This window comes from Camelus dromedarius, unplaced genomic scaffold (genome assembly GCF_036321535.1).
Source record: "Camelus dromedarius isolate mCamDro1 unplaced genomic scaffold, mCamDro1.pat HAP1_SCAFFOLD_114, whole genome shotgun sequence".
NCBI lineage: Eukaryota > Metazoa > Chordata > Mammalia > Artiodactyla > Camelidae > Camelus > Camelus dromedarius.
The window spans coordinates 8,748,934-8,893,112 of record NW_026989787.1 but is presented as its reverse complement, the minus strand read 5'-3'; the positions used below and the strand labels follow the sequence as shown (position 1 = coordinate 8,893,112).

Below are 144,179 nucleotides of genomic sequence, written 5' to 3'. Positions count from 1 at the left end.
TGGTAATCAAATAAACAGTTACTGAAAACGCCCACTGGTTTGGAACTCATAGCCACCAACAGTGCAACTCCTTCTCAGTGCCATGGTGAGGGCCGTGGGGGATGCAGGGCTCTGAGCCCTGGAGGAGTTATCAGCGCATGTACTTCCCCAAGAAACCGGAATTTAAAGGGAAGAATAAAGAGTATAAAGTATCAGAGAGCAATAAAGGGCCGTGAGAGAAGGTCAGGTGAGGGTTAGTTTTGTTTTACAGTGGGCAGTGGGCTTTTCTGGCCTTGCTAAGTTTCTAGGCCTTTGTTGTTGTTGGTCTTTGTTCCAAAAGCTTTTTAGAAATTTCTTCTCGCTTGAATATCTGAACAGATTAAATCATGTTGGGGTTTTTTTTTCTGGTGTTCTAGTTTTTATTTAAAAAAGCTATCTGGAATTTATTTTAATGTCAAAATTGAGGACACTCTACCAGGACTTCCAATGATTTAGCTAATTACTCCAATAGTTTAATCCACTGATTTGAAGTGTCAGTTTTATAATATTACTGAAATCTGATAAATATCCACATCTGTTCTTGAAATGTATTCTATTTCATTCATAATCTCAGTGCACTATTTCTAAACTGTTTCCATGACCATAGATTAATACCTCCTAGAGTTGGTCCTACTTTATCCTTTTCCAGAAGGTCCCTTATGTTACCAATTCAACCATCCCTCCTCATTATTTTACTTGTATATTTGTGTATTTTTCTGGAAGAACTTTAGCATCACCTTTCAGCTTTTTTTCTTAAATCCATTTGGGATTAATAACTAAATTTGCATTCAGATTCTAAATTTATTTTGGAGAAAAAGTGTGCTATGTCACCCAAATATGAGTCTACCCAATGAAGATTATGGTGCATTCTACTGTTCATTCAACCATCTTTATTTTTCTTTCTTTTTTTAACTCATTTATCAGAACCATCTTAACATTTTTCATTAATTTTTTCCTAAATAGTCTGTGCCTTTGTTTTCATTATAAATGACTTCTGGGATTTGAACTGGGTTGATTTCTAATAAAGTCTTAATTTCTAGCTTCTCTTGAATGAGAAGGAGATCTGACAGTGTGGGGCCCACTTTCCAATATGGTGATTGTGAGCAGTGCATTTCATTAGGATATCCACTTGCCAATTTGCCAGTAAGTGCACCCACTCCACACATTTCTGTTACTTACCTGGCCCCTGTAGGCAGATGAGTTCATGTAGGGTTAGATGGGTTATGGACACAGATACTGACATCACTGCTGCCACGCTGCTGACTTTGTGGCATCACTAACTCTGGTTCTTGCCTCTCTGACCTCCCTGAATATGACAGCTCCTTCTGGGCTGTGGAGCTGCTGCATCTTTCCAACACTGCTTTTCTGCAACGCACCCCTGCCTCTCAGGTCAGAAGCAAATGTCAGCTCCTCCTACCCATCCACCCCATCCACGGTCTTGCCGTTCCTGGCATGAGAGGTCCCTATCCCTTGACTGAGCAGTAACCCTATAGGGACCATAAATTTGCCTCTCATCCACTGTCTTAGTTGCATACCTGTGCTAGTTTAAATGTCTGCCAGTTAGGAGGGGAGGGTCTAAAAGTCTTTTAGATCTCTGGCCTTATCATTTCTAACTGCTCCCCCACCCCATGGAACAGCTTACCACAGGTCTCTGCTGCCCCATCTGTAACAACGCCATGTAATTTACAGACAAAGAGAAAAGAACTTCCAAGCCACCACCATAATTTTCACTTCCTGTGACCACACAGACCATAGAAATATCAATATAAACATTCCTGAAGAAGGATATTTTGCTTATGAAGACACTTTAATTGCATACCTTTCTGTGACTTGTAACAACTTCATAGACTCTCTGGATGTGCTGCACTCACCTTCCCAGACTCAAGGGAGCTTGCTCACTTGCCTATTTGCAGCATATTTCCTCCAACATTCTCTATGCATAGCTTTCCCAAAGGTACATTTCTTATTTCTATTTAAATTGTTAGATTCTTCCACAATATTCTTTTTTTAATCCTCAATTACAAATCATCTTCCAAGATTGTATTATTTCAACACTGAGAATGAATAATATGCTTCAAGATTCCCAAGTTTATTATCAGCAAATAACTATGGTTGGTTAAAGATTTTTAAGTATGTTATTCCTATTAAGGGTATATACATGAAAGAAAAAGGTTGTAATTAATCGTCTTCCCAGAGATTTTATATTTGTCTTTTGTTTGGTTTCTTTCACTATTGAACATTATTATTACCATGACCGTCTTTTCTCTTTGGGATTTTTTTCACCATATGCCTCCCTCTCTTTACAGGAGTAAAGGAATATATGTTGTCCTTCCATCCATCCACCACTCCATGATATGTGTCCATTCCTTCAACAGTTATTCAACTTGGATTCACCACCTTATTTGTGGCCTCTTTTCCACTGGCCCCTCTGTTAGTTCTGGGGAACAATATATTGGAAATCAGAGTGGACACGTGGAAACTTGACTACCCAGTAGAGATGCATGGTGCCAGAAAAAGGCCAGGACATCAGATCGTGGCTGCCCATCATGCAAGGACCAGCAATTCTGGCTGTGGTGGACCAATGTGAGTAAAAAGGCTTCACACGGTGAAGACCTTGAAAAGTCCAAAAATGCATTAGCGGTCCTTCCTAAGGAATCCAGTGTTGGGTATTGTTTAATATGAGAGGGAGAAGCTAACACTATCATCGTTAAAAATAACATAGTTGTTGTAACTGTAATTATTATTTTTAATATATTTTCTTTATAATTATTATTTGTGACTTACCAGGGCTCTTACAGAGGCAGTTGTTAAGAAGTGGGACCATTATACTGTTGCTGGAGTGTTAATTCAGTAGAAGCATGATAATAATATTAATAAGTACTCACTCTTTTGATCCTAACATGAATATAAAGGTTACCCAGCAGTGCTTGTATAATGGAGATACAAATCTATCTGTTTAAGAGTTTGTAGAACCTAAAATAAGAGCAGTCATTCCACCGTATTTTACCATATAGTCCAGACTATCAGTTTAAAGTGGGAACTACCTGATGAGGCCATATAAACACTTTGTGCATCCCCAAACATTCATTACCTTCCTGGTCCCCTGGGGCAGAGGTCCTTCCAGGGGGTGGTCACATATCTCCTCCCCACCCCACTCTTGGCCTTTACTACACACTGTTGTTCATTAGCTAAGCATCCTCATGCCCTGAATGTGTCTGAGCTGTGAGGGAACAGAACTCAGCTGTTTACAAACTCTATTGACTATGACCAGTCTGAAGAATCTCTCTCCTTCCCTGCCTCCACTCCCACAGGGCAACTGGGGGCTCACAACCACAGATTCCCATGCCAGCCCATCAGGGAACCTCCTTCCCTAGAAGTACCCTTACAACCAGGGCTGTTTCCTCCCTTACTACACTGCCAATTTCACTCCCAGATTACAGTCCCCAACAAAAGGCTGTTGCAGTTTGAATTTCTTAATCAAGTCACACTGGCCCTGAGTCCCTGGCATTTTCCCATGAGCATTCATAGAAACAGAACAGGGCCTGGCAGTGGCTGTGGGCCAGGTTCCTGGGTTAGGGGACTTGCTGGGCACTTCAGGTTTTAGAGTCTGGCCCGAGCTCATCTCCCAGCATGGCAGATTCCCATCTGCATGATTTCGGGCCAGGCTTCAACTGTTCACAACTTCATTTTATCATCTGTAAACAGAATAATTCCCTGCCGAATATTTTGACTGTTATGTACCACAAAGTGTGCTTAGGGAATTCAGTGTGTCAATGCATGGAAGTCACACAACCTGGTCCTCAGGGATTGTTAGTTATCTTCATTATGCACCATCGATAAAATTGGCTGCACAGACTTGGCCAGGTATCAAAGCTACAGGCACAAGAATTTGACAATGTGTCACTGTCTGGATCATAGTCACAATTTTACAGAGTAAAACAAGATTCCTGGGACCACTTAGCTGTCAGCCCACCTGACTCCCCACCCCAAAAACACTCACTTTATCTGATTTGCTTGCTTCCCCTACTTTTTGGAGAAAGTTGGCAAATCACACACAGACAATGACTGCTAAATTATGTCCATTTCCATTCACTCAAATTGCCCCATTTTCAGTATCCACTGTGCTGCAAATCATAGACTAATGTTCAGAAATATGACAGCGAGGCCTTTCCAGTTCCACATTCAGAGAAGTATGAATCTGTCATGTTTAATATGTCATATGACACTAAGCAAGGCAGGAAAGTGGGCTCCCATGCTTTAAGGAAATTTTTAACAATGACATTTGTAACTAAAAGTGTTTTTGTTTCACCTTCAGCTAACCAGAAAATTCAATTGACTCCTATTACCCATTACTCAGGTGTCCTGGTTTGATTGTATTAGGCACTTTTTCCTCATCACCCTAGCATGGATTTGCTCCATCAACACAGATGGATTGTCTCCAAGGCTGCTCCATGTGCATGGGCGTGTTTGTGTACACACGTGCACCCACTGATTGGTGCCACTGATCCATATCCAGTAGTTGTTCTACCTTATAACTCAGGCATTGCTTTATTATACCCTAGAAAACTGCTTTTAGATCATTGATTGTACTATAGACCATCCTCTTGCCCACATTAGGAAATGACATCTTCCAAGACACAGGTCCTGTGTGCTTGTATATATGTATAAGTAAGAATTAAACATGTATGTCATCCCCTCACATATTTAATTTGTGCCTTCCCAATCAAATGTGCATAGTAAAGGCTAACTTCCCATAACAGTAGAACTTTAAGGAAGTAAGAAGAAGAAATTAGCCACCAGGGAGAAGACAGGGCATCAAGCAGGAGTTTGGTATCAAATAATTTATTCTAAAGCTGCTCTGGCTCAATAAATAAGTGAAATTGGCATTATTGTATCATGCTAGAGCATCTGCTATTGAAGGCTGATTTTAATTTACTTTGATATAAGTGGAAAATTGTGTTGGAACAGCATGGGAAATGAAGCACACTTCATCTATCTGTACTCCCGCAGTGTATTTCAGAGCTGCTCAGTTTTGTGGAAAAGTATCTTGTCAGGAGACAATAGAATTGTTTTCCTTGTTGGAATTTTTGTAGCTTCCAGAAGCACATCTGCAGGTGATTATGTAAAAGTCTAGAGTTGAATTAAATAACAGGAAATTTTAGCCTATTGAAATCTAGGAGAAGTGAAATATTTTTGCTTACCACCACCACCAACACCATCACCACCACCACCACAACCACCAGGCAAGCACGTGTACACCCAGAGAGATTTCACATCAGAGGAAATGACAAAGCTGGTTCTGTTACCGAGGCCAAACTTGTTCTGCCCACTGCCCAACAGTGATAAATAAATAAATCAGGAGATGAGGTTTTGGGGCAAGGAATAGTAACTTTATTCAGAAAGCTGGCAGACCAAGAAGATGGGGGACTAATGTCCTGGAGAACCATCTTGCCCAAGTCAGAATTCAGGCTCCTTTTAAACTAAAAAGGAGAGGGGGTGTGGTTGATTGTGCAAACTTCTTGCTGCAGGCATTCTTTGTTCTTGTAGCCATCCATGTGGGTCAGGCTATGGTGTCCCTGTAAACCTCCAACAAAACAACGGTTATTCTCTATTTTGCAACTTGCCATCTCTGCCTAAGTGCAGAAGTGCTAACATCCTTAAAGGTCAGAGCCCCGAGAATAGGCTTTCCTGTAGGTTTTAGGCTAAAGGCAACGTTGTTTTACAAAAGATGCAGAGCCAGCAAGATTAAGCCTGGAAAACAGGGCACAGTGCTTCAAAGTAAAGGAACAGATCCAATATGGCGTCAGATTCGTTCTCCTCTATTACAGTTCTAGTTGGGGGAAATTTTGCAATAGAAAATCCCCTTAGTTGTTTTTCTTGGTTTGCCTGAGATCTTGTTTGTTGGCTTGTGGTCTCATGGTGTCTAAACTGTATGTTAAGATGAATACTATTAAAATCATATGGTGCAGAAAACATATCTATTCTGTTTCAAAAAATGACTGAAATATTTAGCTTTGTTTATTGCCATAGAATTTGGATTGAATCTATTTTCGACTTTCTTCTTCCTTCAAACCAGTTTTTTACTGGAGGGTTTAAAGCCCAAATTAAAGAATTTTGGAGAAAACTCATGTAATTCATAAAAGCTTTACATCCGAATTTAATATTGACCCATATTTATACTTTTAATCAAAGAACATGTTAAATTTTGTTAGTTGATCACTTATGACTTTTTTAACTTTGTCCATGTAATCTTTTGGAAGTTGAGAGGCTTAGACACTTGATCTAACATAACAGGTATCATTGCTTGACTCTGTGAATGGAAGAATCCCAGTATAGTTTCCTGCTAGTGCATTTTATTAAAAATAATAAAGAATTCTTGCTATCTAATAAAGCAACTGACAGAAGAAATACTGAGTGTTTAAAATAAATCAGATTGTGGGTTCAATTATATAAACAAGTGAAGATAGTATAGGGAAAAATTATGAATTTGAAGGAAAATATATTTTATGCAATTAATATTTTATTTTTAAGAAGCAAATGATAAAAAAAATCAAATTTTTAATCATTTATCTACAAAGGAGTTATATAAAGCCAACTTATCTTCATAAGTGTTACAAATACAAAAGGGCTATCTAAATCTACATTATTAAAAAATAAATTATACCAAATTGATCTCCAAGGTTGATTGATTTTCATGTTATTTCTAATTTTGATAATATAACTTTCATATAACATATCCAAGTAGCTCTTTAGTTATCCACATTACCCTAGTATACAGTTATTCTTACTGTGCTTAAAAAATGTAATAGGCAAGGATCAAGCCCTTGCTTTTGAAATGCCCCTGGACTTCTGGATATTCCCTTAAGTTAAAGACCAAAAGCAAAGTAACTATTCTACTTTAAAGCAGTTGCTCAAAGATTTTAAGACATTCACTATCTATATTCAGTTCACAGGAAAGAATTAAGTTTTCTGAATCTTAAAAAAAAATCTACTGCTGAAATTGAAATTCTGGCTTTTCTGTTGACCATAAATAAAAAGGCTCTAAATTAAAGCTCCCTTTACTGTTTTCTTCCCAGCATAGGCCATGATCATCACTTTCACACAAGACACGATCTCCTGTCTGGTGTATTGCTGGTCATACTTTGTACCACCATAGGGGGACCACCTGCATGACACCATGGAGGGACAAAACAACAACACCCTCTGCTGGTTCAGCATCATGGACTTCAAAGCAGAAGCAAGGAAAATCCATACATTAGGCTTAGTAACCATACCTCATGCAGGTAAGTTCTGTTTACAGGTGTTTAAAAATGCATTTCATCTTTTGTAAGACTTTTATTGTAATAAAATTCTGTTTGATATCACAGCTGCCAGAGGGTTTTTTTTCTAGTTTTCTTTTCAGATAAACTTTAAAAAGGAAAAGATATAAAAGTTAATACAGACTAGGGTTAGAAACTTCAAACCAAACAATAAAGCAACATTTTAAAATAAGAGTTTCAAGTGAGTACAGGGAGATGTATCCAGGAGAAAACTCTTTTTTTTTCTATATTTTATATTTTAGTGCTTTATTTTGTATTAAAAAAGTTTCTTTTTTTCTTCTTTTTCTCTTTTTAAATTTTTTTTTACTGAGTAATAGTCATTTTACAGTGTTGTGTCAAATTCCAGTTTAGAACACAAGTTTCAGTTATACATGAACATACATATATTCATTGTCACTTTTTTTTTCACTGTGCAGGAGAAAACTCTCAAATGTTAGAAATGAAGAAACTCTTAAGAGTTCCAAAAAGTAAGATGATTCAATTATTATGAGTAATGTGTTATTTAAGCACACCCTGATGATCCTGAATGATGACAAACTAACACAGTCACTTAACAAAGCAACACAAAGACAAACAATGTAGCCTGGTAACCACTAGTTTGTTCTCTACAAGTCTGTTTCTTTTGTTATATTCACTAGTTTATAATTTGTTGTATTTTTTAGATTCCACGTATAAGTGATATCATACAGTATTTGTCTTTCTCTGTCTGCCTCATTTCACCAAGTATAATACACTGCAAGTCCATCCATGTTGTTGTAAATGGCAAATTTTCATTTTTTATGGCTGATTAGTATTCCATTCTATGTATGTTTGTGTGTATATATGTATCTATATATATACACCAAGGATCAAATGGTAGTTCCATTTTTAGCTTTTTGAGGAACCTCCATACTGTTTTCTACAATGGCTACACCAATTTACATTCTCACCGACAGCATATGAGGGATTACTTTTCTCCATATCCCTGCCAACATTTGTTACTTGGGTTCTTTTAGATGACCATTCTGACAGGTGAAAGGTGATGACTCATTGTGTGTTTGATTTGCATTTCTCTGATTATTAGTGGTGGTGAGCATCTTTGCATGTGCTTGTTGGCCATCTGTATGTCTTATTTGGCAAAATGTCTATTCAGGTCTCCTCCCTATTTTTCAACTGAGTTGTTATACATATATAATTTATAATGATATATGTAACAAACATAAAAGCTCCTAAATATATGAAGAAAACATTGACAAAATTGCAGGGAGAAGTAGACAGCTCTACAATAATAGTAGGAGACATCAATAACACACTTTCAATAACAGGTAGAACAACAAGACAGAAGGTCAATAAGGAGATAGGCAGCTTGAACAACATTATAGATCAGTTGAATCTAAGAGATATATATATAGAAAACTTCACTTCACAAAACAGCAAAACACATTGTTCTCTAATATATATGGAATATTCTCCAGGTTACAATATATGTCAAGCCACAAAAATGTCACAATAAATTTAAAAAGTTTGAAATCATACAAATAATCTTTTAAATCAAAATGGAATGAAACTAGATATCAGTAGCAGAGAAAAACTGGGAAGATCCACTAATGTGAGGAATTAACACCCTTAAACAACCCATGGGTCAGAGAAGGAACCATAAGAAAATTTAGGAAAACTGAGTCAAGTGAAAGTGAAAACTTAGCATACAGAACTTAGGGATTCTGCAAAAGTAGTACTAAGAAGGAAATTTATACCTGCAAATGCTTATATTAAAAAAAGAACAATTCCCAAATCAACACTTTACAACTTAAAAACTAAAAAAAAACAAACTAAATGCAAAACTAGTGGCAGAAATTTAATAATAAAGATTCAAGCAGAGATACTCAAAATGAGAATAGAAAAGCTACAGAGAAAAATCAATAAAACCAAGAGTTGCTTTATTGAAAACATAAACAAAATTGACAAAATTTTTGCTAAGTTGACTATGGATAAAGGAAACAGACTCAAATAACTAAAATCATAAATGAAAGAAGGGATATTACAATAAATTTTACAGAAATAAAAAGTGTTATAAAAGCATTATGAAAAATTGTACACCAAAAATTTGGATATCTCAGATGAAATGGACAAATTCCTAGAATCACAAAACCTACCAAGACTGAACCATAAAGAAATAGAAAATCTAAACATCCAAAACTATTTAGGAGATTGAATCAATCATCAAAAAACTTCCAACAAATTAAAGCTCAGTGCCAGAAGACTTCACTTGTGAATTCTACCAAATATTTACAGAGGAATTGACATTAATTCTCCCCCAAACTCTTCCAAAAATTTGAAGAGGATGGAGCATTTCCAGACTCATTTTATGCTGTCAGCATTACACTGATACCAAATCCTGACAAGGACACTATAAAAATTGCAGACCAATATCCCTGATGAAAATTCTCAAGAAAATATCAGCAGACAATTTAACAGCACGTTTGTAAGTATTATACACTGTGACCAAGTGGAATTTATTCCTGGAATGCAAGAATGGTTCAACATACAAATATTAATCAATTTAATATACCACAGTAGCAGAATAAAGATGAAGGGAACCCATGATCATCTCAATTTATGCAGAAAGAGCATTTGACAAAATTTAACACCTTTTAATTATGTAAACCCTTAACAAACTAGGAAAAAAGATAACTACCGCAACATAATAAATGATACATATGAAAAGCCCACAGCTAATATACTCAATGGTGAGGCTGAGGGCTTTCCCTCTAAGAAAGCTTAATAAAGAGACTAAATTCTTCACAAGGAAATTCACAAAATACCATTAAATAGAATAATATTCAAGATTCTCTATATCTTCTTTATAGACCAAAAATAAAAAACAAACCCCAAAGCAAAAAACTTACACCAGGAACATAATGATAAGAGTCCCTGGTTGAGGACAGCAATGAACAGGAGACTACAGTAGACAGGCGACTAGATTGTATAGTAGGAAATATTTAGAACCATTACATAAAATTTATATTAGTCAATAGACACATAAGTCAATGGAACAGAATAGAAAACCCAGAAATAGCCCCCACCCAAGAACAGGAAACTGATTTTTGACAAAGATACAAAAAGCAACTTTTGAAAAGTCTTTTCAACCAAAGGTACTGGGACAATTGGATATGCATAGAAAAAAATGAACCTTGACCTAAGTCTTACACCTTATGTAAAAATAACTCAAAATGAATCATAGAACTTCATGTAAAACATAAATATATCTAGAAACACACACTCTGATTTCTCAGCATGTTTCCTAGAGAAAGTTTCAAATTAAGGCAGTTTGTGCTGGAAAGTTGATTTGGAGTGATTGCTCCCCTATGTACATACGTAAGCCTGTCATCCTAACAAAGAAAGTCTGTTTCCAACAAGGTAGTTGAAGGACAGCTTCCAACACATTCAGATCCCAGATTGGAATATGTGGAGAAGAGTTCATTCAGCTAGCCAGAATAGGCATGGTATATCTAGAAACAATTACCCTGAAATAAAAATCAAGTTCTGTAGAGATGGTTTGAAGCTAAAGGAGGTTTGAGCTGGAAAACCGAGTTAGATAGAGTGCCTCTCATTATGTATTTAGGAAGGCCTGTCAACATAACACAACAAATTTTTGTTCCCAACATGATAGGTGAATAACAGCTTGCACACACATTTGGATCAAAAAATGGAACATGTGGGAAAGCCTTCATTCAGCTAGACTGAAAGTGAAGGGTACAAGTATAAACAATGTGAATTCTCAGCAAGTTTCCAAGAGCTGGTTTCAAGGGAGAGGAAGTTTGTGCTGAAAAACCAAGATGGAGTGAGTGTCTCCCCTTATATATATAGGTAGGCCAGTGTCACTAACCCATAAACTAGGTGTTACCAACAGGGTAGTTGAAGGACGGCTTCCACAGACAATCAGATCCCAGAATGGAACATGTGTAGAACCGATCATTCATCTAGCACAAAGGACAAGGGTATATCTAGAAACACTTACCCTGATTTCTCAGCATGTTTCCTCAAGCCGTTTCAAGGTAAAGGCAGAATGCTCTGGAAAACTAATTTGGAGCATGTGCCTCCCATTATATATAAAGGTAGGACAGAGCCCCCTAATCCAGAAACTCTGTTTTCCCAACATGGTAGTTACATAAAAGCATCCACACACATTGGGATGTCGGAATGCAATATGTTGAGATGTGTTCATTTATCTAGCACAAAGGACAAGGGTTCATCTAGAAACACATACCCTGGTTTCTCTGCATGTTTCCTCCAGCCGATTTCAAAGTAAAGGCTGTTTGCTTTGGATAACAGTTGGAGAGAGTGCCTCCCTTATATGTACAGGTGGGCCAGTGCCACTAACCGAGAAACTTTGTGTTCATAAAAATGTAGTTGAAGGAAGGCTTCCACACACAGATGAATCTCAGAATGTTACATGTGAAGAAGCGTTCATTCACGTAGCACAAAAGAAAAGGGTACATCTAGAAGCAATTACCCTCATTTCTCAGCATGTTTCCTGAAGCTGGTTTCAAAGTAAAGCCAGATTGCTCTGTAAAGCCGAGTTGGAGCAAGTGACTCCCCTTTTATATATAGGCAGGCCAGTGCCACTAACCGAGAAATTCTGTGCTCAGAACAAGGTATGTGAATGAAGGATTCGACACACATTTGGATACCAGAATGAATCATGTAGGGAAGCGTTCATTCACCGAGCACAAAAGGCAAGATTACATCTAGAAACACTTACCCTTTCTCATCATGTTCCTTGAGCTGGTTTCAAGGTAAAGGCAGTTTGTGCTGGAATACCGAGTTGGAGTGGGTTCTTCACTTATATATAAAGTTTGGCTAGTTCCACTAACCCAGAAACTATTTTCACAAAAGTGTAGGTGAAAGACTGCTTCTACACACTTTCAGATCCCAGAATGGAACAAGTGGAGAAGCATTCATTCTTGCAGCAGAAAGGGCGTGGACATATCTAGAAACACCCTGAATTCTCAACATGGTTCCTAGAGAGGGTTTCAAAGTAAACGCAATTTTGCTGGAAAACTAAGTTGGAGAGAGTCACTCCCCTTTTTACATACAGAGGTAGGCCAGTGCCTCTAAACCAGAAACTCTGTGTTCTGAACAAGGTAGGTGAAGGTTGCCTTACACACACACATTCGGATGCTAGAATGGAACATGTGGAGAAGCTTTCTTTCAGCTAGCACAAAGGGCAAATGTACATCTAGAAACAAGTACCTTGACTTCTCAGAATGCTTCCTAGAGTGGGTTTCAATGTAAAGGCAGTTTGCTCTGGAAAACCAAGTTAGAGTGAGTGCCTCCCCTTCTATAAATAGGTAGGCCAATGCAACTAACCGAAAAACACTGCATTCAGAATAAAGTAGGTGAAAGGCTGCTTCCAAACACAGTCTGATCCCAGAACTAAAGATGTGCAGAAGTGTTCATTCATCAAGCAGAAAGTGCAAGAGTACCTCTAGAAACACCTACCCTGATTTTTCAGCATGATTTCTAGGGATGGTTTCAAGGTAAACACAATTTGTGCTGGAAAACAGAGTTGGAGTGATTCACTCCACTTTTATTACAGGTAGACCATTACCCCTAACCCAGAAACCCTTTTTTCCCAACAAGGTAGGTGAAGGGTGGCTTACACATACATTTGGATCCCAGAATGTGACAGGTGGAGAAGCGTTCATTGAGCTAGCACAAAGGGCAAGAGTACTTCTGAAAATACTAACCATGATTTCTCAGCATATTTCCTAGAGCAGGTTTCAAGGTAAAGGCTTTTGCACTGGAAAATCAAGTTGGAGCAATTGTCTCCCCTTACATATATAGGTAGGCCAGTGTCACTAACCGAAAAACTCTGTGCTACAAACAACAGAGTTGAAGAATGACTTCCACACACATTTGGATCCCAAAATGGAACATTAGGTGTATCGTTCATTCATCTAGCCCAAAGGGAAATGGTACATCTAGAAAGAGTTACCCTGATTTCTCAGCATGCTTTCTACAGTCAGTTTCAAGGTACAGGCAGATTGCAATGGAAAAATGAGTTGGAGTGAGTACCTCCCATAATATACATAGGTTGGCCACTGCCCCTATCCGAGAACCTCTGTGTTCCCAACAAGCTAGGTAAAGGACAGCTTCCACACACATTCAGTTCCCAGAATGGAACATGTGGAGAAGCATTCACTCATCTAGCACAAAGGGCAAGTGTATATCTGGAAACACTTACCCTCATTTCTAAGCATGTTGCCTAGAGTAGGTTTCAAGGTAAAGGCAGTTTGCACTGGAAAACTGAGTTGGAGCATGTGCCTCCCCTAATATATATAGGTAGGCCAGTGCCCCAAAACCAGAAACTCTGTGTTCGGATCAAGGTATGTGAATCATGGTTTCTGCACACATTAGGATCACAGAAGCATTCTTTCATTCTAGCAGAGTGGGCAAGGTTACACGTGGAAATACTTTGCCTGATTTCTCAGCATGTTTCATTGAGCCAGTTTCAAGGTAGAGGCTGTTTGCGCTGGAAAATTTCGTTGAAGTGAGTGCCTCCTCTTATATATATAAGTAGCCTAGTGCCCTTAATACAGAAACTCTGTGTTCTGAACAAGGTATGTGAGGAGGGCTTGCACACACATTCGAATGTCAGAATGGAAAATGTGGAGAAACATTCATTTATCTAGCACAGAGAGCAAGTGTACATCTAGAAACAATTACCCTGATTTCTCAGCATGTTTCCTATAGTCAGTTTCAAGGTAAAGGCAGTTTGTGCTAATAAATGACTTGGAGTGAGGCTCTCCTCTAATATATATAGGTAGGCCAGTGACTCTAACCCAGTAACTCTGTGTTCACAACAAGGTTTGTGAAGGTTGGCTTACGTGCACATTCGGATCCCAGAATGGAACATGACGAGAAGCACTCTCTAACCTAGCTCAAAATGGAAAGATATATATTGAAATACATACCCTGCTTCTCAGAATGGTTCATTGAGCCGGTTTCAATGTAAAGGCAGTTTGTGCTGGTAAGTCGAGTTGGATCGAGAGCCTTCCCTTATATATACAGTTTGGCCAGTGCCCCTATCCCAGAAACTCCATGTTAACAACAAGGTAGGTGAAGGACTGCTTCCACACAGATTAGAAACTCAAAATGGAACATGTGAATGAGCATTCATTCATCTAGCACAAGGGGCAGGTGAACATCAAGAAACCCTTATCCTGATTGCTCAGCATGTTTCCTGGAGCAGGTTTCAAGAGAAAGGCAATTTGTGCTGGAAAACCGAGTTGGAGAGAGTGCATACTCATAGGTATGTAAGTAGAGTTTTTCCCCAACCACAGACAGTCTGTGTTCCCAACAAGCTAGGTGAAGGATGGCTTCCAAACACATTCGGATCCTAGAATGGATCATGTGAAGAGGTGTTCATTTGTCTAGCATACAGGGCATAGGTATATCTAGAAACACTTACTATGATTTCTCAGCATGTTGCCTAGTGATGTTTCCAAGGGAAAGGCAGTTTGTGCTGGAAAACAGAGAAGGAATGAGTGACTCCAAACAGGTATGTAAATATTGTAGTTCCCCTAACGCAGAAACTCAGTGTTCCCAACAAGCAAGTTGTAGATGGCATTCACACACATTCAAATTCCAGAGTGGAGCATGTGGAGATGCGTTCATTCATCTATCGTACAGGTAATGGTTATATCTAGAAACACATACTCTGATTTCTCAATATGTTTCATAGGGCCGATATCAAAGGAATGTCCATTTGTGCTGGAAAACTGACTTCGGTCCAGTGCCTGCCCACAGATATGTAAATGGCATTGCTCTCCTTACCCAGAAACTCTGGGTCCCCAAACAGGCTAGTTGAAGGATTGCTTCCAAACATGTTGGGAACTAACATTGGAGTATGTGGGTATGAGTTAATTCAACTAGCATACATGGCATGGGTATATCTAGAAACACTTATCTGATTTCTCAGCATCTTTCCTAGAACCGTTTTCAAGGGAAAGGCAATTTGCACTGGAAAACCGAGTTGGAGTGAGTGCCTTTATATAGATTTGTAAGAAGTGTAAATCCCTGAACACAGAAATCTGTGTTCCCAACAATCCAGATGAAGGACGTCTTCCACAAACATTCAGATCCCAGAATGAACCATGTGGAGATGCCTTCATTCATCTAGCATACAGGGCATGAGTCCATGTAGAAACACTCTCTGAATTCTCAGCGTTTATCCTAAAGCCGGTAGTAATGGAAAGACAGTTTGTGCTGAAAAGACGAGTTGCAGTGTGTGCCTACCCATAAATATATAAGTAGTGTAATTCCCCTAAGACAGAAACTCCATGTCCCCAACAAGCTAGGTGAAGGATGGCTTTCATGTACATTCGGATCCCAGAGTGGAGTATGTGGAGAGACACTCCTTCATCTAGCATACAGGGCATGAATATGTCTAGAAACACTTACTCTGATATCTCTGCAAGTTTCATACAGCCAGTTTCAAGCAAAATGTATTTTGTGCTGGAAAACACAGTTGGAGCCAGTTCCTTCCCATAGATATGTAGGTAGATTACTTCCCCTAGAACAGAAACTGTGATCCCAGCAATCTAGGTGAAGGATGGCTTCCACACACACTCTGATCCCAGAATGTAGTATGTTGAGAGGCGTTCATTCATCTAGCATACAGGGCATGGGTACATCTAGAAACACTCAGCATGTTCCCTAGAGCCGTTTTCAAGGGAAAGGCAGTTTGCGATGGAAAACTGAGTGGAGGGAGTGCCTCTCCATAGGTATGTAAGTAGTGGAGTTCCCCTAAGATAGAAACTCTGTATTGCAAACAAGCTAGGTGAAGGATGGCTTCCACACACGTTCAGATCCCAGAATGTAGCATGTGGAAATGCGTTCATTTATGTAGCATTCAAAGTATGAATATATCTAGAAACACTTACTCTGATTTACCAGCATGATTCCTGAACCCGATTTCAAAGGAAAGGCATTTTGCACTGGAAAACTGATTTGGAGCCAGTGCCTCCCCATAGGTATGAATATAGCTGAGTTCTCCTAACACAGAAATTCTGTGTTCCCAACAAGCTCAGTGAAGGAAGTCTTCCACAGACATACAGATCCCAGAATGGAGCACGGCAAGATCAATTCATTCATCTAGCATACAGGTCATGGGGACATGTAGGAACACTTACTCTGACCGTTCATCATGTTTTCTAAAACAGGTTTCAAGGGAAAGGCTGTTTGCATTGGAAAAACTGGTTGGATCAAGTGCATGCCCATAGGTATATAAGTAGCCTATTTCCCATAACACAGAATGTATATGTTCATAACAAGCTAGGTGAAGGACAGCTTCCACACACATTCGGATCCCAAATTGGAGCATGTGGAGAAGCGTTCATTCATCTAGTATACAGGGCATGGGTACATCTAGAAATACTGATTTCTCAGCATGTTTCCAAGAGCCGGTTTCAAAGGAAAGGAAGTTTGCCCTGGAAAAGCGAGTTGGAGTAATTATCTCCCCATTGATATGTAAGGAGTGTAGATCCCCTAACACAGGAACTTAGAGTTCTCAATAATTTAGATGAAGAACAGCTGCCACACACATTCAGATCCCAGAATGGAGCATGTACAGAGGCATTCTTTCATCTATCATACATTTAATTGTTATATCTAGAAACACATACTCTGAAAACTGAAGATTCTTCTTAGAGCCGATTTCAAAGGAAAGGCCATTTGCCCTGGAAAACTGAGTTTGAACGAGTTCCTGCCCACAGATATGTAAGTGGCGTTGTTACCCTAACACAGAAACTCTGTTTTCCCAACAAGTTAGGTGAAGGATTGTTTCCAAACATATTGCAATCTAAGAATAGAGGATGTGGGGAGGCATTCATTCAAATAGCATACATGGCATGGTTATATATAGAAACACTTACTCTGATTTCTATGCATCTGTCCTAGAGCCGGTTTGAAGGGAAAGACACTTTTGGCTGGAAAACCGAGTTGAAGCAACTGCCTCCCTATAGGTATGTAAGTAGCGTAGTACCCCTAACACAGAAACTCTGTGTTACCAACAAGTTAGGTGAAGGATGGCTTCCACACACATTCAGATCGCAGAAGAGAGCATGTGGAGAGACCTTCATTCGTCTAGGATACAGGGCATGGGTACAAGTAGGAACAATTACCTTGAAATCTCAGCATGTTTCCTTGTGCTGGGTTAAAAGAAAGTCAGTTTGTGCTGGGAAAAAGTGTTGGGTGGTGCCTACACAATTGTATGTAAGTAGTGTAGTTCCCCTAACCCAGAATCTATGTTTTCCCAACAAGCTAGGTGAAGGATGGCTTCTTCAAATACTCGGATACCATAATGGAACATGTGGAGAGGTGTTCATTCATCCAGTGTATAGGGACTGTGTACATCTAGAAAAACTTACTATGACTACTCAGCATGTTCCCTAGTGTTGGTTTTAAGGGAAAAGCATTTTGTGCTGGAACACCAAGTTGGAGTGAGTGAATACCCATAGGTATGCAAGTAGTGTAGATCCCCTAGCCCAGAAACTCTGTGTTACCAACAATCTAGGTGGAGGACAGCATCCACACACATTCAGATCCCACAATGGAGCATGTGGAGATGTGTTCTTACATCTAGCATACAGGGCATGGGCACATCCAGAAACCCTTACTCTGATTTCTCAGCATGTTTCCTGGAGCCAGGTTCAAGGGAAAGACAATTTTCATTGGAAAACCAAGCTGGAGTGAGTGCATGCCCATAGGTGTGTAAGTAGCATAGATGCCCTAGCCCAGTAACACTGTTCCCAACATGCTAGGTGAAAGATGGCGTCCAGACACTTTTGGATCCCAGAATGGAGCATGTGGACAGGCGTTCATTAATCTATCCTACAGGAAATGGTTATCTCTAAAACATATACTCTGATTTCTCAGCATGTTTCCTAGAGCCGTTTTCAAGTTTAAGGAAATTTGCGCAGGAATACAGAGTTGGAGTGAGTGCCTCCCCATATATATGGAAGCAGTTCCGTCCCCTAACACAGAAACTCTCTGTTCCCTACAAGACAGGTGAAGAACGGCTTCTACACACAATCGGATTGCAGAAAGAAACATGCGGAGAGGCATTCACTCATTAAGCATACATTTCTTGGGTATATCTAGAAACATATACACTGATTTCTCTGCATGTTTCCTAGTGCCTTTCTTAAAGGACAGGCAGTTTGCCCTGGAAAACTGAGTTCGAGCAAGTGCTTCCCCATAGATATTTATGTGGCATTTTTCCCGTAACACAGAAAATCTTTGTCCTCAAAAAGCTAGGTGAACTATGGCTTCCAAACACATTCGGGTCCCATTACGGAGCATGTGGAAATGCGTTCTTACATCTAGCATACAGGTCATGAGTATTTCTAGAAACAATTACTCTGATTTCTCTACATGTTTCCTAGGCCTGATTTCCAAGAAAGGAATTTTATGCTGGAAAACAGACTTGGTGTCAGTGCCTCATCATTGAAAGGAATGTAGCTTAGTTCTCCTAACACAGAAACTCTGAGTGCCCAACAAGCTAGGTGAAGGAGGTCTTCCACATTCATACGCATCCCAGAATGGAGCATGGGGAGAGCCATTGGATCATCTAGCATAAACAGCATGGGTACATGTAGAATCACTTACAATGAATTTTCAGTATGTTTTCTAGAACAGGTTACAAGGGAAAGGCACTTTGGCTGTAAAACTGAGATTGGTCAATGCATGCCTATAGATATATAAGTAGCATAGTTTTCATAACCGGAATCTCCATGTTGCCAACAAGCTAAGAGAAGGATGGCTTCCACAAACATTGAGATCCTAAAATGAAGCATGTGGAGAGGCATTGTTTCATCTAGCTTACAGATGCATATAGATGCAGCAAAACCTCTCTACTTGTTCCATTCTCAGATCTGAATGTGTGTGGAAGCCTTTCTTCAAATACTTGTTGGGAACACAGTTTCTCCTTCAGGGATATAACATTACTCCCATATCTATTGGGAGGCACTCTCTCCAACTCGGTTTTCTAGTGCAAAATGCCTTTCCTTGCAAACTGGCTCTTGGTAACATGTGGAGAAATCAAAGTAAGTGTTGTGAGATGTACCCAGCCCCTGATGCTAGATGCAGCAATGCCTCTATCCTTGTTCCATTCTCAGATCTGAATGTGTGAGGAAGCCATTCTTGACCATCCTTGTTGGGAACACAGAGTTTCTGTTTGTGGGGAAGTACACAACTTCCATGTGTATTGGGAGATACATGCTCTAACTGCTTTTACAGCAGAAACTGCCTTTTCTTGCAAGCCAGCTCTATGAAACATGCTGAGAGATCGCAGTCAGTGTTTCTAGATGTCCCCCAGCCCTTAATGCTAGATGCAGCAATGCCACTCTCCCTGTTCCATTCTCAGATATGAATGTATGTTGCAAGTGTCCTTCAGCTAGCTTGTTGGGAACACAGACTTACTGTTTGAGAGGAAACATGCTAATTACATAACTATTGGGAGGCATTCGCTCCAACTCGGCTTTCCATTGCAAACTGCCTTTTGTTGCCAACATGTTCTAGGAAAAATGTTGAGAGATCACAGTCATTCTTACTTGGTGTCCCCCAGCTTTTAATGCTAGATGCAACAACACCTCTGTCCTTGTTCCATTCTCAAATCTTAATGTGTATGGAAGCAGCCCTTCACCTACCTTGTTGGGAACATAGACATTCTGCTTCAGGTGAGCTATGCTACTTACATATCTATGGGGAGGCCCTCACTCCAACTCATGTTTCCAGTAGAAACTTCCTTTCCTTACAAACCAGCTGTAGGGTACATCCTGGTAGATCACATACAGTGTTTCTAGATGTTCCCCAACCCTTGATTCTAGATGCAGCAAAGACTCTCTCCTTGTTCCATTCTCACATCTGAATGTGTGTGGAAGCAGTCCTTCACCTATCTTGTTGGGAACATAGATATTTTGCTTAAGGTGAACTACACTATTTACATATATATGGGGATGAATTCGCTCCAACTCGGTTTTCCAGTGAAAACTGTCTTTCCTTGTAAACTGGCACTAGGAAACATGCTGAGAAATGACAGTCATTCTTCCTACATGTCCCACAGCCCTTGATGCTTGATGCAGCAATGCCTCTCTCCTTGTTCCATTCTCAGATCTGAATGTGTATGGAAGACGTCCTTCACTTACCTTGTTGGGAACACAGAGTTTCTGCTTAAGGGGAACTTTGCAACTTACATATCTCTTGATAGGCACTCGCTCATACTCGGCTTTCCCATGCAAGTGGCCTTTCCTTGTAAAGCGGATCTAGAAAAATGCTAGAAGATCACAGTCAGTGTTTCTATATGTTCCCAATCCCTTGATGCTAGATGCAGCAACATCTCTCTCCTTGTTGCATTCTCAGATCTGAATGTGTGTGGAAGTCATCTTTCACATATTTGTTGGAAACAGAGAGTTTCTGCTTGAGAGGAACTACACTACTTACATAGCTATGGGGAGGCACTCTATCCAACACAGTTTTCCAGCAAACTGCCTTTCCTTGCAAACCGGCTCTAGGAAACATGCTGATATATCTGAGTCAATGTTTCTAGATGTCCCCCAATCCTTGGTCTAGATGCAGCAACGCCTCTATCCTTGTTCCATTCTCAGAGCTGAATGTGTTGGAAGCCTTCCTTCACCTTCCTTGTTGGGAATGCAGATTTTCGGTTTGCAGGAAACTATGTGACTTACATAACTATTCAAAGGGACTCACTCCTACCTGGTTTTCCAGCGCAAAATACTTTCCTTGCAATCCAGATCCAGGATACATGCTGAGAGTCAAAGTCAGTATTTCTTGCTGTCCTCCAGCCCTTGATGTTAAATGCAGAAACACCTCTCTTCTTGTTCATTCTCGGGTTTGAGTGTGTGAGGAAGCCTTCCTTCAGCTACCTTGTAGGGAACAAAAGTTTCTGCTTGAGGGAAAATATGTGACTTAAATATCTATGGGGAAGCCATCACTGGAAATCGATTTTCAGTCCAAACTACCTTTCCTTGCAAACTGGCTCTAAGAAACATGCTGATATATCAGAGTCAATGTTTCTAGATGTCCCACAGCCCTCGATGCTAGATGCAGCAACGCCTGTTTTCTTGTTCCTTTCTCAGATCTTAATGTGTGTGGAAGCTGGCCTTCACATACTTTGTGGGAACACAGAGTTTCTGATTTAGTGGAACTACGTGACTTACATACCTATGGGGAAGCCCTCACTGCAACTCGATTTTTCACTGAAAACTGCCTTTCCTTGTAAACCAGCTCTAGGAAACATGATAGGTCACCGATAATGTTTCTAGATGTCCCTAAGACCTTGATGCTAGATGCAGCAACACCTCTCTCTGTTCCATTCTCTGACCTGAATGTGTTTTGAAGCTGTCCTTCAGCTATCTATTTGGGAACACATAGTTTCTACTTGAGGGGAAGTACATGACATACATATCTAGAGGGAGACCTTCGCTCAAACTCGCATTTCCAACGGAAACTGCCTTTCCTTCCAAACCGGCTCTAGGATACATGCTGAGAGATCGCAGTCAGTGTTTCTACATGTCCCTCAGCCCTTGATGCTAGATGCTGCAACGCCTCCCTCCTTGTTCCATTCTCAGATCTGAATGTGTGCGGAAGCTGTCCTTCACCTACCTTTTTTGGAACAGAGTTTCTGTAAGAGGGGAAGTACTCCACTTAAATATTTGTTGTGAGGTTCTGGCTGCAACTTTGTTTTCTTGTGCAAACTGCCTTCCTTGGAAACAGGCTCTAGGAAACATGCAGAAAGATCACAATCAGTGTTTCTAGATGTCTTTCTGCCCTTGATGCTAGATGCAGCATTGCCTCTCTCCTTGTTCCATTCTCAGATCTGAATGTGTGTGGAAGCCGTCCTTCCCTTACCTTTTGTGAACACTGAGTTTCTGTTTGAGGGGAACTATGCTACTTACATACGTATGGGGAGGCACTTGCTCAAACTCGCTGTTCTAGTGTATACTGCCTTTAATTGGCAACCGGAATTAGGAAACAAATTGAGAAATCACAATCAGTGATTCTGGATATCCACTCGCCCTTGATGTTAGATGGAGCAAAGCCTCTCTCCTTGTTCAATTCTGAGATCTGAATGTGTGTGGAAGCCGTCCTTCACCTACCTTGTTGGGAATATCAACTTTCTTTTTGAGGTGAACTACACTACTTTAATATCTATGGGGAGGCACTCGCTCCAACACAGTTTTCCATTGCAAACTGCCTTTTCTTGAAAACCAGGTTTAAGTAACATGCTGAGAAATCACAGTCAGTGTTTCTAGATGTCTCCCAGTCCTTGATTCTAGATGCAGCAATGTCCCTCTCCTTGTTCCATTTTCAGCTCTGAATGTGATTGGAGTCCTTCCTTCACCTACCTTGTTGGGAACAGCTAGATTCTGCCTGAGGGGTACTATTCTACTTACAAATCTATTGGAAGACACTCGCTCCAACTCTGCTTTCCATTGCAAACTGCCTTTCCTTGCAAACAGGCTCTAGGAAAATTGCTGAGCATTCACAGTCATTGTTTCTTGGTGTCACCATGCACTTAATGCTACATGCAGCAATGCCTCTCTCCTTGTTCTATTTTCAGATCAGAATGTGTGTGGAAGTCGTTCTTCCCCTACCTTGTTGGGAACACAGAGTTTCTGATTGAGGTAATCTGCGCTACTTACGTATCAAAAGGGAGGCAATCTCTCCAACACCATTTTCAAGCAAACTGCCTTTCCTTGCAAGCTGGCTCTAGGAAACATGCTGAGATATCACAGTCAGTGTTTCTAGATGTCCCCAAGCCCTTGATGCTAGATGCAGCAATGCCTCTCTCCTTGTTTCATTCTCAGATCAGAGTGTGTGTGGAAGCCATCCTTCACCTACCTTCTTTGGAACACAGAGTTTCTGCATGAGGGGAAGTATGCTAACTACATATCTATGGGGAGTCACTCACTCCAGCTCGTTTTTCCAATGCAAACTGCCTTTCTTTGAAAACCGTCTCTAGAAAACATGCAGAGAAATTACAGTCAGTGTTTCTAGATGTCCCCTAGCCCTTGAAGCAAGATACAGCAACGCCTCCCTCCTTTTTCCATTGTTAGAGATAAATATATGTGAAAGCCATCGATCAACTACCTTGTTGGGATCACTGAGTGTTTGCTTGAGTGGAGCAATGCTACTTACATATCAATGGTGAAGCACTCTCTCCAAGTTAGATTTCAAGTGCAAACTGCCTTTCATGGCTAACTGGCTCAAGGAAACATGTAGAGATATCACAATCAGAGTTCCAGATGTCCCCTAGCACTTGATGCTAGATGCAGTAACACCTCCCTCCTTGTTCCATTCTCAGATCTCAATGTGTGTGGAAGCCGTCCTTCACCTACCTTGGTGGGAACAAAGATTTTCTGCTTTAGGGGCACTAGAATTCTTGCATATATATGGGAAGACACTCACTCCAACTTAGTTGTCATTGCAAACTGCCTTTCTTTACAAACCAGCTCAAGGAAATATGCAGAGATCACAGCCACTGTTTCTAGCTATCTGCCAGCCCTTGATGCTTGACGCAGCAACAGATCTTTTCTTTTATCATTCTCAGATCGGAATGTGTGTGGAAGCTGGCCTTTCCATACTTTGTTGGGAACACAGAGGTTCTGTTTGAGGGGAACTACGTGACTTACATATCTATGGGGAAGCCCTTGCTGCAACACGATTTTTCACTGCAAACTGCCTTTCCTTGCAAACCGGCTCTAGGAACCATGGTGATATATCAGACAGTGTTTCTAGATGCCCCTAAGACCTTGATGCTAGATGCAGCAACACCACTCTCCTTATTAGATTCTCAGACCTGAATTTGTGTGGAAGACGTCCTTCCCTTACCTTGTTTCGAACACTGAGCTTCTGCTTGAGGGGATCTATGCTACTTACATATGTATGGGCAGGCACTTGCTCAAACTTGTTGTTCTGGCATATACTGCCTTTCCTTGGGAACCGGCATTAGGAAACATATTTAGAAATCACAGTCAGTGATTCTGAATATCTGCTCGCACTTGATGCTAGATGGAGCAACGCCTCTTTCAATGTTCCATTCTCAGATCTGTGTGTGTGGAAGTCGTCCTTCACCTTCCTTGTAGGGAACATTGTGTTTTGGCTTGCGTGGAACTATTCTACTTACATATCTACTCAAATGGATTCACGTCTACTATTTTTTCCAGCACAAAATGCCTTTCCTTGCAATCCAGCTCAAGGATACATGCTGAGAAATCACAGTCATTATTTCTAGATATCCCCCATCCCTGATGTTAGATGTAACAACGTCTCTCTCCTTGTTCCATTATCAGATCTGATTGTGTGTGGAAACCGTCCTTCACCTACCTTGTTTGGAACACAGAGTTTCTACCTGATGGGAAGTATGCTACTTACATGTTTATAGGGATGTTCTAGCTCCAACTTAGTTTTCTTGCACAAACTGCCTTTTCTTGGAAACAGGCTCAAGGAAACATGCTGATAGATCACAGTCACTGTTTCTAGATGAACTCCAGCCCTTGGAGCTAAATGCAGCAAAGCCTCTCTCCTGTTCCATTCTAAGATTTGAGTGTGTGAGGAAGCCATCCTTCATCTAACTTGTTGGGAACACAGAGTTTCTGTTTGAGTGGAAGAACATGGTTTACATATCTATGGGGAGGCCCTGGCTCCAACTTAGTTTTTTAGCACAAACTGCCTTTCCTTCCAAACCAGCTCTAGTAAACATGATGAGAAATCACAGTGAGTGTTTCCAGATGTCCCACAGCCCTTAATGCTGGATGGAGCAACATCTCGCTCCTTGTTTAATTCTCAGATCAGAATGTGTGTTGAAGCAGTCCTTCACCTACCTTCTTGGGAACACAGAGTTTCTGCTTGAGGGGAACTACGCTACTTACATATCCATGGGGGGGGCCCTCACTCCAACTCGGTTTTCCAGTGCAAACTGCCTTTGCTTACAATCCAGCTCTAGGAAACATGCTGAGAAATCACAGTATGTGTGTACAGATATTCCCCAGCCATTGATACTACATGCAGCAATGCCTCTCTTCTTGTTCCATTCTCAGATCTGAATATGTGTGGAAATCGTCCTTATCCTACCTTGTTGGGAACACATAGTTTCTGCTTGAGGGGAACAAAGCAACTTACATTTCTACAGGAAGAAGCTCCTCCTAATCGTTTTCCCAGCACGAACTGCCTTTCCTTGCAAAGTGACTCTAAGAATCATCTGAAAAATCACAGTCAGTCTTTATAGATGATGCCCAGCCCTTGATGCTAGGTGCAGCAATGCCTCTGTTCTTGTTCCATTCTCAGATCTGAATGTGTGTGGAAGCCATCCTTCACCTACCTTGTTTGTAATACCGAATTTTTGATGAGAGGGAACTATGCTACTTACATATCTATAGGGATGCACTCCAGCTCAGTTTTCCAGTGCACACTGACTTTACTTGGAAACCAGCTGAAGGAAACACTTTATTAAATCAGTGTCATTGTTTCTACTTGTAGCCAGGTCCTTTATGCTGGATGAATATGCCACTCTCCACATGCTCATATCTGAGATCTCAATGTGTGTGGAAGCTGTCCTTCAGGTTGTTTATTTTTAACACAGTGTTCCTGGGTTAACTGAACTATGCTACGTAAATATCTGTGAGTAGGCACTTGCTGGTACTCAGTTTTCCAGCACAAACTGCCTTTCACGGCAAACCAACTCTAGGAAACATGTTGAGGGATCAGAGTAACTATTACTAGATGTACACATGCCCTTTATGATAGAAGAAAGAACGACTCTCCACATGCTCCATTTTGGCATCTGAATATGTGTGGAAGCCGTCCTTCAACTACTTTGTTGGGAACATAGGTGTTCTGAGTTAGGGGAATTATGCTACTTACCTATCTATTGGGAGGCACTCGCTCCAACTAGGTTTTCTAATGCAAACGGCCTATCCCTTGAAACAGCTTTAGGAAATATGCTGAGAAATCAGACTAAGTGTTTCTAGTATACCCATGCCTTTTATGCTAGATGAAAGAACGGCATTCCACATGCTCCATTCTGGGATCCAAATGAGTGTGGAAGCCTTCCTTCATATAGCTTGTTGGGAACAGAGTTGTTCTGTGTTCTGGGAACTGCACAACTTAAATATCTATGGGGAGGCATTTACTTCAACTCATATATCCAGAGCAAACAGCTATTCCCTTTAAAATGGCTCTAGGAAACATGCTGAGAAATCACAGTAAGTTTTTCTAGATGTAACCATGCTCTTTATGCTAGATGAAATAGTGCCTCTCCACATGCTCCATTTGCGATCTGAATGTGTGTGGAAGCTGCTCTCAAAAGATTGTTGGTCACAAAGGTGTTCTGTGTTAAAGGAACTATGCTACTTACTTATTTATGGGGAGGGACTTGCTCCAACTAGTTTTTCCTGCACAAGCTTCCTTTCCCTTGAAAACAGCCCTAGGAAACATGCTGAGAAATCAGAGTACGTGTTTCTAGATATACCCATGCTTTTTATGCTAGATGAGAGAATGGCTATCCCCATGCTCCATTCTGGAATCCTAATGTGTGTGGAAGTCGTCTTTCATCCAGCTTTTTGGGAATACCAGGTTTTTAAGTTAGGGGAAGTATTCTACTTAATTATCTACGGGGAGGCACTAGCTCCAATACTGTTTTCAATTGCTAACTGCCTTTCTGTTGAAACTAACTCTAGGAAACATGATGAAATATCAGAGAATTTGTTTCTAGATATACCCAAGCGCTTTATAGTAGATGAAATAATGCCTCTCCACATTCTCCATTCTGCGATCTGAATCTGCGTGGATGTCCTGCTAAATTAGTTTGTTTGGAACACATGTGTTTTGTTTTATGGGAACTACGCTACTTACCTATCTATGAGGAGGCAATTGCTCCAAGACGGTTTTCCAGGCAAACTGCCTTTCCCGTGGAACCAACTGTAGGAAAGATGCTGAGAAATAAGTGTAAGTATTTCTAGATGTAACCATGCCCTTTATGCTAGATGAAAGAAAGCCTCTCAATTTGCTCCATACTGGGATCCGAATGTGTGTGGAAGCCACCCTTCAACTAGCTTGTTGGAAACACAGGTGTTCTGTGTTAGGGGAACTAAGCTACTTACATATCTATTGGGAGACACTCGCTCCAACTCGGTTTTGAATTGCAAACTGCCTTTCCCTTGAGACCGGCTGTGAGAAACATGCTGAGAAATCAGAGTAAGTGTTTGTAGATATACCCATGTCTTTTATGCTAGATGAAAGAATGCTTCTCCACATCTCCATTCTGGGATATGAATAAGTGTGGAAGCCTTCCTTCAAATAGTTTGTTGGGAACACAGTGTTTTGAAGTTTGCCGAACTACGCTACTTACATATGTATGGTGTGGCAATCACTCCAACTCGGTTTTGAAGTGCAAACTGTCCTTCCTTTAAAACTGGTTCTAGGAAACAGGCTGAGAATTCAGAGTGTATATAGCTGTACAGATGTCCTTTGTGCTAGATGAAAGAATGCCAGTCCACAAGTTCCTTATTTGGTTCGGAATATGTGCGCAAGCCGTCCTTCACATATCTTGTTCAGAACACATAGTTTCTGTGTTAAAGTAACTACATTACATTAATACATATGGGGATGCAGGAGCTCCAACTATGTTTTCCAGCACAAACTGCTGTTCCATTGAACCCGGCTCTAGGAAACTTGCTGAGAAATCTGAGTGTTTGTGTTAGATGTACCCAAGTCCTTTGTGCAAGATGAATGAACACTTCTCCACAAGTTCTATTCTGGGATCCAAATGTGGGTGTAAGGCCTCCTTCACCTAGCTTGTTATGAACACATAGTTCCTGTGTTGTGGGAACTACTCACAAACCTATATGGAGGCACTTGCTCCAACTCTGTTTTCCAGGCAAACTGCCTTTCCCTCAAAACCTGCTCTAGGAAACATGCTGAGAAATCAAAGTGTTTCTAGATGTATACATTCCCTTTCTGCTAGATGAATTAACACCTCACCACATGTTCCATTCTGGAATACGAATGTCTGTGGAAGCTGTCCGTCAACTATCTGGTTGGTAACACAGAGATTCTGAGTTAGGGGAAGTACACAAGTTACATACGTATGGGGAGGCAATAGTTCCAACTCGGTTTTCCAGGAAAAACTGCCTTTCCCTTGAAACCGGCTCCAGGAAACATGCTGAGAATTCAGAGTGTTTCTAAATGTACATATGCCTTTCAGCTAGATGAATGAACTCTTCTCCACATGTTCCATTCTGGGAACCGAATGTTGGGAAGACTTCCTTAATCTAGCTTGTTGGAAAACCATAGTTACTGTATTAAGGGAACAATGTTACTTAGAGACCAATTGGGAGGCAATCACTCCTACATATTTTTCTAGGTCAAAATTCCTTTCCCTTGAAACCGGCTCAAGGAAACATGCTGGGAAATCAGAGTAATGGTTCTTAATTCTAATCATGCCCTTTATGCTACATGAATGAACGCCTCTCCACATGTTCCTATCTGGGATCCGAGTGTGTGTGGAAGCTGTCCTTCACTTAGCTTGTTGGGAACACATATTTCCTGTGTTAGTGGAGCTTCACAACTTACAAACGTATGGGGAAATCACACATTCCAGCTTGGTTTTCCAGAGTAAACTGCCTTTCCTTTTAACCCGGCTCTGGGAAACACGCTGAGAAATCAGAGTAATTGTTTCTAGCTGTACCCATGCCCTTTGAGCTAGAAGAAAGAACTCTTCTCCACATGTTCCATTCTGGTATCTGAATATGTGTGGAAGACTTCTTTAACCAAGCTTGATGGGAACACATTGTTTCTGTGTTGGAGGAACTCGCTACCTAAAGATTGATGGGAGGCACTCGCTCCAAAATAGTTTTCCTGCACAAACTACCTTTGTCTTGAAACAGGCCCTATGAAACATGCTAAGAATTCAGAGTCATTGTTTCTAAATGTACCAATCCTCTAAATGCTAGATGAACTTAATGCCTCTCTACATGTTTCATTCTGAGATCCAAATGTGTATGTAAGCTATTCTTCAACTAGTTTGTTGGGAACACAGAGTTTCTGTGTTAGGGGAATACTCTATTTACAAATCCATATGGAGGCACTCAGTCCAACTCGGTTTTCCAGCGCTATCTTCTTTCCCTTGAAACTGCTTCTAGGAAACATGTGGAGAATTAAGACTAACTGTATCTTTAGATACCTATGCCCTTTATGCTAGAAGAAAGAACGAATCTCCACATGCTCCATTCTGGGATCCTAATGTGTGTGAAAGCGATCCTTCATCTAGCTTGCTTTGAACACATGGTTTCTGTGGCATGAGAACTACACTACTTACATATCCATGGGGAGGCACTTGTTCCTACTCGGTTTTCCAGTGCAAACTGCCTTTCCCTTGAAACTGGCTGTAGTAAACATGCTGAGAATTCAGAAGAATTATTTCTAGATGTACTCATTCCCTTTATGCAAGCTGAAAGAACACCTGTCCCCATGCTCCATTCTGGGATCCGAATGTGTGTGGAAGCCATCCCTCAGAGTTTTGGGAACACTGGGTTTCTGTATTAGGGGAATTATTCTAGTTATATATCTATGGGGATGCAATCACTCTAACACAGTTTTCCAGGGCAAAGTGCCATTCCCTTGAAACCGGCTCTAGGAAACATGCTGAGAAATCACAGAAAGTTTTTCTAGATGTACCCATGCCCTTTATGCTCCATGAAAGAACACCTCCCCACATTGTCCATTTGGGATCCTAATGTATATGCAAGCTGTCCTTCATCTAGCTTGCTTTGGACACAGGGCTTCTGTTTGATGAGAACTATGCTTTTTACATATCCATCAGGAGGCGCTTGCTTCTAATCAGTTTTCTGGAGCAAACTGCCTTTCCTTTGAAACCGGCTGTAGGAAACATGCTGAGAAATCAGAGAATTTATTGCTAGATGTACCCATACTCTTTATGCTAAATGAAAGAACTCCTCTCCACATGCTTCATTGTGGGAATCGAATGTGTGTGGAAGTCGGCCTTAAACTAGCTTGTATGGAACACAGGAATTCTGTGTTAGGGGAACTATGCAACTTACCTATCTTTTGGGAGGCAATTGCTCCAAATTGGATTTCCAGTGCAAAGTGAATTTCCCTTGAAACCAACTCTAGGAAACATGCTGAGAAAGCAGAGTAAGTGTTCATATAAGACATCCTTCCCCTAGCTAGTGGGTAACACGGGGTTTTTGGGTTAGCAGAACAATACTACTTACATATCTTTGGGGAAGCCCTGTCTCCAGCTCGGTTTTCCAGCACAAACTGCCTGTGCCTTGAAACCACCTCTAGGAAACATGCTGAGAAAACAGAGTAAGTGTTTCTAGATGTACCCATGCCCTTTATGTTAGGTGAAAGAATGCCTCTCTACGTGCTCCATTCTGGGATCTGAATGTGTCTGGAAGACTTCCTTCAAATAGCTTGTTGGGAACACAGGTGTTCTGTGTTAGAGGAACTATGCAAGTGACCTATCTGGAGGCACTCACTCCATATCTGTTTTTCAGTGCGAACTGCCTTTCTCTTAAAATTGGCTGTAGGAAACATGCTGAGTTATCAGATAAGTGTTTCTAGATGTACCTATGCCTTTTATGCTAGATGAAAGATTGCCTCTCCACATGCTCCATATAGGGATCCGAATGTGTGTGGCTATAGGAAAAAAAGCTGAGAAATATGGGTAAGTGTTAGAAACACTTGCCCTTTAGGCTACCTGAATGAATTCTTCTCCACATATCCATTCTGGGATCCAATGTGTGTGCACTCCATCCTTCATCTAACTTGTAGGGAACACAGATTCTGTGTTAGAGAGACAGGCCTACCCATATATATAAGGGGAAGCACTAGCTCCAACTCGGTTTTCCAATGCAAGCTACCTTTAATTGAAACCGGACTTAGAAACATGCTGAAAAATCTGGGTCAGTGTTTCTACATGTACCCTTGTACTTTAGGCTAGCTCAAGGAATGTTTCTCAACATGTTCTATTCTGGGATTTGAATGTGTGTGGAAACCTTCCTTCACCTACCTTGTGTGCAGATAGATTCTGTTTTATGGAGACAGGCTTACCTATATATATAAGGGGTGGCACTTGCTCCAACTCCGTTTTCTATTGCAAACTTCCTTTACCTTGAAATAGGCCCCAAGAAACATGATTAGAAATGAGAGTAACTGTTTGTAGATGTATCTTTGCCCTTTAGGCTAGTTGAATGTATGCCTCTTCACATATTAAAATCTTGGAACTGAGGAAACCAAGATGGTGGAGTAGAAAGATACTCATAGCTCACCCTCTCCCACAAATGCACCAAGAATCACATCCACAGTCCCACTCAGCCAACCAGAGCACCTGTGGAACTCCAACAGGATATTGTCCTCTTCAAAAGATAGAGACTCCAAAAATCTAGTAGGAGAAAATGAAAAAAGAAAGAAGAAAAGGCAAAGAAGAGTGGGACGGGTCCTGGGGGAGGGAGCAGAAAAGAAGGACTGGTGCTAGTTTGGTGGGTCTCCCCTCTCCAACTGAGAGACTAGCAGGAGAGAGGGGGAGCCTCTGAGGCTCGGATCTGTACAGAGCAGCCCTTGACCAACAGAACTAAGTTAAACAGGCACAGGGGTTCCCCACAACACCCAGCCTGAGACACGGGCCAGCAGCCAGGGCCAGGACCAGACTGCCCCAGGCAGGTGGAGGATGGGGGCAGCTGCACTGAGGCAGCCCCAGGGGGCTGCAGAGGGCTGTGCAACATGGGTGTGGGTGCACAGGGCAGAAAAAACTGGGCCCTCCATAAAACAACATGGTTGACATGCCCTGGGGGAAGGATGCATACCCTCATATATGAAAACCCATGGAAAGTTTTCAGGTGAAGAGAGGCTGGCCTCAGGCACAGCCACCATATCCTCTGGTGCTTAGCACCCAAGTGGGGTTAGGGGCAAAACCTGCATCCGCACCTAAGGACTTAGCCTCAAGGGCCAGGAAGAGACTTGACAACAGCCTGAGGCAGATAGGATCTTTCCGTCCTGGTCCCTCAGAAAACTTACTCTGCCAAGACAAACAAGGAGATGGGTTTTGGCCCTCAGCAGGGACAGGGATGTTCCTCAGTCTTCCCTGAGACCACCTGTGGAGCACGGACCCAGGCAGAGAGCACAGCAGCACAAATCAGCAAAGCGACTGGCACCAGGAGAAGGAGGGTGGCCCCAGACTTTTGGGCAGGAATGCAGCCCCTGACCACAGTGCTGGGAGGGGGAGTGATGCACACTTCTACCTGGCCAGTCTGCAAAATCTGACTGTGGCATCGGGAGGGGAAGTGACATGCCCACCCATAGCAAAGGAGAGCTGCACCTGACTCAGTTTAGGGAGGAGGCACAATCTGCTTGCTGACAGGCACTGGGAGCAGCACAGACAAGGGTGCCAATGGAGGGCCTCTGGAAACAGCAAGCTGAGCTTCCAAAACAGGATAAACACAGATAGATCTCACATCAAAAGCACACAGTCTACAGGAGAACACTGAGCCCCTACTTTTTTGTTTTTTTAAAACTGTTTTTACCTGTTATATTTCCTATCACCCTTTTAATTTTTACTTCTTAATTCATTTTTATTTCTCTTGGCTTTGATGTCCTGTTATTGATTACACACAGGTTTCAGATACATCTTTTCCACTTTTCTCCTTTTTTAAAGGTTTTTAAATGACATCTCAACCAGATTGCTGTTCTGCTTCAACTTGCTCTTCTATCATTCATTATACACTCTTTTCAAACCTTTTTTTCTCCATTCTTTTAAAATTCTTTCTCTCTTTTTTTTCTAAGTCTTATTCCTACATAGGAATTAGATAGATAAATTCCTTAAGGAGAACAATAGATAACTGATACTCCATAAAACACAGTGCCAGAGAGGCATGAGCATGATGAAGAAGCAGAGAAAGCATCCCCAATTAAAAGACCAAGAGAAATACCCTGAAAGAAAATCAATGAAATAGACATTGATAGCCTACTAGATCAACATTTCAAAAAAGGAGTGATCAAAGTATTGAGGGAACTAAAAGAGATAGTGTTTAGAGAAATAAAATATGCCAAAAATGAAATTGAAGATATAAAGAAGAGCCAAGTAGAATTGATAAACTCATTGACTTAGATGAGGAATGATCTAATGGCTGAGCAAACCAGACTAGAAAATGCAGAGGAACGAATTAGTGACCTAGAAGACAGGACAATAGAAAGCACCCAATGAGAAGAGCTACAAGATAAACAAATTAAAATAAATGAAAATGACATAAGGGACCTATGGGATAATATAAAGCATCCCAATTTTCCCATAATAGGGTTCCCAGAAGGGGGAGAAAGATCAAAGGGGATTGAAAAGGTTTTTGAAGAAATCATGACTGAAAACTTCCCAAACGTAAAGAAGGAATCAGATATCCAAGTACAGGAAGCTCAGAGGGTCCCAAACAGGAAGAACCCAAATAGACCCACACCAACACATATCATAATCATGATGGCCAGAGTCAAGGATAAAGAAATGATCCTAAAGTCAGCAAGAGAAAAGCAAAGAGGGAGTTACAAGGGAACCGCCATAAGACTTTCAGCTGATTTCTCTACACAAACACTACAGGCCAGAAGGGAGTGGCAAAATATATTCAAAGCCCTGAATGAAAAAAAGATGCAGCCTAGTATACTTTATCCAGCAAGGCTATCCTTTAGGATAGAAGGAGAGACAAAGAATTTCACAGACAAGAATAAACTACAAGAGTTTAGCAACACTAAACCCATGCTAAAAGAAATATTGAAAGGTGTATTCTAAATAGAAAAGCATCAGGATGCTACATAAATGAGAAACTCACAACTGGAAAGGTGATAACTCATGAATTACAAATAAAATAAACACAAAATTATAAAAGAAGGCATATAAATCATTGAGAGTGGGAGAGGGAGGGAGGAAAATATAGAATTTTTTTCTTTTTTAAATTTCTTGTTCTCAGTAGAACATGTACTTGGGCACAAAAGAAACCTCAACAATTTTAAGAAGATAGAAATTATCTCAAGCATCTATACTGACAACAATGCCATGAAACTAGAAATCAACAACAGAGAAACAAAGAAGAAGAAAAGGAAAGCTTGGAGATTAAACAAATTGTTATTAAAAAAAAAACAATGAGTCAATGAGGAAGTGAAAGCTGAAATTAAAAAATACCTTGAGACAAATGACAATGAAAGCATAACCAGACAAAATTTATGGGACACAGCAAAGGCAGTGCTAAGAGGGAATTTTATAGCAATACAGCCTTTCCTCTAAAAAGAAGAAAAACCTCAAATAAACAATTTAACCCACCAGCTGAATGAACTAGAAAAAGAAGACCAAAAAACCCCAAAAGGCAGCAGAAGGAAGGAAATTATAAAGATTAGGGAGGAAATAAAGAAAATAGAGATTAACAAGACCATAGGTAAAATCAACCAAACCAAAATCTGGTTGTTTGAAAAGGTAAATAAAATCGACAAAACTCTGGCCAAACTCACAAAGAAGAAAAAATAGAGAGCACAAATTAGCCAAAAAAAGAAAGGAAATGGAGAAATTGCAACAAACAAAATAGAAATACAGACTACCATTTGAGAATATTATGAAAAACTATATGTAACAAAACTGGTTAACCTACAGGAGATGGACAAGTTTCTGGAAACATTCTGTCCACCAAGACTGAATCAATAAATACTGACCACTTGAACAAACTGATAACTAGAAATGAAATCTAATTTGCAATAAGAAACTTCCCTATAAATAAAAATCCAGGACCTGATGGCTTCACCGGGGAATTGTACAAAGCATGCAAAGAAGAACTGATACCAGTCCTTCTCAAACTCTTCCAGAAGATTGAAAAGTAGGGAATGTTCCCAAACTGATTCTATAAAGCCACCATCACCCTGATACCACAACCAGGCAAAGACACTACCAAAAAATAAAATTATAGGCCAATATCACTGATGAACATAGATGCCAAAATCTTCATCAAAATATTAGCAAATAGAATCCAACAACACATAAAAAAGATTATACTACATGACCAAGTGGTGTTCATCCCAGGGACACAAGGGTGTTTCAACATATGCAAATTAATCAATGTAATACATCACATCAACAAGAGAAAAGACAAAAACCACATGATCATCTCAATAGATGCAGAAAAAACATTTGATAAAATTCAACACCAATTTATGATAAAAACTGTCACCAAAGTATGTATAGAAGGAACATATCTACATATAAAAGCTATATATGACAAACCTACAGCCACAATAGAACAAAATGGTGAAAAACTCAAAAGCTTCCCACTAAAATCTGGGACAAGGATGCCCACTATCACCACTCCTATTCAACACAGTGTTGGAAGTCCTAGCCACAGCAATCAGACAAGAGAGAGAAATAAAAGGATCCAAGTTGGAAAAGAAGTGATAAAAGTGTCACTATATGCCGACAACAAGTTACTATATATACAAAACCCTAAAAGGTCCACACAAAAACTACTAGAGCTGATCAAAGAATTCAGCAAGGTATCAGGTTACAAGATTAACGTTCAAATATCTGTTGCATTTCTTTACACTGATTATGAATCAACAGAAATAGAAAGTAAGGAAACAATCCCCTTTAAAATAGCACCCAAAGTAATAAAATAACAAGGAACAAATCTAACCAAGGAGGTTAACGAATTATACACAGAAAACTATGAACCAATGATGAAGGATGTTTCCATGTCTTGACTATTGTAGGTAATGCTGCTATGAACATTGGGGTGCAGGTGTCACCTACAGCCTAAATGTCCATTAACAAATAACTGGATAAAGAAGAAGTGGTACATATAAACAATGGAATACTACTCAGCAATAAAAGCTGACAACATAATGCCATTTGCAGCAACATGGATATTCGTGGAGAATGTCATTAAAGTGAAGTAAGCCAGAAAGAGAAAGAAAAATACCATATGAGATTGCTCATTTGTGGAATCTAAAAAAACAAAACAAAACAAAACCAACAAACAAAAAACCCAAAAAACAAACAAACAAAAAAAACAAATCATAAATACAAACAGAAGTAGACTCATAGACATAGAATACAAACTTGTGGTTGTCAAGGGGGCAGGGGGGTGGGAAGAGATAGACCAGGATTTCAGAGTTTTAGAATAGATAAACAAGATACACTGTACAGCACAAGGAAATATATACAAGATCTTATGGTAGCTCACAGAGAAAAAAATGTGACAATCAATATATATATGTTCATGTATAACTGAAAAAATTGTGCTCTACACTGGAAATTTACACAACATTGTAAAATGAATATAAATCAATAAAAAATTTAAAAAAAACATTGATGAAGGAAATTAAAGAAGACTTTAAAAATTGGAAAGGTATCCCATGCTCTTGGATTGGAAGAATCAATATTGTTAAAATGGTCACAATGCACAAGACAATTGACATATTTAATGCAATCCCTATCAAATTACCCAGGACATATTTCGCAGAACTAGAATAAATCATAATAAAATTTATATGGAACCATCAAAGACCTAGAATTACCAAAGCATTACTGAAGAGAAAGAAAGAGGCTGGAGGAATCATTCTCCAACACTTCAGACAATACTATAGAACTACAGTTATTAAGACAGCATGGTATTGGTACAAAAACAGACATATAGACCAATGGAACAGAAAAGAGAACCCAGAAACGAACCCACAAGCTTTTGGTCAACTAATCTTTGATGAAGGAAGCAAGAATATACAATGGAATAAAGACTGACTCTTCAGCAAATGGTATTGGGAAAACTGGACAGCAGCATGTAAAACAATGAAGCTAGAACACTCCCTTAACAACATACACAAAAATAAACTCAAAATGTATCAAAGACATAAATATAAGACAAGATACAATAAGAGGGAAACATAGGCAAAACATTATCTGACATACATATCAAAATTTTTCTCCTAGTAGAAGTAAAAGCAAGAATAAATAAATGGGACCTAATGAAATTTACAAGATTCTGCACAGCAAAGGAAACCATAAGTAAAATAAAAAGACAACCTACGGAATGGGAGAAAATTTTGCAAATGAATTCGATAAAGACTTGATCTCCAGAATATATAAGCAGCTCATATGACTCAAAAAGAAAAAAATAAATGACACAATCCAAAAATGGGCAGAAGATCTAAAGAAGCAATTCTCCAAGGAAGACATACAAATGATCAATAGACACATGAAAAAATGTTCAATATCACTAATTATCAGAAAAATGCAAATCAAAACTACAATGAGGTATCACCTCACACCAGTCAGAATGGCCATCATTCAAAAGTCCACAAATGACAAATGCTGGAGAGGCTGTGGAGAAAAGGGAACTCTCCTACACTGCTAGAAGGAATGCAGTTTGGTGCAGCCACTGTGGAAAACAGTATGGAGATTCCTCAAAAGACTAGGAATAGACTTACCGTATGACCCAGGAATCCCACCCCTGGGCATATATCCAGAAAGACCCCTACTTCAGGATGACACATGCACCCCAATGTTCATAGCAGCTTTACAATAGCCAAGACATGGCAACAGCCTAAATGTCCAACAGATGACTGGATAAAGAAGAAGTGGTATATTTATACAATGGAATAATATTCAGCCATAAAACCCGACAACATAACGCCATTTGCAGCAACATGGATGTTCCTGGAGAATGTCATTCTAAGTGAAGTAAGACAGAAAGAGAAAGAAAAATGCCATAAGAGATCACTCATATGTGGAATCAAAAAAAAAAAAAAGCATAAATACAAAACCGAAATAGACTCAGAGACACAGAATACAAACTTGTGGCTGCCAAGGAGGAGGGGGGTGGGAAGAGATAGATTGGGATTTCAAAATTGTAGAATAGTTAAACAAGATTATACTGTATAGCACAGGGAAATATATACAAGATCTTATGGTAGCTCACAGAGAGAAAAATGTGAAATATATGTTCATGTATAACTGAAAAATTGTGCTCTAAATAGGAAATTGACACAACATTGTATAATGACTATAAATCAATAAAAAATGTTAAAAAATAAATCTCGGAACTGAATGTGTGTGGAAGCCATCCATCACCTACCTTTTTGCGAATACTGAGTTTCATTGATTTGGACACAGTCATACCTATATGTATATATGGGGAGGCACTCTCTCCAACTCGATTTTCCTTCGCAAACTGCCTTTACCTTGAAACCGGCTCTGGGAAACATGGTGAGAACTCAGGGAGAGTGATTCTATATTTACCCTTGCCCTTTAGGCTAGCTGAATGTATGCTTCTCCACATGTTCCATTCTGGGATCCAGACCCTAACCTTGAACTCTGACCCTAACCATGAACACTTCTCCTATCCCTAAACCCTGACCCTGAATCTGCCCCAGCCCCAGCCCCAGCTCCAACCCTAACCTTGCCCCAGCCCCAACCCCAACCACAATCCCAAACCTAACCCCAACCCAAACCCTAACCCTAAACTCAATCCTAACCCTAACCCCAACCCCAAACACAAACACAAACACAACCCCAACCACAAACTTGTCCCTGTCCCCTAACCTGACACCGAACCTCACTCTCATCCTGACCCTCACCCTTATCCACTCCCTCAACCTCACCCTATCCCTCAACCTCATACTAAAAACGAACATATGCCCTAACCATCACCTGAGCCAGCATCCTACATACCCGTGCCCTAAACTTGTACCCTGAGCCCTAGCCCTATCCCAGCACTAGCCCTGAACTTGACCCTGACCCTGACCCTAGCCCTGATTTTGGCCCAAACCCTAACCCTGGACGTGGTTTTAGTCCTAGCCCTGGTCCTAACACTAGCCCTATCCAAGCCCTGACCCAGAAGCCCTGACCCCATCTGCTGACCCTGACCATAAACCCTATACCTGAACATGACTCTGACCAACATTGACCCTGGACCTGTCCCTGAAACTTGTCCCCACACCAAAAACATTGACCTTAACACTGACCACTGCCTCCTATCCAGACCCTAATGCTGACCCCTGAACTTGACCCTGACCCAGACCCTGACCCAGACCCTGACCCAGACCCAGATGCTGAACTGAACCTTACCCTAACCCTACCCTTAACACTAACCCTAATCCTACCTTAACCCTACCCTAACCCTAACCCTAAACCCTAACCTGAAACCAAGTCTTTACCATAACCCTAGCCATAGACAGAGCCCTAGCCCTAACCCTGACCCTGAACCAAAACACTGACCCTGAACCTGAACCCTGAACCTAAGCCTGAATGCTGACCATAAGCCTGAACCCTGACCCTAACCTTAACCCTAACCTGATTACAACACCAACCCTGACCCCGAATCAAACCCCAACCCAAGCCTGAACCCGAACCCGAACCCTCACACCCTAACCTGAACCCTAAAACCCTGACCCTGACCCTTACCCAGACCCAGACCCTGACTCTGACCTTAGACCCTAAACCCTAGACCCTGACCTAGACCATGACCCAGACCTTGACCTTTGCCCTGACCCATAATGCCTAACCCAGCTCTTGCCCATAGACCCAACCACAGCCCATACTCATGACATAAACATCCAATACTTCCCCAGACCCCTGTTCCCTAGCACTGACCCCTAACACACTTTGCCTAACCCTTACCACTGACTATTTTACTTTCACCCTGTCTCTACCCCTCATCCCTTAATCCTATTTTCTTGGAATAAACTAAGTCTATCTTGATAGAATAAAATCCCACAGAAACATCACAAAAACAATCAATTTGCCTATTAAATTCGATTCCTCCACTTACCTAAAGTACTACTTACCTTAATTTAACCACACAATAAAAAGAATATGCACCTTAAGCAAATGTCTCCACAGAAGATTTTATAATTTTTTAACATTTTAAACCAAACAATGTCTTAAATTTTAACATAAAACTAAATGGTATAATAAACAACAATATTACAGCAGGAGAAATCACATAATATGATTCAATTGATCACAAGAAACGTTAAAAAATCTCCACTCTTACTTCATGGAATAAACACTCTTGAAAATAGGGGTAGAAACAAATTATCTTAGTATGATACACAGCATTATAAGAAACAGTAAATAAAAATCTGGAATAAAGCCCAGAGGTTTCCTTTCAACACTTTTATTCACTATTTTCCTGGAACTTCCACAAAAAGCCAGGGTGAAAGACAGTAAAAGTATCAACAAATAAAATTGTTACACTAAAAACAAATCTATTCACCAATCAGATGACATCATCATATATATATATATATATAAAAATCTTGAAATCTTGAACAATTCATTAAGTAGCTCAACTTTTAAGCTGTAAGCAACTCAAATACTTCAGCAAGTAGACAATACAAATTGTCAATGTATCAGAATTTCTTTCTTGTACACAGTAACAATGAATAATGTCAAGAATAATTTAACAGAATTATATTTTACATAATATCAATATTACTAGAATACTTAAGAATCAATTTTATCAACGTGTAAGACTAGTAAATTGAAATGGAAAAGACATTATCAAAAGAAATAAAATAAAACCTTAAAAAAAGAAGACATCCCATGTTGATAACAAAACTAAACATGGAAGGAATGCCCAAAGCGATCTAGAGAGAAATAGACTGAAGCCAGTTTACTAGAAGATTTATCTGCTGACTGAAACTTCCTGTAGTGGAAGCCCACCAATCTACTAAGTATTTTCCTTAATTAAAGTGTTTGATTGGCTTCAATTGATGTAGTGCAAACTCTTGTAATCTGTATTTTCAGAAATGAAATTGTACTTCCTTAAACATTTGAAGACTGTTGGTGTGTACAACCTGAATCCATACTTAAGCACTGATACCGTTGATATTAAGGCAGTAATCCTATGACTGTTAGGATTAGTAATAATCAGAGTGTTGTTTTCTATGTTTAAAATATCATTTTTTTATAATTTATTGATAAAAATATAGGTAGTGCCTTGGAGGATTTTAGCCAGAAGTTCAAATATATGTTGAATAATGCTGCAAGGAATATTAATGTTTGTAGGTTGATGTTAATGAATTTTGTTATATCTTGAGTTATTACTCATTTGAGGAAAAACCCTTATACTGGTGGCAGACCACCTAAGACAATATGATGATGGGGATAAAAATTGTGATCAGAAGAGTTTTATTTTATGTGTGTGATAATGATACTGTTGCAGTCCATGCACAGGGCATAAATAGTAAGTTGACAGTGTTTTTGATACAAATTAGTGCATTTAGGGTTGTCATGATTGGATTACACATTGTAATAGCTTTTATTCATCTTATATGGACAGTTGATGAGCAGGCTATACATTTTGTAGTGGGTTTTGTTAGTCTGCCTCAGCTGCTGATGATACTTCATAATACAGCTTTGATGAATAGTATGTTTAGTGGGCAGTGAGATTTGGTGTAACACATAGGGGTGTACATTTGTCACATTAATAAGATTGGCTCTATTGTATGACGTATGCCCTGTATAAATTCAATCACTCAGAAAAGAAATGGGGGAAGTTCAATTTTATGTCTAGGGCTATTGTTAAAATGGTGGATGCTCTTACATTAAAGAATTTTGTACTTGTTCATTGACTGGAGTATACTAGATTAATAATAATATCCAATATAAATAGTATTGATGTGGTGTTTTTTGTTAGAAAATACTTATTGGTTGCTTCTATAACTTGTGCATTTAATTTTCTTTTAGATAGGAAATACTAGTACCATGTGAGCTTTTTATTAAAATAATGATTCCTGAGATAATGTTCAGTAGAATGACAGTAAAAATAGGGTTTACTAGTATACTAAACATGTAAAACAATACTCTTAGGGTATGTGCCTGATAGTTTATTTAACAGACTATATTCACCATAGAATGTGGTATAATGTGGTAGTATGAACATTTTAAAATTCTTAGGGGTAGGATCAATTCCTATGATTCTAGGAACTGATTAGACCTCTTTTATTTACTATTTTAAAAGAACTATTTTGGGGGAGGGTATAGATCAGTGGTAGATTGTATGCTTAGATGATGATGATAATAATAATAATAATATATTTAATATTTTAAATGATTATAATAATAATAATAAATTTAAACATGCATAAATAAACCTACTTACTTCCCCCCTAAAAGCAGAGCAAAACAAACAAACAAAAACTCTTTGGTCAGACATAATTCTTATGTTTGTAGTGGGATGCCTGATGCACTGACAGGTACTGAAACATATACATAGAGCTAGTCTTTGTGTTAATTTTTTTCATAAATAATGGATGTATAAAAAAGAAATCTAAAAAGAGATCATAAATCCAAAACAGAAATAGATTCATAGACATAGAATACAAACTTGTGGTTACCAAGGGAGAGAGGGATGGGAAGGGATAAACTGGGAGTTCAAAATTTGTAGATACTGACAGGCATATGCAGAATAGATAAACAAGATTGTACTGTATAGCACAGGGAAATATATACAAGATCTTGTGGTAGTTCACAGGGAAAATAATGTAACAATGAATACATATATATGTTCATGTATGTCTGAAAAATTATGCTCTACACTGGAATTTGACACAACATTGTAAAATGACTATAACTCAATAAAAATGTTAAAAAATAAGAGATGTATAAGATGATCATCTCAAAATTGTGTGTAGGATATTCAAATTCATAGAAAGGATATTGTTAGGAGGCATGTTTGAATAATAACATTGGCTGTATATAATTCTGTTATCTAGGGATTTTGAAATGCCCTTAAAAATAGAATAATTTTGAAACCATTTATTATAGTGATACTGACATATTCAGCTATAAAAATCAGAGAAAATAGACCTGCTACATATTCTACATGGAAGGTATATACAAGTTTTGATTCTCCTGTTAAATCAAAATGGGGCTCTGTTGATTTCTGCTACAGTAGAGGTAAATATAAAAAAAATCTAGCTAGGGTTTGGGAGGGGAAAATTAATCATATGTATTCTTGTTTAATAACTGAGAGTATAAATGATCCATTTATCAGCAGGAATGATAAACCAATAATTGCTAGTTTACATTATTTGAGATTGTACTCTTGCCCATAAAGCTCTGATTAGTGTGTATTTTTAATATTATACTCATCCAGATCAGAGCATGGAATAAGAAGCTAGGCTTCATACAGCCAGTATGAGAAGTGTGCCTAAGTTTACATCAGTGGATAGTGGATAAGTTATGTTAAGAGGAACTGCTAATGTGAAAGCCATGGTTAAGGCCAGCATTGGTGCAATAATATACATAAATTGATGATATTTGTGTCTCTCTAAATTTCCAGAACCTAGGAATTCCCTCTAATTAATGTGAAAAGTGATACAGTGAGCAAACCTGTAATACTTAGTAAAAGAATGTAGATTATAAACCTGTTCTTAGGAAGAGGACTTAACCTTGAGGAAATAAATATTTATGTTTGATGCAATTGTTGTGTTCTGCTACTGTAGCAAACCATGTTCTACACTAGGGTATGTATAAATTATTAAAATTTTACTGTATCACCAATTAATTTGATGGTGCTTTTATAAAGTGACCCTTAATTCTCTTGTCCTCTCATACTGGGACAAGTGTGTAATACATACAAACTTATTGGGATCAATCCAGTCTGAACTCATATCTCACAGAACTTTAATCATTAAATGAAGCATTTTCAGCAGTTACAACACTGGGATCTTCTGATCCAATTCTAAGAGTATAAAATCTATGGCTGAAATGAATTCTACTTTTGAATTGAGCTATTATTCTTAGAGTACTTTTTTCTGTTAATCAATGTATTGGATCAATACATGCTACAGCATTTTGAAAAGCTGGTCTAAATTTTAATCACTTGGAGCTTGTTATATTCATTGGGGCCACCACAACCAAAATTATTAACCCATTAAAAGCTATGCTATCTGTTAAGATTCAGTAATTTATTTTATAGATTAAACACATAAAGCACCAAAGGATCTTCTCATTTTATATGGCTCCCACCTCTTATTGGGAAGGTCAATTTCACTGATGAAAAGAGATAGTAAAAACCTTGTGCCATTCTCCCAGCTGCTTATTTAGAAAACAAGTGATTATTCTACATTTTCAGTGTCAGGAAACCATGGTCATTAAATATGTCCTTTGTTAGGCAGTGCCTCTAAGATTAGAAGTGCTAGAGGTAACCTTCCTGGTAAACATGCAGGACATGTGATTACAAAGTTCCTTTTCCTTTTACAAAGTCATTCCTTAAATGCAAACCTGTGTTGGACTAACAGTTTTTTAAAAATAATTAAATATTGGTTAGGGTTTATTTTGCTGTTAACCATCAGTAAGTGATTCATCCTGATATAAGCTTATACAAGGATAAATATTTCTTGCTACCAATATGAATAGTATTGCTTTTACTAACTAATAGATTAGTCCAGTATTAAATTATGAGGTTTATTATTTTGCTATTGATATTGAGATGAATGTGTTCTTAACCTTGAATACTTTCTTAATTGGTGGCTGCTTTTAAGCAAACTACAGCATTGTTTATGCTTATTCTCTAGAGAAACTTATAACCTGCATCTACATAAAACCTGTACCTTTTAAAAGTATATTAAATTGTATTAACAGTTTTGTTTTTAATTAATAATTAAAATTGAACTAAAATTATTTTCTGAACAACCTGTTATCATCAGACTTGTTGGGCTTATTACCTCTACTCATAAATCTTCTATTATACCATATAGATGAATTTGTTCCAGTAAACTGTTCATAAATACATCATCTGGTTTCAAGGTATTTAACTTATTTCATCTTTCCCTAATGGTACTTTATACTACTAGATTTAATTTTCTATCTTCAATATATTAACTGTTAAACAAATCTCTAATTTACTTATGATAGTTGAATATGGTAGGAAGCTGGGGCTGGCTTTAGTTCAAATTTTTCATGAAGTATGGAATCTACTGGGTGTAAACCAGGTGCTTTTCTTTCAACTACACTTTAATGCATCAAAGCACACTCTCTGGTGTGCTCACATTGTCATGAATCACCTCCTCGTTAATTACTTGTACTTGCTAATGGGCTATAAAAAGTTATCACTGTTAGAGTAGAGTGATGGCATGAGTGTGCCTGCTTCATGTCCTGATTGTATTTGTCACACTTCTTAATTTACAACTATGTTCTCCTTTGGTATTTCTTAACAATTTTGTATATATTATTTTGTACTCAAGTTTTCCCTTGACTTGCCATCCAATAGTTTACACTTAGACCTGACATTTTTATATCTAATCATTATGATTATGACTGCTCCTTTTGTGGGTATACTGAAGATGCTGTTACAGAGACAAACCACCAAAAAAAAAAAAACTGAAAAAATAAATGTGTTTAGAAAAGTTGTATGACAAAATATCAATACAGAAAAATCAATTCTTAAAATATACACAATATCACTAATTATCAGAGAAATGCAAACCAAAACTACAATGAGGTATCACCTCACACCAGTCAGAATGGCCATCATCCAAAAATCCACAAATGACAAATGCTGGAGAGGCTGTGGAGAAATGGAACTCTCCTACACTGTTGGTGGGAATGCAGCTTGGTGAAGCCAATGTGGAAAACAGTATGGAGATTACTCAAATGACTAGGAATAGACTTATCATATGACCCAGGAATCCCACTCCTGGGCCTCTGTCCAGAAGGAACCCTACTTCAAAAAGACACTTGTGTCCCAATGTTTATAGCAGCAATATTTACAGTAGCCAAGACATGGAAACAGCCTAAATGTCCATCAACAGATGACTGGATAAATAAGAAGTGGTATAATTATACAATTGAATACTATTCAGCCATATAAATCGACAACATAACGTCATTTGCACAACATGGATGCTCCTGGAGAATGTCATTCTAAGTGGAGTAAGCCAGAAGAAGAAAGAAAAATACCATATGAAATCACTTATATGTGGAACCTAAAACAAACAAACAAACAAACAAACAAACAGCATAAATACAAATCAGAAATAGACACATAGACATAGAATACAATCTTGTGGATGCCAAGGGGGCAGACGGTGGGAAGGGATAGACTGGGATTTCAAAATTGTAGAATAGATAAACAAGATTATACTGTATAGCACAGGGAAATAAATACAAGATCTTATGGTAGCTCACAGAGAGAAAAATTTGACAATGAGTATATATATATATATATGTACATGTGTAACTGAAAAATTGTGCTCTTCACTGGAATTTGACACATTGTAAAATGATTATAAAGCAATAAAAAATGTTAAAAAAAAGAATAATGAGTTGACTTTCTATATGCTAATAAGTTCCAGAAAGATAAATTACTAAAACAAACTTATTTCACAATTGTACCAAAAAATAACCAAAATGCCTAGAAATAAATTATAAAAGATGTGAAAGGCCTGCACATGGAAACTTATAAAACAGTGATAAAGAAATTGATACAGAACACACATCCACAAAATTTGTGCTCATACATTAGAAGAACATTGGTATAACATTCATCAAGCCAAAGCAGTGTACACATTAATTGCAAACTCTATCAAATTCAAATAGCTTTTTTTTCATGGACACAAAAACCAAGAAATCCTAGCATTTGTGTAGAACAAAGAACCTGGAATAACCTAAATGATCCTAAGAAAGGAGAAAACAGCTAGAGGCATCTTTCTCACTGACTTCACAGAACATGATGAAGCTACAGTCACCTAAGCAGTGTGGTACTGGCACAAAAACAGACACATGAACCAGAGTGATAGAATAGAGAGCACAGGAATAAACCCAGTTTATGTTGTCAGTTAATTCACAACAAAAGAGCTAAGGACACATAATGGGGAAAGACATTATCCTCAATAAATGGTGCCAAGAACACTGGAAACCATATCCCCCCAAAATGACACGAGACACTGTCAACATCACACACAAAATTAAGAGTAAACTCCACAAGTTCCCATATAAAGCCCCTTCTCTGCTGGATCATCTGAAAATGGAAACCCTTGGCTGTAACCACTTGGAGAAAGCTTCTGCCCACTTTTTCCACATCTTTTACTCTCATGATGTTGCCTCCTGTTGGTTCCTGAAGAAGTCTGGTTCCTGCCTGTATGTACTTACCTGAGCATTGTCCTGAAGTTGAAACCACAATGGGTCCTGAAGAGGCCCAGCCTCCACTAGCTCCACAAGGAGCCAAGCCCCTCAGTGAGAAACGTGCACCTCAAGGGTCAGAGAGTGGGCATGGAGCCACCTTCTGACCAGCTGGGAACTGCAGGTGCAACCACTCAGTGTTTACCAAGTGCACTCTAAATTGTCCATACAATTATAAAAATGCACATCTATAAATATTCTAAAGGAAAACATGTAAGAAAATCTACGTAACCTTGTCTAAGTGATGAACTTTTTTAAAAAAATTCCCAAATCTATACAGAAAAGTAAAATTTGTATCATGGAATTTTTAAAAAATAAAAATTTAAACATTGTTTATGATCTTATTCAGAAAACATAAAGTCAAACCACACACTGAGAAAAATAAATCTACACAACACATAACTGATTAAGGATTTGGACACAATTACATCAAAAATTTTATAACAAACAACCCAAATAAAAACTGGCAAAAATCTTAACAAACACCTTTCCAAAGAAAATCATATACCATTAAGGAATTACAAACTAAAATGATGATATAGAAATGCACACTTATTAGAACCACTAAACTCCAAAGAAATGACATTACCTGTGATTTATAGAGAATGAAGAAAAACAGGAACTCTCCCTCACTGCTGGAGGAATCCATGTGTTGCTACTTTGAAAGACAGTTTGGCAGTTTTTTCCAAAGCTAGTCAAAGTTCACCTGAGGACCCAACAGTGTGTCTTTAGTATTTAGACAACTGCTTTGAAAGTGTCCAAACAAAACCTAGCCTGCAATTACACACAACTCTACTCATAATGCCTAAAATCTTTAAAATATGAGGATATCCTTCCATGCATGAATCCATGTGAAGGATGGCAAATTACACTCTAACATAGATCTCTTTAGCTTGAAGATTACAATGGACAGATTTCTTAAAAAAGAACCATGAGGTTCTCTGAAACCCAAGTCAATTTTGCCTTTTTGAGGCAATTTTATATTTATAATGGAAATCTCCATTTGAAAGGTTGTGTCCCCCTCTGTACCAGGAATAGAAAAATGACTAAATCTCAAACAACAACAACAACAACAACAACAACAACAACAACAAAACACTGTTATTAATGGAGAAGGCTAAGATTTAAATCTTTACAATGAACATACCCTTCGTTTCTTTTGGTTTTAGGTGAAGATGGTATTTCAAGTGATGTCTTGGGCCATTTCAGGGAATTACTCAATTTTCTTGGTATCTCCCATGCTTAAAGGTGGTACTCATGTTGCTAAGTTTGTTTATACAATTATCTATAGACAGCTAATACCACAAAAGTGTGTACTTAAAATGATTTAAATGTTATGATTTAAAATGATTTAAGTGTCATATAATGTATTTTTAATCACAATCAAAATAATCAGGAATGTAGTACTGATACAATGCATGATAGTAATACACACTAAAAAGACCCCTAGTGAAAAAAGCCATAAAGAAAAGTTCTCCCAGATGAAGTGATTATCGTGTATGCTTTAAATCCATCAAGGTTGTAAAAAGGAGAGAATCTCAGTAACAATTCTAGAAAAAGAAAAAAAAAGAAAACAAGCAGTTAGACCTACTGGTGAAAGTTGAAGTGATCCTACGGATTAAATAATAATGTGGAAAGCATATCACTTCCTCATTTGCACATTATATGGTGGTTCTTCAGGAGAGTGTCCCTGCTTTGGGGAAAGCGGACTACAGTATCTGGTGCAAAGTGCCAACTATGAGGACTTTTTATCATTAAAAAATTTATTGGAAAGTCCAATATTTTCAAAGCAACCATATCAATACCATGGCAGAAAAGTGGATAAGACAGATATCAAACGTTGATATAGAGGCCAATACTTATCCAGACCAAGGTCATCTAAAGTTGTGATGATAATTGCCCTTGTAGAAATCCACTTGCTATTAAGAGGTACTGTGGGAGGAGTATACAAGTAGCCATCAAGGTTAAACAGTATCTAAACATCCTTATTGTCTTGCATCAGAGGTGCAGATGTACTGCCATTCTGTCTAAGCATCATCCATGTGAGTTCCTGCCTGGGTCCCCAAGCCATGCATCCACATGTCTATGTAAGTAACTGTCTCACTCCTAACAACATAGCACTGTCAGTAGCTCCTAGACCAGACAAAGAGAAACAGAAAGTGATGGGATATAGTCAGTGGTAGTGCTTTGGGAGAGGCTGGCTTGGACATGTGTCATCTTCCTAGGTTTGCAGGCCTCTGTGAGTGAGCGAGGAAGCCTGATATCTGGGAACATGTCAAGGTGACCTCAGCTGGGCTGAGAGTGTGGGGCATTGGTGAAGGTTATAACAGACTTTTCAGGGGTACTTCTGCCTACACTTGTGCAACATGGTCTGTTCATCCCCAGCACAGATTAGAGAACAACACAGTTCCCACGGGTGCTGCACATGGCCAAACCTAAGGTGTAATGGCTTACTGACCCTGCCATCGTGTGGTAACTCAAAACCATCATCCATCCAGTAATGTGTGAATTTTCCTGAGAAAAGTGCTTTACAGAATTCAATATAAATTCAATGTAGATTTTATAGAAATTCAATTATAGTGAAGTAGAAATCCACATATACAAATATATCCCATGCATGCAATAATAATTTTGCCATCATATGTTTCCTAACATAAACAGCTATAATGTAGTTTCTTTAAAGGTTAATTGAAATGAAGAGAGAAGTAGTAAGATCTTAAGCTCCTATAGAGAGACAATTTCACAGCAAAAGATATTTGGATGTATGTGGCTTATTTGGGAAGTGATGACAGGAATCCAGAGAGGTCTAGATGGCAAAAAAGGACAGTAAGACAGGGAAAATGGAAAAGTCAAGAAAGGCGAGTTATGGGACTGGTTCCACTTCTGGGAAATGAGGTCAATCCCAAAATGGATATTCTGAAGAACTACATAGAATGCACTTCAGAAGTATCCCTTTGAAGGGCAATGTGGAGATTTATCAAACAACTCACATTTCCCATTGATTGAGAGTTTTTGTAGATGTCTTTAAAACCCCTAAACTTTCAGGCTGTGCTTGTGCAAAATGAGCTGCCTTTCAGTTTAAAGAAAATCCTGAGACAGAATAGATGAAAGGCACTCGAGGCAGGACATAGACGTAAGCTTACTGGTACCAGGAATGCTCTGCTACAGTACGTTTGAGAGCAGAGGCAAGAGGATGAGCAATGAGAATTGGAAATAACTGAAGCCTAGGAATTGCAAAATAGAGTGACGAAATCTGAATAATACTTTCAGACAAAGCCTTGTACTGAAAATAATTTAAGCTTCTGGATTAAGGAAATGTACCTTTTCAAAAGCAATAAAAATGTTAAACTAGTACTGAATGACATCATTAGGACAAATTTCAAGGGAAAGTGGGAACTCAGTGAGGTAAGTGGAGCATGGAAGCTGTTGTCAAACAAAGGAATGTGCCATCAATTTTGAAGGTGTGAGATAAGGGGACAGAGTTCAAAGCCAGAGCTCACCCAAAGAGTCTATGGGGATGCATTGTACTTGATGACCATAGTTAATAATACTGTATCATATATTTGAAAGTTGCTAAGAGAGTAGATATTAAACGTTCTCATCATAGGAAAAAATATATATAGCTATTTGTGGCAATGGATGTTAACTAGACTTATTGTGATCATTTGTATCAAATACATAAATATGATATATATATATATAATATATCTATTTCAAATCCATGATTTTGTGTACCTGAAAGTAATATAATATTATATGCCAGTTATATCTCAATTTAAAAATAATGTAAAAATGCATGAACTAAAATATCAAAGGAGAAAAGAAGAAAAATAAAGGTAAAGGACTTAGGTTTTAATAACATGATATTAACCAATTATGAGAAATAAAAGCAATATAAAATGGGATGTATAATTCTATATTCTTGCCTCTCAAGAACACTGAAGATTAATGCAATGACAACACAGTTCCATTCAACACAAAATATGATGAAGCTTCAATGGCAAAGTGTCTTTATTAATGAAGAAATATGTTTTGCTTGAACATTAAAAATTCCAAGCTTGAAATTCCCATAGTAGAGCCCTACTAAAGAATTCTTGCTGCAGTTTGTGGGGCTTAAACTTTCACTTCAAAAAATAACTTCAGATCAGAATACTCCCTAAACTATATGAGGCAAATGAATAACTGTGCATTGTTTGTTTTTTTTTCAGCTTAAAAGGAATAGATGCTATCACATCTCTCCTGAAATTTATCCATTATTTCACACCTCCTAGAGTCGTTAATTAGAATTCCAGCATTATTTGATAATAAAACTAGAATGGGTTTTATTATACATAAAACTATATGTTATATTAGAAAATATAATAACAGCAAAATATATATTAATCACTTATTGTATTCCTGGAACAGTGCTAAACTTGCTCAATGTTAATAAATTAAATGTGATAACTATACACCTTGTGTGATTCTCAATGTGATTGTGCTATTTGTCAATTCATTGACTTCCCAACTCCAAGTCTACTCTTTATTCTCTATTCTGAAAAAATAGAGCTTAACTCCTCAAGTATTTTTCCTTGGCAAAATGGCAAAGTTCAGCTTTGTCAGTAGAAGGTGTTAAGATAACAGACACGGTCCAGTGGGAGACCTCCTTTAGATATTGAAAGAATAAACTAGTTATTCTTAACATTTTCTGTACATAAACATCAACAGGGATGGTCTTAAAAATGCTCACACTTGACTTTGGACCATCACCAGAGTGTCTGATTTAACAGAGCTGGACTTGGAGCTAAGCATGAGTGTTTTTTTAAGGCCTCCTCCCCAAGTGATTTTAATTGCAAGCCAAGGATGAAAACAACTGGAGTACACCTACAAAGAAAGTGTGAACTTGAAGGGAATCTGCCTTCCCTCACTCCCAATGCATTATATTCAATGTTGATTTGATACAGTATGGAAAGGAGAGAGGAGTAGCAAAAAAAGATTCATGGCTATCATATTTATTTGCAGCCAGGGGTTTGTTTTTAAGTGTATGTTTTGTTATTATTCAAATATGGTGAGGCCAACAGATAAGGAGATGACTGTCATGGAAAAGATGGTTTGTTATTCACAGCTCCCAAGAGGAGAGGGCATGCCATGACAATGTGGGGCAACACAAGAAAGTACCAGGGTCAGTAAGGAGCAGAGTGAGCAAGGTGAAACCTGGGCAAGAGCTTTATTGTGGCTGCTGCTGGAAGGGGAAAGGGAAGACGTGAAGCAAAGTAGTCAGGTTAAGATTGGTTAGTTTGAATAATTTCAGCAGGCTGTATGGTATGGGGGTGTCCATAGTTGACTGATATCTGATCCTCAGGTGATTAGAGCAGTTGGATAGTGGCCCAGAGTGTGAAGGCTGATAGAGGAGGTGGCTGGAATATAGCCTATTGATTGGTTGGTTTTTTACAAAAGGCACACTTGCAAGGGAGTCCTTTACTATTTCTAAGAATTGGCTAACCCCAGATTGATCAGTCTCTTCAGGGACTGCAAAGTCCCAAGATGCCAAACCATTAAATACAGAAGCTAGTAAATATAGTTACTGCAGGGTTGCATCTCTTGGATGGTCCAGGAACTCAAGCCAAAATTTTGGTTTAGGATGACTCTGGACTGGTAATATCCACAGGCACCTTAAAAAATTAAATATGAATCCTTCACAATGGAAGATAATTTTACCCTATTCATCTTACAATTCCAACAAGAAATTTTAAAAGAAATTAAATAACAATAACAATTTAAAAATTGCCAAGCTCAAACGGAAACAATGAGCAAACACCCCTCCAAAAAAAAAAAAAAAAAAAAAGAATAAAGTGACTAAAAAAATTTAAATGTTGAAAATTATTGAATACAGATTACAAACTCATAAGCTTTCTCTGTTTAAACAAATAAAAGACAAACTTTAAAATATTTGCAAGTAATAGAAAATTATATAGTGACAGCAAATTTCAAAAGGAATGGAAAAGTCTTTAAATGAAAAATGGAATAGCTGAAATTAAAAACCCAAAATATATTATTAAAAGCAGATTAGAGACATCTGACAAGAGAACTGCTGTTCTGGGAGACAAATCAGAATACAATATCCTGAGTGCAATACAGAAGAGGAAGTAGGAGGAGAAGGAGAAGAAGATATGGAAGAGAAGTGAGGCATCTTAGAGGATAAGGCAAGAAAATCTTAACTATATGAAATGGGTGTTCCAGAACCAAATTGAGATTAATGCAGAAGAAGTTTTAAAGAAATATCAACAACCAGAAAGAAATTAACAAAATGGCAATAATTGAATACCTATCAATAATTACTCTAAATGTAGATGGACTAAAGTCTCCAAACAGAAGACATAGAGTGACTGAACATATGAAAAACAAGATCGATATATATGTTGCCTACAAAAGCCTCACTTTGGATCAAGATACACACTGACTGAAAGTGAAGGAATGGCAAAATATATCCTATACAAAGGGAGACAAAAAGAAAGCTGGGGTAGCAATACTTACATCAGACAAAATAGATTTAAAACAGAGACTGTAAAAAGAGACAAAGAAGAGCATTACATAATAATAAAGGGATCAATTTAACAAGAGGATATAACAATTGTATGGGGGAAAGGTATAGTTCAATTGGTAGATTTCTTGCTTAGCATGCATGAGGTCATGGGTTCAATCCCCAGTAGCTCCTCTAAAAATAGACAAACCCAATTACCTTGCCCCCAAGATTAAATAATTAAATCATACAATAATAAATAAAATATTTTTTAAAAGAGTACACAAGACTTGTAAAGTCTATGCATCCAACATAGGAGTACCGAAATACACAAAGCAAATATTAACAGACACAAAGGGAGACAGTAAGATAATAATAGTAATGACAAAAATACAATAATATTTGAGGACTTTAACACCTCACTTACATCAATGGCAAGATCACAGAAAAGCAGAAAGGAAACAATGACCTAAAACAGTACTTTAGACCAGATGAACATAATAGATAAACACAGAACATTCCACCCAGAAGCAGCAGATACATATTCCTTTCGAATGCACATAAAGCATTATACAAGATAGATCACATGTGAGGCCACAAAACAAAACTCAATAAATTTAAGAAGAGTGAAATTATATTAAGCATCTTTTCTGACCAAAACGGTATAAAATTAGAAATCAATTATAATAAGAAAACTGGAAAAAAAAAAAAAAGCCACAAACACATGGAGGCTAAAGATCAAGGTTCTAAAAAAGTAAATGAGTCAACAAAGAAATCAAAGAGGAAATTAAAAAATACCTTGAAACAAATTAAAATAGAAATAGAGCATTCCAAAATCTGTAGGACACTGCAAAAATCATTCTAAGACAAAAATGTATAGTTATAAAGGCCTATCTTGGGAAACAAGAAAGCAAATAAACAATCTAACCTTACACCAAAACAAACTAAAGCAAACAAACAAATAAACAAAGAAAGCCCAAAGTGAGTAGAAGGAAGGAAATACTAGAACAGTATGAGTGGAGGAGGAGAGAGAGAGAAGGGACAGAAAGTTTATTAGAAAGAAATAATGGTTGAAATCTTCCCAAATTTATGGAGGGAAATAAATATCCATATTCATACAGCATAATCCAAAGGGAATGGATTTAAAGTCGACACTGAGACACATTATAAGCAATTGTCAAATCAAAGATGAAGACAGACTTTACAAAGAGTCATTAAAAAAATAAATTGTCACATACAAGAGAACCCATAACTATGAGAGAATTTCCTTTTTTTAACGTTTTTATTAATTTATAATCACTTTACAATGTTGTGTCAAATTCTAGTGTAGAGCATAATTTTTCAGTTATACATGAACATATATAAATTCATTGTCACATATATTTTTCTGTGAGCTACCATAAGACCTTTTATTTCTTTCTCCATGCTATACAGTATAATCTTGTTTATCAGTTCTACAATTTTGAAATCCCAGTCTATCCCTTCCCACACTCCACCCCCTTGGCAACCACAAGCTTGTATACTATGTCTATAAGTCTATTTCTGTTTTGTATTTATGCTTTTTTTTTGTTTTTTTTTTTATTTTTAGATTCCACATATGAGCGAACTCATATGGTATTTTTCTTTCTCTTTCTAGTTTACTTCACTTAGAATGACATTCTCCAGGAACATCCATGTTGCTGCAAATGGCATTATGTTGTTGGTTTTTATGGCTGAATAGTATTCCATTGTATAACTATACCACTTCTTCTTTATCCAGTCATCTGTTGATGGACATTTAGGCTGTTTCCATGTCTTGGCTATTGTAAATAGTGCTGCTATGAACATTGGGGTGAAGGTGTCATCCTGAAGTAGGGCTCCTTCTTTATATATGCCCAGGAGTGGGGTTCCTGGGTCATATATTAAGTCTGTTCCTAGTCTTTTGAGAAATCTCCATACTGTTTTCCACAGTGGCTGCACCAAACTGCATTCCCACCAGAAGTGAAGGAGGGTTCCCTTTTCTCGACAGCCTCTCCAGCACTTGTCATTTGTGGATTTTTAAGTTATGGCCATTCTGACTGATGTGAGGTGAAACCTCATTGTAGTTTTGATTTGCATTTCTCTGATAATTAGTGATATTGAGCACTTTTTCATCTGCCTATTGATCATTTGTATGTCTTCCTTGGAGAATTGTTGTTTAGCTCTTCTGCCCATTTTTGGATTGGGTTTTTTCTTTTATTAAGTCATATGAGCTGCTTATATATTCTGGAGATCAAGCCTTTGTCGGTTTCATTTACAAACATTTTCTCCCATTCCATAGGTTGTCTTTTTGTTTTACTTATGGTTTCCTCTGCTGTGCAGAAGCTTGTAAGTTTCATTAGGTCCCATTTATTTATTCTTGCTTTTACTTCTATTGCTTGAGTAGACTATTCTAGGAGAACATTCTTGAGATGTATGTCAGATAATATTTTGCCTATATTTTCTTCCAGGAGGTTTATTGTATCTTGTCTTATGTTTAAGTCTTTGATCCATTTTGAGTTTATTTTTGTGTATGGTGTAAGGGAGTGTTCTAGCTTCATTGCTTTACATGTTCTGTCCAGTTTCCTCCATACCATTTGCTGAAGAGACTGTCTTTATTCCATTGTATACTCTTGCCTCCTTTGTTGAAGATGAGTTGACCAAAAGTTTGTGGGTTCACTCATACCAGTCATTCTCAAACTCTTCCAGAAGACTGAACAGGAGGGAATACTCCCAAACTCATTCTATGAAGCCATCATCATCCTGATACCAAAACCAGGCAAAGACACTACCAAAAAAGAAAATTATATGCCGGTATCACTGATGAACATACATGCCAAAGTCCTCACCAAAATATTAGCAAATAGAATCCAACAACACATAAAAAAGATTATACATCATGACCAAGTGGCATTCATCCCAGGGACACAAGGATGGTTCAACATATGCAAATCAATCAATGTAATACATCACATCAACAAGAGAAAGGACAAAAACCACATGCTCATCTCAGTAGATGTGGAAAAAGCATTTGATAAAATTCAACACCCATTTGTGATAAAAATTCTTACCAAAGTGGATATAGATGGAACATATCTCAACATAATAAAAGCTATATATGACAAACCTACAGCCAGCATAGTACTCAATGGTGAAAAACTCAGCAGCTTCCCACTAAAATCTGGGAGAAGACAAGGATGCCCAATATCACCACTCATATTCAACATCGTCTTGGAAGTCCTAGACACAGCAATCAAGCAAGAGAGAGAAAAGGGATCCAAATTGGAAGAGAAGAGGTAAAAGTGTCACTATATGCCAACGACATGTTACTATATATAGAAGACCCTAAAAGGTCCACACAAAAACTACTAGATCTGTTTAAAGAATTCAGCAAGGTAGCAGGTCACAAGGTTAATGTTCAAAAATCAGTTGCATTCCTTTACACTAATGATGAATCAACAGAAAAAGAAAGTAAAGAAACAATCCCCTTTAAAATAGCACCCAAAATAATAAAATACCTAGGAATAAATCTAACCAAGGAGGTGAAAGAATTATACAGAAAACTATAAAACACTGCTGAAGGAAATTAAAGAAGACTTTAAAAAATGGAAAGATATCCCATGTTCTTGGATTGGAAGAATCAATATTGTTAAAATGGTCACACTACCCAAGGCAGTGTACAGATTTCATGCAATCCCTATCAAATTACACAGGACATATTTCAGAGAACTAGAACAAATCATTATAAAATTATATGGAACCATCAAAGACCTAGAATTACCAAAGCATTACTGAAGAGAAAGAAAGAGGCTGGAGAAATAACTCTCCCAGACTTCAGACAATACTACAGAGCTACAGTCATCAAGACAGCATTGTATTGGTACAAAAACAGACATATGGACCAATGGAACATGATAGTGAGCCCAGAAATGAGAGAATTTCTCAGCATAAATCTTATAGGCTAGAAAGGAGTAAAATGATATATTCAAAATGCTGATAGAAGAAAAACTGTAAAATAAGACTACTATATCCCACAAAATTGGTATTCAAAAGTGAAGGAGAGATAAAGACATTCTCAGACAAACAAAAGCTGAAGGAGTTCATCACCAAGAAATATTAAAGGGAGTTATTCAAGTTGAAAAGAAAAGACACTAAATAGCAACAGGAAAGTATACCAAAGTATAAAACTCACTGATAAATATAAATATATAAACAAATATGGAATATTGTACACTGTGATAGTAGTGTGTAAATCACAGCTTATTTTGGTATAAGAGTTAAAACACAAAAGTGTTAAAAATAAACATAAGTATAAAAAGTTATGAATGGATGCACAATATAAAAATATGTAAAATGTGACAACAAATATAAAGTTGGAGAAGTAAAAGAGTAGAGTATTTGTATGTGATTGAAGTCAAGTTATTGTCAGTTTAAAAAGAGACATAACTCTAAGATATTTTATGCAAGCCTCATGGTAACCACATGACATGAAATTACCAACAGAGAAGACAGAAGAAAAACAGAAAACAATCAAAAAGTAACAAAAATCAACAAAACACAAAGGAAGACAGCAAGAAAGGAAAAGAGGAACAAAGAACTATAAGATAGACAAAGCTATAAACAGTTAATGTCCAGCAACAAATGAGAAGATTAAGAAAATGTGGTCTAATCATACAATGGAATACTACTCGGCTTTAAAAAGGTAAGGAATTCCCACCATTTAACACAACATGAATGAAACCGGAAGACGTTATATAAGCGAATTAAGTTGGTCACAGAGGACAATATTGCATGATTCTACTTACATGAGGTGCCTAAATATTGTCAAAGTCATAGATGTAGTGAATAAAATGCTGGTTGCCAGGAGCTATGAAGAGGATGAAAGGGAGATTGGTTGCTCATTAGGTTGTCAGTTGCACAAGATGTGTATGTTCCAGAGAGCTGCATTATGGTACTATGCCTACAGTTAACAATACTGCACTACACACTTAAAAACTTGTTAAGATATATAAAATAGATAAACAAGTTTATACTGTATAACACAGGAAACTATATTCAGTATCTTGTAGTAACATATAAAGAAAAAGATGAAAATGAATATATGTATGTGTTTATGACTGAAACATTATTCTGTGTATCAGAAAAGGATGCAACATTGTAAACTGACTAAACTTTAATAAAAATTAAATTAAAAAGTGTGTGTGTATGTGTATACATATTATATATATATAAATATATATAATATATATATATAGCAGTTTGGCCCACTAAAATGTTTTTGAAGCAACAGTACTGCAGAAATAATGAATAAATGCAACACCCAGATTTTTGTTTTCAAATTTTTGTTCACTTAAAAAAATGTAGCAAACAATGTTCCTTAGAGAAATCACACATTGATTGCAGGTGTAGGGGAAAAACACAACATGTGGCTATGATATATTTTGGTGCCAGAAAACAAAAGTACACTCAAAGATTAATGAGGTCATATCAAATAGGTCATATCAAATATGCCAAATGGACATATCATGGGCAAGATTGGGATAATTTTAATATCAAAAAGACTCATGACTATAAGTGATTATATTCACATAACCTAAGCCGGTATCCAGATATAACTTCAGTAATAGGAAACACAGGGAAAGTAAACCAAGATAAAACACACCATGAGAAAATAAACAGGTGGGATATTCTATATGAAAACTAGTTTCTTTTAAAATTCAATGCTGTTTTTAAAATGAATAACACATTAAAAACACAAAATGATACTTCTAGGTTTATATAAACAGATATAACAAATAAATATAGGACATGATACTTGGTTTGACCCTGATTCAAAGATATAAATAAATGATACAGCTAAAAAGGTATGTTAGACGCAATTGGGGAAATTCAAATATTGGCTATCAGGTTATATTAGAGAATTATAAATTACCATTCTTTCCCAGTTACACTAATAACAAATGTTTATTCAGGAAAAAATACTTATTCTTGGGAGATGCATGCTGAAATACTTAGGGGTATTGTGAATTGTCATGAAACAAGTTTTAAATGGTTCATCGAAAAAAGTATGTAGAGAGAGAAAGTAAACGTGACAAAATATTAACAAATTTTAAATCTTAATGGAAGGTATATGGGTGTTCATTGTACTATCTTTTCCACTTTTCTGTATGTTTAAAATGTATCAATTTAATGTTTGGAGAGAGAAAAGAACTGTCCAAGTGTAGAAAGGCATTCTTGCAATGCTGTTAAAAATATTATAACTCAGGGTACAATCTAAATGCACTGCAAAAATAAATCACTTAAACACATTTAGTACAGATGGTCCAGCCACAGAATGAATTCAGCCAATCAGTGAACAGTTACCACCCAGGCAAGTTCTTGGCATCAATACTACCCTAAGCCCTGAGGACAGAGTGATAAAGAAAATAGAGAAGGCTTCTGCTCTCAGGGGAGAGCCAAAAACAAGCCAACAAATAAATGAACAAATTCATTACCGATAGGACTGGTGCATGGCATGAAGGAAATAATAAACGACAGAGGAGTTTCCCTAGATTGAGGGAGAGGGAAGGTTACATTGGGGTGGCAGTATTGGAGCTGAGGCTTGAGTGACAACAAGGAGCTGCCACGGGGGACACCTCTTAAATCTTCCCATCCTCACAAGTGATAGCAGAGTGTAAAGGCACTGATGTGAGCATGAGGACGGCTACACAGGTGAAAAAGATGAGCATGGCTGAGGAACATGTTTGCAATTATGTTGCTGTGTGAGAAGAGGGGTCTAGAACATCTTCTCTAATAGGATACAACTCTTCAAAGATACATGTACACACAGGATGATACAATGCAAACCACCAACAGCTTGTCACTGTGTTGACATCACAGGAGACCTTTCTCTTTCTCTCACTATCTGTTTTTCCCAAAGTACAAATGAACATGTGACTTTTATATAGATATAGATATAGATATACACATAGATATAGATATAGATATTTTAAATGCTTAGCACCCTCCTGGAGGGAAAAAAAACAGCAGAAATAGCTCAGTAACTCCCTGGCACCCAGAATGAAGTTCAATCAGGACACTTGAGAAGGACCATTCTGATCCCACCTAGTCACAATCCAGGAGCTCTTTGCAGGGAACAGCTTCATACATTTGTGAAATGCTTTGCTTTCTTCCTTGACTCTAAACCTTGGGACTAGGACAGAAATTAGGGGAAACTTCTCATAAGCTACCAACAACAGAAGACTAGCTGAGCCTAAACAAACAAACAAACAAACAAATCAATTAATTAATTTTTTAATATTTTTTATTGATGTATAATCATTTTACAATGTTGTGTCAAATTCCAGTGTTCAGCACAATTTTTCAGTCATACATGGACATACACACACTCATTGTCACATTTTTTTCTCTGTGAGCTACCATAACATTTTGTGTATATTACCCTGTGCTATACAGTATAATCTTGTTTTTCTATTGTACAATTTTGAAATCCCAGTCTATCCCTTCCCACCCTCGGCCTCCCTGGTTAATCTTTTTAAAGTGTGGCTATGACTGATTCAGCATCTTGGTTACTGCCAAGGAGGAAAGCAACCTACCAGTTGCTCGTTAGTGGGAGCCTGATGATTGGCTGCTCAGCCACAGATATCCACAAGAGGGCAGCAGAGGAGTTTGCTTGCTCAAACACAATCCCATATGCCCTATCCTCCAGGGCCTCCATTCTTCCCTCTTCACCCTCTCTTTTAGTTCCCCCCTCAAAATGATCTCCTGCTTTTCAGCTTACTGTGGAGAATAAATCTGTTGGATCTCCACCTTCTGGAGACAATGCTCAAACCACTCATGCCACCTAATCCCAACCATAAACAAACTGAGAAAGTAGCATTTAAACCTTTGTCTTCAATTAAATTGCATGGCGAGTGATTTCCCCAAGTCCCAAAAGGAAAAAGGGAAACTATGCAAAAAGTCAAGAAGCCTTGGCTGCTTACTCTCTGAGATTCCCCAAACTTATATCAACTTATAAACTTTTTTGTGGTGATACTTTTCTTTGGTTTCAGAAAGCTAAATGGACCACTATCTTGGAAGACCTGGAGGGGTCTCAAATTACTGCTGAGTTCAGTCAGAAAGTAAGAGTTAGAGAAAAAGGGTTAGAAGCCATTCCAAGATTTATCTTGTTAAAATCGTTTGGTCCTGTGTTCAAAATTGTAAACAACTGAAGGATGAAATGTGGCAAATTAACACCAGCAATTAGAAACTATTTGGAAAGATCAGTCAAGGCTTGAACTGAATTACAAAAGTAGCCTTTGCTCTAGCCACAGCTTTCTGAATGACATAAGACTTGAGCTTTATGACAGAAAAAAGTCTACTGTTAAAATGCTGAGATGCCTGAATTTCAGACATCAGCTCAGCATTGTGAGTGTAACATTTCTAAAAAATAGAAAATTCACTATCAAATCACATGGCTTTACAATTAAAACTATTACAAAAATCTGAACAAGACAGGACCCCAAAATAAGGGCTTCCATTGAACAGAATACTTGCTGGCATTAGAAAGAAAATTTCACTGGATTTTGGACTGTCTAGACTCCAAATAGAAAGAAAAGCCCCCAAAACACACAGGAGGAATACTAACTTAGCTCTGAGGAAGCAAGCATTCTTTGACCACAGTTCCCACTAAATTCACAGGGTGAGGTTACCTTTATGAGTTGAAGGGCAACCTAACACATTTCTCTTTAATTTTGGAGTGACATATTTCACTTTTAACACTGCTTCCTTTTCTGGCAACTTCTTCAAAGTCATCAAACTGCCAGTGGTGGGTTTTGATAATTTCCCTCATAGTTTGCTTCCCAGTCCCTTAGTATATCTATAAGATCCCTTCTGTGTCAACCCAATTTTCCTCTTAGACCAACTACTCCAATAACTTCATGGATTGGGGTATTATACTTCATTGTGATACTGCAGGACTCCTTTCACAGGTCTCCTATTCATTTCTTTCACTTTTGTTACCTCTAATGGCTTTACCTGACTTCCTTAAGCTTCTCTGTCCTCTTCAACCTAGTACCAATCTTACTGTGGACTTAAGTCAATTAGTGGACAGGAGTTCTCTTCTTTCTAGACAAGGAATTTAACTGAAATTGGGCATGTATGAGGTGGAGAACCCCATAATAGAATGCTATGGTAAGTAGAATTAGTTCTGTCCATGCCCACCCCCCCAAGATCCCCCAATATAATATAACACAAGAGAAACTTGATGGGTGCTAATAGTTCAAGAATTATTAGATAAGGTACTCCTGGTTCCTACTTGTATCCCATGCAACACTTTCATTCTGGGTGTTTAAAAGCCAAATGGAAAGGATACTGGCTATTCCAAGACTGGAGATACTAACATGTTCCCCTTCAAATCTAATAGAACTCTATCCTGAGGTCTATTTAAATGTTCCCATAACTATATACTTCAACCCTCAATCCACCCTTATCAGAATTTCCCCTTCCCACTCTAGCCTTAAGCTCTCTATAATCACTCAGCTTTAGGCTTCTTTTTCCCTTCTGTGGATTTTTGGAAATGTAGGGACCCTAAAAGCAACTACCACATGTGGAAAAGACTAGTTGAAAACAGAGTGGATATTTTACCAACTCAAATGAATTTGAAAAATACCCAGATAGCTGCTTGGTGTCTTCCTAGTCCCCATTCAAAAACTGAGTTTACAGTCACCTTGACACTTATCCAGATGTCAGGCTTCCTCCCACACTCACAGAGGCCTGCAGACCTGGGCAGATGTCACACACCAAACCAGCCTCTTCCTCACTACCACTGAGTGTATTCCATCACGTTTTGTTTCTCTTTGGCTGATCTAGGAGTTACTGGCAGTGCTATGTTGTTGGGAGTGAGACAGTGACTGGCATAGATGTGTGGATGCATGGCTTGGGGACCAGGCAGGAACCCATGTGGATGATGCATAGACACATGGACAGTACACAGATTCCTTTTCTGCATCTCTGCTCCAAGACAATGAGGATAGTTAGACACTGTTTAACCCAAATGGCACTAGAAGCAGACACTCAGCCTGAGATTCTGGACTTGGACCATTTTACTTGGCTTGTAAGACAATGATACATATATGAGCTGATGACAACCCCTGGTATATCGTAGCACCACATTTACTTAAACCAGGATGACTTCCCATTGTCCACCTTTGTAAACAATGTCTTACTGGAACATTGTTATGCCCATTTGTTTACCTATTGCATGGATGCTTTCACTGAATAGTTGTGACAGAGACCCTATATCTCAAAAAGCCTAAAATATTTACTATCTGGCCTTTTATGAAGAAGTAACCATAGACACAGAGAATGCTGAGGAAGGTGGAGAAGAGGAGGAAGGAGAAGTACTCGCTATACCCTCACAGTCTGGCTTCCTTGGACATCTCCCTGCTGCACTTCTCATCTTTCCCTTATACGCTGCTCCATTTTCTTTCTCACAAATGTGTGCCCCCAGTCACTTTCTTATCTGACCAAATACATCCCTTTGGAACTGGTCCAATTTGCTAAATTCCTGTGGAAAGAGGGTATCTATGTTAGGAGAGGGTCCATGTGTTAGGGAAGTACAGGCATGCTGAGCAAAATGCCAATAGTGAGCATCTCCAGATAATACAATGAAGGTTGTTCATTTCCATCTTTAATCTTTATTTTCTAATTATGATAAAAGATTTTCATTTAACTAAACATATATATTAAGGAACAGATGTAAAATGTTAAAAGCCCTTTACTAACAAAAATACCCAGGAATCCCCGCCAAGAGGAAAATGCTTGAAATATACTTGTTGTATACAGCCTTGCTTACATTTGTGCCATGTATTTTCTATTTTTCTTGTTTGCTAAGGAAGCTTAAGCCGCCTTTGGCAACTTTACAGGGGGGGAGAGATGTATCAAGAAGGGGGGCTATGAAGGCCTTCCAGTGCAGGGCAGCCCACAGAAAGCGGTGGCATGTGTTAAGATGTGACTATTAAATAGCTTTTTCTAATCTCCTCTCATCATGAACTACACACCCATATTCGTAATGTAATCAGTGGATCTAGCATGACTCTGCTAACTGAAAAACAGCATGAATTACTTTTGCTTTCAGTTTCAGTTTTATTACCATCATACTAGATGGACCAAGAAAAGATGAACCTCTTCGCTCTTTTTTAGCTTTCATGAAGGAGAGTCAGACTGGTAGGAGGAGCTAGTGAGAAAGGTGTGAGAGGCACTGAGAACCGTTCTTTTATCCCCAGTGTGTGGAGCAGGTATGTCCTTGTCTTTTACATGGAGTGCAAAATTGATGTCTTTTCTGTTTTTATTGAAATAGAGTCGATTTACAATGCTGTGTTAGTTTCTTGTGTACAACATAGTGATTGATATATATATTCTTTCTCATTATAGGTTATTACAAGATGCTGAATATAGTTCAATAGGACTTTGTTGCTTATCTATTCTGTATGTAGTAGTTAGCAAGATTGATTTCAGATTCAAAGTGACACCTGAAGAAGGGCAAGTGGCCTGCTGTCTGGCATGCAGGGGTCTGTGGCTGGCTTTAGTTCAAAGGAAGCTCAGCTTCTCTGTATGGACCAGTAGCAGCTGCAAAGTGACAGCCAGACACACTGTGTCCCCCTCGATGTTCTTCTCCTTGAGAGAGTCCTCCTGGGGTCCTGCCTGTCTTCCTCTGTCAAGCTCTGTGGGCTGGCATTAGAATTCAGAGAATAAGACCGTCCCTGGCAAGGAGGTTATAGGGAACTGTCATCTATAGAAATTGTTTCTTTTTAATGTTTCTATTAGTCAATTTAAGAAAGCTCACAGTGAGAGCTCTGTAAATCTCTATGTAGAGATAAATTTAGTCCCCTCACCCCTGACCTTTATTAGTTAAACATTACGATCACATCAAAACTATCTTTCTCTTTCTGTCTCCCTGGCTCCCTCTTCCTCCCTCTTATTCTCTCTCTTCCCCTGTCCCCCAACACCCGCCCCCTCATTTGTGGGTTTGTTTTTCATAAGAACATTGGAATCATTTGTAGCATGTTTTATACGTACACAACCTAGGTTTATAAATCACTCTGGGTGATTTTTTTTCTGTAGATCACATTTTGAAAACCAACCTGGAACAGGATTGAATAGCTGCAGATTGTTAATTTGATGTTAAAAATTATGTGGCTTATTCACAGCTAAGAAATCACAGGTCTGTTTCTTTAAAACATTTTTTATTGAGTTATAGTCATTTTACAATGTTGTGTCAAATTCCACTGTAAAGCACAATTTTTCAGTTATACATGAACATACATATATTCATTGTCACACATTTCACTGTGAGGTAACACAAGATCTTGTATATATTTCCCTGTGCTATACAGTATAATCTTGTTTATCTATTCTGCATATCCCTGTCAGTATCTACAAGTTTTGAATTCCCAGTCTTTCCCTCCCCCCGCCCTGTCCCCTTGGCAACCACAAGTTTGTATTCTATGTCTATGAGTCAGTTTCTGTTTTGTATTTATATACATTTTAAAATTTTTTGAGATTCCACATATGAGAGATCTCATATGGTATTTTTCTTTCTCTTTCTGGCTTACTTCACTTAGAATGACATTCTCCAGGAGCATCCATATTGCTGCAAATGGCGTTATGTTGTCAGTTTTTATGGCTGAATAGTATTCCATTGTACAAATATACCACTTCTTCTTCATCAAGTCATCTGTTGATGGACATTTAGGCTGTTGACATCTCTTGGCTATTGTAAATAGTGCTGCTATGAACATTGGGGTGCAGGTGTCTTTTTGAAGTAGATTTCCTTCTTGATATATGCCCAGGAGTGGGATCACTGGGTCATATGTTATGTCTATTCCTAGTCTTTTGAGGAATCTCCATACTGTTTTCCACAGTGGCTGCACCAAACTGCATTCCCACCAGCAGTGTAAGAGGGTTCCCTTTTCTCCACAGCCTCTCCAGCATTTGTCATTTGTGGACATTTGAATGATGGCCATTCTGGCTGTTGTGAGGTGATACCTCACTGTAGTTTTGATTTGCATTTCTCTGATAATTAGTGATCTTGAGCATTTTTTCTTGTTCCTATTGATCATTTGTATGTCTTCCTTGGAGAATTGCTTGTTTAGATCTTCTGCCCATTTTTGAATTGGGCTGTTGGTTTTTTCTTATTATGTAGTATGAGCTACTTATATATTCTGGAGATCAAGCCTTTGTTGGTTTCATCATTTGCAAAAATTTTTTCCCATTCCTTATATTTTTGTTTTGTTTTACTTATGGTTTCCTTTGCTGTGCAGAAGCTTGTAAGCTTAGTTAGGTCCTATTTGTTTATTCTTGCTTTTATTTATACTGCTTGTGTAGACTGCCCTAGGAGAACATTTTTGAGCTGTATGTCAGATACTGTTTTACCTATGTTTTCTTCTAGGAGGTTTATTGTATCTTGTGTTATGTTTAAACATTTGATCCATTTTGAGTTTATTTTTGTGTATGGTGTAGGGAATGTTCTAGCTTCATTGATTTACATGCTGCTGTCCAGTTTTCCCAAAATCATTTGCTGAATAGGCTATCTTTATTCCATTTTATATTCTTGCCTCCTTTGTAGAAGTTTAGTTGACCAAAAGCTTGTGAGTTCATTTATGGGCTTTCTATTCTATTCCGCAGACCTGGTTTTTATAAAGTTGTTTCTCTCACATTTTCCTGCAGCTTCCTTTAAGTTTTCCATTTAAAGAGGGGGACTGGACTACTCTGGTCATTATAATGTAGCTGTTAGAGGATCCTGTTTTACCTTTGTATTCTTTTCTCCCACAATGAAGAATCAGAAAAAAGGAGATGGTACAGGAGCAGTGTTTGAATTTTCTTGCTGCTTTGCTCTGAAAAAAAAAATTATAGACCTTGTTTCTTAGTAACCTGAAGTTTGCAGATTGTGTTCAAATATGTAATCCAATTTGTTTAGTGCAATTATTGTGGATAAATCTCCATCTAGTTCAGTAAGCATGCACTGAAATCCCATTTTGTGCTGCATTCTATGCTCATATATAAGCTTTTACTTATCTGATTTTATTATGAATACATCCTCCAGACTGGACTTACCATTTTTTTCATATTACCCCTATAATTATTCTTAAAAACTTAGGTTTAGCTAGGTGAGGCTTCTTGTTTAAGGCCACACAAGTAGTAACTGATAAAGCTGGTATTTTTTAAAAATATTTTTGATAGTATTTGAGGCATCTTGAATACTTGACCTATAAATATGGAACTGAATAGTTTAGACATTTGAATATAATATCATGTTTATATAGTCTGATTATGAAATATGCATAGATATTATAGGGAACTTTCATTATAATGCCAATCAGAAATATGCCAGAAGATCCATGGTATAATTGTGTTTTTAGTACTTAATTTTTAAAATCAAATTTGCTTTGGAAAACAATTACAAGGGAATCTCATATCCTTTTCACCTAGATTTACCCACTGGTGGCATTTTCCTAGATTTGCTTCCTCTCTCTAAATATATGTATAAGTCTCTCAATATAATATAAAACAATATTTGCATTTTCATTCTTATTTTCGTTTATGGGATTAAGTTGCAAAAATCCTGACCCTTCTCAGCTAAGTACCTTGGCCTAAATCTCTCAAGATTCAGGACATCCTCCTGAAACAGAAGAAGAGTGGCAAGCGGGAGAAGGAGCAATTTTGTGGGAACATTGACCTAAAATGTGCAGTCTCCTTCTCAAAAAGGGGAGGCAGGAGGGTGGGAAAAGTCTTCAGTAGTTTACCTAAGAGGATGATGTTACCTGTGCGTTTTTCCATACATAGACTTCATTATGTTCAGGTAGTTTATTTTTATTCTTAATTGTATTTTGTTTAGTTTTCACATATTTGTAGGCTTTGCAGTTTTATTCCATCTATTAATTTCCAGTTTCATTTCATTGGGTTCAGAAAAGATACTTTGTATCAGTTTAACCTTTTAAAATTTGTTGACTTGTTTTGTGGCCTAAAATATGGTCTATCCTTGGAAATATTCCATGCCCATCTGGGAAAACGTGTTTTCACTTGTTGGATGAGAGTGTTCTGTATATGTCTGTTAGGTTCAATTAATTTATCGTGTTATTCAAGTACTCTGTTTTTTCTACCTATTATTGCAAGTAAGGTATTAAACTATTGTATTATTGTTAAGTGATCTGTTGCTCAATATTGTCAATGTTTATTTCACACATTTTGGAACTCTGAGGTTCAGGTATACATATTTAGAATTGTTTATCTTCTAGATAAACTTGACTCTTTTAACATAATGTCCTTCTTTGTCTCTTTTAACAGTGCTTGAAATAACTTTTTTATCTCATATAGATATAACCACAACAGTACTCTTTTTGTTGTTATTTGAATAGAAAATCTTCCTGGGATGTACAGTAAGGTGGTAGTTGCTCAGGCTGACCTGTCTCCAACCTGTCTGGTGGCAAACAAGCACCCATTCACTCCTTCTAGTCTAGGCTTCTCCAGCCTTTCTATCTGTTTCAGTCTTTCTCCAAGTAGCCAAGGGGATTTGTCTCCTCTGTGCAGGACTCCAGGACTGGGATGCCAAGTCTGTGGATTGACCTACTCACTCCTCAGGGTTAGGGTCTATTTGCACAGTCTTCCTTTTCCTCTTAGTCCTTCCCTAGGTGCACAGGTCCCAACCTGAAGTTTTTACTCCTCCCTAATTTTGTGGAAATATCTCTTGAAATCTTGTTTGTATAGGAGTTCTGCCAGTTTTCAGTCACTTTTCTGTGAGAAGTTATTATCCCTCATCTTGACCCCCCTCCTCTGGAAACAGTATTCTTCATTGGTAGGTTCCCCCCTACCCCATCACTCAGTTTTTAGCAATTTAAACATATCATTCCACTGCCTTCTGGCCTACAAATATTTTGTTGATAAATTGACTGACAATCTTATTGGATGTGATGAGTTACTGCTTTTTGTCGCTTTCAAGATTCTCTCTTTGTCTTTTGACAGTTTGATTATAATATGCCTCAGCATTGGTCTCTGATGATTTATCCTACTGGAGTTTGTTGAATATCTGGCATTTGTAAATTTATATATTTCATTGCATTGGGAATTTTTTAGCCATTATTTCCTCAAATAATCTCTCTGCCCTGCCTCTCCCTTCTGCTTTAGGGACTTTCATAATGTATATACCTGTCTATGTGACAGTATTCCATAAGTTTGTTAGGCTGTATTCACTTTAAAAAAATTATTTCTTCCTTCTGCTCCTGAGACTTGATAATTTCAAATGTCCTGTCTTCAAGTTTGCTGAGTCTCTTTGCCTGTGCAAGTCTAATCCCCTTTATATGTATTCAAATGCTCTTACCCTGAGCTTTACCACCAAGGCTAATTCCCTGTAGAAAATGTGTAAATTCATTCATTGTATTTTCCAGCCTCAGAATTTCAGTTTGGTTCCTTTTTTAATTATTTTTATCTCCTTGTTCATTTTCTAATTTTGTTCATATATTGTTTTGCTGATTTTATTTAGTTATTTTTCTGAGTTTTCCTTTAGCTTTTTAAGCATATTTTTAAAAAGTTATTTTAAAGTCTTTGCCTAAAACATCTAATGCACATGTTTCCTCAGGGTTGTTTTTTTTTTTTTTTTACCACTTTATATTCTTCCTTTGGAAGGGCCATATTTTCATTTATTTTGTATGCCTTGTGATTTTTGTTGTTGTTGTTGAAAAATTGGATATTTATTTATCTATTTATTTATTTTAAATGAAGGTACTCAGTACTTAACCCAGGATTTTGGACATGTTAAGTACATGCTCTACTACTGAGTTATTACCCTCCCACCCCCTGAAAATTGAGCATTTATGAAAGCAGTCACCTTTCCCATTCTTTGCATACTGGCCTTTTGACAAGGGAGTCTTTTCCTAAGGTGGCTCTTGATTTTGAAACTTGGGATTAAACTTAAGAGAAGTTCTAAAGTCTTTTTAGGCTTTTTTGAGCATGCATCTTCCCTGGGCCTGTGTTTTGCTTTTTCAGTTTTCCCATATATGTGCTCCTTTTAAGTATATTAATTTCCCAAAGGATGCCTCCTTTGAACTTTTGATTGTCTATTGTGTGTCTCCACCCTGAAAAGAAAAAGAAAAATTCAGTTTCTCTTCTCAACTTTCTATTCTCTATACTTATTTCTGGTCACCACATACGTGAGCATTTTTTCACAATAAGCAATTCTGACACTAACTTCCAAGAGTTAGTTTATACCCTACAGATTAAGGGCTCAGTCCCACAAGACTTCTCCTCAGTTCAGATGCAATTACAAATCCAGGTTGTCACCTGTGCTTCTGACTAACTGGCTGTACATTGGAGTTACCCATCTCTTCCCCAGGTTCAATGATTTGCTAGGATGGCTTAAGAACTCATGAAGGATAGTTTGCTTACTAGATTACTGGTTTATTTTAAAAAAGGATACAGCCTATAAACAGCAAAATAGGAGATGCAAAGGGAAAGATATCAAGAAAAGCATGTGGAGCTTCCATGACCCCTTTGGATGTGCCACCTTCTAACAACATCCACATATTCATCAAGCCAGAAACTCTCTGAACCATTTCAGTTAGGTTTTATTTATTTTTTAATGGAGGACTTCTTAGATAGATATGGTTGAGTAAACTATTGGTCATTGGTGATTAACTCAACTTTCATCTCTTCTCTGCTCCCCAGTGGTTGGAGCATCAGGCTAAATGTTGCAAATTTCTAATAACATTGATTCCTCTAGCAAACAACTCCATTGTAGTGATCTAGGGGCTTTACAAAATCACCTCATTAACATAAACTCAGTTGTTGTTGAAAGGTGCTTGTTATAAATAACAAAAGACTCTTCTTTCATCTTTATCAGCCTGGAGCTATTTTAGGAATTGAGGACAAAAGACCAAAAGTTACAAGAAAAATAATTTCATCTCTCTCATCACATAGGGTTTTAAGAGCTATATACCAGGAATAAGGACAATGATCAAATTTGTGTTTCTTATTATACATCTCAATATCACACACCCATAATATCTTGTCATAGGTGTCTGCAGGTCATTCTCCCTGCATCTTTCCCAAGCAATGCCCACTGCTTCTCCCTGCCTAAGATCCAAATAAGGGAAAAGATAACAGTCCTTCAGGCAGCCCATGAGATGTCAGAACATTGTAAATGCAGTCTGCTCTGCTCTGTTTATTTTGAAAAAGTGAATTGGAAACTCAATTGATGCCTTGGATAGTCTATTTTATATATTCACTGGTAACCTCTTGCTCTAGGCATCTGTGGAGCTGTCTCTCCACATTTTTCCTTGAGAAATACCTGCTGCTTCTTTCCAACTGATATCCAAGTTTTACCACCACCTCCCCCTCTGCCACCCTTCCCTGAGTTTCATGTGAAGTGAAACAGAGACCTGAAGAGGCAGCCCTGACAGGTTAGAACATTATAAAATTCCCTCTCTCTGAATCAGGGGAGGGAATTGGGAAATGATTTGCCACTTCCTTAAAGACCTTACCACAATGGGGACCGAGGGCAACAGAAAAACCACAGAATTTCCTACCATTTTGAATGAGGCTGTTTCTTGATTTGGTATTTGGTTGGTTGCTTTGGACCTTTGACTGTTTTATGGAACTACTGTAAGGTTATTCTAGCTAGTATTTTGGTTGTTGTTTATATCTCCTTGGGGAAACAAGAGCTTAGAGTTTGCTAGTCTGTCATTTTGCTCAAGTATGTAGATTTTCAATCCTTTCTCAATGACATTCACTCAGCCTTTGTGAGAACCATTTACCTCATTTCCAAAGTAGTTATGTTAATTTCTAACTTTCAGTCTCTTGTGAATATCAGTTTAGCTGGATATGTAAGTTATTATCAAAGGGCTTGGTATATTGTAGGCCTTCAGTGCATCATAACAATAACTTTAATTATATTATTATTTTGAAATAACAGTTTGGAGAGTGATATTATATTATTTCACTACCAATATCATGAGAGACTTGAGGGAATGATGAGGGAAAACCTCTGCAGTATGCTAATTCTAGGTTACATTTTGTCTCATGGAAAGCACAGAACTCTTACTTACCTTATCCTAAGTTGATAGATGCTTTGTATAAGTCTGAGTTAGAGAATGAATTTATAATCTGATTTCCACTAAGAAGCTCTTCTAGGTTGGCAGGTTGCCATGGCATCCAGACCCAAAATGATGGACCCCATTTGTCTGCTGGAAAGTGTCAAGGTGCTTTCAGTGAACCAAAAATCTCTGCAGATTCTTGGTGAGATTTCATTGCCAGTGCTGGTGGTGGCCATTGTAGGGCAGTATCATACAGGCAAATCATACTTTATGAACCATCTTGCAGGTCAGAATCATGGTGAGTGTTGTACTGGGTCAAGGACCAATTGCTTGATTCTAGCTAATACCTCAGCTTCTTAATTTTTGTCCTGATCTTGTGTAGGGAGAACCAAACTTCTCTTAACAAATCAACTTTCCACTCCTATTTCTCACTGCTAAACCACTGTCTTACTGTAATTCATTATCATATTGTATGTTTTATTCCTGTAAAGCAAAATTTCTCCTACCAATTCTCACAATCCTACCTTATTTTACATGCTTAAGCACTGGACTCTTGCAATTGTGTCTACTCGCTCTTGAAACACATTTTGCTTTTTTATGGACTATACTCATCAACATATAAATGTGTTCAAATGTCTATAATCTTAAAAATATTTCCTGTATGTCATATACTACTGTGGCTAACACCTCTCCCCACTTTTGAAAAATTTCTCTGACAAAAAATATAATCTTGATTTTTTTCCCACCTTTTTCTCTTCCCATGTCTGTCTTCAGTCCATTTCTCTCTGGCTTTGAACCTCACTGTTCTTTCAAGATACTCTTGTTATGGTTATCAGTGACTTCCATTTTGTCTAATTCATGGATTCCCCTTTGCCTCTATGTTGAGCCCTTGCTTGGTATCTTTATCACAATTAATGTTCCTTCCTCCTTGAAACAGATGACACACAAATTAGGACATTCTTGAGGAAATGGAGAAAGCACCAACTCGTATGCTGGGATACTGACATTCCAATAGATCTGACTCTGTAGCCCCTTGGTGGTTTAGATTATCTGCTCTAACTAAATGCTGCTTTCTCCCCTCTCCTCACAGGGTTTCCTCTAGGCTCTACAGTGCAATCTGAAACCAAGGGCATCTGGATGTGGTGTGTGCCTCACCCATGCAAGCCCAATCGTACTCTGGTGGTCCTTCTGCACAATTAGAGCCTGGGGGATGTGTGAATGGTAAAGCAGAAATTCACAATTAAATCCTTTTTATTCTGGATTTTCCCCTTATCTCTCCATGGTCCTAGAAATTTTACTGCTTTAATCTGTAAAATCTAGAAATCAATTATAGTAAATAAGGCAAACTATGTTTTGTTTGAATCTCACTTCTAGGTAAGTTATCATAGTGTCTTAGATAAATTCTTTTATTTCTTGGCACTGTGTGGATGACTTGATTACATTTAGTAAGTCATTATTGAACGGCTGAGTTCCAGGCCTTTGGACTTAGGATTGTAGATATCAGTGACCAAAGTAAATGTCCTGCCCTAAAAGAGTCTTTAGTTCAATTGACAAGACATTATCTGCAGTCAGATTTAATACCATGTAATTGGGAAAGAAGCAGGCTGAAGAGAAGAAGAAATTACATTGCATTGCAATCCCCAATTTCTGGGAATTTCATGGGAGCTCATGGCTGGATTGGCTTTTTTGAGTTAGCCTGAGTTTGGGAAAGGGGTGCTGATACATTTTTGAAGAGCTGCTCCAGAAGCCTTTCTAATTAAGAGGGCTGACACCTGAAGACTGTCTTCCACCAGCACTCCCAACAGCTGGGGGAATAAGTCCTTCAGTTTTGAAAGGCAATCCAGGCAGCACCTGACTGGTTTTGAGAACTTACAGTTAAGCATAACTAAGAAAGAGAAGTATCAATCTGTGAGTGAGGAAAAATTTCTGATTCACCTTCTTAGCTACAAGGTGAAGAGTGTATTTGAGGGTTGGATTTAAGAGACGGGTTTACATTTTCTATGATGAAGTTCATCAACTACTCACAGAGTGTTCTGGAAATCTGTGAGACAACTCTGAATGTGCAAGTTGTATAAAAGAAAGTTTTTGTCCTACAAGAAACATTTTAAAATGGATTTTTGGTGTTTTAGCTTTCTGCTAATGGGTGAAATGAACTATCCCTCTTTTCCCCGTTTTGAGATTTATTTGTAAATAGTACCTACATTTTTATAGCTCTGTCTTTTTTCTCAACAGGAGTTAGAAAGTCTGCTTATTTTTAAAGCCATATATCAAACAATGATATAATCTTGCTGCTGAAATAATTGTTTGTCATAACTGCTACTTCTTCTTATCCTAATTGATTATTTTTAAAAACTGGGTTTTGGGGAAAGAAAGTAATGAATAGACACTTATCCCCCCAAACTCCCATTTAGAATCTTCTCAACATAAACCACAGTTTTTGCATTTACACTGGGAGCAACTTTACATGTCATTTATAATTAAAAAAAAAACTATTTCCAGTTTATGCCATCATTTAGACAATGCTATGATTTATACAACTTAGCCTGGGCTTTAGGGCCCTTGATTAGGCTGCATGAAACTCACCTTAACTTCTCCACTTGCCCTCTGCCCTCAAATGACTCTGTTCTAACTACAAGACCCCTGTCTTCTCCCATCTCTAATTTTGTTTCTCTGGGTTTTCCTGTCTATGGGATCAACTTCATTTCTTCAGTTCCACATTTACCAGTTCTTTAATATTCAGCTCAAGACATTGAGGAAGCTTTCAGATCACATATTCTTTCTCCAAATTTCATAGCTCTGTTCTTCCTTGATAGACTTCTAAATTTTAGTTTAGTGTTATAGCTATAGGTTTCACTGCTTATATACATTACTGAGAGTAAGCCTTTTACAGATACTTCTATCTTTCTTGCACTTACTGTTATGGATGTTTGTCCACTGCTTTGAAATAATCATGTTGAAAGAAAATTTTTATTTTTAGCATTGCTTTTTTAAAATCTAAGAACAGTGGGGGATATTTAGTAGCTTCCTGCAAGTATTTATTGATTGCATATAATTTAAATACCCAGTTATGCCAACTATGGTATATTTTATATGGACTCTGATTAATAAATATATGCAGAATGAATAAGTGCCCACACTCATCACTGAATTCCTAATTACACAACAGGTACTGTATTAGTTTTTCTGTATATGTTATTTTACTTTATCCAATTGAGGAAAAAGAAAGCACTGTGAACACTAGAATCCTTTTATATATGAAAAATTTGCAAACACAAGAAATGTCTCTGTAATTGTCAAAGTTGATATCTGCATTTACATCTGTCTTCAAGCAATTTCTTTGCATGGTGAGTATGTTAGCTGAAATAATAAATGAAATCATGATTGAAGAAGTGTACAGATGAATTTCTAATGTAGGGGTAAACTTCTAACTCTCTTGTTCTAATGTGCTTTCTAGGATGAGTCTAAGAAGGATTCATGGATCTTTGCCCTGGCCGTGGTTCTCTGCAGTAGCTTTGTCTAGAACAGCATGAGCACCATCAACCACCAGGCCCTGGAGCATCTGCAGTATCCTTCCAGGTCCTGAACCACCATGTTTCACTGAATTCATGGGGATGAGGATAGAGTCAGTCTCTCCCTTCCTGTCATTTAGTTTCTTGGGTGGAACAGAGGGGACCCATGGCAAAAGAGTGTGTTTATATTATTTTTATACTAGAGAAATGTGGGAATTGTTGGTAGTGAGTTTCTTTTCCCTAACCAAATGTTAGTTATGCGACAGAGCTTGAAAACATCAGGGCAAAGTCCTCTCAAACACCTGATAGAGTAGAAGATTCCACAGAATTTGTGAATTTCTTTCCAGACTTTATCTGGACTGTATGGGATTTCACCCTGGAGCTGCAGTTATGTGGTCAGTCTATCACAGAAGATGAGTACTTGGAGAATGCCCTGAAGCTGATTCCAGGTATCAGAGTATGGCCTGGGCAGTGTACGGTCCAATAGAGTGTGGGATCTACTAAACAATATCCCTCATCTCTGTGATTGCATTTGTATTTGAAACTAAATCAAAGTCTGTGGAAATGGTGGCTGGAAAGTGGGTTGCAAAGATCTAGGGGCTACAGTTGAAGTTTACTCAAGAAAAGTAAAGTGTAAAGTGAAATTACTCAAAACCAATTTGTTTTTTATACATCTTTAAATTTAGCATCCAGATTTACATGGGTGATGAAACATTCTAAAGACTGGACACTGTGTTTCCTTTTCCATCAATTTTTCTCTGTTGAAGAAAACAACTAATCAGCTAATTGTTAGACATGAAACTGCAGTGAAAAGCTTATCTAATGAACAAAATATAGATTTCACATATTATTCTTTTCAAAGAGGGCTAGAAAACTTCTAATCCTGTATAATTATATCATCTACAAAATGACTGTATGTTCTAAATAAACCTGAAGAAGTGACTGTCTTTACAATCTATGCCTTTTCAATAATACTGACAATTATTAGAATATTCATTTTACCTTCCACATCATAGCTTTCTCCTAATTCCCACATGTTTACCCATGAATTAATTACAAGGTAAAAAATTATTTTCATGGGTTACATTTCCAAGGATGTGTGTCTATTGAAACCTTGAGAGAAATATCAATCCCAATTTAGTCATTCTTCCTTTCACGTTTCTATTTATGATTTCTCAAAACAGCTATTAAGAAATTGGCTGGCAGTAGAGGACCAGATATAAACATTTACCTCAAAGAGTTTATAGATTAGTGGTGATACCTTAAAATTATATTTCAGGTACATTTATACTTCAGAGGTTTTTACTAATAAATACATAACACTGCATCAATTATTTTTTGCATCAAAACAGTTTTTCTTTAATAATGAGGATGTCATTCCTAATATTCCAATTACTGTCCATGATCCCTTGTTTGTAGCTCTCCTTTTTGGTTCCACAGCTCAATTCCTACATGAAGTTGAGTTGAGCAGAAAGTTTCATGTGACCTTTCATCCTTTTAGCTGCTAGTTAAGCAAACACATCATAGGGAACCACTCTACTATGTGCATGTCTGGAGAGACCAGCCATAGGTTTCCTTTACTGGATCAGATGTCTCCCTAAATTTCTCTGCAGTTATATCATTGGTATAAGTCTGATGTGCAAAGAAGTATTGAATGTCTATGTTAAAACAGTTCTATGTGTAGAAATGGCAAAGACACACAAATCCCTGCCATGAACACCTGTAACCCCCTCGCCTAAAGACTCTACACACTCTAATCCCTGTTTTTCTGTCCCTCAGGGAAGAATCCCAAAGCCCAAACATCCAATCTACCCAGAGACTGCATCAGGCATTTATTTCCAAGATGGAAGTGTTTTGTCTTTGACTGGCCAACATAGGAAAAAAAAATTCTAGCCAATATTGGGATGGTATCTGAAGACCAACTAGATCCTAAATTCCAGGAGCAAACAAAAAATTTCTGTTCTTACATCTTCACTGATGCAAGGAGCAAGACCCTCACAGAAGGAATCATAGTCACTGGGAAAGGTGAGTCTCTTTTTCCCATTTCCATGGAGACTGCTATGTGTTGAATATTTTATATAATGTGCTTTCTAGTATTTTTGTTTGATTCTATAAAGGATTCTGATTTTACAGACTTTTATACTCCATGAAGAAATCTGTATACTTTATAATTATCTCACTTTGGGGGATTTACAAATTCCTTCCCCAAATTGCAACTTTTGTCAATGATATCGGTGACTCCCACTTATCTGAAAACAACCTCCACTTAGAATATAATCACTCTCTTGGTGTAAAAACAGAATACTGCATGTTTTCAAAGAAAGTCCTATACAATAAGTGTTTTTCACAAGGAGAATTCAAAAGATATTTTGATAATTTAGAGTGGTCCAAAAATAAATATTAGCCCATAAATCTCTGAAAATCCATTCAAAGCCTCAGAATTAGGAATAAATTAAACATGGTACACTTTGCCTCATCTGTCTATCTATGTAATCTGTATTGCTTTCAATTTTTAAAATGAGAAACTGTATTTTCCAGGTAGCCCCTAGTATGTTAGATAGAAATAGATATTAACTTTTTTAGTCCTGTGGCCTGGAAAACCATAAAAATGAAGAGTCAGTAGGAAAATGAAGGTGATAATAGTAGAAGGAGTTAGGGTTGCGTGTGTGTGTTTGTGTGTGTGCATGTGTATATGACCCTAGAAGCATAGTCTCAGAATCCTGGAGCCATTGACTGATAACTTGATATTTAGCCCCTAAATTTCCTGGCTTCTTCAGGGCTGAGGACTCTGGTTGTGACATACCTGGATACTATCAATAGTGGAGCAGTACCTCGCTTGGAGAACCCAGTGACAACTCTGGCCCAGCTGGAGAACTCAGCTGCCATTCAGAAGGCAGACAACCACTACAGCGAGCAGATAGCCCAGCAAGTGAGCTTCCCCACAGACATGCTGCAGGAGCTGCTGGAGGCGCATGCTGCCTGTGAGAGGGAAGCCCCTTCAGTCTTCATGGAGCACTCCTTCAAGGAAGACAAGCAGGAGTTCCAGAGGAACCTTGTGGTAATCTGTCTTAGTATTTACTTTATGTCGCCTCCCCTTGAAGAATGAAGCCTAGAAGTGTTGTTACCGGTCCCATGGCTCATCTCTCACTCAAGGATAAAGAAGTCCATGTTCTCATGAGGGACAGAGTTTCAAAGGACTACATTTCCTTCTTTTTTGACTGCCAGAACTCAGGCAGTTTATCTGGAACTCCCTTTGACCTTCAATGAAAAATCAGTATAGATATCCTCTTGAATTAAATACTTCTGTGGATTCCAAGCCTGTCCAGAACACCCAAGACATTCTTTAGCTGGCTTCTTTTCTGTGAACACACTCCTATGGCTGGGAACCAAAATTTCTCTTTTCAGATCCACATCTCAGGCCACTTTCAGCTTAGGTTGCTCCTTGTTGTATCTATCATTGAAGACAGAATCACTGAATGTGGCAGCTTCAAGGAACCAGAGAGATTAGGTAATGCAACTCCAACAGCTCAGATGAAATACCCAAAGGAGGTTAGGGAACTTCCCCATGGTCTTCCAGAGTTTTCAGAGCTGTGAATAAATCAAATCTTGTGACTGCTGTTTTATTACATGTCCTCCAACAGAATACTTTTCTCATGAGGAACACAGTTAGACCAATTCTTCTACCAGATCCTTTGGAAATTTACTTCCTCTGTTCCTTGCTTCTGGTGACAGCCCTCTATCTTTCTTCCCTCTAGGAAATCATAAAGAATAAGAAAGATGATTTCTTGATGCAGAATGAAGAGACATCAATCAAATATTGCCAGACTAAACTTGATCAGCTTTCAAAGGCACTAATAAAAAGTATCTCAGCAGGAACTTTCTCTGTTCCTGGAGGTCATGAACTCTATAGGAAAGCAAAGGAAATTATTGAAAAGGAATATTACCAAGTGACCATGAAAGGAGTGAAGGTGAGGAATAAGGGAAACATGGGGAACCTACAGAGTACTCAAAGGGGTCTCCTGAAAATCTGAGAGTGCAGCTCCATGCATGCATAAAGAGAGTGTATGGGGCCATTCAAACAGCTGTGGCTTTTAAGGTTCACTGCATGCTATTTATTCCTGAAGAGAGTACAAATGTCAACTCCCAACCATGAGTACAGATTTCTTAAATCCACAAGAGACAGAACAGAAATTATTCATTTTTTTTTTACTCAACAACATATTGGACGTGTTGAGCACTGATAATTTACAAGTCAGTCTTTGTACACAAGGATGATCACAAGTGAGACAGGAAGTCAACTACATAGGCAAGCTATAACACTCAGGAAAGAGCTACTTAGGTGTTAGAAACAAACTTAATAATAATAATAATAATAATAATAATAATAATAATAATAATAATAATAATAATAATAATAAACAATAATAATGCAACTAATATATATTGAACTGTTGTTTCCTATAGCCAAAGTGTTAAGTTCTTTCCCTAGACTCTTTAACTTAATCTTTCAAATAGCATTAAGAAGCATCTACATTATCAACATTTTAAAGATCTCAACTGAGAAGCATAGGCAGGTTAAAATAAGTTGTCTAAAGTTATAACCAGCTAGTGGCAGAGGAGAACAGCAGCACAATTTAGAGGCACTATTTCACACTGGTAAAGCAGATATGTAAAAGCACCAGAGATTTGGGGTTTGTAGAACTGAACATGATTCTGACTGGCTGGATTCTAGAGTGGGGAGAAGAAAGTAGCACTGGGCAAGAGACTGGAGAGAGACAGGTCATTCTAAGGAGCTTGGACTCATTGTAAGGAACCACTGTGGAACTTTAAACTTGAAGCAAAATTTACATGGACTTAGTTGTCTTTGCAGCACTAATTTCCCTATTGGAAAGCTAATTTCTGTGCTCCTCCTTGGTTCCTCAGGCAAATGAGTTCCTCCAGAGGTTTCTGCAGACCCAGGTGGCACTAGAGAAATCCTGCAGGCAGATAAAGCCCTCACTGATGGGGAGAAGGCCATAGCAGGTACGGGGTAGGGCTGGGCTCACAGTGGGATGCGTATGTTCTTGCAGTGCCCTCTGACAGGTGTGAGAGCAAAACCTTCCCAATATCGGAGCTTCCTTCCTTTCTGTGGAGCAACCCTGCTGCATTTGGAAACAGCAAAGGAAACTGTGATTGGATGCCAGACAGGCAGAGCCTTTTCTCTCACATTCTGAAGTGTGCTCTCGATGGTGTGGACATGGGGTGGGGGGGAGGACTTCAGAGATTTCCTACCTCTCTCTTCAATTTGGTTTGGCCTCTGAGCTCAGGAGGGTGGAGGTCAATTCTTGCCTATTTTTTCCCTCTCTAATACCTTCCTGGGGCAGAAGAGCGGACCTGGAAGGAGACAGCTGAGAAGGAACAGGAGCTGCTGAATCAGAAACTGCAGGAGCAGCAGCAGCAGGTGGAGGCTCAGAAGAGAAGTCTCCAGAAACACATAGTCCAGATGATGGAGAAGCTGGTGAGAGAAAGAGAAAACCTGCTGGGAGAGCCAAACAAGATATTGGAGCATCAGCTGAAGGTGAATCAGGCTGTGGCAGTAGTAGAGCTTGATAACTTTGCCCCGGTACCCCAGGAAGGGATGGGTGAAGGTTACAGCATGGTCATGCAGAGATTACAAGTGCATCTACTGCTTGTGATTTATTAAAACCCTGAAGCCTTTGAATCCTTCCAAAACCTTTAAATTCGGCTCTGTAAGTAGACTTTGGAGAGTTCAGGATGAGTATTCCCCCCTCTACTCCAAGCCCTCAGAGAATATAAATAGGGTGGAATAGCCATTTAGAGAATTTTAAAATGATCTCACAGGGCTTGATTGAACAGATATTCCAACTATGTGTGTTTAATATGAACAACAACTAGTACGCTCTACCAAGATTACTACCTTTTACCAGGAGACCTGCTCAGCCCAAGGCCCTGAGGTAGATCTGTGCTGACATAAAACTACCAGAAATGTCCAGATTTAAAAACACATAGAAATAATAGATTTTACACTTGCTGCATTGCCTCCAGGTGTGGACAGATCCCCAAGCTATCATGTGGCGTGCAGGGATTTCTCTCATTGTTCATCTGAACATGATTTATAAGAGATTTCTGTAATTTAGGGGCCATGTGTTTATAACAGATTTTTATAATATGGGTGACAGTGTCATCCTGAGTGGGACTGAGAATTAGTGCAGTCAGACCAAGGCTACCTCTCATTTGCATTTTTTGACTGGAAAATATTACATTTGTCCTCATGCCAGGCTTAGCCTCCTGGCAAAACCCTAAGGTATATGAATATTATTAAGGCTGTAAACTACACTTCCTCTTAATATTTAGGTCCAAACCAGGAAATATTCCTTGTTACAAGAGTCTCCTTTCATGATTAAGAGAGAACAATTTTAGGAATAAAACAAAGATAGTCTGACAAAGTTTTAAAGTTTGACAAAATGTAATCCTTGAAAAAATGGGGGATTTAAAAAGTTTTACTTACTTCCTCATTTTTTTTTTTTAGGTCTAAGAAGATCTGTGTACTGAAGGATTTAGAAAGAAATGTGAGGAGATGAGGACAGAGATAAATGATTTGGGAGAGAGAATTGTTGATACTAAAAATGATGATAGTTCCTTGCTTGCACAAGCCTTGGACAACCTTGGCAAAAGGATCGCTTCGTTATTGCCTGCCCCAGCTAACATTCTTTGTAATGTTATGAAATTAGTGAGCTCACTATTTAAAAAGAAGTAGCTCTCCTTGTAAAGAAATCAGATATATAATATAATATACATGTATGTTCTCTGGCCTATTTCTGATGTGCATGCTTTTCACTTTCATCCAGCAATGCTTTAAATATAAAAAGTGATTTCTAGAGAATACTGATGCCTGGCCCACATTAGATAGAATAAATGCATGGACACTTTGTTATAGTTTGTTCAGTTTTAGGAAATATATATGTGTGCAAAATCATATATATGTGTATGTACATATATACAAGAGTTTCACTGAGGCTTCACTTCTAATGGCAAAAGATTGGAAACCACTTAATGCTCATTTTTGTAATTTGGTAATATATATTTTGCATGCATTTATACTAGAATACTAGGTTGCTAGTAAATAGATAGTGGAGCTCTATTCGTATAAATATAGAACAATCTGGAAGATAGAATGTAGAGTGAAAAAAGACGCACAAAACAGTTTGTATAATGTGTTCACCGTAAAAAAAAAAAGGCAATTATTTTGGGCACTCATACACATGTATGTATAGTACATTTCTGGAAGATTCATTAGAAATTGGTATCATTGGTTCTTCCTGGAAAGGGCAGCTTGGCATCAGGGATGGAAAGGACACATGCTTTTCATTATATACTCTATATTTTCAATTTTGCAAAGTTAGCTTGTGTTATGTCTCGATTAACAAAGAAAACAAACTAAAATACTAATAATTAAAATAGTAAATGGAATGTGAATAAATGGAATTGCTCATTGCTTCCATAAATGACATTAGCCTGCTTAATGAGGGGTCTAAGACTAAGATCAGAATACTAGAAAATAACGTTTGCATCCTAATCTTGTTTTTGCTTTGGCCTTGGTTTTTAATCCCTTATATTTGCTTCAAAAATAAGGTATGAACTTTCCTGTTACCCCTTGAAATCTCAACAGCAGTAACCTTTGCTTCATAGGTTTCAATTACACTTTTACAGTGTTTAGAAACAAATTACAAAACACTAAGAATATTCACTGGTGAGAGGAATTCCCATCATCCTTAAGTTCAGTGGTGGCATCTCTGCTGTAGACAAGTACAGAAGGGGTGATGCACCACTGCAGAAGTGGATGCCTTGATAGTAATGGGGAATGAAAAACCCAGACACACAGAGGCCAGGTGTTGGCATTTAAACATCAGAATTCAAGTACATACAATAAGAGTAATGAGCATCGTGGTTTGTCTTAGCTCAGGCTGCTATAACAAATTACCATAGACTGTGTGGCTTACAAAACAAACATTTATTTCTCCCAGTCCTGGAGTCTGTAAGTCCAAAAACACTGTGCCAGCATTGTTATTTTCTTGGTAAGGGTCCTCTTACAGCTTTACAGATGACAAGGTTCTTACTGTGTCCTAGCATGGTGAAGAGAGAGAGACAGAGAGAATGAATCTCATGATTCTTTGTTATACAGGCACTAATTAGATTCATGAAGGCCCCACACTCATTATCTAATCCCTCCCAAACCCCATTTCCAAGCACATTGGGACATTGGTAGTTGGGGTTTCCTCAAATAGATTTTGGAGAACACATTCAAACATTCAGTCTATAATTTGGTTTGAGTGGCAGCCAGCAGACATGACCAGAGAAAATTCTGAAGATGGCAAATAAAACAAGGTGTCTGTAGAGAAAAAAGAATGGGGAGGAAACCATTGGAATCAAGGATATTTATAGGAAGCTGAGAGGTAACATTGATAAAAGGTTATAATCCGTAGCCTTGGTCTAAACCAATTTCAGATGATGGAACTATCACCTGGAGGGGAGGGCAGGATCCCAGGAGAGAGGACCTTGCAACTCTGGGATGAGGATAAATGATAATGATTTTCACAGTGCCTCTCCAAGGGACCTCTGGAAATGTACTTGGATCCATATGCTGGGAAATGAGAATGCCCAAACACTTCAAGGACTCTCAGAATCAGGATCCAAGCTAGGAGTGATGCTCAGATCCTGAAAAGACATCACAGTCTCCCTGTTAGAGGTACATGACATCCTGGTATGAACACAGTCTTGGCCCAGGTGCAACTAACTTGGTCTAGTATTTTTTTCAAATAAAAGTATAGTTCGTCTGAAGACAGACACCATTTTATATATATATATATGTATTTTCTTTACATCTTCATAGTGTATGTTTAGGCACAGAGGGTACTTAGTAAGAAACTTCTGTAAAAACAAAAAGCTGACACATGTGTGATTGTTTTCGATTGCCAGAATTCCATGATCACCCCAAACCTCTGAGATAATAGATTGTTTGGATTTTAGATATTAGATTAAGGTCTCTAATTTGACTTAAGGACCAGAGGAGCAGAAGAAACTCTTTCGGTACAGTTTCCCCCTCTGTGACCTTATTCACCAGTCTCAGTATCTCTGCGAGGATGTTAACTCATCTCCACTGGAGAATTTAAATGACTCCATCTAGTCGTGGCTTCAGGTGTTCAGAAGGAAGAATGAATGGCTTTGCCTTTTAAAGAAGAAACCATATAGTAATGAATATGTGACCAATGTATCATGGGGTTTAATGGAAAAGTAAACAATTCTACAGAAATATCTGTATATCTGTTCCCACTGAGAGCTTGACTTAAGCAGATGTTCTAATCCCTTGGACTAGACACACCCTGCATTGAAGAGCAAAGAGAAGCCTTGTCTTTTTTAGATTCGACATGCAAGTGATATCACACTGTACTTTTCTTTCTCTGACCTATCTCACTTAGCATAATGTGCTCAAGGTCCATTGATGTTGCAAATGGCAGGATATCCTCCTTCCTTGTGACTGAATAATATTCCCTTGTGTATATGTATATGTGCCACATCTTTTGTATCCATTCATGTGTTGGCATTTAGGTTGCTTTCATTTCTTGGCTACTGTGGTTAATGCTGCAATAAACATGAGTGCAGATATCTCTTTGAAATACTGTTTCTATTTTCTTTCAATAAAAAATAATAAAACTGACTATGGTCACTTAGAAAAATAAAAAGGCTTTAAAAAGTAGTTAACAATTTATTCACACATCTATTCTAATCCTCATTAAGGAATGCTTGGTTCTAATTATTTACATTGTTAAATTCTTATGTCCTCCCTGCCATTGTTCTGGATTATGTAAATAGAGAAAAGCAAAGATCTTGTCCTCATGCAGCTTACACTGTGTATGGGCCTTACATAATTTTATTTAGGCAGAAATATATATTGTAATTATATACATGTATATATATTTATGTGTGTGTATATAGATGTGTGTGTGTATATAGATATGTGTATGTGTATGTATGTGTATGTGTGTGTGTATATATATAAATATTTTATGTGTAGTGATCAAGAATCTAAGTAGCAACCAAATAGTCATTTTTTAAGTTTGGTTTCAACCTAGTGCATCTTGCCTGGAGATATAATTGTGTATTATAGAGCCCTAAGGACCAAATATGGTAACTTTAAAGTAAGGTAAAACCTAGAGTGCATGGTGATTGAAACAATGAATAAATAGATTAATGGTTGGATGTATGAATAAGTGTGACATTTGTTTATTATTTCAAAGGGTAATAAATATCCCTCATTACCTATAGGCCAAAAAGTAAAGGCTTTGATGAAGAATTTTGTGTTCTTTGATCTCTATTCCTTTATCACCTGTACAAATTTATTGTGTTTAAACAAACTAAAGTGGATTCTGTTTCTATGACTGTACTAGGACTGATATGACAACTCTGGAATATTCTTCCTTGTGTCTCTTTTTCCATGGAAGTGTGGTTGTGCCACTCAACAGTGTTATTTGGATGGAATTCCTTTTACTTCAGATAATGTGATCTTATTTCCTGACCACTATTTTGTGGACAGTGGTCCCAGGCTGCATTGAATATGGTGCTCACTCTTAGCCCAGGAAACAGTCCCTGATAAAACATGAGTAATGAATTCCTCCCCTGATATATTTGGTCTAAGGCCCCAATCTCTCTCTGCCCCTGCTGACTGTCCATTAATATAGACAATGCAGACAATCAAGTTCTATTTCCCTCCCACTTAAAGTACCTAATTATTTTATTTTGATGAAATATGCACAACTATTTACTATTTTAACTATTTAAAGTGTACAATATGGTGGAATTAAGTATATTCACATAGATGTTACAATCATCATCACTATCTACCTCCAACCCATTGCATCATGCTCAGCTGAAACTCTGTATTCAATAAACAAGTCTCCATTTCCCTCTCCCCAAGCTCCTGGTAAGTGTGAGTAAACTTTCTGTTTCTATGAATTTAACTACCCTGGATACCTCATAAAAATGACATCATATAGTATTTTTCTTTTTGTGACTGTCTTATTTCAGTTAGCATAATGTCCTCAGGTTTATTTAGACTGTAACATGTGTTAGAATATCCTTCTTTTTAAGGCTGAATAACATTCCATGGTAAGAATGTACAACACTCTATTTTATTTTTTTAATTTTTAATTATTATAGAACTTTCACATTTCCACTTAATTTGCAATTATTACAAAATACTGGCTATGTTCCCTTTGTTGTGCAGTACATCTTTGTAGCCTGTCTTATACTCAATAGTGTGTTATTCCCACTCCTCCCACTCCTCCATACCTTAATTTCCCGCCCCACTTCCCACTGGTAACCACTGGTTTGTTCTCTATATCTGTGAGCCTGCTTCCTTTTTTGTTGTTGTTTTTGTTATATTCAATAGTTTGTTGTATTTTATACATTCTACATATAAGTGATATCATATAGTATTTGTCTTTCTCTGTCTGACTTATTTCACTTAGCATAATGCCATCCAAGTCCATCCATGTTGCTGTTAATGGCAAAATTTCATTTTTTATGGCTGAGTAGTATTCCATTGTGTGTGTGTGTGTGTGTGTGTGTGTGTGTGTGTGTGTGTGTAGTATACAATAAATATCTATACATACTATATCTATCTATATCTGTCTATCTCTCTGTGTGTGTATATCATATCTTCTTTATCCATTCACCTGTTCATGGACACTTAGGTTGCTTCCATATCTTGGCAATTGTAGATAATGATGCTATGAACATTGACATGCATGTATATTTTCAAATTAGTGTTTTTGGTTTTGGTTTTGGTTTTGCTTTTATATACCCAGGGGTGGAATCTGGGTCATATAGTAATTATATTTTGAGATATTTGGAGAAATCTCCATACTATTTTCCACAGTGGCTGCATGAATTTACTTTCCCACCAAGAGCCCACCAAGGGTTTCTTCTCTCCACATCATTGCCAATATTTGTTGCTTGTGTTCTTTTGATGACAGCCATTCTGACCAGCAAATACACTACAATTTATTTACCCATTCATATGTTAGTGGATAACTAGATTGTTTCCATTTTTTTGTATTGTTTTGAATAATGCTATTATAAACATTGGTGTACAACTATATATTTGAGTTCTTACTTTCAGTTCTTTTGAGATATATAACTAGAAGTTGAACTGTTGAATCAAATGGTAATTTTATGTTTAATTTTCTGAGGAATAGTTATACTGTTTCCTACATTAGCTGTTCAATTTGTTCCTACCAATGATGTACAGGATTCTCAATTTCTCTACATCCTTACCAAAATTTGTTTTCTGTTTCTAAAGAAATGGCAACCATATTAATGTGTGTGAAATGTATCTCATTTCCTTAATGAATAATGATGATGAGCACCTTTTCAGATACTTATTGGCCATTTATCTTTGTTATTTGGGGAAGGTGTCTTCAAGTCCTTGACTATATTTGAAATGAGCTCTTTGTTTTTGTTTTTGTTGTTGCTGAGTTAAAGGGTTCTTTATATATTCTGTATATTAATTTCTTATCAAATGTATGATTTGTAAACATTTTCTCCCATCCTGTGAGTTACCCTTTCTTCTTTTGATATTGTACTTTGATATGCACAAAAGTTTTAAATTTTTGTAAAAACCAATTTATCTATTTTTTCATTTGTTATCTACAAACACCTTTGGTGTATATCCAAGAAATCATTGCCAAACCCAATAGAATGAAGAGATTCCTCTACGTTTTCTTCTAAGAGATTTTGTTTAGCTTTTACATTTAGATCTTTGTTCTATTTTGAGTAAATTTTTGAATATGGAGGAAGGTAAGGGTATAACTTCATTCTTTTGCATGTGAATATCGAATTTCCTCTGTATCACTTGTTGAAAATATTGTGCTTTTCCCACTGAATGGTCTTGACACCTTTACCAAATCATTTGACCGCATATGAGAAGATTTATTTACTGTATTCGTCTATATGTCTATTTGGATTACAATAGTTTGTACTAAGTTTTGAAATCAGGAAGTATGATATCTCCCACTTTGTTATTCTGTTTCAAGATTTTTTATTTGTTTATTTGGGATCTCTTGAAATTCCCTATGAATTTTAGAACTTTTTATTTTCTGGAAAAAATATTGGAATGTTGATAAGAATTGCATGAGATCTGTAGAATCTGTTGAGTAGTACTGACAGTTTAACAATATTAAAACTTCCCACCTATGAACATGGATGTCTATTTCTTTATGTCTTATTTAATGTCTTTTGGCAATGTTTTCAGTATGCAAATCTTTCTTCTTCTAGGCTAAATTTATTTTTAATTAATCACTTTGATCCTATTTTAAATGGGATTGCTTTCTTAATTTTTTGAATTGTCATGTTAGTGTATAGAAATGCAACTGATTTTTAATTGTTGATTTTGTATCCTCCAAATTTGCTGAATTCGTTTATTTTTTCTATTTTTTGGTGAAATCTTTGATATTTCTATATTTAATATCTTGTCGTGTGTTGAGAGAATTTATTTCTTCATTTCCAATTTTAAATCCCTTTATTTCTTTCCCTTGTTTTATTACACTGGCTAGTACCTCTAATACTACGTTAAATAGAGGAGGGAAAAATGGGCATTACTGTCTTTTTTGTTATCTTAGGGGAGAAGATTTCAGTCTTTCATCATTGAGTAGGATGTAGCTGTGGATTTTTCATGCATGGTTTTTATCATGTTGAGGAAGTTTTCTTCTATTCCTAATTTTTTAGTATTTTTTTAACAGAAAAATTATTAAATTTGATCAAAGGATTTTTGTGAATCAATTGGATGACCATTTTTTTTCTTTGCTCTCTTAATGTGGTATATTATATTGATTGATTTTTCTATTTGGAATCTACAGGATGTAATCAACATTTATAGAATACCAAAAACATCAGAATACATACTTTCCTCAAGCTAACATGAAACATTCACCAAGCTAGACCTCATTATGTATCATTAAACACACCTTAAAAATTGAAAAGAACAGAAATGTTATAATGTATGTCTCAGACTAGAGTGAAATTAAACTAGAAATCAACAATGGAAAGATAGCTGGAAAGTCCTAAAATACCTGGATAGTAAACAACACACTTCTACATTATACATAGGTCAAATAAGTCTCAAGAGGGATTTTAAAATGTATTCAATGAAATAAAAATAAAAATACAACTCATCAAAATTTGCAAAATGCAGTGAAAGTTGAAGGAGACTTGTAAGATACTTTTGTCATGATATATAATCTTATGGAGACCATAAACTCAATTTTGGGAAGGGGAATAGGAAGACACAAAGCAGCAGTTCCCAGGAAGGGAAATGATCCTAAAATTAAATTCATAAATGGTTTCCAAGCAAAGAACAAATCCAGGGTGTTGCCAGAAAAGAAAAGAAAAAAGATGGAGGGGTCAAATATGAAATGAAGGACGTGACTGAAGAGTCTTTTGCTTAAACCTCAGAATCATTATGGTTGCATCCTTGGAGTATGACATAATGAGAAAAAGACTCTCTGAGGAGATACAGTATGTATCATAGATGCTCTCAAACAATTGGGCTTCTGGAAAGTTTAAGGGAGTTTTTCCTCAGACTTCTCAGCAAAAACCCAACGTAGAAATAGGGCTACATTGAAAGGATTTGTGGGTTCAGCATTGTTGAGCCTTGATGAAGCTCACCTCAGAAGGCTTAGACCAAATTGGAGGGTATTTGTGCTAATGAAGAGCTACAGGGGAACCTGTTGATCCTGCCCTGGCACTCCCATGCATGACTATACTTTCATACATTTTTCCTTACCACTTTATTCTCTTATCTATTTTTACCCTTTGTTTTTCTTTCTTTTCTCATTTCTTCACCCCTTTTTGGACAGTTTTGTGTAAGTAATGGACAGAGGACAGGCCTTGGAGTCAGAGAGCTTGCATCTGAGACTAAGCTCTAGAACCAAGCTAAGTGACCTAGAAGATGTTAAGTCTAATCTCTTCACTTGCATAAATGTAGGAATAATATCTAATTTACTGTGTGATCATGAGGATTAGAGATAGTAAGTGTACTTCATTAAAGGTAGAAAGTGTCCAATAAGAGTGGCTGTTATATTGTTTTTTTTACTGTTGCTACAATTTTGTTTATGTGGTTGATTTGGGTTCTTGGAGCAGCTGTTAGTAAACTCTACACTGAGTTTCTTTACTCTACATAATCTTTAATATGATTATTTTTATGAGGTTGATTTTGATAGCTGATATTGAACTCTCTTAGTCTCTTTACAGCAGAGTATCCATCCCAAGATGCTTTGAGTGCTGGCTTCTAGAAATGCTTACATGATCTCCCTTGAGAAATGCCTGGGAACTTGCATCCTCCTATGTCTCCACTTCTCTAAATATTTCTTCTCAGAGGATTCAAGCAACAAATCATCTACAGGAATTGCCATCTTAGGCTTTGCTTCTAACATACTAACATTAGAAAATTATTTTTTAATTTTTATTTTTAATACTACAAATATATCTTAGGCCTTCCACTATCAACCAAAGATACAGCAAGCCCTCAGTTAAAGAGAATGCTAATCTATACTGTATCAGTTTCCCCTTCCTGGCTCCACTTCTGGCACGATGGTGTGCAACTCAGAATCACTCCTCAAAAAAACTGATGAAAACTATTTTTAAAACACATTTAAAAATAGTTGGCCTTATGAGCATACACAAATGGAAATGCCGCTACACATATACAGCAAATGAGGACACATTTACTCAAGAATATTTACTAAAGCTCCATAAAATGATGAGTCTTTAGTATTTGAAGATCCGCACTTTTCCCCTCTCGACTCATTGAGCTGGGAACTCCACCCAGACTTGTACAACCAAGAACACAATTTTTTGACTCCCCCCAGGTCCTGGTTGGAGGGTTGTCTTCCTGGGAAAGACATGACATTAGCAATTCTCATACTGCCCCTAGATACTTGTTGCTGAGGCAAAGTTCTGTACTACTGCAGCCAACAGGTGGGGGCCCCATTCTTCCACCACGTTTCCTCTCATGAGACAAAGGTTCTACCTTGGGCATGGTAGGACATTGAGGTCCCAATTGCTATTGACTCAGCTCATAGGACATGGGCTTGTGCCAAGGGAGACAAGCCAAGGACACCTGGGGCTCTTGCCCATATATCCACTGAGCATTTACTTCTTCAAACTGGGCTGTCACTTAGAATTGACCTATTGTTCCTTACTCCAGCACCAGAGTTGTGGCTCAGAGATTTTCCCTCGGAGGAAAGGCAGACCATAGAACAGAGAGTTCAAATTATCTCCCCAAAGGAGCCAACTTTATTTGCAACAGCATATGAAGTTCAAATCTAAGTGTGCTTTCAAAAAGAGTAGAAGTGTTGGTGAGAGGCAATGGGGAGGAGACTGATAAATTCATTGAAGATACAGGCTAAATGATAAGCCAACTAGTTCCTGGAGAAAAATAAGAAACCAGCTGCAAGAACTAGAGTCTGAATAAATTTCAAACTTTGACCATCAGGAACTGTCCCTTCATAGCAGCCTGAATTTGACTGGATTAGGGTGTAAATAATTTATTCTCCAGGGCATTGTTATGAACAGTAGAGCTTTTAACCAGCACTTAGTGGAGTTTCATAGGTTAGTGTGGTCAGGTAACTAGACAAACACTGCCTAAGTCCTGCTAAAACCTTGTTATCCCAAAGTGGCTGGGCATGTCCAAGGATGAATCCCTGAGGAAAAACATCAGAGGCTTTACCCTGTGTCTGTTTAGGGGATAGAGGAGGAAGAGAAGGGAATGGACAACACTAAAATAATCCAGTTAGTCTTTAAACAAGTAAACAAGCTAACAACAATGACAAGCACTGAAAGAGGGGAGAGATGAAGCCAGTACCCAAAGTTGCTGCAATATCTAAAATGTTCATTTTCCAAAAAATATGAGACATGCAAAATAAGCAGGAAATTATGGCCTAGATACCAGAAGAATAGCAGGCAATAAAGCCACCTGCAGGAGAGAACAGATGTGAGAAAAGAAGCCATTATAAATATGTTCAAAGAAACAAAGAAAACCATGATTTTAGAAGTAAAGCATGATGACAGTGTCACATCACATAGAGAACATTAATAAAGAGACAGAAATTATTAAAAATAACCAAATGGAAATTTTGGAACTGAAAGGAGCAAAAACTGAAATTTAAAAATTCACTAGATGGAATCAATAATACACTTAAACAGGCAGAAAGTAAAAGTACTTAAGAATAGATCAATAGAAATTATGCAATCCAAGAACAGAGTGAAAAATGAATGAAGAAAAAATGAGCAAAGTCTCAGAGAAATGTGGGACACTAATGTATACCAACAGACATGTAAAAGCAGCACCAGAAGAACAGAGAAGGAAAGGAGCAGAAAAATATTTGAAAAATTAGTGGCTAAAAAATTCCCATTTCCTAAAAAATTTAAATCTACATATCCAGGAAGTTCAACAAACTGCAAGTAGGATAAACTCAGAAAGACCCATGAATAGACACATAGTAAAAATGCCAAAGAATATCTTGAAGGCAGCAAGAGGAAAATGACATCTTGCTTAAGGAAACTCCTATAAGATTAACAGTTGACTTATCATCAGAAACAGTAGAGGGCTGAAGGCAATAGGATAACCTATTCTCAGCCCTCAAATTTTAAAAGTTCTTAATCAAGAATCATATATCCAGCAAAATTATCATTTAAAAATGAAGATGAAATAAAAAGACATTTGGAAAACAAAATCTGAAGGAATCTGCTGCCAGTAGACCTACCTTACAAGACATACTAAAGTTAGTTCTTCAGGCTGAAAGCAAGTGACCCAAGACAGTAATTTGAATACACACACACACAAAACAAAGAACACTGATAAAGGTAATTATGCAATTATAAAGGAGTATAATTGCCTATTTCTTATCCTTTCTTATCTTGTTTAAAAATCATAAAGCAGTATACACTTAATTGTATTTGTGGGCATATAACATACAGAAATGTAACATATTTTCCAATAGCAGGGCAAAGAGGTTGGTGAGAACAAACCAACATTGGGTTAAGAATTGACTCCAGATGTTTCACTTGAATCCAAAGGAACCAATGCATAGAACCTGAAATGGAAAGAAGGCTAATATGAGAAAAATTATACATATAACATAAAAATTGTATTCTACACTGGAAACTGACACAACACTGGAAACTGACTATAACTCAATTAAAAAAAAAGAAAAAAGTTATACGTATAAACTTGCTCTCTTTTCTCCTCTCAGCTTCTTTAAAAGACATAAAATTACATAAAGGAATAATAATTATAATGATGTACTTTTGGGCTTATAACATGCATAGAGATAATATCTATGACAAGAATACCACAGTAAGAAAGAAAAGAGAGTAGAGCTATATGGGAATGCTGTTTCTAAATTCTCTGAAATTGCTGGTGTAATTGTGAAACTGTTATTGATAAGACATATATGGTACGGCCTAAAGCAATCACTAAGTAAATAACTAAAAATATATAGCAAGAAATTCATTAAAGAAGTTAAAAATTAATATTAGAAAATATTCAATTAATGAAAAAGAAAACAGTAATGACAAAAAAAAAAAAAGACTTGAGGTGTAGAGAAAATAATAACTTAAATGAGAAATGTAAATCCTATTGTTTTGCTTAGTTTTGTTTTTATGAACTCTGGATACAAGTCCCTTATCAGATATATTATTTGTGAATATTTTCTACCATTTTGTGGGTTGTCTTTTCATTTTCTTAACATTACTTTTTCAATTAATGCTATGTCTCTCTCTCTTTTATTTTTTTTACTTAAAATGAATCAGAGCAAACACAACATGTGTACAAATCTATAGATAAAGCTGCTCTGGAAAAAATGCATAAATACATGGCAAAGAAATGAGACTTGGCATTTTAATGCTGATCATGCCATCCTCAGTGCCATAACACCAAATCTGTGCTTGCAACACAGTAAACTATGTGTATCTGCTATACCCTACTTCTCAAATCCAGGACTTATGAACTCAAATCAGAATTTGCCATCAAAAACTCAAACTTGAATTCCTGTACTAGGAATGTCTCCAGTAGAGAGCACTAATGTTTTTTGAATATTCGGTGTAAGTAGCTTTAATTGAGATAAGGCCTAGGAAGGAGTTACAACCATTTCCCATTCCCATATATCTGGGTACACAAGACATAGGCATTTATTCCATATCTATTAACAGTTTACAGAGCACCCACTGTCCCCAGGCACCACATTAGGCCTTGGGATCCTGAGGAGGAAAAGATACACTCTTACCCTCAAGGAATTTGGCCTAGTGAAGAAGACAGTCTCAATCCCCTAATAACATCTCCTTGCATCAATCAAGGAAAGCATTTACTAATCATGCACTTTCCTATCACAAACTACATACATATATGTAGAAAAGCACATGGACTATAAGCATTTGCAAACAGTAGGTTCAGGAGGGCCTTAGAGAAAATCTAGTCAAAATCTCTCATTTTATACCTGGAAACTTTAAACCCAGATTGGATAAGTGACTTACCTATGATCACGACAAGAGCTAAGATTAATATGGCACTTCCTATATGCCTAGAACTGCTCTAACAATATTGTTTATTTAATCCTCAACACAACTCATTTTTGAAATACAAACCTAAGGCACAGAGAAATTAATTAACAACAAAAATCAAACAGCTCACAAGGGCAAAGTCAGGATTTGAATCTAAGTAGTCTTGCTCCAGAATCCATACTTTTAGTCACCATGCTATATTTAAGTAGCTATGTCTAAAGGCAGTCATGATTTTCTGACTCATGTTTTTACACTGTCTTGTTATTTTATACTGTCAGGGTTTCCAGCATCTCTAGAACCCATTGGTCAAAAATTATCAAAGAAATCTCAAGATATTATGGTACTTCAAAGTCACAAGTTCCTCGATTTGGGGAAAATGGCTCAATTCAACGTGGATGTATATGTTACCAGAAGGTGAAGATGAAGACATGAACAGACATGAGAAATATAATAAGTAATCTTGTAATAAGTATTCTTTTATCTTACTTTGACAAATGTTGCCACTTGTGTCTCATTTCCTTGTCTTCCTGAATCACTTCCATGTACTCCTTCTCACTTCCAAATCCCAGTCTTTAAGTGTGTTGATTCTTCAATCAAATAAGAACATGTTAATGTAGACAGAGCTAGGGATTAAATCTTGAGAGGACCCTGCACTATACAAGATAGAGAAAATGTGCATTTCAGAAGCCTCAGACTTCACTTCACCCATTCATTTATTATCTAACAAATATTTATTGGGTGCCTGCCATATGCACAACAATGCACTGGGTTCTGGGGATGTGCTAGTCTATGTGATGGATGTGACCTTTACCCTCCTGAGGTCCACAGTCTTACAGCATTCCTCCAGAGTAAGTTAGGGATCCATAGTTAAGCACTTGTCAATTCTCAACCTGTTGGGCCTCTGAATGATGCCTGAGCTACAGGAGGATGAACCGAATGACTCAGCAAGACTGGGGACTGCTAAGAGATGCTGTCACTCTCAGGTGTGCAGACTACAGAGGAGAGAGCATGTTATTTTGAAATGACAGTAATACACTGTTTGAGTGATATGCATGAACTATAAAATAGTTTATAAATAGAAATTATTTGCATTATGATTATGTTTTGTCAGAATGCACACATATTTTTTGTGTGTTTGTGTCCTTGAGGACCCTGAAGAACAAAATTTTGTATCTGATTATTGAATTGGTTAAGTAAATTAAGCAAATCCAGGCATTTTATTTGATAATCAAGTTCACTCAAAGATGAAGGTAAAATTATAAAATTTACACCCACTTACATATTTGTTTCATCCTTTAGTATGCTTCCCCCCCTCATTTTTACTTGTAATCAATCTGTCTGTAACTCCCCCAGTTACACAGAGGCCTTTACCAGACACAAAAATCTATTCTGCTCACAAAAACAACAGGCTTCCTTAAGCCTTAAGTTTTTTTTTTTTTTTTAATTTGCCCTTTAGGTCTCAATTTCTCTGAGAAATCTGGGAAGTCCTCTCCACTTTAGCCCACTCTTTCATATACCAATGTAAGACCCAACTACTTTTGCCCTTCAATTTTGTAATGAGATAAAGGACGCCTGATTTATTATCATACTGCTCTTTTTCATAAGGTGACCTGGTTATATTCAGCTATTATAAAGCATATTTGAGTCATAGGCTCTGAACCATGTCAATATCCTGTACTAGGAGATTTTACTCAGCCCTGAATTTGCTCATATATCCAGCTACATATTTGCCTCTATTTTTTTTTAAAACTATAAGTTTCTTGAGGGCACATGTTTATTTGTTTTTAAATCCTCCAAAAACAATTTGGTGGAGAGACTGAATTGGAGATAAAGAAGTTAGCAGAGATAAATTAGTAGAATAAGTGGATAATTGGAAGGTGTTCCTGCATTTGGATACATAGGATTCAGGAGACAAAGACAAAGAGAACTCTGGTGTGGGGACACACTGGGGTTTGTTTAGTTAGTCCCCACTGATTTATCATGTCCAGCCTAACGGTCCCTGGAGGAATGCTTGGAGACTTGTGGACCCCAGGAGGGCAAAGGCCAGATCCATCAAATGGACCAATGTATCCTCAGAAACCAGTCCAGTGTTTTGCACACAGTAGGCATAGAATAAACATTTGTTGGATGATAAATGAGTGGTAAGATGAAACGTAGTCTGAGATATCTGGAACATGAAATATTCCTATCTTCTTTTCTGATATAGTCCAGGATAGTTACATTAAACACATAGAAAACAGAAACTCCTGCCTGGACTGTTAGTGGCTTACGCCAGATCTCACTGCCAGAAGAGCCACCAGCAGAAGCCAAGATACCAATTCTCATACACTTTCTGACTCATATCTCTTTTCCTCTATTTCTAAAATGTTCTGAATCTTGTTCTTTTACAATTTATATTGATTCTTAAAAATTCTTAACAAACTATATATATGTGTGTATATATACATACATACACACACACATACACATACATATGCATACATATTATGTCCTAGTCTTAGAGAATCAGTTAAGATTAGAATTGAAGTTCAGTATTAAATGTGTATTACAATTAACAGATATCCTAATATTAGGCCAAGAAACACATATGCACAAATACATACACACACAGTCATTGAGGAAAAAAAGATGGGAGGGGCATGGAATCAAGGCCTAGCTGGTATTAGACCTGGGTTACTTCAAATCAAAGAAATGAAAAAGTTGACTATGAGGAACCTCAGAAACCAGCTGTTTTCACAGTATCAGGAAAACTTTTGCCCAGATTTCAACATGGTCCAGGGAACACAGATTGAATTCTTACAGGGATCCCAGCAAGCACTGTCTCAGTCACTAGCAGAACCCACCAAGCCTTTTTTTATATCACTTCACAGGAGCTAAGGAGCACTAACTCTGCTTTAATTCTAAGCTTTCAGCCTGGCTTCACTTGCAAATATTTTCTTAGAAGTCTTCATTTTATGGATGGGAAAGAGACAATAGTCAATAACTGGCTGGCTCCTGTGTGGCAGATTCCAATATGGGACCCAGATGACAGTACATATTCTTTAAATGGGATGCATGGGAAACTTTCAAAGAAATATTTGGACATCTTCCCAGAAGACAGATTAGCTGGAGATGGCGGGCATCCTGCTGCAGGAAATCGTGTTTTTCCCTTGAAGGAGAGCCTGGAAGATCACCTTCCTAACACTTGTCATAAAAGGAAGGGATGCCATATAGTTAAGGCAGAGGGTCAATCAGCATAGTGGGATGAGAACACAGAGTAATTGGTCATGAATATTTAAGACTGGGACCATGATAAGGGATCAGTTCACACTGTAGTGCACAGCTGGCCTTGCACAATTACAGTTTCTAGTCAACCTACCTTATTCCAAAAACACTTGCAATGTCGAACTCATCCTGTCCTTGGACTTCTCACCACTGAGCTCATTCTCAGGGGTCATTCTCAGAATTTCTCCCAGGCCCGAGGAGAGCTCACCTTAAAACTCTGCAACAAGGAGATTGAAAAGGTCAGGAAAATATGGTGAAGTCTTTGATCAAAAATAAATAAAAATTCTTCATCAATGACAATATGCTCAATCATACAGAGTTGAACCAGCAGGAAGACTTTCTGAGAATGCAAAGCCATGAATGCCTTCTCACTTTTGTTCTTTTCTTCTGACTTGATGTCTCAGTAGGACTAACAAACTTGAACCCTGGTGTTGAGAAAATATTGCAAAGTAGTATTTCAATTGAGCACTGTAAAGCTAGCCAAACTTTCCCAGACCCATGTTCCTATGCTCCTCCTTCAACCCTGCGTGGCCCACCAACCTCTCCTCCCCTTTCAGGTGCTGCATGCTTCCCCTGTAGATTACATACCTCTGAGAAAAGGAATAATGATTCCTGTTTACCTTCGTATTCTGCCTCACCTCTCCAGAACTCCAGTGCTTTCTTTTATACACTGTAGACTTTCAATGTTTTAATTAATTTAAAGAAATAGAGAATTTTCCATTATCAGAAATAATTTTATAATACAGAATTGGAAAATAACTGTTAATACTGGATAATATTCTGTCTTCCATTAATCATAAAAATTTTCTCATGACACAGAGAAATCTGAACTCTTATCAAGGCAGCCACATGGAGCAGAGATGAAGACACTCAGAGTCTCTCTTTTTTTAATTTTTTTTTTTTATTTTTTGGTTTGGTTTGGGTTTTATTGTTTTGTTTTGTTTTTCAGGGAATCAACTCAGAAAGGCCCTGCCAAACCTAGGAGTGAGTTGATTTCTCCATGTAGGTCATGCAGTTCAATAACACAATTTGTAGTGATCCTTTCATTTCTGTTATTTGTGACTCTGCTTGTGCCATTGGGCAGAGGAAACGGCCACATTGCTGCTCACAGTCATCTCCTTTATCATATGAATGTGAGGAGCCTACCACTAGATATTTCCCCAAACCAATGGGATGCTGTAGAAAACAGAGTATTTCTATGTCTTTTTCTTCTGGATTTTCTCAGGTTACCAGAAAGAGATTGACTGAGCCCTGAGGGTGGATTGGTCATTTTAAGACAATATTTGGGGCAGATAAGGCAAACATATAGAATTTAGGTCTTTCTAAATTTTACTTCTCTTTCATGAGTCCCTTTCTGATTATTAACACCTGCACTGATCCATCTCTTCATGTAAGTAGTACTTGGTTGTTTTCTATGTGTTCACCTAAGTTCTCAGCTGCTTGAGGTCAGAAACCAATATTGATGCTTTTTGATATTGTTCTTGATATCTAGCATACTGATGGGCACAGAATGAGTGCTTAATAATTATGATGAGACTTCTAAACACAATTTTACACTTTGACAAATTTGGCTGTGGAAATAGTGACTGAGTCTTTTAGAATTTTCTATGAACAGAATAATAAATGTATATAGGAAATTTATAAAATATAGATGGGAAATAAAATACAGCAGCATCTTTCAGAGACACAGCTTCTCTTTCCTTTCTCTTTCCAGATCCATGGAGCTGACAGATCTTTCTCTGTCCACCTCTGATGGAGACTATATTCTTTACTGTCCAGTAGCATATTCCCTTTGATTGTCTCTTAGGTATGCAGAATTGCGAGCATATTCGAACTTTCCTTCTTTCCTTCTGTCAAATTCTTGTCAGCAGTTTTACACACACACACACTCTTCCCCCACCACCAATCTTTTGCAGATTATAATCAGGAGTTCTTCAGGCTTCTGCCTAAGAGGGTGGACTTTGCAGACTGGTGGGCCTGGGTTTGAAGCTTACATGATCACTTTGGATAAGTTTCTGGATTAGTTAAAATTAGCTGCCAGTTACAGAGACTGCAAAGAACAGTGGCATAAACAAAGTGATGTTTGTTTCTCTTTCACATTAAAAAAATTTCTAGAGAGACAATCCAGAACTGGTATTATGATTTCACAAATCTCCTGAGGCTTAGGCTGGTTCCACTTTTTAGGTTTGCTAAACATCAGATGAGGTCCTCAATCTCATAGCCCTAGATGGAGCTTTATCCATCACATGCAATGTAGAAAGGAGGAAGGAAGGAAGGGAAGGAGACACAGAAAGGCAAGCATCTATGATCTCTTAAGGAAATTTCCCAGAGGCTGTCATACACTTCCTGTTACATTTCATTGACCAGAATTTAGTATTGTGACCTCACTAAGCTGGAATAGAGACTGGGGAATGTTGTCCTTATTCCAGACAATACTCAGCTGAAATGTGGGTGGTTCACATCGTTAGAAAGAAAGGGGGAAAGGAGCATTGGAGTAGCCAAATACCAGTTACTCTATACCACTTTTTTCTTGACTGTTATTACCCATCTCACAGGAGTCTTAGGATTAAAATAAATGTTACTATGAAAGCATCTAATACAGTATCTAGCATAAAACAAGCTTTCGGTTAATGTTAGTTAATATCCCTCCTTATTCCTTTTTTGTGAATTTTCTCATTTCCCTGATACCCCATCATTGGCATCCAAATTCTATTTTAAATACTTGCCCCAGTTGATGGTACTAAGCTGTAGTCTTGTACCTTTTCATAAGAGGGAGCAACAAATACATTATTATTCAATGTCAGCATTAATTTTTTAGCTTAAAGTTTGGCTTAGATTTAAGACAAAGCTCTTGGAATCAAATAGACCTAGATGTGAATCCTGGTTCTGCCACTTAGTCACTGTCTAACCCCAGCCTCTTGCTCCCTCCATTTCCTCATCTGTGACCTGGGGTAAGATTCAGATATGAGGATTAAATGAAAATAATAGAGAGAGAGCGCCTGACAAAGTAAGTGGTAGTTTTTCTTATCTTTTTAAATTTGGCCTAATCTGGGTGAACCTTTTTGATAATGAACTCTTATTCCATTAAAAAAAAAAGTTTTAAAATTGGTCATCTCCATACATATACAAATGAGTGTTGTTAAATTGTTAGTCAAACCTTTTGATAATTGTCTCCAAAATCAGTTTAAACCCAAATAGCAGCAAAGTCTTTCTTGTATTTTTTTTTAAAGAAAAAAACAGCATAGCTGAGCCTTAACCTTATTTAGCCTTGATTTGAATGATTTTTGGCAGATCCACTCTTAGAAGCAGAAACATTTCCACCAATGAGTATATTTCATAGCATCTTTCCCCCAGTGGCTAGTTGTTAAGCCCCTACTGTATCTCAGAAGCTGTGCTAGTTTCTGGGGACATATTGGTAAGCAGAAATGCACATGGTCCCTGCTGCTGTGGAAGTCGCAGTTACTGAGGGAGACAGGTGAATCAATCACTGAAAATAAATGAAAAATTGCCATTATTAAAGTTGTTAGGAAGGAGACATACCGGTGCTGTGAAAGTATGTGTGAACATCTTATGATCCAAGGTTGAATGGTGATTTTAGGAACAAAAAATTGACCAGTCAGTTGAAGTAAAGAGATGTTATGAGCATATGGTTTGAAATGAGCTCAGACACAAGGTGAGCCTGCCCTTGGCATGGACCAAAACATGCCACAGTCTCCAGCACCACTCCAAAGAATGCATTTCATGATTTGGGGCTGTATTTAAAATAAGTGCCCGTGATATATAACTTCTCAATGTGATACTCTGAAAGGGGCTACATAACTTAGGAATAATCTAATTATTTCATAATGTATTCATGCTATATTGATAAATATTAAATTCACATACTTTTTTTTTGATACACCAAGCAGAGATATCTGAGAAAATTGGCTGTAAAGTAGGATCTTTTCAGAGAGGGTCAGAGTGTTGATCTGCATTACCTGTAGTGAGAATTTGAATTTGAAGCCATTTGGCTGAATGAGGTGGCATAAGAAACACTGTTGGCAGAAGAATAGGTAGCCCACAAAGTAGCAGTGGAGGATGACCACAGGATGAGAGGTGTGAACAGTGTGTTCCAGAGAGCAGGCAGGACTGTGCTTGTGATGGCCCATCTCAGAGCCAGCAGGCAGCCCCAATGTCCCATCTCTCCAAGGCATTCCAGGTTCACATAGACAAGAACCCAGCTTGGCACCTTGGCAGTGGGGTACCATTTCTCCTTGTCCTGTCCAGCTGAGCTAACGGGGCATCCTTTGGGGAAAATGTTGCCTCTCTGGTCTCTTTTAGGGGTTTGGAAGTTGGCTGGGAGGCTCTGTTCCCATGTAACATGTTAGGGCATGACTGATCCTCGGGGGTAGAGCTGCCTGCCATCAGACTGTAGGTGGTTTCTTGTTCTGAGCTGATAAATTTAAGATGAATTCCATTCATCTAAAGATTTTTAAGTTCATCTCTGTAGGCAAACCTAAATGAGTTTTAGTTAAATGAGGTATCAAAATAGGCAACTGAGCAAGGGCTTGTCTTCCAAAAGCATTTGTGAGTCATGATGCAGTTTCTAGAGGCATAGTGTTGTGCACGCTGGGCAGGTTCCCATCCCTCCCCAAGAGTATTTGTGCTAGGTATTTACCCTAAGGCGTCACAAGACTTTCACTTTCACCTTCCCAGGAATGCCATTGGAACTAGGACTTTCCCCAGCTCTTCAATTGCTCTGTAATTGGAATTCCTCCCTCAGGGTGCAGCAAACTTGTTTCGACCTCAGGGACTTCTCAATTGCTGTTCTCTGCCTAGAAAATTCTTCCCCTAAGAATCTGAATGACTGCTTCCTTCTCAATGGAAGGTCAGCTCCAGAGTGACCTCAGGGATACTTTCCCTAATATCTAGATAAAGTACCACTGCCTGCTACCATCATAGTCCTTCAGACCTGGGTTCATTGCTTGCTGACTTGTTCATATTCTGTTCCCCCCAACACAAACACAAGAATATAAGTTCTGTGAAAGCATGGTTCTTGTCTCCCTTGTTTACCTGTTCTTAAGCCTGGTAGAGAGTAAACTTCCCAACCTGCTGCATGTGATAGTAGGCAAAAAGTTTACCCCTTTGGACATAAAATATTGATAACATCACCTGTGCTTCCTGCCTCATAGAAAAACTGAGGACCTGGAGTTAGGGTCCCGAAGATACTTTCTCTCCCAGAAACTTGTGACTAATTTTTTGATTCCATATATATATATATATATATATATTGCAAATATCAATACCATTTACCCAATTACATAACCCCAAAAGTCTTAGAACACATTTTGTGCTTGTCTTTGCTTTGCTCCCCACTAAACTACTCCTTAAACAATAGTAATCAGTTTGTCCAGAGGCCATATCCTTAAGGTCCCTCCCTTCAGCACCCTTCCTTCACAGCTTCTTGATTGCCTTGAGTCTTTCCAGGACCACTGATAATTGTCTTCCAACCAGCAGTTCAGTTTGTATTCTTTCCCCTCTTCCACCTCCCAAATTTGTCATCCACACTGCAGGAAAATAATTGTTGTGGAAGGCAAATTGCACACCAATACTGCTTAGTTTAATAATCATGTAATGACTTGCTTTGCCACAGGATCATGTCCAAATACCTTGAAGAACCATGTAAGGCAGTCTTCCTCTGTGTGCTTCTGCAACTCTCCAGCTTCACCACTTGCCCTTCTGTCATTTCTAAATCATCAGTGCACACAACATGGACAGAATGTGCACAGTCACGTGCCATATGCACTAACCATCCAAACTGTTTGCAGTGCAGAGAGGAAGGATTCCAGGTGGCTTCACTCCCCTCTATCTGTGGTGTTCACATTGCCTTGTCAAACACCTGCTCATCTTTTAAGAGTCAGTTCAAGTGTACCTATTCTTAAAGAACATTCCAAACACTTGCCCTCTGCCCACCACTCCCAAGAGCTCCTCATTTCTTCCTCTGCACTGCCTCTGAGCCTTGTAGTATGCCTATAAGAATACCCATGCCAGAGATCATCTCTGCCTCCTCCTCAGTTCTCCTTCATGGTCAAGTTATTTGATTCATCTCCTGAGCTTCCTGGGCCAGGCATTATACTTGGCATGTTAATCAGTATCTGGAAAAGAACAAAACAACCAAATTCAGTGTACTTATTATCTAGTAGAGGGCTTCATTCAATAACATACTTTTGACTGATATTTGAAAAATTGAAAGATCTCCTTGAAGGTTAGAGTTAGGAAGAAGGGATATTGTATTTATGCTGTTAATAGATATCAGTTGAATGGCCAAAATATTTTGTCAATGAGCTAGTGTTAACTGAACATTTACTGTGTTCAGAGTTCTGGATGTGGCCAATTGCAGGGGATGCTTGAAATAGCTTTTGGACATTTCTGAAATGACTCTGGCTTTATCATTTCACTGGGTCAAAATGTTAAATGGTCAGCACAGGTTCTCAGATTCCAGGCAGTTTAGAACATAGTGCCTGAATGTTTTTTCATCCACTACCCTCTTAAAGGATTTTGAAACACTGTGTCCTTTCCTCATCCATTTAAAAAGATAATATGTAAAAATTTTATCTTGACTTTAAATCATTATAAAAGATGGTGCTTCTTACATTATAAATATTGATTTACAAAAACCACTCTTTTTAATGTACACAATGGAAGCTAAATTAAATACCAAAGTGATTTTGTATCTACCATGTCATCCATATAAAAAAAAAACACACATTATAAACAAACTGTTCTAGAAAAGCCAGGAATTTTACATAGTTGTTTCCCTTGCAGAACTCATTTCATTCCTCTTCTCCTATAAAACTTAATCCCCATATAACATTCTTGTGTTTGATATATTTTCTTGATTACAAGTGCATTCTTAGCTCACTCTCATCCATGTACACCCACCCCTTGGCTCAGGACACCTGCTGGACATTGGTTGAACATCAATTTCAACTTTTCTGTCTCTTACTTCAAGAGACAGAAAAGGTCCTCACAAAATTGGGAAGGAGGAAAAAGAAAAGTAGAAAAGGAAATCAGTGCAGGACCTGACTTTTGGTGAGGGAGCCAAAAAGGGGAAAACACTCTTTTACTGGGACACACACAGAGAGATCAGTTGGGATTGAAGGAGATCCAATGAGGGTGAGAGGAGTGCACAGCAGATGCCTGGCTGACAGAACTGAAAGAAACCAGCACAAAATATCCCTGTAATCAATCCCCAGACCTTGACTTGAGCTGTTGATGCTGAGCTAGGAATGTCTGCTGAAGCTGAGGGAGAGAGCTGAGGCTGATGGCACAGACTGAGTCTCATGGGGTTGGAGTGTGTTGTTTTCTGTGATTGGTAGTGTCTATGGAACAGAACTGCCTGGGACCTGAATTCAAAAAGCAACATTGCTGATGCACATGGTGTGGATTATCTAGTTATCTCATGGACATATTCACTATCTCTGCAGGTCCAGGGCCCAATTTGGCATTTTTGCAATAGAAGAGAAGCACGGTTCTATCAGAATCATCATAATTTTGGTCTGAGAGACCCAGGGGAAGTTCGGGTTGAAATCAGAATCCATGGCCAAAGAACCTGCATATTTCATTGGCACAACTGTGATTTTTATTGGGTCCAAGGCAGAGGGTGTGGATATGCTCTGTGGTTGTCTTGGTGGTCCCATGCCACAAGGAAGAGAGAGCCAAGAGCAGAGATCTGGGTGCACAGAAGGGGAAGTTGAAGCCTTTCCATCAGCCTTGTCTACTACATGAAAATGTGACAATAGGGATGGCAGTGACCTGATACTGCACTGAGGACCCAGCTGGGGGACTGAAGGATCATTACAGGAGGCCCTAGTGCATGACATCTTTAGATTTGTTTCCACTGGTGTTTCTGTGTAGAATTTGGACATTCCCATGGCAATAGAAAGGGCAAAGGAACTGTTATGAGTGTGTATTGGAAACATTCCAACACCACATACCACAGCCTGCACCCCAGAAATGGTTTGGAAGTCTCAATTCCAATAAAAGGAGAAACCCTAGCCACTCTCCAATCTGTGATAAACACCTAATCAAAATGATGCTCTGTTAAACAACAAAAGTACATTGTGTTCACCACAACAAAAACCACATTGACAATCATAGAAATAACAGGCAATGCACTCACAAGAATGACATGGCACCACACCATACCAAAAACAGATCTCACAGCAATATCATGGAAATGTGCACAGCCAACATAGGAAATCTTCCACTTAAAAAAAGCCCTTCAAGTCTACAACAGATAACTGACAATCTTTAACCCATAAAGATAGAGAGCTATAATAAAATGAAAAAGAAGAACCATTCCCAGACCCAACCTCCAACACACTTGGAAACTGAACAAAAAATAAATTAAAAAAAGGCAGCATGTGAACATCCTTATCTACAGAACAGACTGAAATAAAAATTAGATTATGATTACTTCTTAAAAAAAAGTTTTAGTTTTCTAAAATGTCTGAATTTTCAAAGCCACATTTTATATTCTCCACCACCTTTTTCTTGTCAATGAGCCTGAGTAAGGTGTTCACTCAGTGACCAAGAAGATCTCAGGTGTTGTCAGCAGGACCTAAAGCAAGCCTCCTTCTACTTGCTTCATCAAAAGAAAATCGACCTATAGTTCCTGCCACTGAGCCAAGAAAACAGGCAGTGAAAACACATTCAGTGTTGTTAATCATCAGAGAAATGCAAATTAAAACCACAGTGAGATATTACCTCGTGTCTACCAGGATGTCTATCATCAAAAAGACCACAAAACCACAAACATTCAGCAACAATGTGGAGAAAATTGAACCCATATACACTGTAGGTGTATAGTTTATACAGAGACTAGTGTGTGAGAGCTGAGTCCTGGAGGCCTGTGATTTATCCAGGAGGTCAAGTCATTGCAGGCAGCATGTGCTGCTTGAAGCCAGCTTTCAGCCCTGGCTGTCCATGCGCATCAGTCTCCTCAGGAGCTGAGTCCCCCAAAATCACAAACTCCCACCCAGAGATTCTGATATAATTGGCCCAGGCATCCTGATTTGAAAAGCTTCCCACTTGATTCAATGTGTAGTCACATTGAGAGACACTGTGAGCAACTAGTTCACTCTGGGTTTAGTCAGTATAATTTATACACCCAAACTAGGAAAAGAAGGAACAATAGAAATGCAAACTATTACAACCACAATGGAAAACAGGATGGTGGCTTCTCAAAAAACTAAAAATAGAACTAATATATGATCTAGCAATTCCACTTCTGGGTATTCATCCAACGAAAATGAAAACATTAACCTAAAAATATATATGAACCCCAATGTTCATGGTAACCTTATTTACAATTGCCAAGATATGGAAGCAAACTAAGTGTCCATCAACAGATGACTGGATAAAGAAGTTGTGGTATATATAAAATGGAATATTACTGAGCCATAAAAAAGAATGAAATGTTGCCATCTGCAACAATATAGATGGACTTGGGGAGTATTATGCTGAGTGAAATAAGTCAGACAGAAAAAACAAATACTGTAGAATATCACTTATATATGAACTCTGAAAAAGAAAACTAGTGAACATAACAACAACAACAACAACAACAACAACAAAAAACAGACCCACAGGTATGGAGAACAAACTAATGGGTATCCATGGAGACAGGGAAGAGGGGAGGGCAAGACTGGGATAGGGAATTAAGAGGTACAAACTACTACTTATACAATAAATAAGCTACAAGGATATGTTATACAGCACAGGGAATATAGCTGATATCTTATAATAACTATAAATGGAGTATAACCTTTAAAAACTGCAACCTGGAACTTATATAATATTGTACATCAACCCTACCTCAATTAGAAAAACGTCGAAGACCAGTTTGCCCCATGTGACCGAGGTCCCTCCAGTTTTGCCTCCTTTTCCTATCTGTAGGGCTCAGTGTCATCATCTGTTAAATAAGGTACTCAGGCTAGAAGGCCAGCTCTACTTCAAGAATCCTGTAAATCTATTGAAAGCAAACTAAATGATCAAATGAGAAAACTCAATCCCAGCATGAGCAATCCTTACTGCTGGCAGAAGTTCCATCTCCACCATGATGAAATGAGGACTAGATAGTGCACACTTGTTCCTTGCTTTCATAGGCAGGAAGACAGAGCTGATGTTATGTGAGATTTAAGAAGTAGGGAGAACAAGCCACATACTGCACTATACTTAATACTCTCATCTGCCTTTGCTTTCCCTTCCTTGCACACTTACTGGAGGTGAGATGTGTTTAAGGTTATATACCAATAAAAACCAAATTATTATTTGCTTTTACCCATCAAATTTGTCTATATAGAAAATGTTTTCAAATAATAAAAATCACATTTATTAACCATAAAATTTCAAATAATTTTAAAACACAAAGAGTAGAAAGTAAGAGTTATCCATCTCTTGCCCAGATATATTTTATTTCCTTTAAGGAGTTTAACACATATCATTCAATACCTTTTCTTATATATATATATACATAAAGTATATTTTAAATAAAATGTATTAATACTATGTGTAAATTTTACAACTTGCTTTTTCATTTGACAATATATACTGTAGACATCTTTTCATTTGAATTTACATTGCTTTACCTCATTCTTTTTAAAGGCTGAATAGTATTCTACTGTCCAGATGAAATAAACTGTATTAAGCCCTCCCTACTGAGCCTGGTCCTCTCCCCCATAAGGTGCAGGCCCCTGCATCTGTGAAGGGGAGATGTGGTCTTGGGGGAAGAGCAGGATGTGCAGACAGAGGTGAGCAGGCAGGGAAGCAGGGCCAGCTGACTGCCACTTTCTGCCCCTCCCCTCTGGCTTTCAGCAACACTTCCTTCATCCTACAGTTACATGAACTGCCTTTTTCTCCTTTCAAGTTTCAAAATTCCCTGCACTCAAAGAATTTTGGAGAAACATTACATGAACATTTTCTGATTGTTCATTTCAGATTCCTCCTTCTCTCTGACAATAACACATCTGGCACTAATCTAAATACTCATGAAGCAAGACCAGCAAACTCACAGAAAGCAAGAGGGGAAGGACCCCCTTGATCTTTCAGTCAACATGGAGGGTTAAAATTGTCCAATTTAAAAATACAGCTGGGCAGATAAGAATAAGAGATACTAGAATATTTAAATCAAATACTTCTGGCTAACTGAGTTATATTGCCAAGCATTTAAGTCACCCTCACTCCAAGAAAAATATTTTACCAGGAATCAGGCCCTTAACAAATCCTATAAAACAGAAGTCAAATAGGACTATCTGCAGACTGATGGTAAGGGTCTATTATTCTCAGAATGCTGGGCCTTTAATTTCAGAATGAAATCCAAGCATGTTACCCAAGCAGCTTATACCTTATATAGCAGATGGTGGACATCAATGGGACAGTTCTGTGTTACTTTGTCAACAACATCTGAGATGGATTGCATAAAATCCAGGTTGGTGAACAGAATTTTGTACAGATATAAAAGAAACAATACACATTTCTCTCAACAACTTTTTTAAAATGTAACTTTAACAAATACAGAATTCACTATGCCTTTTAAACCATCACATTGGAATGAATGTGTCAAATTAATCCAAGTGACTCTGTGCATGGAGTGATGGTGACATGTCCCTTCAAGAGATGAAATGTGTGGGTTTAGAGAGGGAAAAGAAATCAAACAGTAACAAAGACAGACCAGCCCTGCGTTAGGATACACAGTGACTCAAACTTTATATGAGATTGTAAAAAGCAAGTGCTCAGTGTATGTGGCATGTAATGAAAAATATTGTAGATAATGAGCATGTGATGTATAGACACTAATGTCATGAAAAAGTTAGCCAGGATATAAGAAAAAACCTAGTCAGTGACTCACACTGTAAATCTGAGCTAGAAGACTGGGAATGGGGGATGGTGGTGGCTTCTAGGTGAAACAATCAATATGGTAATAACCATGTTATTAACTAAAAAGTCTTACATTCAATTCCATAAGTGAAATAAGCTAAAGTATAAGTAATTCAATTACAAAATTCTTAAAAATGCTTTAAAAATCATGAAAAGTGTCAATGTGCTCGAGGGAAGAAGAAGGCGCCATGCAGCTGTTCACTGGACTTTGCTGGTTTATGTCTATTTTAACTGAAGACTAACACGAGCGAATGAGTGCCGTGATATCAGGTACTGTCAGACATACATTGTGTGCCATTTCCCTGAACAGTCATACACATCGAAGAACAGGCAGTGGTTTGTATTTACCTATTAAATGTAAACTGAATGAGGCAGAAAAATATACCAAAATACAAATAAAGTCCATTTTACTTAAACCTTAAAATATTGCCTCTTAGTTACTGCTTTTACAAAAGCAGTAATAATTCTTTGTGACTACTTGCTAAACTGATGATATCTTTAATTCTTCTTTCCAAGGCTGTCCTCAGACAGAAGCTTTATCTAACTTGCAGCAGGGAACACAGCAGGACCAGCTGTACTGGGTTAAATCTTGGACTGCGGATGGATCGTCATGTGTGATGGGAAGATTATATGTACGCTATCGTACTCTTATACAGAGGCAAATTCCAATCAATCCTCGAGATTAACTAGTTTTCATATCAGTAGGAGATGAATTTCAAATCCATTCTCTTCTATTGCTCTTAAAGCTTCTTCCTAACCACTATTGGTTTAACCAACCATTAACTGTTTAACAGATAGCCAGACCCAAAGAGGAGCATGATGAAACACACAGTCAAGTGCGTGGACCATGCAGGAGCCAGAGCAGCCACTGAAGCTGCAGCCTACACTCCCAAGGTTCTCCCTGAAAGGTGGCCACCTCACTTGGGAGCCCAACGGGGAGCCACTCTTGCACACACGAGGTGACAGCATTGCTCCACACACGTCATTCTCTGCACACTCAGAAAGCAAACGTCTTACCTCTGGGTGAAAGAAAATTTCAGGGCCTGGGAAACTTTCCTAGCCAACATCGATAATGAATTTCTTCTGGCTTATGGCATTGTTCCCTGTTTGCTGTTTGATCCACTTCCGCTGATCCACGTCATACTTGGCAAACTTCTTGACTATATTGGGGCAAATGTGACAGTACTTCTCCTGCAGACACACACACAGAGATGTCACCAGGCATTAGCGGCCACCCAGTCTGCCCTCCGGCAAACACCCAGTAACTCCAGCACCACAAACCCCCGACATCAGTCCTGCCCAATGCCACAGCTCCAAGGGACATTTACTGGGCTCAGTGATCTCTAACAGCTATGCTCTGGCCACGTACTCTGCTTTCTTTCCAGCTCTGCTATTAGTCCCAGCCTCACTGTGTCACATGTTGCTGCCTACTATCTGAGATGACGTCTGACGCTGCCTATCAAGTCCCTAGTCTCCATCTCCTCTCTTCTTACTCCTTGTATGCCCCCACGTGGCACCTGCCCAGGCACTCGCTGCCACCTACTGGGACAAGCAGACCCGCATCGCAGCCCAACCCAGATCTGAAGGCAGCAGATCTGGCCCTGTGGTCACCACATCCGATTGGCAGGTGGTTAACCTGCTCTGCGGTCTGACACAGCACACTCAGTGGCTCCATGACAGAGAGTTAGTGAGTGCCTAGGCACGTGGGATGCACAAGTGAATAAAACACACACAGACCCCTGCCCACTGGCCCATACACTGGCTGAGAGTCAGAGTAACAAGTGACAGTGATAAATAAGTAAATGGCAGAGCACTTTATAAGGTGCTGGGACCATGAACCAAAGGAAAGCCCGACTTTGACAGGATGGAGCTGCCACACATTGGGGCATGAGAACCCGCTCAGTGCCAGCCCCAGCCTGTGCTGTGCAAAGTGTTTCCTCAGCTGGTGATGCCTGACTGGGGGTCTCTGGGTTGATCATCTGTCCTTAGAGCTAGCCTCACAAGAACAGCAGTTGGCCCCTGGGTACCGGATTCTGAAAGTCAGCTTCCTGTGGGCCAGGTGGGCTTTGTTCAATGCCTGCACTTTGTCAGGCCCAAAGCTGGTGCTCAGGAGGACCTCTGAAGGCATTTTCATGATACTAAGTTCAAAATTTCTTAGAATCCCTGAAATGAAACCTAATACCATCCTTGGTATACTCTGCACAACTGTAAGACTGATGGGCCAGACTTGCTACACACCCCTGTTCTCACTGATAACTGAGTGAGTGGGTCACCCCATACAACTTCAAATCTACCAGGCTGAGGGCAGAAACAGTAAGTTGTCCTAAGACACCAGGTCAATGTCTCGCAGCAACTCAGAGGCTTAACTGAAGGCAGGAAGTGCCTCCACAGTGTTGATGGTGTGCAGTGTGTCAGCCCCAAGTCCTGGACTACCACTGTCCCCACCAACAGAATCCACGCATCCACAGGCCCACTCCTGCCCACAGGGGCAACAAGACACAGGGTAACTCTGACCCACTCCCACAGAGGGAAGTGGGGCAAGAACTAACTGACAGCAGGGATGGGGTGGCTGACCTGCAGGGAACACAAGGAGCTCTTCCACTGCCTACATTCATGGCTGAGTGATACATTGTCACTGCCCAAATGGGCCAAACCTGGTTCAGGGTCAGAGATGGACCCCAGAGAGCCAGTGAGGAAGGTAAAGCCCACCACGAGGACTAGGAGAGCAGCCTCTGTCACAGTCAGCATACTCAGGGCCCTTCTCACCTGCATGGCCACCCCGACAGTCAGGAGCCAGAGGCTGTGAGACATATTGGTAACAGGAATGGGGAGGTGAGGGAACTTGGGTCAACTATCCAAATTTATTTCCTTGAAGAAACACAAGGAAAGGACTAGGGGAAGTTCTAGGAAATATTTTAACATAAAAAGAAAGTCATGCTACTTCTGTAAACCTTCCTCCAGGGGGAAAGGATTGACTCCCATGGGCTGCCCAGGACCACACACCCAAGCTGTGAAGTGACCCATCCCTGGAAACTCTAGTCCTGGGCACACCCGGGCACCCAGCCACCCTACTCACACGGGCTCTGACTCGCACCTGTGCACCCTGTCCTAAAAATACCTCTCCGTCCACCAAGAGTGTCATGCAAAATGTGGGACTCCCCCAGGCACTAACTTTCCTTCAACCAGCTTGTTACTGGGTGCAAAAGTGGGAGGGAAGGGAGGAGGCTAACCTCCCTTAAACTCCCCTGCAGCTCAGAAACTGTGTGTTCAAGGTCACATGTCACTTCCATGCTTAAATTTTTCTCCAAAAACAAAATCTTTGCTCTTTATATAATAATTATCCTTGTATTACTAAGAATCTCTTCATTTTGACTAAAACAAAACAAAAACAAAACAGTAATTTGTCCTGATTTTGCAACCTGAAGAGAAAATTGCTTTGAAAGGGGTCTGTCAACTGCTACCTACAGAGTGACAGAAAGACCAAACCGATGGATCAGTCAAGTGGGCATTTTAAATAAGGACCAATGAGCCATTTTCCTCCGAATCTTACTGATTTAATTTTAGAGCTTCCTGTAACTCCTCCAGCATGGTAACAGAGTCTAGAAAACACAGGTGGACTCTGTTCAATGATTCACCCTAGAACAGCATCACTCTGAATGGTAATTCTCAGGGTACAGAACCACACACAGCAAGAGCTGGAAATGAGTTTGAATTCTGGCTGACTGCACAGGATTCCTCACAGTCACTGCTGCTGCTGTCTGCTCCTTACTCGGGAAATGAAGCCTGGAGGGAGAGGTGCAAGACACATTGGCTAATTGAAGGTTCTGTCTAATCAGGCTCCAATTAAATGACATCGTACTAGGCAGGATGCTCAATACCAGTTATCAAGCTGCTCTCATTTACAGCTGGAGAACTCCACAAGCATCCATGTTCAGAGAAGAGGCTAAGTTTTCAGCCCCTTAATTCAAGTGGTAAACAGATGGAGACCCACATTCATGGGGAGGGGAGGGAAGGCACAGTGGGAGCAGGGGTGGTGGCCACAAGGGGAAGTGTGCAAACACTATTTCTCTCTCACCACCAAACTGGCCCATTTCCCATCTGTTTTTACCTTAATGGCCTTTGTGGTCTCCAGTGGTTGCTCAGGAGGGATTCCCACCTCCCTCTCCCTTGGCAGCTGTTGAATGAAATACATATCTCTATCTGCAATAGGGATGTGTTTGATGCAGCTTCCAATTACCTAACCTTCCACCTGGGGAGACAGAGAGGCAAAACACCATGTGAGTAACTCCAGGAGGAAAGCCCTCCCTGGACTGTAAGTTAGACTCCTGCCCCCACCTGCCCTGGCAATGCAAGCATTTACTGAATCTCCACTCTGTGCAAAGCTCAGGACTGGGGGAGGGGGAATAAAATGACCATGCATGCAATTCCATTAGGAGAACCTGAGATGCTCTGTAAGCAAAGTGGCCTTTCCATTAGGAATGTGAAGAGAAACCCACAGAAGGCAGTTAATTTCCAAAATGCTGCTGTCTGTCCGAACAATGGGTCATTTTATTGTTCCTCTAACAAAAAGGAAAAAGTTTTAACTATTAATTTTATAAACATTTTTATTGAGTTATAGGCATTTTACAATGTTTTGTCAAATTCCAGTGTAGAGCACAATTTTTCAGTTATACATGAACATATATATATTCATTGTCACATTTTTTTTTTTGCTGTTTAACTATTAATTTTTAAACCAACTACAAATTGGCTTGCACTTAAAAGTCAACCACCTGGTTAGCATGCAGGACTTAGAGTGTGACAACCTGGACTCAGATCCTGGTTCCACATCTGTGGGCAGAGTAACCATGGCCACATCTGTTAACACATATGTTTCAGCCTTGGCACCTTCACCCATCATATGCGGTGAGTGGGTGCACAGAAGAGACCCAGTGACAGACAGCGGGTCAAGTACACAGCATGGTTTAGGCATGCATTAAAGACTCAATAACCGATCTGCTCACTCTAGTAAGAGCTGCACTTGGTAGGAAGGACAGTCTGGCAGGTACCCCTCAACCCTATGCTATGTGAGATCCATGCTGGGGGGAGTTTGGATCCACTCACCCAGCTGCCCTCCCGGACCAGTGACCAGGCTGTCAGCCATCACCAGCAGGAGAGGGCCAGGAGCTGCTGTGTGGTCCCAGGTCCTCACCAGCCCCCTGGGGTGCCACTCAACATGCAGGCCACAGGCTGGGAAGGTCCAGCTCATGCTGGTGGGAGTAGCTGTGCAGAGTGGACAATGTCCCCACCTGCACCAGGTAGAGGAGGCACTCTGAGCTCCCTGATGGCACTGGCTGCTTGTCACACACTCATGGAGACAGAAGGCTGGAGCAAATCCTCATCCATCTGACAGATGGATCAGTTCCACTATGTACAAGCACAGTTACCACTGAAGTTGCAAGAACAGGTGACTGAATTCCTCTTATGTCTTCTGAGGTGCCCAACTTCTAGAAGTGAGAGAGTGTGTAGCCTTTCTCAGGAGCCCAAGCCAATTGTAAAATATTTAAGATCAAGATAAAAGATATGTACACATTATTAAAATAAAAAAATCATAAGAACAGTAGCTCTCACAAACAGAAACTATTCACAATTTCTATACTCAATACATTACATATAACATTTTCTAAAATTAATTCAACCCATGTTGAGTATCAGCTTCATCACAGATTAAATATATTAAAACAAACCACAGCCAATGGTAGGAAAACAAGTAAGTGAGTTGTGCTACACCCACATGATGGGCTGTCAGGTAGTTACTAAATATCTTTCCACAGAGTATTTAACCATAAAGATACATCAGGGATAAGCCAATATGCAAAATACAACCTCAGGAGCACATTGTACATTTAGCACATGAAATCAGATGGAGGGTATCCCAACTGTGCTTAAAATGTGTGTTGTTTGTCTAAGAAAAAGAGCTCAGTAGACTATACCAAAAAAGTGTGGCACAGTCCTCTGGGCAGGTTTGTGGGTCATTCTATTTTCTTCTTTACATTTCTCCATTTTACCTAAATTTTGTACAGTAAATGTAATTTTTATAAATAGGGGGAAAAAACTGCATTAAGAAACAGAGAAAAATTTGAACAACAACTTTCTCTGTGGGCCTGCACGTAGTGTGAAACTTGTTTCAGATGCACAGGGGAGGCCAGGAAGCAGACCCACAGGCACAGGCCCTGACCTTGGCCTGCACTGACCTCTGAGGACGTGACCTCAGAGAGGAGCCAGGCAGGACCACACAGCAAGTGGCACCTAAACACCTCACACCCAGGAGGGGGCAGTGTTCCGAGACTGGATGAAGGGGCTGCGAGCACAGAGCATGCTCTGCAGGCCTCCTGCCTCTCCTCAACCCCGGGCAAAGGGGACACTGGCAGGGTGCAATGACAGAGGGGAAAGATTTGGCTTTTTCCTCCTGACTGTAGACACATCAGCCTCCCCCTGCAGTGATTTCTGAACTTTGAGGTATTAAAGCACCAGCATATTAGTATATCATCTCTGCAATGTCCTGAAATAAAACAGTGACTATTTTTAAATGAAATAAATGAATTGTTTTTTAAAAAAAACTAGTTTGCATTTTTTAAATTTGTCTTAGTTGATTTACAAAATTCTGTTAGTTTCCAGTGTATAGCATAGTGATTCATTTATTGCATTTTTAAAAGGAGCTTAGCACATAAACACACAAACCTATATTTGCACAAAAGATACTTGTAATACACAAAATAACAAACATTAGTATCAGGGGTTGCCTCCAAGAAGGGACGTGGAGAAGGAAAGGCAGGTCTGAATTCCCAATGTAACCCCCTCCAGATAGCTTCAATTTATTAAAAAAAAAAAACTTTAAATAATTCATTTAACTAGTCCATTGTACCAAATGTGTATATATATATATATATATATATATATATATATATATATATATAGTCTCTTGAAGCCTGAATTAGAAATCACTTCTGTTATATTTTGAAAATTAAAACCAAAAAGTGACATTGCAGAGCATCCTACAAGTCAAGGTGAACAATCTCTCCTTCTTGGCTCTTAAAAAATTTTTAAAAAGCAAGAAACAAATCCTCTCCAGAGGATTGTCACAGAACACAAAATCATCCTCCAAATGTTCATGTGCCGCACCCACTGATATCCAGATTACAGTTCAGAATGAAAGTCAGGAAAGCCCTCTGGCAAAGTGACACCGGGGCCAAGCAGAGCCCCGGGACATCAGACGACTGCTGACACCAGACTGCACAAATCTGCTACTGCAAATTTCCAACTGCCAGTGCCACAGACACTAGGCATCTTCCACTTTCTCACACAACTGTGTTTAAAGGCTCTTGTTACCTTTGCTAAGTACAGGTATGTCTTCAAAAGTGGTGCTTTAATTAACAGAAGGGTTTTTCCTTTCACTGCTTCCTTCACCTCAAATCAGGTTAGGCCCACAGACAGAGCAGAACTCGGTGCCCTGCTGACCATTGGGATAGTGTGAGTGACCCCATCCCTGCTGTCAATGATGATTCCTGTTAATGTGTGTTCACCAACTTGTCATGATGTCCACTACACAGCTAAGGCCAGCACTGCCTTCACAAATACCACAGAGACCATCAGCATGGGGACTCTCTCAAGTGTTCCACAAGCCTATCTTCAGGTTGGAGCAATAAGCCCTTTCTTTCTTACTGAGACTGAATGACCTTTCCCTTTCCCTACCTTCCATCTTCCTCCCAAATCCAAATTCCAAAGTGGACAACTAACATGTAAATTCTGTGCACTTAATCTGGAGGAGTCAACTTCTCAGTAAGATAAATCAAAGCTTTGCAAAGAAAAGCCAGAGAGAAAGGAATTTTATTGTGGAATCAGGAGGTTTTAATTTCTAATCCACTGGTTCCCAGTGTGGGTCCACAGATGGATTGCAATAAGACTACTTGTGGGGACTTTAGAAAGACAAAATACTGGGCCTGGCACCCAGAAATTCTCATCTGGCAGAACCAGGATAGTGGTTCTCAACCAGGGGCAATTTTGCCCCCAAGGAGCACCTGGCAATACCTGGTGCCATTTCTCGCTGTCACACTTGAGGGAGGGGAGGCTGGTGGTGGTGCTTCCCCTGGTGGGTCAAGACCAGAGATGCTGCTAGACATCCAACACACAGCTCAGTACCCTCCCCTCCCCTGAGGACTGCCCGATCCAAAATTTTGAGGCTGGAAACCCGTGGTCTGATATAAATTCTGAGAATGTGTATTTTGAAAAAAACACTTTTGAGGAGACCTTGCTGCATAGATCACTTTGAGAACCACTGGGCCAGTGTTTCCTGAAGTGTCTCCTACTCCATGGAACAGAAACAGCTTAGGGGTGGGGGAATATTTCTGGTTAAATTTGGAAGTGGTGGAATAAACAGAGTTTCCTAATGTAGGCATTTTCAGAGCCTTTAAGACATCACTGTCTACTGAGAATCACCACACAGAGGACACAGCATGTGGAATCTTCCAAGTTAATCATCTATGCAACTCCTCCTCATTTTTCCTACAAGTAAGGGAATAGAATATGCAGGAAGCATTTTGGAAAACAATTTTATCATTTATTCCCCCAAATTTCAGTCAATTCCCTTATATAGAGGCAGATACATTACACCTAAAAACAACAAACCCCCCCACGAAGAACAAGCAGCTCCAGGGGAAGTTCTGTAAACTCATGGAACCACAGGAGCTCAGATCCACAAAGGGAAACCCTTGAAAGACATTTATTTTGTTTCATTTTGTTTTGTTTTAACAGATTCTATAGTATATTTTCTTTTTTATGATCACAAGTAAAAATAGCCAAAGAACCACACCTACATCTTGATCTTGTCTTCCTGAGGATACCTTAGATTTTAATGAATGTAAACAGACAAAAGCTGGACAAACTCTACACCAGCAGTAAAAACATAAATCACAGAAATTGCTCTGTACAGTGTTTGAGCTCAGACCTGAATGGGATGAGTTCATGTGCACTTGAGTGCATGGGAAAGGAAACCACATCACACAATGTTACAGAGGCCTCTAGAATCACCATTTCTTCCACATTAGACAACTAAGGTCACTTGGGAATCATGAAAGTCACTTGTCCTTACCTGAACTGCAATGTAGAGTCCCGGTACATTAAATAATTTGAACATAATTTCTGCAAGATATTCTTTATTTTCTGGTGTATTCAGAGGAGTTTCTGTCTGTAAGGAAATATTCACTATATTTAGTGTTCACCCAAATTTCATGTAATTACATCAGAACAGCAAAATGTTAATCTAAAAGCATGTTCATTAAGATGCTGTACAACTCCTTAATTTGGCAGACAGAGTACACCCAGAGTGATTGATTAAACATATTTTGGCTGTGAGGTTTAAAATCTTTGAGAGAGTAAAGCCTCTCTAAACACTTCTGCTCTTACTAATCCACCCCAAAACAAGAACAAGCTACAGAAAAGGAAACTCCACCTCGGATAACAGAACACCCAAACACCGTGAATCTGAAGAGACATGCACTGAGCTGCCAAGGGCAATAACAGCCCCACTGAGACCAGATGAGTGAGGACATGGAAAGAGAACACCAGTGACTTCAGATACCAGGCAATATCCAGTTCTCCAGAGAAGAGCAAAAGCAGAGAGCCCTTGCTTGGAACAGTCTGAGCAGCACAGCTGCAGGAGCCTCGCTCCCCAGGTCGCTCCACTCAGAGCACAGGCAGCAAGGTGAGAAGTTACACCTCCACCATCAGCTGTGAGAAAGACAAGCCTGGGACAGAAGCTGCTTCACCCAGACACTGCCCACCACCCAGCCTAAACCCGACACACAGCCAGTTCAGAAAGAGATCCCCTCACTCAAAGATGAGGAAAGAACACAAAGAGACTAGCCAAACACCATATAAAAACACTCAAAGAAGAAGAGAAGGGAGAGAGAAAATAGGAAAAAACAAATGGCAGATAAAAAACATGTACCCAGAAAAATATAAAAATAAAGCAGATGAATATCATGACATAGATATCCGAGTTTTTTAAAATGTCTATTTAAAATAATAACTATTATCTAATAGGAGGAAATTAACAGGATTACAGAAAGATAAAAATAAATAAAACTGCTTTTTGTCATTCAGCAATATGTTGAACATTTTTCCATGTTAATAAATATGGATTTACATCACATATTTAAGCTAGGGAAAAAAAGAGAGAGAAAAGGAGAAAAAAAAAAAAACAAAGAAAGGAAAAAAAATCTAGGCCTTTTGGCAAAAAAATAAATAAATAAAAATCCACATTACCCTTTGTTATATACTGAGCTGTGTGTCCCAAAACTCTTATGCTGAAGCTGCAACACTCAGTTGACTGTGTTTGGAGATGAAGCCCCTAGAGGGGTAATCCAGGATCAGTGAGGTCACAGGACAGCACTAACATCTCTGCAGGATAAGGCAGAGGGATCAGGGAGCTCTCTCTCATTCACACACAGAGGAAGAGCCACACAAGGACCTGGTGAGAAGGAGGCCATCTGCAAGCCAGGAAGAGAGATCTGATCATAAACCAACCATGATGGCACCTTGATCTCAGACCTAAAGCCCCCATAGCTGTGAGAAAACAACTGTCTGTTGTTGAAGCCACTCAGCCTATGGTGTTTTTTTAGGCTTATTGAGCAGAGCAACATACTCTTAAAGCAGGAAAAGGGCAGCCTGTCTTGGCCATTGGCACAGCTGCATGCAGGACACTGGGACACACAGGGCCACATTTACAGACTTTTCTGGCAGGAAAATATGACCCCAGAATTCTATATCTGGCCACACTGCCAATCAAGTCTGTTGCAAAAACAAAATATATTTAAACATACAACAACTTGAGAGAATTTGGTTTCTATGAACCCTTCATGAATTAACCATCAGACAATAAGCTTTAGCCAAATAATAAGAATGCATAAAGTACAGCCAAAGACTTACAGTGAGCAAGTAGTCCATTTAAGATGTAGGGATAAATGCTTTTCTTTTCTGGGAGAATCTATAGCTATAGAAGAGAATGTAAATATTATAAATTAAAACAACAGGAGTAGTATCAAGTTGACAGGCACAGATGGAAAGGAGGAAAATATAAAGACACTGATGCCCTTGTGTCATGGAATCAAAAGATATTGTTTTCTTGGTAGAGCAGCAGAGACACCAGTAAACATAAAGTCACAAACATAAATATCAGAGTAAGTTCACTAACATAAACAATCAAAAGCAGGTGATAGAAGAAAGGAGGAGGAGGTAAGAAATGTGGCCATGTACCAACGTGGTCACTAAGCACAGTAGGAAGTAATCATCCCTAAACAAATACAGGTAAATATCTTATACAAAAGTACAGTTATGTTAAAATATGTTTTACCAATTATCAGAACGAATATGCACCCAATAGAAACCAAAGAGAAAGCCAAGCCTGAGTTTTAAAATATCCATACATAAATAAAACACACTAAAACCAGAAAGCACAGCACCAGAAAAGCAGCTGTGACCACACACACCTGCCATACAGCCCAGGCCATTTCAGCACGGGCAACGGGAGAGCTCCAACTCCAATCAGCCCAGCTACACCCCACCTTCGATTTTACCAAGTTTGGAAAGTGATTTCCTCTCTCCATGCATAATTAGCACTGACTTCACAGGAGTCTAAACAAAGTGCTCATGGCAGCACCTGGGATGGGGAATGTACTCAGTGAAAGTGCATTATTATCACTAAAATCATCAGCATGTACCAGTGAAAAACTCACCTACTGAAGAGAAAGTCTCTGAACAAAGACTATGAGACAAAATCAAATTCCATTGTCAAGCCAAGGGACATCTAAAACAAGGTGCCTCAGAGAGGTGCACAGTTGTCACAGCTTCCAAGATCAGAAAAACATAACTGCACATAACAAGGAACTGATTACACAGATTAGGTCACATCCATAAAATGTAACACTTTGCAGCAATTAAAAAGGATGGGCAGTGTGTCTGCAGATATGAAACAATATCTACTATAAATTTGCTACATGAAAAGAGGCCTCTCCATACATACACATTCTTAAATATACTTCTGTATCTACAACATTTTTTTAAAAAAGCAAGGTGTATGAGGGAGAGAAATGAGGAGCTGTTTATGGGCACAAAGTTTTGATCTTGCAAGATGGAAAAGTTCTAGAGTTCTGTTACATCACAATATCAATGTAGGTAACGTTACCAAATGATACATTTAAAACTGTGTTAAGTGGGTAAATTTCATATATTTCAAATTATAATTTCTAAAATTTTTAAAGTAAAAATCAAAATGTACCATAGTATGTCAATTTTGTTACCATTTTATGAATCAAGTTTATGTATAATCCATGTGCCTGCACATAATTATTGCTGGTTAAGCACCAGTAAAGTTGGTTTCCTCCAGGAAGGGGATCTGGAAGGCAACACAGAAGTGGGAAAGAGACACTCTTGCACTGGAAATCGTACTGCACCTTTTGAATTCTGTGCTGTGTGTATGCTAACTCTTCAAGCAAATAATCAAATCTGGCTATCAACTAGCTGGGGGCTTTAGTTTATACTCCTGTCTGATACAAAGCTCAAACATCATGCCCCAAGTAAGTTTTAATTACTCTGATTAGAATCAATACACTCCCTGAATGGGAGAGAGAAAGCAATCTTAAGACATAGACAAGAAATAATAAAGTCATCAAAAGCAGATTGTAAGTAAATGATCTAAACGTTATTCAACAACACATTACTTATTTTAATGTGCCTACCTCAAGGGGCTGAGATCAAATTAGTTAATACCTTAATGTTCCCAGTACACATTTAGAACTGTGTTAGTGTTTACTATATCAGATTTTTTTTTTTAGTTTTCTTTCATTTAAAGCACATGAAGAATAGCTGTGGATTCCAATATTTAGGTTACAATATATCTCCTTATGGCACCTCCTATCCAACCTGAAAAACAGGCCTAATAACTACCTACCACACAATTGTCTGTGGGATTAAATAAGTGAGTTAATTCATGCAAATGCTTGGTGGGGAGAGGGCTGGGCCTTTAGCAAGTGCTGAATATATCAACAATCAACTGTAATATCAAGAATATATCTCAGGCCAGAAGAAATTGAATGTATTAACTCCAGAGACCTAGAGTCTTCTCTTACCTTGAAGAGGAATCCAAGCACCTTAATAAGTTAATTTTATAAACATAACATTTAAACTGATTAGAGGGGGGAATAGGATGAAGAGAGGAAGGCTAGAAAGGTATGCAAAGTGGGAGCATAGTCATGCAATGTTTCCTTCCTGCCTGGTTTAAAAAAAAATGTGAGCCTATAGAAGGCATTCCAACAAGAAGTAGATTAACCCTGGCTCTGGATTCTTCCTGGGTTTAATTTCAGTGTCAAGTGATGTTCCAAATAAATCCCAGATGAATGAAAAATATATATAAACATCAAAGGAAAGTAGGTTTACTTACATAAAAATTTACAATTATAGATGTTCAAAAACATAACCTACAAAAAATCAAGTGAGAAAAAGTATCTGCTTATGACAAAAAATTCTTATCTGTTATATGAAAGAGTTCACACCATAAACAGATTGTGGCCATACATACAACAGAATATTATTCAGCCCTAAAAAAGGAAGGAAATTCTGACACATGCTACAATGTGGCTGAACCCTGAAGACCTTATACCAAGTGAAATAAGCCAGTCATGAAAGGACTAATACTGGATGATTCCACTTATATGAGGACCCAGAATACTTACAGTCATAGAGACAGAGGGGGGATGGTGGGGGCTAGGGCTGGGAGAGGGGGAAAGAGAGTTATTCTTTAATGTGGACAGAGTTTCAGTTTGGAAGATGAAGAAGTTCCTGAGATGGATGGTGGTGATGGTTGCACAACAATGTCAATGTACGCAACTCACCAAACTGTACATTCAGAAATGGTTAAAATGATAAATTTTATGGTATGTGCATTTTATCACAAAAGAAAAATTTAAGTAGAATAAAGTTCAAAGAAATCATAGCAACAATAAAAGCAATAAAACACTGATATGTACAAAACCCAGGACATGAATAGGCAATTCACAAAGGAGAAAATACAACTAATAAATACATGAAAAACTGTTTAAGATCAAAGGTATTCAAACTGCAAATTAAAAAGTCAAATAATCAAAAATGATATTAATCAATCCTAAGAGTTCAAATAATGTGGCTTCTTGTACATTGAAGATTTCAGTGTGAAATGGTATACCAGAGATTCAAAATTATTAACACATCTGGACCTTAAAATTATATATATATATATATAATTTTTATATTCTTAATATAAAAATGCTCTAAATATAGAAAAAAATGTGCAAATATTAATTTATGTTATGTCTTACAAAACCAAGAAACTGGAAACAAAAGTAAACATCTAAAAATAGTGGGGCTGCTAAACAGACAGGAAACAACCACTGGATACATGATTGCATGACCATTAAAGCGAGGATTATGAAAACCGTGCAAGAAAATGGGGGAGAGGGATGGAGGACACAATATTGAATGCAAAATCATATAAAAACATGAGTGAAAAGATTAAGTATAGCTATACTAAATGTTAATATTTATGATAATGGGATAGGAGTGTGAAAAGCCCCACAAGAATCTTCCAAATTTTCTAAATCGCACTTATAGTTCTATAATAAGAAAAAAAAATTCATTACAAGAGTTGTGAAGCCCTGAGTTACAGCCTGTGTGTGAAGGCCACAGAAACTCCCAATACAACTTCCTGGTTTATTTCTCCACAGGCAGAGAAGCTAACAGAAGAAAGACTTCACCCCAGGGCAGAAGCCACAGCACATCCTGGTGTGGCTTTTCCCTAGCCTGTTGGCTCTGTAACGTGGAAAACACTTTCCATATCCAACCACAGTTGTGAAGACAGCTGAATTCTTGATCTGCCAGTCTTCATACCTGTAGTCACATCTTATGGCAGGCACTGCAATTTCCCTACCCAGTATCTATTCTGCCTTCTGCCTTAATGACAGACCACTGATCAATCACAGGCCCAGAAAACAGCATTTCCCAGACTTCCTGGTGTACAGGGATGGCTAAGTAAGTTCTGGCCAATAAGAAGCAAAAGTTATTGGATGTGTCTTCTGGGAAAGCTCCTTACAAGGTTGAAGGTAGACTCATGTAGTAGGCCCACTTCTGCTCTTAACTCCTTCTTTCCTGGAATATGGAGGTGATGACTGGAGCTGCAGCAGCTAACTTGTGATCTAAGGCAATCTTAGAATGGAAGCCATATGCTAAATATACTAGAGCACACAGAACCCTAATGACACCAGAAACCTGACATACCAGCACTGCCCTCCCTGCTACAAATGACTTTAAGAAAAATAAAACCTTTAACTTGCTTAAATCACTGATTTTTACACTTTAGTACTTGCTGCCAAACAATTCACCATCTGTGAAGAACTAACATTAAAATCTATACACTTCCATTAAGAGAAAGTTTACAATAAAATTAGGTTCTCCTGGCTCCTGAATCAAATTCAGCATTATTAAAGACACATTCTTCTGGGTTCTCAGAACCATAATCATAAATCTATGTTTTCCTCAATCCTCCTTTTCTCCTATGTTTACCACCAGTAATTGTTCCTTTAGAGGACTAATTTAAATAAAACCTTCCAAAAACCATTATTTATATATAACGAGATCTAAATTGGAGATATCAAGTTTTTCTTATTTTTTAAATACTGAAGTATATGATTAAAACTTCACATGAATGCAAGTTACATAAGCATTTTATTCATAATAATGGTAAAATATCATCAAGTATTAATTCAAAAATGAATAATTAGTCAGTACTATAAAAATCAATCCATATTTCTGGATAAAGAAAGCAAGCTGAACACATGCAACTAATATTGCTCCAGTCCCAAACCTCTCCATAACTGCAGTAAAGAAACATTTTTAAAAACATAAATCCTCAAGGAAGGGCAAGTAGGAGTGGAGATGACAATATACTGAAAATGGGAAGAACACGGGCCAGCAGTAACAGACTCAGCAGCGCCAAGGATGTCCAGCTCCACACCGGCCAGTGCTAGTGTACAGGACAGAGCAGGTCTGAGCCACCCTCATGAACCAGGAAGGGAGTTATTGCGGTAAGCCAGGACAAGCCACATGTCATGGTGATTATTATGTGTCAGCTTGACTGGGCTAAGTGGTACCCCGAGAGCTGGTAAACCATTCTTTCTGGGGTGTGTCTGAGAGGGTGTCTCTGGAAGAGCTTAGCATGCAGCAGACTGAGTAAGGAGACCTGCCCTTGCCAATGTGGGTATGCAGCACACAGGCTACTGAGGACTTGATTGGAACAAAAGGATGAAGGAAGGATGATCCTCCATCCCTGAGCTGGGACACACATCTTTCCTGCTCTCAGGTGGATGGCAGAGCTCCTGGTTCCCAGCATCCTTGGGCAGCACTGCTGCTTGCTCTTCCTCCCCTGATTCATATTCAAAAAGGTTTGCAAATCTCCTCTACAGTTACAATTCAATTTCCCTTCAAGAGCACTGCAGTTCTTTAGAATATATGATTCTGTCTTGAACTCTGGGCAATTCAGTATTAGAGAAAAGAGTGTGGTTCCCATTTGCTATCTGTTTAGTCCACGTGACCAACATGAGTTGAGTCTCTGAAACTTCTTGAAAAACATGAGCCCTACTGAGCTCATTCCCACCATGGATGTGCAGATGTCTGTCATGGCAGTCAGAAGGGACAATTTCATAGGCTACTGAGGGAACTTTAATTTAAAACTTTTAGACTCTTTTACACCAAGAAGCCATTAGCTGATGTAGTGGTTCAGTAAATGTCTTCAATGAATTTCTGGACATGGCCACAAATCCCTGTACCTGCTTCACTCCCCTTCAATTATCCCATTAACTGATGAGGAAGGACATAAGCCTGAGATAAAACCACCATTCTCATAACTTCCTCTGTCACATCATGCAGCAAACACACCTGCTAACTTCAAAGTACAATAAATGTAACACAATATTTTCTTATGTTTAATGTAATAAACAATTATTTTTGAAAATTCTCTTCAGATACTCATTTTTGGCAAAGGACTTAAGCTTTTCCATATTCATACCAAACACCACCAGTTCGTTCCCAGCAATTGGTTTTATTGTACTGCGGTGTATATGCCAGCTAGAGCAGAAAAATTCCTGGTAGGAAAAATTTCCTGTGGGCTGTGTCCTGGTGATTGCATTTGCTCCACAGGCCTAAGACTCAGACTCCCTCTGAGCAGAGCAGGATGGGGCAGGCAGGGAGAGGAAGCTGGGCCCCAGGCCCATGCCTGGAGTCCTATCAACAGGTAGTTATGTGACGTATGAGAGAAGGGAACATGCCAAGCATGGCAGGTGGGAGTCTGTAATTTGTTTTGGCTGTAAAGACAAAGCCACTCAGACATACTGTCAGTTTCCTGGCTCCATGTATTTTACATAAACCATCGTAGATACACAGGAGAGAAAATACACAGTGGCCTGTAAAACACATTACTTGGACGTGGCAATTCCTAGTTGTAAAGATACAGCCAGGAAAAAGCTTAGAGCACTTTCAAGGACTTGATTTAATAGACACAAAATATATAGATTCCACTAACTACCATAACAGCCTTGTACTTAACATATTTTAAGCCAGATAATTCTAAAGAATATTCCATATTTAACATTAGGAAGAATTATATAATTGGATCAGGGACCATTTGACAATGCACTAGCATGGAAAAAATGCAAAGCTAAATTATGTAGGTTTTAATGTGCAGCTTATGTTACATGCAATTGCTCTCCTTAAAGTAAGTGTTTTATACATGTAATTAATTTTAACTTAAAAAGAACATAAAACAATGAAAACAGGCTCCACAACCAAGAGACACTTCTCTTCATTTCTCTGTATTATTTTATTTCATCTGAACAAGATCAATTACATCCACAATATCAGGGCCTGTAACTCAGCTCAGTGTTACTGTGAGATTTAACCTTGGCAAAACAGCACCTTGACTCAGCTCCCTCTGCTATAAGAAGCAAAGGTCAGAGCCAACCAGTTATTTCAGGAGGACACCTAACTACACAGGTGGTTTCCTACCCAAACCCATTCCTCCCTCCTCATTCCTTGCTGCTGGAGGCCGGTTTAGGTACTTACCTCTTGGGGCCAGGTGATGAGATGTGGTCCCCTCACCAGCAACAGGAGAGAATCTTGACTCATCAAAATGTACCAAAGTAATTTTGTTCCCCTCTAGGGCCCACACTGGGCACGGACAGACAGGGCAAATCTGCTAGGAAGGTTTCTGAGGATGAGAGTCTTAATTCTAAAACTCTGAAAGTAAATACACCAAAAGTCAGTACAGGAACTAGGGCAGCCACCCTGGGGCCTGAGGGGAACCAGCACAAGAGGCCAAACAGGTGAATTAGGCTGGGTTCTCACCTCCATCTCTGAGCTGCTCAAGTAACCAGTCCTGAGTGGCCTGACACTGGCATCCTGTTTTGTGGGATAATAAGCCCTCTTTGGTTTTGGGCATTTTGGTTGAGCCTTCTGTTATTTGCCCCAAAAGCACTCCAACTCATACAAAGAGCTTTACTGGGAATTAAAAACTCCCCAGGGAAGAATATCCTGGGTTTAAAATCTAAGCAACCAAGAATCCACAGGGCTCTTCTCTCAGTCCCAGTTACTCACCATCAAAAAGTGATGGCCCTCAGGTTCAGCTCAGGGAAAATTAAAAATAACTTGTTCCATGAACCTCTCCATTAGATCTCAGTCTTCAATTATTCCATGTCTTATTGGCCACTAAAGCAAGAGAAATCAAACTATGTCAAGCTTCAGTCCATGTCAGTAAGAGCAACAGTTTTAAAAGCACTGGCCCAGAAGAGACTGAGTTATTAGAGAAAACAGGCCCTTTGCACTGGGTGAATGTTAATTTATGTAAAGAAATAACAGGCACTTTACCAGAAATATTAAGTTATATTATCATTTATATTCTACTTCACATCTCTAAGTACAAAGTATCATCTTAACAGTGGAGTAATAGATGCAAAAGTACAGCTAATCCGCCATACCATTCCATTTGGAGTTTGGAGGTTTTTAGAACAAATACCTAGTTAAACAATTTTAGTGCTTCTTTTTAATTAATCAGTCTACAGCTCTTCTACATCTGACAGGTCAGTGAGTCAACCTGCAATTTTCCACAGAAGCAGATCTTGCTCTCACATGAAGCCCAGCATTCCCAGAGTCAATCCTGCATTCTGGGGTTTCTTAAATTCACTTGATTCCTCACATGAAAAATACCTTGTTCAACTAACACAACACTGTAAATCAACTATACTTCAATTTTGAAAAATACCCCATTCAAAACCAACAACAACAAAACCTCTTTTCCAACACAAGAATAAAATACACAGCTCACAAGTACAATTGCTATGAAATCTACCATTTTGCATGATTCATCCTACTCTCTGTTCTTGGTGATACACTTACAGAAGCAAATCCCGGTGGGGAGTTTACCTTTGTGGCATACGTGGGTTTATCTATGGCTTCATCCCCTATGAAAAAGTCCAGGTCATCAACTCCCCTCAGCACCCTCCTTTTGGCTTGGTCAACCACTTTTGCTGACTCTCTGATGGCAATACCTTAGGGAGAACAACGCAAAGATTTCTGTCTGCATCCATACTCATTTCAAGGGTCAAGGAAGCATATTATAACCCCTGTGTATGTACAAGTAAATTTTCAATGTCAGGGTCTTATTTGGAATTGAGAGTGTTCACAGAAAAGACGCTATCACAGAGCACATAAAGTAATACAGAAACCTTTCTTATGTTCTGGTATTATTTTTAGTGCGGCACAAAGGAGCCTAGCTGGTCTGCTTTTAATACTGACAAAAGATGAATTACTAAATTTTTCAGTTTCATTTGAAAAAACATCCCTCATGATAGTGAAGTGAAAAGCACATATCAATCGGTTCCAAATTTTAGAATACAATGTAGAAGGACACAAAATTAAAAATATAATGTGAAAGAAGAAAATAAACTGAAAAATGCTCATACACTCTCAAGTCATTTTAATAAAACTGTGTCACACAGATTTAAAATATATTTTTATTCTTGTTACAAAATCACTAAAAGAAAAAACTGAGGTTGCTGACTAATATCTCACAAGAAAAATTCAATAATCAAACAACTGTATTATGTAAAAATATTAATGGCTTTATGATATATTATTTTAATAAAAGTTTAACCACGATATTTAGGAATATACTTATAGTTAATAATCATATGAAACTTCACTGTAGAATTTAACATCTAATGAAATGTGGAAAGCTTCATGAAGATTCAATTTTCCACTTAAATTCCTAACCCCTGGTCACACTTTGCTTTCCCATAAACTCATCTTCATCAAATTTATTCCAAAACAAATGAGTAAACATATACAACCATTTTTAAAAGTAGAGTATTTGTAGTTCCCAATTTATTAGAAATGAAGAATAACAGCAAAGCTAAGGGAGTGAATTTTAAACCTTGCCCTCAGAAAGGCATCTTGAAATAATAGCTTGAAAAGGTAGGGAAAAAAAAGGAGGTACAGGACAGAAATCACTTTGCTCACCTCCTCTTCTGACTCCATCTCACTGCCGCACTTGGTCCAGAAGCTTTCAACTTACAGAAGGTGGCACAAATCCAAAGCGCAGGATTTCTGCAGGACTAAGGCAGCAGGCGTGACGTGGACGTGTTGGGGACGGAGCCCAGAGGAAGCATCCGGGGCAGAAGCAGCGGGCATGCCAGGACCACGAGGCCGAGAGTGGGGCTGGGGAGGTCTGGAGGGCCGGGACGAACTGCGGCAACTGCAGCCACAAACACACCCGTTCCCGAACACAGACCCCGCCACGGGCGGCGCACTGACGGGCACCGCGCAGCCACCTGTGCACACGCAGCACGTCAGAGGGCCCTGGCGGGACGGCCCGCAGCCGACACCAAACGCCTCGCGCGGCCGCGGCGCTGCTGCCGGGCCGGCGGGAGCCCCCGCAGCCGTCTCCCCGCACCTCGCGCCCCGCTCCGCCCTGGGCGGCGGCGGCAGCGGCGGGAACCGGGGAAAGCCGCAGATGCCCGGGCGGAGGCCGCGCTCCCTCCGCGGTGCCCGGGCTGCAGGGACCGGCGCTCGCGCCCCGCCCCGCGTCGGAGCGGCCGCCGGCTCCGGGACTGACCGGCCGCGTCGCCCTGGGCCCCGACTCGCCCTCGCCCCCGCGCCCCGGCGGGGTGGCGGCCTCCGCAGGGGCCGCGGCAGCGAGAGCCCGCCTCTGCGATGAGGTCCAAGCCCCCCTAGGCCGCGGACCTAGGACCGCGAGGGCTTCAAGAAGCGGGAGGCGTCCCTGTGCTTCCGGAGCGAGCAGGAGGACGAGGTGCTGCAGGTGGGCAGGCTTCTGTCCCGGACCAGTGGACTGGCCCAGGAGGAGGACTGGAGCCCCAGGAGGAGCCTGCCGGTGCTGCCGTGAGGGAGGCTTACCAAGAGGCTGGAGTCAAAGGAAAGTCAGGCAGACTCCTGGGCATATTTGAGAACCAAGACAAAAAGCACAGGGCATATGTCTATGTCCTTACTGTCACTGAAATATTAGAAGACTGGGAAGATTCTGTTAATACAGGAAGGAAGACAGAGTGGTTCAAAGTAAAGGATGCCATCAAAGTTCTCCAGTGTCATAAGCCTGTACATGCAGAGTATCTGGAAAAATTAAAGCTGGGTTGCTCGCCAACCAGTGGAAATTCCACAGTCCCTTCCCTTCCAGAGAGTAACACCTTGTTTGTAGCTGCTGCACAGCGAACCTCTGGGCTGCCATCCAGCATAAGATAGACAGGGTTGGAAGGACCTCTTCCACCATGTGCAATCTCATGGGCAGAGGCTTCTTTATTTTCCTTGACAAATATCTGAATGACGCTTACAAACTGAATTTGCCATGCGGGATTTTTTTAACAGTCTGCTTGATTTGTAGGTGCTTTCAAATCTTCTTTAAAAAGAAAAAAAGATAGTGTAAAATATTTTAATAAGCCAAAGCCATGTGGAATTTTTTTTTTAGATGCCTTAAATGTGCTCTCCCACCCAGCCCACCCAGCTTGTTATTTTGGTTGGCATTTTCACTTTTTCCCCAGTATTTTTTTATCCATTTGATGTCAGTCTGTGGTTTTTGTCAGATCAACATACATGTGAGTATATTATCCTGGTGAATTGTCTTCTCATTCACAAAATTAACATATTCAATGAATCCATTTGTCAACTCATTTATCTCAATTTTCACAACTGGTACTATGTCACTAGCTACCTGATATGGCCAATTCCCCTGTAACTCAATAGTCCTTTAATACAGAGTTTAACTCTATATAGCTGGTGAGTTTTAGGCAGTTACTGTAAGCAAAATGCATGTAGTAGATATCTTATCATGGAACCTGTATTCATGGAATTGAATTAGGGTGCTCAGTTGCCAATTCCCTTTATTCATAATCTCTCTTTACACAGAACACACAAGAACCATATTTCCCTCAATGTAAATTGCTGCTTTTAAATATATATTTTCAGTTTGAATTTAGTGACATCTCTTCAGTTAAACTTGCTGGTTACCAGTAAACACCTTAAATAGCAGTCAGTGGTGACTGCATCAGAATTGAGTAAAATGGCCTTCTTGTTCACCTGTTACAGACCTAGGTTTTTAGGGTGCCTCGGAATGTCTCATCTTTTATAGGTGGTCAGCAAGTAGGTACTATTTATCATGTAACTAATTACTGGGACACTGGAATGTACCTAAGAATTATTTTGTCTTATTTTTATTTTCACATAAATCCAAGAATCCCATCCAAAACACATAAATACCTAATCTGAAATGCCTGTACTTCCTCAACCAAGTCAGAGATAAGATGGGGCAAGTAAAAGGTGGTTCTCTATGTAGATATTAGCTTTTTGTAAAGATCATAACTGTTGAGAATAAAGTAGGAAGAAGCATAGTTAGACATTTGTTGTACAAATTGTTAACCTTTAAAAATATAATTGCTGCTGAAAATAGTGCTGTTATAAGGAAAATCAGTGCCACCATTTTGAAACTGGGCTCTTGTGCCATAAAAGCAGCTGAGCTAAATATGAGTATTAGTTCACAAATTAAGGCTGCCAAAGGAATAAGACAGAAAAACTTTAAACCACTGACATTTCATTCTAAATTATGTAGTGTGATCAGACATGATCTTCCAGAATTTTTATATTTTTCTTTGTACAGAGGTTATGTTTTCTGGGTGATTTTTTTTTTTAAAGGAAATACTTAAAAATCCCACAGATTGACACTTGTTATCAATCTTCAGTGGACTAAGTTTTTCCTCAGTAATCGCTGAAGTTTCTTTAAATTATATACTTAACACAGAAGATAAATTGATTGTTTTTGTACATAACACTGTGTCCACCTGAAATGTCACAAGTACTGGGGGGCCTGGGTATGTTGTACATTGATATTCTTAAAGGTAATAATGCATGAATTTCTTTTATAAACTCTTGGACTATGTATTTGATGTGTAAAATATGTACAGTATTAATGTCAACCATTTCTTAAAGTTGAGCCTATAAATATTGTTGTATCATTTTCTTTGGTCAGTAACATTTGGACCAAGTAGTGCCACTTGGGTCAGGATTTTCTTCAGTGCCATTTAGCAAAACATCTGTCTTTGGTCTATGCAACTAGCAAAATTTTGTATAATGCATCAGAATACTTCAGAGTTGTCACACTTTAAATTTCACATGAGGGGTTCTTCACTATTCTTGAACTCAGCCCACTGAAGCTAGAGGAAAGGCCCTGAGGATATTTATTTCTGTTAAGAGAAAAAAGCCTACATTTGCAGGCTCAACAATTGAATCTACTACAGATAAAAAATAGTGTCTACTCTCTCAGTCCCTCAAAGTTTACAGAGTGTTGGGACTTTCATTTGTGCTGCTTTCTGTTGGGTAGTTGGATAAAACTGGGCAGCTAAAATTTTCAGTCCCAAGTGCCTACTAAATTAAAAAAAAAAGTTTGTAAATTGACTTGCAGACACAAAGTAGCAAGTATCCTACATGTTTGATTTTGAGTTTTCTTAATTTCTTCCTTTTTTTTTTTTTGTAAACAGGTGAAATTTTCCAACTAGGCACATGCCATTCAATTTTCTGTCTAACCCATAGTTGTATAAAGTAGCAAAACTGAAGGGGGAATGATTGTTGTATACACTTTAAAATTGCTTTGTATGGTCTCATTTGAGATAACTGGTGTAAGAATCTTGATGTTTTATATATTTGGAAATATCAAATTAAAAAATTGAAATTAAAAAAAAATCCTCAGTCTGTCAATGCAAGTTCCAGTCTATCAGTGCAAGTTCCAGACTCCATCCTCTGTGCAAGATCAAACTTAATTATGCATGGATTTAGCATTAAACTGCCAAGAGAACATGAAAGACTATCAAGAGACAAAGGCAAAAAGGTTCTTCAATTCATGACTTTACTCAAGTTCACCAAGAATTTGAGGGCAATATTTCTACTCAAAAGAAAAAAATCACCACCCTAAAGAAAAAGTGCTAATTTAGTGAGAATGAAACTACCATGCTCAAAAATTTAAATGATAACAAAATCAATCTCATCTTTCCCAAAAGGTAGATACAAGTACTCTGACCCCAAATCATAGTAGACCTGTGTTTTCATGCCCCTTAGAAATAACAACAACAAAGCGCATACATTCTGTTAACTGTTATGTGGAAGCACCTAAACCCATGAAAGTGAATAAGGGTATATAGAGCTTATACCCATAATCTTTTGTTGACACCTATGAAAAGCAAGCTGTGGACCAAAGAGCCCTTGTGAACATGATGGAGAACCAAGTCTAGGAAAGCAGCTGTAATGAGTATCTCCAAATACTTATGGAGTATACATATGACTTATCATAAAATGAAGACTTCAGTCACCAGCAGCTGTCTCCAACACACTTCAGCTTACACAGGACCCTGACTCAGGTGTACACAGAAAACACAATAAATGTGCAGAAGACACTAAGAGGGAAGGGAAAATAAATATATCAGGTAACAGGACCAACACCTAAACAGTGCAAGTGGTTACATACACATGGCATCTCCATGCACTGGAACAGCATGAGGCCATGAAAAATGATAAAGAAGTTCTTCTTGTATGAATCCAGAAGGTTCACTAAATTGCAGTGTTATGAGAAAAAAAACAGGATACAGTGTATGCAGTATGCCACCACCTGGGTAACAACGCATCTGTGTATGTCTGCTGGTATCTGTAAAGTTACCTCAGAAGTAAGCACAGTAACCAGAAGCACTGTTGCCATCTAAGAGGGGAAGTGGGTGGGAGAAAGTTAATTTCACTGTAACTTCTTTTTATATCACTCAACTTGTATGTCACATGAATGTATTACCCATTCAAAGTTAATTAAATTTGGACTTCTGCTTCTGGAAAGATGGATAAACATACTTTTCCCTGCTCTTCCCACTAAGCATAGCTAGACTCCCTAGGCTTTATATTTGAAAGAAACAAAAACATGCTGAGAGGTGTAGAGAATGTGGCAGACTGTCCAGGGATCAGGACCTGAGGAACTACACAGTGGTGACTTCCTGAGTTTTCTTTTTGTCTCATGCATCCCACACTAGGTGCCAGGGAAGCCAACAACCCAGAAACGCCAATGGGAGCAAATAAAAAATGTCCCCAGAAAGCCTGCTCTCTCCAGCCAAAGGAGATGAAGGGACAGTGGAAACACAGAAAACTTACACAGTTACTGCCTGACTCCAGCCAAACATTACAGGAAGACAAGCCCCCACCTGCAATGTAGACACCACATGTGGAACGAGGACCTCCATCCCCCTCACTGCCTCCATGTTTGGGTTATGACAGGAGGCCCAGTGGAACATCAGGAATTCCACCAATGACAGTAGGGCACCCCTTGCCATCCCAGAAAGAAGGTACCTGCAGAGGCCTTGGGGGGAAGCCCGAACTCTGGTCCACAATCGGCAGTAACATGGAGCCCCTCCCCAGATGAGTGTCAGCAAAGGCCAAGATTAAAATCTGAGCTTCAAATCCTAACTGGCATTATCCCCTTCTCCCTGCTGGAGCATTAACAGAAATGACTTACTAAAACATAATATTTAAATAAGATCTGGAACCTCATAATATAATACCCAAAATGTCCAGCACTGAATAACAAAAATTCTCTCAACATAGCAAGAACCAGGAACATCTCAAGTGAAAGGAGAAAAGATAATCAATAGATAAGAACACTGGCATGACACAGGTAACAGTTACCAAACAAGACTTTAAAAGCCATCACAGAATGCTTCAGTGAGCAACTACAAACACACCTGAAACAAATGAAAGACAAACAAACAAAAAAGTCAGCAAAGAAACACAAAATCACAGCAAAGGTAAAAGGCCACATGGAAATTTAGAACCAAATAACCTAATACCTGAAATAAAAATCCCAATACATGGACTCAACAGCAGAAAAGAACAGATGAATCACTGAACTTGAAGACACGACAATAGAAATTACCCAAACTGAAAAACAAAGAGAAAATAGACTGAAAAATGAACAGGGCCTCAGGGACAGATGGGCGCAATATCAATGAATATGACATTTATGCATTCTGAGTGCCAGATAGGATAAAGCAGTAGGGCTAGAAAAGTATTCAAAGAAATAATGGCTAAAATTTTGCCAAATTTGTCATGAATGAATGAATGAATGAATGAATAAATAAATAAATATAAATAAATAAACAAACCTAAATATTTAAGACTGAACAAATTCCAAACAGGATCTTAACCCAAAGAAATCCACTCTGACATATTATAGTTAAACACCTAAAAACTAAAGACCAAAGAAAAAATTCTGAATGCCTCCAGCAAATTTCTCATCAGAAATCAGGGAGCCCAAAAGGAAGTTACATATTTTTCAAGTGTTGAGAGAACTGCCCACTCAGAATTCTGTATTCTGCAAAAATAACCTTCAAAAATGAAGAGCAAATCAACTAACTATTATCTATAAAATAGATAAACAACAAGGTCCTCCTGTACAGCATGGGAATTCAGTACCTCATAATGGCCTATATATATAAAGTTGAATCACTCTGTGGTACACCAGAAAGTAACAACATTGTAGATGGACTGTACTTCAACAAAAGAAAATGTTTTTACTTTAAGTATGTATTTTTAACTGAAGTATAGTCAGCTTACAATGTTGTGTCAATAAAAAAAAACTTTTTAAATAGCAAAATAAGGCATTCTCAGATGAACAAAACTAACAGAATTTGTCAACCAAAATATCTACTCTAAAAGAATGAACAAAACAAAGAGAAAATGAAAAAAGAAGGAATCCTGGAACATCAGGAAGGAAGGAAGAACAATAAAAATAGTACAAATATGGACAATTACACTTTCTTACTCCTTTGTGTTTGCTAAATTTTGTTTGGTAGTTGAAGCAAAAATTATAATGCTGATGCACTTCTCAGTGTGTGAAGAGGAAACATACAAGACTATCATAACAAACTGGTAAGTGTTGACACCAGCAGACTAAGAAAAGTTATGTGTATATGATGTAATGGTTACAGTAACCACTTAAAAAGATACACAAATAGCTGTAGCACAGGGAACTATATTCAATATCTTGTAGTAGCCTATAATGAAAAAGAATATGAAAATGAATAAATCTGTATGACTGAACTACTATGCTGTTCACCAGAAACTGACACAACATTGTAAACTGACTCAACTTCAATTTAAAAAAAAAAAATGATACACAAAGAGAAGCACTCAAAAACACCACAGATAAGTCAAAATTAAGTTCTAAAACATTTTCAGGTAATCCACAAGAAGTCACGTAAAGCAAAACAGAGAAGTGAAAAGCAGAACAAACAGAAAAAGGACCAATCAATAACCACAATAAATCTAAGTGGTCTAAACACACCAGTTAAATAACAGTCAATTTAAAAAAAAAATGACTGAGCTCTATGTTGTCTATAAGAAACACTTCAATTTAACAGTATAGAAACATACTTGTTTTACTACACTTCAGTTTATTGAGTTTTACAAATTGAAGGTTTGTGGCAATTCAGAATCAAGCAAGTCTATCAGCATCACTTTTCCAAAAGCATTTGCTCACTTTGTGTCTCTGGGTCACCATTTGGTAATTCTCACACCACTTCAAACTGCTTTATTATTATTAATTTGTTTATGGAGATCTGTGATCAGAGATCTTTGATGTAACTACCACGACTCACTGAAGGCTCAGGTGATGGTTAGCATTTTTTAGCAATAAAATATTTTTAAACTAAGGTACATACATTGTTGTTTTAGACATAATGCTATTGCACACTTAACAGACTACAGCACAGTATACACATAACTTTTAAATGGACTGGGAAAACAAAATTTCATATGACTGGCTTTCTTGTGATATTTGCTTTATTACAGTGGTCTGGAACCAAAACCACCACATCTCCAAGGTATGCCTATATGTAGGTTAAAACTAGACAGATGAAAAAAGATATTCCACCTAAACATTAATCAAAGAAAGTATGAGTGGACACATTGCTATCAGAAAAAGTAAAATTTATAGCAAAGAAAATTACCACTAACAGACAGGGATACTAAATAATGATCAAAAGTCAATCCATCAAGAAGACATAGCAATTCTAAATGTGCATGTACCAAAGAAGAGTGCTGCACGATACATGAAGCAAAAACCGAAAGGAGAAGTAGAAGAGTGCACAGTTACAGCTGCAGACTTCAATCCCTTCTTTCAGCAACTGATGGCACAAGTAGACGGGAACTCAGCAAGGATACAGGACTCAACAATACTATCAACCTGCAGGGTCTAACCAACACGAAGAGAGTACTCCGCCCAGCAGGAGCAGAATGCACATTGTTTTCAAGTGCACAGGGGACCAAAGTAAACTCAATACTGATCATAATACAAACCTCAAAACTTTAAAATAACTGAAACCATACAGACAATGCTTTCTGACTACAAGGGAATTAACCCAGAAATCAGCAAGAGATGGGTAACGAGATAATACCCCCAAACACTTGGAAACTAAACAACATGGTTCTAAATAATCTATGGATCAAAGAGGAAGGCTCAGGGAAACTAAAAACTATATGAACAGGATGAAAATAGAAAATACAAAATATTAAAATTCGTGGAACATAACTAAAGCAGTGCCAAAAGGAAAAATTTTAGAAAAGAGGAAAAGTCTCAAATCAATAATCTATGTTCTCACCTTAATAACCTAGAAGAAGATAAAAGTAAACCCAAAGCAAGCAAATGAAAGGAAATAAAAAGAGGAAATTAATGAAATGCAAAACAAAAAATAGAGAAAAATCAATGAATCAAGAAGACAATTCATCAAAAGTTAAAACTTTTGCTCAGCAAATGACCCTGGGAAGAAGGTGAAAAGGCAAGCTATGTGATAGGAGAAATTACACACATCTGACAAAGGACTCATATCTAGTATATACCAATAATCCTCAAAATAACAAAATTAGAGAGATGGAAACAGATGAGTGGTTGTCAGAGGTCAGGAATGGTGGAGGGGAGGGGGAGTGTGTAATTATAAAGAAATAGCGTAGGAAAGATCTTTGCGATTATGAGACAGTTCTGTATCTTGACTGTGGTGGTGATTACAGAAATCCACACACGGGATGAAATAACAGAGAACTGCACTTACATTGTACCAATGTCAAACCTCTGGTTATGATGTTGTACTATAGTTGTGTAAGATGTAACCTTTGGAGGAAACAGAAAGAAGAGTAAATAGAACTTTCTAAACTCTCTTTACAACTCCCTGTGGCTCTAAAATTGTTTCAAAATAAAATATTTTAAAGACAAAAAATAGCTTTAAATGATTTAAACAAATTAAAAATTAAAACACCTCAGTTAGCTGTAATGATGAATCAAAACTAATGAGATTAAACTCAATAAAGAACAATGTAAACATTTTGAAGATTTTTTTTTAAAAAATAGAATGTGTGTAACCAGAAAAGACATGCTATTCTCCAAGTGCTAAAAAGTCATCTGAGGGCAATCTAAAGAAGATTATTAGGGACCATATATCTAAGGAAGATTTCATCTAAAGATTTAGATATAAATTCTGGATCTTAAGAACACCTGCTACAGCAGTTGACAATAGTAATTTTTAAAATAAAAATATCCAATATGTTTCCCAAAAGAATGTCATATATTTTACTAAACCTTTACAGAATAAATAATTCCTATCTTATATGAACTGTTTCAAAGAATAGAAAAAGAAAGCTAAAAAATTAATTTTACAAAGCCAGTAAAATTCTGATATACAAACTGGATTAAACTAGTACAAGAAAGGAAAATTATCTCACTTTTGAATATTGATACAAAAATGCCAAATATATGCAAATACAATTTAGCATGTACTTGATATTTCATAACCAATTAGGGTTTACCTCAAGAATGAAATAAAAGACTGTTCAATATTTGAAAATGTATCAATGTAATTCACCATGTTAGGAGCTTAATTATAAAAGCTATATAATCATCTTTGCAGATATACAAAAAGCCTTAAATGTCAACATCTATTCATAATAAATTTTTTTTTAAAAAAAACCTCTTGGTAAACTAGGAATGCAAAGGCACTGTATTAACCTGAAAAAGCATTTCTACAAAAACCTATAGTAATCACCAGTGAAACACTAAAATCATTATTTTTTAAGTCAGAAATACAAAAGGGCCTGCTACTCCCAAGTTCTAGCAAGTGCCGCCAGGCAAAAAAAAAAAAAAAGTATTGGCATGAAAAGAGACACGATAACCATTATCTGCAGTACATCTTGGATGATTTTAATAGATATTGTTCAAAAAAAATTTACAGAGAGCACATAAAAAATAAGTACAGTAAAAAATGTCCAGCCTCATTAGTCATTAGGGAAATGAAAATAAAAATCACTATGAGATACAACTTCACACCTGCTAGGATGGCTGAAATGAAAAAAAAAAGGACAATAACAACTTTTGGAAGGATGTGGAAAAGTTGGAGCCTTCAGCTTTGCTGGTGTGAATATGAAATGGTGTACCCACTCTAAATAACAGTTTGACAGTTCCTCAAAATTTAAACAAAGTGTTATTCTTTGTGTAACAATTGCATTCCTAGGCATATATCCAAAAGAATAAAAACATATGTCTACACACACACTATACACGAATGTTTATAGTAACCAAAAGTGAAAACAACTCAAAAAGCTATCAGTTGATGAATGGGCAAAAGCAAAATTGAATACCTATATACAATAGAATTTTTTTTTACCAATTAAAAGGAATAGAGTACTGATATATACTACAATATAAATGAATCTTGAAAACATTATGATAATGAAAATAGCCTCCAATTGTAGGGGTCAGTTTATATGAAAACGTCCAGAATGGCCTAATCTATTGAGACAGAAAATATGTTAGTCTTACCAGGAGCTGAGGGGGTGGGTTGCTAGAAATAACCACTAATAGCTATGGAATCCTATTATTCATGACTGAATAATGCTGGGAATATACTAGGAACCACTAAATTGCACATTTATGGGGGTTAATTTTATCATATGAGAATTATATTTCAATAAAGTTGTTATTAAAAATAAGTTATGTATGGAGTACATAAAAATGAAAAATTAAGTTTATTAAAATAAAGCCATATATCACTTTGGCTAATGGAATCTTTATGAATTTTAAAAAATTAGAAATCTAGAAAGAATGATCAATATGTTTCTCTAAAGAAGAAACACTGAATTACAAAACACTGTAAGCTTGAAATATAATAACCCAAACTATGTATGCAAAATGAAAAAACAGATCATCAGTGCATTTGAATCCTACTTACATAGCAGCTATTATATGCCAGATACTTAATCTAAGTAATCCATACATATTGACATATTTGATCTTATAACAAACCAATGACAAGAGACTACTACAAACCTCCCACTTTAGAGCGGGGGATACTGAGAAGTCAAGTTATCTTCTTAGTTTCACTTGGCCCCTAGTTAGCAGAGCTAGGCTCAGACACCAGTAAGTTTCCTCCAGAGGCCGGGCTTTTAAGCCCCTACACACACTGCTGACCTTGTCAGTCATGAACTGAAATAGGAATAAAGACAGGAAAGGAGAACAAAGAAGCAAGCAGAGAGAAAAATGCCCAAATCAAAGGAGGTCAAATATCCTGATAGGGCTGAAGACGAGAGGCTAGAAATACAGTGGAAATGCATGGGTAAAGGGAAGAAAAGTTGACAGATCTCCTGAGGTCAGGAAACAACAACCTGTAAACTAGAGTCAAAAGTGGTGTCTTCACTGTCTCAGCAGCAGAGAATGAGGATGTCCAGGAGGGGATGATGCACCTGTCTTCTTAAGCTGTGATTTGCACATTTTCAGAATCTCTTACTATAGGTGTTATTTAAAGGTTTTTGTTCATATATTTGTTAATGATTAGGATGTACCCTCTAAGAATTCTTTATTATCTTTTCCAGTTTTTCAGTATTGAGTTTACTATTTTTCATGTTTGTTCTTCAATTTTACTTTTAATGTATTACTCATCTTTTAATTTTTGTGTAGAACATTTTTGATTGGGATTTTTTTCATTCTTTATGTCAACTTTATGATTAGAAAACCCTTTTTCATTCTAATTTAATACATTTCCCAATACATTTCACTCATTC

The 144,179-nt window shown here is 38.3% G+C and overlaps 1 protein-coding gene and 2 pseudogenes across 16 annotated transcripts; 2 read left to right on the top strand and 1 right to left on the bottom strand.

The window, feature by feature from the left end:
• Nucleotides 1–73,234: 73,234 nt before the first annotated feature.
• LOC135320749 (guanylate-binding protein 6-like) lies at nucleotides 73,235–84,640 on the top strand (annotated as a pseudogene).
• Nucleotides 84,641–90,699: 6,059 nt separating this feature from the next.
• LOC135320748 (actin-related protein 3B-like) lies at nucleotides 90,700–132,457 on the bottom strand. 16 transcript variants are annotated; one of them, XR_010380031.1, is made up of 14 exons: nucleotides 132,066–132,457; nucleotides 130,971–131,095; nucleotides 130,146–130,256; nucleotides 129,897–129,950; nucleotides 129,615–129,788; nucleotides 120,562–120,657; nucleotides 116,538–116,943; nucleotides 115,543–115,683; nucleotides 112,452–112,625; nucleotides 105,537–105,649; nucleotides 99,831–99,940; nucleotides 99,610–99,732; nucleotides 96,738–96,838; nucleotides 90,700–94,786 (listed from the first exon to the last, which is right to left on the bottom strand). XR_010380031.1 is itself a non-coding variant. In XM_064483819.1 (7 exons), exons 4-6 carry the CDS (start codon nucleotides 129,675–129,677, stop codon nucleotides 112,491–112,493), a joined length of 294 nt encoding a protein of 97 aa, XP_064339889.1. In that variant the 5' UTR covers nucleotides 129,678–129,788; nucleotides 130,146–130,256; nucleotides 130,971–131,095; nucleotides 132,066–132,457; the 3' UTR covers nucleotides 107,996–109,527; nucleotides 112,452–112,490. The 16 variants fall into 16 exon arrangements, 2 of the variants coding, with proteins under 2 accessions (XP_064339889.1, XP_064339888.1); XR_010380035.1 differs by lacking the exon at nucleotides 129,897–129,950 and having other exon boundaries at nucleotides 130,944–131,095; XR_010380027.1 differs by lacking the exon at nucleotides 129,897–129,950.
• Nucleotides 132,458–132,789: 332 nt separating this feature from the next.
• On the top strand, nucleotides 132,790–133,501 carry LOC135320714 (diphosphoinositol polyphosphate phosphohydrolase 2-like; annotated as a pseudogene).
• Nucleotides 133,502–144,179: the final 10,678 nt, after the last annotated feature.

Coding starts and splice junctions, on each gene's coding strand:
- LOC135320748 (XM_064483819.1), bottom strand. CDS start 129,677: ATGAGTCAAGATTCTCTCCTGTTGCTGGTGAGGGGACCACATCTCATC. Junction 120,658..129,614: donor TCATCACCTGGCCCCAAGAG/GTAAGTACCTAA, acceptor ATTTCCTTACAG/ACAGAAACTCCTCTGAATAC. Junction 112,626..120,561: donor GACTCTACATTGCAGTTCAG/GTAAGGACAAGT, acceptor GTGTGTCTGCAG/GAGAAGTACTGTCACATTTG.